A 121,896-nucleotide genomic window follows, 5' to 3' on the forward strand; every position below is an offset into this window, starting at 1 on the left:
GATGAAAGTCTTTCCCCCATTTGCTTTGACCACTTGCTGTACTGTATGACTGCAAACAATAGTCTTTTACAAGAAAGCCCTCCTCCTCTCCTATGACAGGCTTTTTATGGTGTGACAGTTGCACTATACCTCCGCAATTACTTTTCAATTAGCACGATGAACATTTCCAACACTGCGGTGCAATTATTTTATAGCCCAGTGTCTTAGCCCATTAATGGTGCTACCAACAGCACGGGAAGTGATAAACCATCTGGCCGGGCTCCCAAAGAGATAGAGCACACTTAATGGAGTGAAAAAGTAAAAGCAATTAATGTCACATTAATATAATGATAATAATGCCTTCCCCTGCAGCTCTGGCAGACAGAGCAGGGGACTAGGATGAGGCTTTCATGAGCGCTGCTAAGCTGTGGAGAGGAGCTCTGCTGGGACTCTGCACAGCCCCAAACAGGGAGAACAACTTCAGTGCTGAATGGAAATCATTTTCCATCAAGGGAGGAAACATCTGAATGGAGACCGAATTGGGTAGTGCTGCAAAAAGGGAATCTGTCTGACATTTAATTCTTGTATTATGGGCTTTAAAACGAGTCCTTGCCTTTTTTTCTCACCACAAATGTACCACAGATTTAGTCTGTGAATATTTTCCTGTGAGCTTGATCCTTTAAACCTTGCTTGCCAGCAAATTGTATATATATATATATATATATATATATATATATATATATATCCCAGTTTCACCCTTTCTCAGCTGATTGCACAAGTGGATCCATGTCATATGTTGTAGCTTATTCATTCATTCACTCAATCATATACATGTATATATATATATATATATATATATATATATATATATATATATATATATATATATATATATATATATATATATATATATATATATATATATATATATATATATATATATATATATATATATACATATAGCTGGGGTGGGGTGCAACTGCATAAATAAATTAGTATGTCTGCCTCTGCACATGCAAAGAAGTTGTATGCTAAATTTTGTATTTTTTGGAGCTTGAATGTATGCCTCTGTGTGTGTGTGTGTGTGTGTGTGTGCATGTGATTGCCTGTGTGTGCTTGTGGCAGCGCCTGTCTCACCAGTAGCTCCGCTGTCCTATCTCCTGACCCCTCTGTGTTCCTGCTGCCCTGCTCTGTTTGTGTTAATTCCTCTACATCTCCAGGGTGGCTTACATTAGAATATCTTAACCACTGGGCTGCATTAGCATAGTGTGATGGATGCCGCTGAATCTCCATGCCAGATAATGTCCACATTTTGCATTTTAAACTAAGCTACGCTATGGACGTGCTATCCATTTTCACAGGGGGAAATTAGGTCCTGGTGGGAGAGCGCCTGGCACTCTGTCATCCCAAGCAAAGCTCCCTGCCTGGGTTTTATGACACCTCTGGGGCACCATACAGAGACAGGTTGAGGGTCATTGTCTGGCACTGGTCAGCTGTGATGTCACATAAGCAGTTTGTAAACTTGGGTGTCAGCTTACTCCTCTTGTTTAGTTTTTTTTTTTTTTTAAAGAAAGCTTGCCAAAGTTGGCGATGGAGTGCTTGTGCAGCTTGCAATATTCATGTGTTTCTGTATGTCCACCTGTCCGCCAGTCTCCCCGCAATGCATGCTGTATTTCTTCTCGTGGAGTTGCTTTCAAGTGAAGCGTGATAAATCATGCATAATTTCCATTTTAATCCTAACAGCCCAGCAGACGACTTGTGTGCATATGTCTCTGTGCAGTCAGACTGCTTTGGCTGTGAGGGAGTGTTGATTTCCGTTACAAGGCTGTCTCGGCCCCCGGCAGTTGATCAATAGGAATAAATCAGCAGGCTCCTTTATGAGACATGAGATAGTTGTACATTTATAAGCCTCTTTATGAGATAAGATCTCAACACTCAAGCTTGCATCATATACACACACACACACACACACACACACACACGGACACTCTGACACATGCAGAACTGGATCGTGGATGCTTATTAGTCGACAGAATAACAGCACGTCTGTATACTTTGCCAGAGGTGGGATATTCCCCAATAAATATCCACAAGCAGATTATTATTTTTTATCCTTATCGACAGTGATAACAATCATTGGGTGTGATTTTTACAAAGCCTCAACTTTAAAATCTGATGGTGCTGTAAAATTCATGACTGGGAGATGATGTTGCAATAGTAACTTGGTTGAAGGTTTGCTGCCGTGGAGGCAGCACTCGTACCCGTGGAATGACTTGTTCATTGATAAGTCATATCCTTACTTTTTCTTCACAGGAGCATGAAAGGCATTGCTGTTCAGCCTAATAATTCTTTAATGTTCTGCTAATTATGTTTGACTAATTATGAATCTTTTATGTGGTGTTATAAGCTGGAGGTTTAACCTCCTATTACAATATAAGTCTTGCTCTGCTTCATTGATCATGATTGGTTACCGAGGCCTCCAGTTTCTGTTTATTTTCTAATTAAATATTAGCTTTAACCATATTGAGAGGAGGAAGAGGAGGGTAATTAAACTATTTCACCCCCTGTCCGCTCCAGAATGTGATCAACTGAGGCTCCAGCTTTAATTAGCTGCTTGGACATGAGAGTGGGGTTTTTTTGTTGTTGTTTTTTTTTTTTTTTTTTTCCAGGTTAGGAAAACCAGGCAGGATGCTTTCAACATCAAGCACATTGACTGAGCTCAAATTACATCCGCCTTTAAGTAATGGATTGATTGGAGAGGTGTTGGCTGCCTTTACGAGCTAAGTGTTTCTGAATAGAGCTGCAGCACATACCTCCTCTTTTGTTCTCTCACATGCCCCATAAAGACAGCTCTACTGGAATGGAGTGTGGTGTATGTGGAAAACAGGGGAGATAATTCAACAACACACGTGCAGATGAAAAGGAGAGGGCTGGCGCTGTGGAAAAGACAGGATGTCTCAACACAGGGAAAGAGAGGAGCACGCGGGGAAAGGTGTATGCGCTGGTGTGTGCGTGCAAGGGAGGGGGTTGGAGGTGGAACGCAAAGTGCCACCGCGCTCTTGTTCTCTTTCTCCACAGATGATGGATAGCAACAGTAGGGAGAACAAAACCAAGCATTCTTCATGCTGTCACCACAATGAAACAGGGACATAACAGGATTTGGTCACAATGCGAGCAGAGCACTTCAGAGATGCCTGGCCATCATGCCACTTCTACTGGAAGTCAAAGACTCCATCCATCATGCATAACGTCCTTTTAGCATTTGACTGGGGCTGGCTCTGCTGTCTTTCATGGGACTTCCCATTCTAACTCATGAGGGTGTGTGATGAATTTATTTCACTGCGCTTTGTTTTTCTGTCATTGTCATTAAATTTAAGAGGGGGCTGTGAGAGTGGGCGAGGACCATTTGATGCAATGTATACATGCACAAAAGCATACTTGGTGGCTAAAGAAAGTACAGACACAAGTTTGGGAACCCCTGACTAAAATGTTCAAGTTAGACTTCAATGTTATTTTTGTTCGTTCTATGTTTTACATGGAAAAAGTGAGGGAACCCCTTGCAAAAAATTATAAAGGCAGCCAACGAAATCTTAGCTTTCTGGTCTCAGCATTTTCATTTTCTAAAATGATGCCTCATTCATGTAAGAGCAGATGATGCAGACTTTGAAGCTTTTTTAATAAAAGCATTGTCTTTGACTCTTCAGAGCTTCTCCATGAATCAGGAGCGATGGGCTCCTTTAAGCAACTGCCAAGAAGCAAGATGCTCACAAGACAGGTGAGGGACACGAGATGATAAAAAAGTGCTTTCATGTCACCGTTTCCTCGTTTTGTAATGTGATTTGGAAACAGCAGTTAAAACAAATAGTGTAAGTCAAGTTGATGTCTAAAGAACCAAGAAAAAGTTCCTGGAGAATTACTAATAGGATTGCTAGAGAGAGAGTTTCACTGCAACAAATCCAACAGGCTGGAGAGCTGTTATGTTGTGCAGCCACATATGCAAATATATGAGCATCATGAGAGAGTCATGCAGAAGGAATATTTCCTGAACTCACAAAATTAAACCTCAGAAATGTGTAAATTAACATCTAAAGAAGCGTGACACATTTTTGGAAATTTAGGGCTGATGGAGTTAAAATATACCTTTTTCAACCATAATTTGCAAAGGTGCGTGTAGAGATCAGGATTCAGGTTTTTTAATTCAAGATCTGAACTTTACACACGGTGTGAAAAAAAGGTGAATATAAAAAGAGGGTGATCCAAACCATATCTCAGAATCGGTAACGCAAACCGCTTAAGAATGCTAGGAAATCCTTCAAAAAATACATCAATAAAGTGCAAGAAAAGTGTCAATAGAATCATAGTGGTCCTCCTTTTGGAAGTCTTGTATGTACTCACATCTTGATAGCACCTGCAATACTGATCATAGTGACTTTTGCGTACCACTGAAAATCCAGATGTCAGCAGATGTTGAGGTTGACTCTGTCTATTCAGTTAAAACTGCAAGCTGCATATCTAAAATGTAAAAGAACAACAACACACCATCTAACCTCATTATTAAAAAGGAAACTGATCAAATGACCAAGTAGGAATGCAACTCCCAACAGGACTTTAATTTGTGCGTGTTTTTTTTTTGTTTTCTTGTGTGGCTGTTTGGTTTTTGTATTGTGAAGTAATGTTTGCAAAATGTGAAAAATCAATAAAAAACAAAGGAAACTGAAATGCCTCTGTTTGGCTGTGTTGGTTTACAAACCTGTAATTAAATGTCTTTAAAATGTGGGAATCTTAGGTGTAGTTTATTTTACTAATTCCAGGTCTCAGATCTTCTATCTTTATGTCCATAAGTGACAGTAACAGTAACACCACCCTCAGCCTCACCGCTCCATTCTCCATCCCAGGTCCGGAGCAGAAAGCCTGTAGTGGTGGGCTTTGCTCCGACCTGCTCCTGTCTGCGACATGAAGGCCCCCGAGTCACACGACACAAAACCAGGGCTGTGGGGCGGATGAGAAACCTCTGCAGCCGGGCTTTTGACTGGCTGGTGCGGGCTGATAAACTGATTGTTCAATGTTCCTGTATGTGATGATGTGAATGTTGTGGCGAGAGGAGCGGCGGTGAGCTGGGTGGTGACTAGCAAATGAGGGATTGGAGGAGGGGAGCACCGAAGGGGGGGAGTTGCATTCTCAAAATTAAAAGTTGTAGCCTATTAGTCTGTGTTTGGTAGCTGAGCACGCGCCCATGCCTAGCACGGCTGCTAATAGGAAAAGATGTGTGGAAGTGTATGATTTATGGTTGCACGCAGGCAGGGGTGGAATAATTTGGTGCAGAACGGGTACTTACTGAACGGCAACAACTCGGCTACTTATCCGTACTTTCTGGTGATAAATTAGCTCTTGTTTAAAGTAGCTGGAGACCCATTTTTCATTTTGATTACTACACTTGATATCTCTTTCTTTCTTTCCCTCTCTTTGTCAGCAGTGGTTCTTAGCATTTTTGTGTATGGTTTTGGTGTACGGCGGCTGTGTGTGTATGCAGCCGCTGGTCCTTAACCCCTTGGCGACTAAACGCTGCAGCTCACTCGCATGTTAAAACACGCTAGCATTATTAATTGTGAAGAGCCAGTATGGCCAGAGTGACATGGCTTCTCCCATTGACCGTGAGCTGTTGTGCTGCCAGCTGGATGCACGGCTGCTGTCAATCAGCGCTCGACCCCTGCTGGGACCTTCCCCTGCTCAGACAAGGTTCCCATTGATCCCTCCGCTGCCCCTCTGACAGGAAGCAGCTACAGTAGGGGAAATAAGCAGGTAAGATATTAAGTTATAAGTCAACATCAAATCAATAAACAGAGCAAGGAGGAGAATGGGCAGGGCCAAATCCCCCAAGTGGGAGTCCCACTAGCAAGGGGGTAATCGGATTGAGGTCTGTGGATCACCCCAAAGACCCACAGGGAGAGCCGGGACTATTTCCCCCATTCCCTGACTGGGGCCATCTTACCATGCCCATTGCCAAGTCCTGCAGCAATAGCTGGCACGTGCTCTTATTGCCCTCTGTTTGGCACTGCCGCCCATGTCAGTGCCCAGGCAGAGCTGGACACTCTACAAACGGCATAAATAAAACATATGAGAGCTGTAATGAGAAAACAGCTGCAGCGCCAGCGGAGTCAGAGTTCAGTGTCCGTTGATATACACGGACAGACAGCTTGAAAGGAACGCGAACACAATTACAACAGAAAGCTGCAGATCCAACAGCTCCACCTGTGGTTGTGACCGAGTGCTGCACCGTCCGCGACATCGATCACATGTCCCGCATGTGTCTCAAGTCCATTGTCCTGAGCAGCTTTTGCTTGAATTGTTGAGTCTGTTGCCCCGGGGTTGGAGAGCTTGGCAGGTGTCAGCACTTATCTTGGCTTGTCTTCTGTGGACAGGACAACTGAGGAGGTGGAGCTGAGCCCCCTGTCAGCCCCCTCCCTGTTAGGCCTGGAGGGGCAGGGGCACGGGGCAGCAGGGCAGCTGAGAGACAAGGCCTTTCTCTCTGCAGGGCTGCATCTCCAGGGCCCCGCTCCTCCAAACCCCCTCTTCACTCCCCTCCACGCGTGCTCTTCTGACTGACAGCTATCTTCCAGCTGCGGGACATGCGCTCCAGCAACACACTGCTGATAAAATGTTAATGTAATTAACAGATAATGGCTGTTGTTTTTAGCTGTCAATAGTTGGACTGGGAAGGGATAAAGGATTGAAGCTGCACAAAGTCACATTCAGATATCTGCCAACCATTATAGAATTCAATTATTTCGGCAACGCCACCCCCCACCTGTTTTCAGCTGCTCACCTCCACACCCTCATCACAGTGCCCCCTCTCCTGCCTTTATTGCACGGACACACAAATCAGATGGCTTTTATGTGATATCAACAGCGTTTTTCTCAGTTTCAGTCAGAGGGCTACGTGACTGAAAGGATGTCTAGCACCCTGGTCTGCTACTCCAAACTTTTTCATATTCAAGCACATCTTCCTGCTTGCAGTTTTTAGATAATAAATCATATGACCAAGGGCAGGCCCCCGCAGGGTTCCTCTCACCTAAGACAGCCCGTCAGACACAAACCAAACCAGCCAGCCTGCCACAAGACAAATGTTTTTATATTTGCAACGGAAAAACCTGGCGCCTATCGGGACATGGTCAGTGCTGCTTTGGACATCTCTTGCTTGACTATTCTGGTATTTTAATAAGTATCTAGCTCAAACAAGATTAGGTGCTTCCAGTTTACGAAATGTCAGTGAAGGCACCGCTATCACTCATAATAAATGGGCTTATGCAAACTGTGGTGTTTTTTTTCCATGCATAAGAGCTTGTTTGGCGTGCAACATAGTGATGCCGTATGCTGATATGCAATTATTCTAAAGAGTATCAAAGTTCAGGTGAAAGTCTACCATCTTGCTGTGGGGGATGCTCTAAGGCAGCTACAGATTACCCAAAAAATGAATAAAGACGGGGAGAAAACTTGTGACGATAAGGGGGAGTCTGAGAGTATGATAAAATACATTCTATAATGGATGGTTCTCCTCGTATTCATATTTTGTTTGTGGTTTAGTTCCATAACTGATGGGAGTGATAATTCAGAAGTCTTTCCCATCGCTGAGTATACTCGTAACAATATCCGTCTGGAACTTTGATCAGTCCATCTCAAGTGTTTGTGCTCCTGCTCCCTAATTAACCCAGTTTGTATGTGCTAATGGCACCTAATTATCATCTGTGTAACAAGATTGCTCTTATTGCCATAATGAGAAAAACTCCTTCAAATGTTGCACCGCTTACAAGCGGCTTTCTGGTGTTATTAGCAGAGTGTTTATGCAATCACATCTAATTGAAGTGTTAATTAAATCAGGACTACAATTTTGCTGAACAAAGATGCCAAGTGGTGGGAGTTTAAAGCTAAAAGCCTAAACGCCCCCTTCCTCAGCAGTCAGGACAGTGAGAACCCCCCACCCCGACGACTTGCAAACACCCCTCATAGCAATGCACATATATCATTTTACCAGTTCCCTTGCAGATTTCAGAGGAAGGGGAACCAATCAGAGAGGGCTGACACGTTGACTGGCTAGTGAAATCAGGTCTCTCCCTCCCTGCAAACAATTCAACTATAATTGCCATGCACTAGAGGGTGAAAGGGCTGTTGGCTCTTGACCTTGTCCACTCATCAATATCCATGCAAGTGTGGACGAGGGCAATCTCAAGGGATGGACTTACACAGGAAGAACCAAGTATCACAAGCAATGTACAGATGCAGATGGCTCAGTGGAAAGCATTCAGAAATGTGTGATAGAGGTTTGTATTTTTCTTGTCAAAATTATAAAAATGTAAGGTAATACTTTCATGTAGAGGTAAAAGGGCTTGTTAAACAGAAAGTCACATTTTCTAAAACAAATCTACCAATTAAACATAATGTAGAGACTTACATACAATTTTCAGTGTCAGTAAAAGACATATCTTGACAGCCAACGACTGTCTGTTTACTCTGGTTCAACATCATGGAAATGCTTTACCTGCCGTACTCTGTGCAAACAAAAAGATGGTGGTATTTGCTTACTTATCTATATTTTTTTGCCTCAATATGGATAAACTCAACATTTATTGAACAGAAGCAGAAATGTGTTGATTCATATCCCCTGCACTTTCTCCACTTGTCAAACTCAAGCATCAAGAATTAGTCTAGTGTTTTTGTGGAGCTAAATAGCATTTATTGGACATGCAGAAGTAGTTTGCAGGTCTGAAAGTAGATTTAATATTTACAAGTATAGTGCATTCCTCTTCCCGCCTTTATATAAATAAAACAAAGCCCAACATTGCACCTAATACAATCTGAACAACGAGAAAGCATTCAGTAGCTTTGACAAAAAATTTTGAAATAGCAAAAAAAAGGAAATTATAATTTTAAAGGCCTTTTATCCTATTATGGATACATTTTTTGCCTGAGTTGTCACGAGTCAATACACTACCAAACAAAAACAAAAACTAAAATTACACTAAGTACTTGAGCAAACAGCAAAATGAGTCACCCAAAAGCTAACATTGCAATTAATTCTCAGTTTTTATATCCGACAAATTTCACGTTCTGCTGTGGGTTAACACGTTTTTGCAGCACTACAATAAAATAATGATAACAAAAGTAACGATAAGTAATGATCTTTTTCAAAGAGTTGTTTTACTGAGGTTCCTCAGTCCTCAGTTTGTTTTGGGGCACCCACTTCATTTAAAAAAAATGAATTCATGCATTTTTTTTCATTGCTTTAGTTATTAGATATGATGGTTTCAGGCAGCAGCAGAGTACATGTAGAGTATATTTAGTATTTTCTTCCCCTCCAAGTTCTATGCTTAATAAATGTATTTGCATGTAAAACTGAGAGACTGAGCGCCAGCTATCCTGAGGGAAACTTTGGAGGGAACCACCTACTACATGGGTCGATTAGTCTTTCGCCACCCGTAGAGACAGATAACTATTAATATGCACAATTCTAGGTTATTTTACTAATTTCATTCGCGTTAAATTATTATAACAGAAATAAACTACAGCATGTTCAAAACTGCGAGCATGGTGCAGGGAGACTGTGCTACTCCCTTCACCACCATGCCATTTTCGCTGCAAACCATCTAAAATGTTTTTTTATATCAGGAATGTTAAGTGATTGGTATTTTATCTAAACTTCTGTTTTGTCTCGTTCCCCTATTAGCCTCAAACTGTAACATTTCTGTCATTTAAATATTGGTTTTCTTTGCCTTTTCACACTGTTTTGATTTTCATTTCAAGTTTGGCTTGTGGCAGTAAATAAATACTAGACTGTGATGTTTTAATATGTTTCCTATAATGTGCTTCATGCTTAGATTGAATGGAGTATTTTGAAAGTGGTGCCTAGTAAGCACACTCTTTCATTGCCCCTCCTCTCACCTTCCTCTGCCTCAGCAGGATGATCCATTTCTCTCCTCTGTCTTTACATTCCTTTCCTCCTCCTCCTCCTCTCAATCTCATTTCATACCCAAGTCATTATGTCTCTCCCCCTTCTCCCATCCTGCTCCTGAACAGGACCCATTGGCCCTGATTAATCTGCTGCGTTTGACTTAATGAGAGGTCATTCACATATCTGATCACAACGGCTCCAGGAATCAATGATAGATGGCCACTTGGCAGAAATACTGAGGTGCTGGGGAAAGAAAAAAAAACACAACTGAATCTGCTCAGACTTTATTAGATATTCCCCTTCTGCACTGTGCATCTGAGTGTGTTGTTTTACAATGTGTAAAATATCTCTTTGCAACCTTTAAAAGTGTCTGGGATCACTTCTTTCCACTACTGTGGTGTTATAAACGCCGCATGTAAGACAAGCACCTCAAGTGTGCTATTTAGATTCTCTGTGCAACACTCAGGAGTTGCATGAGACGAGTGTTGTGGCTTAAAAATGCATTCGTGTGTGTTAAGAACGGATACACAATAGGTCATTCAATAATACAGCTCTATGATACACACATCTACAAAGAGAAGAGACACGTATAACAGGTATTGGCACACACACAGAAAAACCTTCAGTTAGGAGATTATGAATTGATTTCTTCCGCCCTGTCTTCCTCGGTGAATGCAGTAATGTGTCCACTTGACCTTTCTTGGTGGGCTTCTTTCTGGTGAATTACTCCTAAGTGTTTGGCCCTGGCCTTTTCAGCACCATGGTTGTCCTCCATCTGGAGGAGGGTGGCCTGCCTGGCAGACATCAGCAGCCTGTCAGCACATCACGCTCACCCGTACGAATGCAAACGTGCTCTCTATCACCCACAAGCACTGGTGTTTGTGCAAACAGCTGCAACGTGACATATAGATTGGGAATTACCCCATACATTAAAGGCTTTAAGAGTGAATTCAGCAGAATTTTAGTCAGACTTACAGTGCAGGCTGATGGAAATCTAGCTGTTACATCATGACACATAATTTATTGACCTACACCATGTATGCAGGCTACTAAAATGTACTGTAAATATAGTTCGACACAGCATACTTAATATATTATGCAGAGTGAGACATGTGTATAGAGGATTTGCTGCCATTGAATTTCCTGGTCTTTTTCCAAGTGCCATCTCAGGTACACTACAGTGTATTGGCAATGTGAGTGGTCAGTGACACAGAGGTCCCGGGCACCTGAACTAGCATCTGTTGTGGATGGGAACTGCACAGCGGCCGCCCTGTCCTCGCTGTTGGCCTGACACCATCCAGCACCATCCACTGTCTGTCATACTCAGCGCCATGCAAAGTTAATTGTGAACTAGAGTGGCGCGTTGGGGCCCTTTCGCTAAGCAGCCCCTAATGACAGCCGGAGAGACAGCTACACATGTTCGCTGGCCCTCCCTCTGGAGGAGGCTACAGATAGTGCTTCGGCACAGACACTGACCTGTCACAGTGCTGTCAGCAACCAGCCTGTCAGCCGCGCAGCCCAGCACGCAGCTTAGCTATCCCAGGTGCTCGGCTGACAATCTCCACACCCTGTTCTGTCGGCTGCTCTGCCAAGCCTGCTGCTGCTAAGATTCATTAAGGCTTTATTCAAAGCGGCGTTTGGCCACTTCATCATGAACACAACTCAGAATGTGTGGGACACAAGGAAACAGCACTTTCCTTGCTTTGAATCGCTGTTCATGTTCTTATAACGGTCGTTGTTGTTTCAGGCTCCCCTTGTTAAGACGACTCTTGAGGTGTACATTTTGTGTTTATGAAGGAGTCTCCTGATAGTGTAACGGAGCCCAGCACAGACGTATGGAGCACATGTGCTAATATCTCCTCATAGGAGCCCAAATGAGCCATTACAGGAGCTAATCTGACAGGCACACTGCATTCAGTTCCCCATCTGCCAGCCGCAGTGCTGAGAGCCACAGTTTGTTCCTCCTGACTGCAGAACTGGATGAGCCAGATGGAAAACACTCGACTTTAGAAGCAGCCTACTGACCATGGAGGCAGAGAGATGCAGAAAGGGAGACAACCACACATGAATCACCTGGGTAGGGCACGGTGTTTAGAGGAATCAACATCCAATTACACGCTTTTGTTTATTACCTTTTGGGAAATTCTTATTCAGAAGGATGACACAGTGTCTACAGCGGGGAATCTTGGCCCCTCCGCCTTTTATCCATGCAGTTTCTCAGCGTTACCTCGCCCTTAACCCATAGGGATCGGGAGGAGAAAATATGGAGGGAACAAAGGAGCAATGCAGGCGGCTGTCTACCTCATGGGGAAGAAGACATATAACATTAATGGTATCCGTTAACATCTCCTTAACCCCAATCCCCCTTGCTTTTGGAGGACCTCCCTCCCCTTCTTTTCCCCCCCACCAACCAACCGCAACCCACTCACAACCCCACCGTGGTCCCCTCAACCTCCACACCCCCTCACAGGCACTTTTCCCTGGGGGCCTGTTTGTTTCCCTGCCAGGGGCACAGGCGGTGGAACACTGATGAGGTGCTCAGGCCACCGTGAAATGCGCCATAACCTGCCAGCGCAGGGGCCTGGTGAGATTGCCGTATTTACTTTTTAATCTGGCCGCCTTAATACATGCGATAAAAACTTTGTCACATTAGATGGTGACAGATGGGCCCGGAGATGTTATTACTGGTCGGGGGAGGCATCGGGGGGGGAGAGGCAGAGTCGGCAGGACTGGGTAAAAGCTGGGGAGCACAGGGCGGCAGAAGGGAGTAAGAGGGAGAGAGGCAATGCCCCCAATCACGATAATTTTTCATCACCCCAATTACATTGTTGAGTGCGTCTCGGCGGTGGCATGTGCACACCCGGTCCTGCTGCTGGGAAAAGAGCGAAGCACAGAGACATAAATAAAGATAAAACGAGGTGCCCTAGGTCCTCTATCCCGCTGAGTATTTCTCTGCCATCTCTCCAAACTGATGGAGGCCCTGTTTAAATGAAGGCTAAATCTTATTTAGATAAGAGAACTGAACTGCTGCCCGGGATGAGAGCATCATTGTTTGTTACTGATGGCTGGAGAGGTGGGGAGAGAGAGGGGGAGCAAGGGGAAAGTGGCTGGTCTTTGCATGTTCTTATGCTCTAAGAGAGATTGAATGTTGTTTTTGTGTTTGCAGGAGTGCGGGCGTGCAGACCACATGAAGAGGATATCTGTCACCGAGCTGAAAGACAGGTATGGGTTTTTGTTTTCCAAGTGTGCATTTGTGAAGTCAGTCCCTTGGTAATAAAATTGCCTTGTAGTACATCTATCCTAATGTCATTTCCTTTCTGAACACTCGCTGCGTGTGTATTGCATGGAATATAGCATCAGAATAGGCTGTAGCTGTTGTTTATATTTTCTTTTTATGGCTGAACACCAACATATCTTTTGGTGTGTTTGTTGCACAAACCTTTTGTTTGCTCCACTGAGCACGCAGCACTCAGCTGCCTCAAGCTGCACAAGTTTAGCAACTGTTTTCCTTTTTATAATTGTTGTGGAAATTAAATAAGAGTGTTTGTGACATGACTGTTGCAGGTAATGAGAGTCTGGGAGCAGCTGGGAGGCTACGGGCCTGCGTGCGCATCATTAGGATCTCAGAGGCTCCCAGGCTCCACGCTAGCGTAAGCCGCTAATGAAAAGAATGTAGTCACAGATCTCATTTTTCAGGCAATTCTTGTGTAAACTGGAGATTTTCCAGTGTATGCACAGTGGAACAGGGGCCCCACATAAATCACACAGGCTGGCTGCCTCCACTGAGAAAAAAGAGGGGGCTTCGAGCACATGCTAACCACGCAGACATATGCTGCAGGAAACTGGAAATCTGCAATGGCACAGTTAGAGGGGGAGCCACTCACGGTACCTACACCTGCCTACCCTTCCACCCCCTGCCCCCCTCTCTCCGCATCTCTTTTAGCTCTCTATCCATTTACACAGTGCTGTCCAGCATCCCAACCCCCCCACCACCACCACCAACACACACACACACACCCCCTCTCTAACATTCCCTCCTACCCGCAGGCAAACCAACCAGCAACGCTTGCATGCAAGCCATTGAAATGGGTCATTTTTTAATTAAATACAATATTAATTACTGCGAGCATCATTACCGATATGTGAGATTTGACTAATTAGTGTAATAGTTTTGGAGTCACGCTCATTAAATATGAAAATTACAGCAGTTGAAAGGATTGGTTCCGTGATCAATCTTGTATGGACAGAGAGGAAATGATTTAGAGAATAGCTTTTATTGTACAATTAACTCCATTACAACCTGGCAGACAAGAATAAAGAGAGTGGGGAATTTGGTCAGTATTAGAGTTTCACACAAGTGCTGCCTTTCGGATGGCTCTCTTTCGAGCACAGTCTTCTGCCTATAAAGAGACGAGACACTTGCCAAAGCATACAATATCCTCCAGAGAAGCCCTTAACCTCATCATCCACTCAATTAGGACAGCTGATAAATTGAAGACTTGTTGATCTCCTTTTCTGACACTCGTGGAGTTCATTTGACTGATGTTGGGCAGCTCTGCACAGAAAATTCACAGTAAAATGCCATTTTTAGCTGACAGTGCTGAATTGTTCTGTGAAACTATGATTGGTTTTGAGGTTCATCTGAGCTAAAAAAGCTGTAGCTATAGCAGAGATGTGGCACGAAAAAGAAGACATCACCAGCACGAAACGTCCAGGAAACTGGATGCGGCGTCCAGTCCCATCCAGTTTTGTTAAAGAAAAAAGGAATATAAACTGTAGCCAGGCAAACACACACTGCTGTATGAAATAAACAGTCCCCGTGCTAGAAATGCATTATGGATGGTCTCCAAGGTGGCCTGTGGGAATGAACTCCAGTGTTATTTGCGAGCATCGGGGTCTCTCTCTCCACTGTTCTGGTAAACACATTACATAGGACCACAGCCAGTGCATAATAGCTGAACAGAGCTCCTCTATGTCCTCGCCATGTGTACTGCTAAACACCGAGCAACAGAAATTGGCCCTTTTGCTGGAGTGGGTTTTGTGTGTTTAGCATATCAAAGCTGTGAAAATAACCATGTTTGCATTGCCTCTTCTCTTTCCAGGTGGTCTATCATATCTGGGCTCTCAGACCGGATGGCACGAGTTGTGTGTGTTGATCAATATGGCATCTGGGTAAGGGGAACACCCCTGGCTGGCACTGCAGGAGTGCTAGTTTCAATAGAAGTGATGGCAGCTGTGGCTGAACAAACAAGTCACAGACCTGAATCAAATGATACTTGTTTTTAGACTCCCACTAATGTGATCATTTTAACAAAGAAATGCCATCAGGTACAGTGCTATGCAATGATGTCCTCTTAATTGTTCTTTGATAAAATATAATTAGAGGATTCCAACATATTCAAATGATTTATGTAATTCAGTCATCCTTTTTCATTAATCACTTAAGTTGTGTTGAAATATTTGCCTCCCGAAGGTGTTTTTTTACATACATATATATAATTTCATTGTTTTTTGGCTCAAGTTCAAATGGATAGTCTCATAGTGAAAGTGCCAATTGCTTTCGACCTTGTCCCTTGAATGTTTTTGTAAGCCTTGTATGTACCAAAAACATTTCCTCCTCTTTGAATATATGCAATAATCCTATCTCCAGCCATATGAATACTGGCCTCCATATTATTGTAATGCTAACCTCCAGACTGCACGCCTGATAGCCAATACTTTATCACAGCTTTGCCTTTTTTATGGGTCTGGTGTCTCTTTAAAATGATTGCCCCTGTTTTGATCTGATTAATTTTGCGTGAGCACAAACAATTACTTTTCATCTTTATCTGCTCAAGGAATCACCGTTTTTATGGGCATCATTTATTACAAGCGGACAGCTACTTGTTTATTAGAATTTCAAGCAGCCTATCGCAGCCCAGATCTCCCGCGGTGTATATTTACATTTCAACTTCAGCTAAACAGGTATGACAAACACACATAGCAAAAAGGGCCGACCATGGCCACACTTCATTTTCATATTGCCACCTCACAGGCCAGACGGGCTGGACTTAATGCAAAACTCCCTGACATGGAAGCAGAAGGCACTGAGCAGGAGGGAGGGGGAAGAAGAGAGAAAGTGGGTGAGAAAGGGAAGCAACAGGGAGGGAGATGGAGGAGAGGAAGGTGGGAGTAGGTTGGGTATGTATTTGAGCTTTCAGGTGAGTGTCCGTCATTCGGGAAAAGAGGATGGGTTCATGGCCTCTGAAATCCATCCATGGCAAGGGGTCTTCACAGTGAATATAAATATATGTGCGTAAGCCACGGCCAGGGCCACTCTTGACAAGCCAACAGCTGTTAATTATGAATTGGCCTGCAGAGAGGAAGACAGGCCAGTGAATATGCAGAGCCGAAGGAGCATGGAGAGCTCATGCAACACAAGTGTCAGACCTCCACTGCACCTGGAGTGGCAGGGGTTGACCTGGGTGTCAATCACTGGCAACAGGATGGGGATTGCTTGGAATAGACCCAAAAAACTGCTGTTTGACTCACAAAGAATTAACTTTTTCATTTTCATGGCAGCACAAAAAAAAAGTTTCCTGAAGCTGGATTACTGTAAAACTGTAAATAACGTAAAATAGATACAATTTAATGACTGTATAGTAGTTTTTTTTCTCATGGCTAGTTAATGCAGTAAAGTGGTGCTGACTTTTTTTTTGTTTGATAAGTGGATGAATCTCAAGATGAATAACTAAAAGCTGATGTGACAAAAATATTTATTTATTCAGTTATGGAAATAACACAGGCTTTTTAGGAAGACTAAACTCTCTTGGTTTAAAATTTACAAATTAATTAATGAGTTTTGAATTGTAGCCAGCAATTATCTGGAGACTTTTATCATTGGTTGGTATTTCACTTTAAAGAGGGACCAGTAGGAAGTCACTTCTGTTTGGGCGGGTGCTCCACCCAGAAGAGAAACTGTGTTTCACTGTTTGCTCTACTTTCTACAGCAAAGCGCCTTTTGTTTACACATCTGTTTTGATCATCAGTATAATGCTGTCAGAGCCAGAATCTGGTGTCTGGAATGAAAAATAAATCAATATAGCATGCAATGAAAAATATTGTTTAGGATTATTCCTGCTGTGGCTTTGAAAGATTAACACCAAAGACATGCACAACTTAATGCTAGCAGCTCTCTACTGGATGTAAAGGCAGGGGTCTTAGCTAAATGTCATTTCAAATTAATAGCATTAATAAAGCCCATTTGATTAGTCAAATTGTTTATATTTTAATAAGTACAGTATAATTTTGGTACTGCACAAATCATAAAGGAGTGGTCACAGAGGTCGCCATGTGTGGATAACTATCTGTACTACATGTCACAGCAACCCATCTGATAACTGCAGCAACCTATTTAAATGAAAAAAGGAAAAGGCAGATGGTAATCTTAGCTAAAAATGGTCTTAAAATGCTCACCTAAATAAAAACAGCCACAAATGGAAAGAGCTTTAGCTCTTTGTTGTGGATTCACTTTAAAAAAAAATCTCCCTGGATCATAAGAGCCAAAGAATCTAGTACCGCAGCTGATAATGTTCAGATTCACACCAGTTCAGCTTTAAAATGTTTGTGTTTCTTGACCATGCAGAATGCTACAAATGAAATAAAAATAAAAATAACATCAGGTAAGGAAAAGGAAGAAAAGGAAAATCAGGTGAAAAACAATTGAAGAAACTGCCACTAAGTAAGATTATTTAAAGCCACCCCGCCCCCAACTCCTGACACAAACACACAAAAAAGATGGATAAAGAATGCTAAATAAAAAAAAAAAAAACGTATCCCAAATACCTTTGTATGCAATCAATATGGGTATCCCCTAAGTGTACACACAAAACTATTCACGGCAGGACCAGGGTTAACAAGGCCTGTGCCTTTAATGGCAGGAATATCTCAAGGAATTTTAATTAATTTTCCACTCTTAGCAGCTGAATCTGCGTTAATTTCCCCCTCAAGGACTTTTATAAATTTCATCATTAATAAAATCAGACATTCAATTAGTTCCAAAATCCAGATTGCCAACTGTTTCATAACAGTCCTGGTCAGATTTTACCTTTTTTTCTTTTTTTTTCCTTTTTTTTTTATTAGGTTAGATGAAGAAAAAAAAGTTAAAACTAATTTCATTAATCTAATTGTCATAACTTCAAACCATCTCTTAATTAGTTCAAATTAATATGATTAATCACAATAATGACAGAAACTCATTCAATTACAGGTTTTCAATGGCAAGTGGATGTGTTGGAGGTGATAGGGGCATAAAGGATGAGGGCGGGAAGCAGAGCCGGCTGTGAGAGACTGGATTGGCCATCATTATTCTGATGACTGACAGGTTATCAATCATGCACTTTTAATAAAGGCTGGAACTTCAGTGGAAGGCCTGGCTCAGTTGTCTTCTTTCTTGTTTTATTTCTTCAAAATCCTTTTTAACTCTCCTTATTCCTCCATGAAATATGATCGCGCTTTGAATGACTTGAGCTGCACATTTTAATGAAGAGAGTGGTGTGCATAAAAACAAAAATGGACTCATCCATATGTAAATAAAAAGATGGCAGTGCATATGTTCATCTCCACTACCCCCATTATTGCAGAAAATTGCATACATTTATGTGCGGGAATGATATCACTTTATTTTCATTTGTCTGAGCATGCACTGAGGCTGCCGTGTATGAGTATGAGATAAGTATGCCCCCTTTTTGCATTTCCTTTTTTCTCCATTTATCTGCAGACATATGGATCTGAGTTGCCTGCTGCTTTGCTTTCAATCAGGGCCACAGATCTAACAAATCAGGGGAGCAGAAGCATGTCACCATTTGTCACATGCCACTGGGGCACAAGCTGAGCAGCAGGTACACCCTCGGGTGTGTTAGGCCAGGAGGGAGTGCTGCAGCTGCCAGTCTCAGACAGGTTCCCACTTGTCCGATGCTGTCCCCCTGGGACCAGCCACCCAAATGTCCCCAACTCAGTTGTCTGGGAGGATTTGACCTGTGATCCACCCATCTGGAGAGATGGCTGCATTCAAACGCCTGCTTACCTTACATCACCCTGAGGAATGAGTTGGATGCCCATCTGGGGATACAGATCCCTCTGGAGACTCCAGACCTTGTAGCGCTAAAGATTCCCCGTCACACTGTACCTATGTCTGATGCTCATTCACAGCGTTTCTTCAAACATCCTGCCTTGATCCCTTCGCTCTGGCACTGAACTGGGGAATTCACCCGACACCCCAGGTAAAGCCATCCAAAGCCTTCTGGAGTGTTTGGTGAAGCAAAGCATTGATACATATGTTATGTCTTTGTGACAGTGCTTATCAAGCAGCTCAAGGGCTCCCATCCTTTACTGAATGGTTCTATCTCACACCGCACTGATTCCATGTCTGATGCATATCTTGCCTGACAACATAGTTGAAAGCCTGGAGCATGACAGACATGTAAAAATATATATTGCATAGGCTGCCCGCTTTCAGGCTCCTGTACTAAAGCACTGCCGGTGTTTGTGGACCTCTTGATCAAAGGCTATTGGACATGTTGCAGGATCCACTCGGTGAGCGGTGCCATACTTTCTGAATGCTGTGACCACATGGGAAAACATATGGAGCTATTTCCTCTTTTCTCTCCAGGACTTTTTTAGACATGTCAGTTGGGCCTTGATCATGCATTTTTCTGCATGAGAGGAGAACTGGAGTGTCTATGCCGAGCAGGCTTTTGCAGCCACAGAGGCAATCAATAGTGCCCGACATCAACTGTGTACACGACACACGTACAAACATATACACTTATGGACAAACACAATAAGAAACACACACAAAAAACAGTTTACCGTGATCCCTTTCAGGGAGCTGGTGCTCTTTCTGTCTATTATTCCGGCCACCATGCTTTGACCAGTTCCTCATTGTCGTCAAGCTTTAATTAGAAGAGAGTGGAAGTACATGGAAAGAGGGGGACCATACCTCAGTAGTCTGGGACAAAAAGGGCATTTTTCAAGGTCTAAACCCATCCTTCTCTCATATGCACGGCAATCTGAGTCCCCAGCCACCCTTGAGAGAGAAACACGGCTTTCCATGTGCATAAAGTTGAAATAAACTGCAGTCTGTATTTTCATTGGGGAAAGTGAACCCAATTTAGACACTGCTCCATTGGAAATGAGTGCTGTAGCGTACCCTAGCTGGTAATCTTGCCCAGATTCCCCCCTTTGTGTCCTGCATTATTGTTGAAATAAATAACCTTTCACTGCAATCAGCGCAGGGATCTTCACTTAAATTATCGCCCCACAGATAGCTCACTCATGATCTGCTTCTATATCCATTAACTATCGGCGAAAGTGATTTATGGTTGAAGGGTAAGAAAAAGGGGATGAAGAAGAGCATGGAGGTCAGTTTAGTTAGACAATAGTGCCCTCTACTGTTCACTGAGGGGATCAACCATGACACAGACAGGGATGTGGAAACTGGTTTTGTTAACATGCTCAGCAGTGATAACCTGGAGGAGTTTCAGGAAAGGTTTAAGGGAATATACAATGTTTTAGTTACAGAGATCTTTCATTAAGCTGTTGAACTTAAAGAAGAGATGTGAAATGCTGCAGCTCAAGAAAACCTGAAAGTAAACACAGATGACATTGCAGTAGCTATCAAACACCACATCATGTTTTTTTTTAAAACCCAAAGCTTTAAACTGGAGGGAGAGACATTTTTTTTTCAAGCCAGGGCTCCATCACCTCACCCCCTCTCTTCATCCCTCCATCCCCTCCTCCTCTGCAGTCCCTCCTTCCCCACACTCCTGTGATGTGTCGTTACACGCTCTGCTGGCTCCTCTTCCATGACAGACTGTTACTTCGTGGAGCGGAAACGCATTTGATTGTTAACATCTGGGCCATTACAATTGCAAACTAGGGCTCTGTACATCAATCAGGAAGTGATTTCAAAACAAAGAGACCGTCCTCCAATCAATCTATTGGGAAGCAGGGGCATTACATGCTCCTGTAATCCCGGCTAATTAGCGGGATAATGGGAATGAGATTTATGAATCTGCTGAGGAGAGTGGAGGTGCGATGGCACACTCAAATTAGAAGGGATGCACCCCAGCCAGAGCTGCAGCAAGGAGTATGTGGTTTGTTATTGACTTCCTGCTGCCTGGCCACTTTTGGCTTGGTGTCACAGTAAAAGGAGCATTACGCAGTGATGGACAGGGACTGTGTATTACTGTGGTGCAGCCCATGAAATCTCTGTTGCAACCAGAGAACCAGAGCTCAGAGCAACATCTCCACCTCCTAAATGAGCATTAAACATCTGGCGCGGCTCAAACTGGAGGAATGTACTGCTCACGCTTTCACATTAACCACGTTATACCTTAGGTTTGTCTGCCTGACAGAGTAGTCTCTAAATCTTTTAAACAGTGAAAGAACTTCAAAGTTAATTTTTTCTGTCGTGGCATGGCAAACAACTCCTGCATGTCTGTCACTCTCAATGAGAAAGCACCACCTCTGCAAATCACACTTCCAGACATCAATCAGAGTTGATGTGAGGATTAGAGCGCTCTTGTAATGTGAATGGGATGCTGCATCTTGTCGTTTAGTTTTTTGCAGCAAACAGTTTGAATTATAGCATTTTGGAGGTCTTCTGAGATTTATAAGTTGAGGCTTCATCCCTTCCCGATCTCCTTCTGTTATAGACTAGTGATGTAAAGTTAGTTTTTTGGTATAAAAAAAGAAAAGAAAAGAATATAACAGAAGATGACGTTCAAATGGCAAGACGTATTAGTGAACGAGAGGGATTGTTTTGTGTGTGTGTGTGTGTGTGTGTGTGTGTGTGTGTGTGTGTGTGTGTGTGTGTGTGTGTGTGTGTGTGTGTGTGTGTGTGTGTGTGTGTGTGTGTGTGTGTGTGTGTGTGTGTGTGTGTGTGTGAGCAGTGCATCCCTGGAGGTGGTGGTCTCGGTGGCCCCCCGAAGCCTCTTCCTCCCCAGCGGGCCCAGGCCTGACCTTGCCCGCTGGCGGGGGGACATCTCCCATTAAAGCAGCGCATTGTGATAAGGCCATTTCTTTTCCTTCAGCATCCCTTTAATGTCATCCCTGAAATATGAAGTCATTAAGCGATATTAAAACAGTGCTGACAAACTAATTAACAGAAGACATTATACGGGATGGGCTCGATTAATCCGCTTTAATTGCTCTTTTAAATAGGGGCTCCAATTAAAATTAATAAAGATTTACTGGTGATCGCACCAAACTACACTAAGAAGTGGTTGTCTGAAGGGCAGCCTAAAGTCAGCGGCCTCTATTCTCAAGTTACACTCCCTTTTGCTCCGAGCGCCCTCCCAGTGTGAAGCTGCCAAAAAGCCGTATCTATGAGCAGGAGCTTAATCAGAGGGACCGTCCCAGCGCCCCGGGTCCCACAGCTTGTATTGTCTCTCACTCAGGGGCGTTTGATTCTGCTTTTATCTTTGCTGAACCCTGTTAAGAAGACACCAGCTCATTTTCTTTTTATCTAGTAATAGTAGGCCACACACTGACTGCTACATCTGGTGTGCCTCTCAAGCACTCATGTAACTGTACAGGAACCACAGGGCTGAAATAATAATAATAATGATTAAAAAACAGATATTTGAAAAGATTTTATACATTACATCTGCTTTCCTTGTGTTTCTGCGGTTACTATCTGCAACCCTGCGTGGGGGGGCTTTGTCTTCACAGCAGAATCTAATTTTACATTTTCAGTGATCTGAAAAATACAATTTAAAAAGCAAATTTTCTTTTAAATGAGTTGTAGAAAAAGCTCAATATTCCAAAACTATTAAATATTTTTTAATATCAGAGTGGAATGAGCTGAGGGGAGCAGAGCCGTGCGTGTGTGTTACAGGAAAGATTCACTAGATGATGCTGTTACTCTTCTGTAAACAAAGTCGTCAATCTCCAAGACCACAGACCCGGTTTTTTATTGTAACTCCTCAATCAGCATTACACTGGCAGAAAACTAACAAATTGCATCAGCCTTTTCTACATTACCGTGAATTTAAAAAAGGTCAAACACACACCAAAAAGCAGCTGCTCAACCTGCGCTTTTGTTTTAATTTGATCATGTCCTGTTGCCTTTTACTTTTCATTTAATCTTCATTACAAAGAATGTTCTGCTTTATCTTAGACTCTCTAATTCAGAACATAATTTCATATTGTGCCGTTTAAGTTGGAGCCCAGTCGGCCAGAGGCGGTTAAACAACTGAAGGTATTTTATTTGTTTTCTTTCATTATATCAGAGGTTACCAAGTCTTGTGCAGAAAATGTCACACAACAAATTAATTCGAGCAAAGCACTTCGGTTTCATCAGAGGCTTTTTAATTGAGTTGAGAATGCAAGTCAATTTACTGAAGAAGGCTGATCTAATTGAAAAAAAATAAAATGTCTATTAAAAGATTACCGACGTTTATTGTCTTCAGTCTTTGTCATCAGCCAGTCAAAGCAATGTTTTAATTTCCTTAATGTTATCATTTCTGATGTAATTGGTGCTTGGGTGCCTAACAGCTTTTTCAATTAAATGTTTGGTTTTGGGTGCTGAGATTGTAAGCAGGCACAAAGACTGAAACTACGTCAATAAAGGACTTTAATGCTGTCTGTACAATGAGTCTAGCAAAAATCTAATTTTACAAATTTTAAAGATGCAAGAAACATTAGCATTTTCAACTGATGGATTGTTCATTCAAAATTAATTTCATTTATATTTCTATGTATGTTAAGGCTAAATAATCTACTGGTGCCTGTCAGTGGTTTTCATGACATCTCCAAACCCTTTTGCCATTGGCTTTCTCTAAGTGGCAGCCTGGAAGGAAGAGCTGGCGGCTTTGTGGAATTCTGCTTTGGTGGCACAACTGTGATATGAGGTCACCTCGGGCATTAGTCATTAGGAGGGAATGCATTGTGGACGTTTTTAAGACATGGCAGTTGCCCGCATCCGCAGCCATCGCACAATGAATGCAGGCCTTAGAAAGTTGACTTGAATTGGCTTCGCTGAACAATGTGAACAGCATAGTTTGGGGGACGTTTAACAGCTGGCTGCTGGACGTGGATTAGAGGCACCTTAGGGGCTCGGCACCGGGAAGCGGTGTTTTCACTGGAGAGTTAAACATTTGCAGCTAAAAATAAAGCGTTTACCATGTGTCCCACGCATCTTATAAACATTATAATATGTTCATGTGGCTGTTATTGCAAAAACAAAACAAAAAACAAACACATAACTCATTCTTTAGTATTATAATTTAGTGCATCTTTAATTTCAATAATCAACCAGTACAATCTTTGTGAGCGAAATATCTGAAAATGATTGTTCTTTACAAGACAAGGAGCGCACTTTCACACGGGATAACAAAAGCTATGACAATTGCCTTCATTTAAGCTAAAGGTACACAACAGAACTATAAAACCATATCCAACATAAAATGGCAGAGCATATACACTGATACAACACTCACATCTCTGAAATAAAAAGGAATTAAACAAACTATTACTGATGACTTGACTGACAAAAAAAAACACAACTACGCTATGATGATTTTACACAACTACAGTCTTGATTATATCTAAATACAGTGAAGTAAACACTGAAAAATATCCACAAGAGATTGAATTTTTTTGTAAAAGCACAACACAATAATCTCAGATAATCAATATACATCTTCTGAAATGGTTTGCTGTTTTTATATATATATATATATATATATATATATATATATATATATATATATATAGTTTAATGTATATTTTACTTCACTAAAATGCACTACAAGAAAAAGAATGAAAATGAAATAATACTGCCAAACAACACAGCTCAAAAAGCACCCATTCCTCCTTCATCCGAACTGCTCCTACCTATAAGTAGGAGGAAGTCTTGAACTCCTCCGGGACGTCGCTGTCCAGCTTGCAGATCACTTTGTAAATTGCCTTTTTCCAAGAAGGGTCTGAATCTTTAGCATCAGAGATGGCTTTGTAGAACTCATGCAGGGTGATTTCAGCAACCTCCAGGAACCTGTCAGGAACCTGGGGAACACCAAGAGGGCGGTAACGTTTAAGTGGACGGTATAAAACAATATTCTGGTGCTTAAAATGTTTTTATGTTTAAAGTTGAGTTAGCTTTATTTTTAGTTTATCAGGACATGAGAAATGCAGCTCTGTGGCACATCTTTCAAACCCTCAAATTAATGTTTGAGTTTTTTTCTCAATACACACAATTAAAAAAAAGGGATGATGAACTTTCAATTTGAGGCCTCTTTCATTAGCTTTCATTAACCTTGTTTTCTCAAACCTAAACAACCTACAAATGAGCTATTTTCCAATTTTCCTACTGAGTTCCCCACAACAAATTATGAAGATGGATCCCATAAAAACATTTAAAAAAAACATAATGTTCAAATGGCAATGTTCAGAAATGGGATCTGAAGTGTGGGGGTAAGTTAACCTAATTGAGGGTTTAGTGTGATTCCTGTAAGGGTAAGACTCATGTAGTGGCCTATAACTACATCAGACTCCATAAAAACACATCGATAAATGAGCTTTGGATGCGAGGAGAGGTGGGAAAAAACATCTCTCAGCACTTGTTTCCCATCCACTTGGCAGTCGACACCAACAGTTGTTGGCATAAGTTATTTTTCTTTCCCCTCATCTCCTGACACAAAAGCATCCCTGGGAAAGGAATGTCTTGGTCCCAAGGTAAAGAAAACCGTCTCATCCCTTTCCCACCAAATAGCCTTCTCCCTCCGAATCCACAGCGTCTTTCTCAGCATTCCGCATCAGTAGCAATCTCTGTCTCGCTCAGGCGTACTGGTCCCCTAATCCTAAGTTGTTTTAGTGGGATTTTGCGGCTTCCTCTTCCCACAGTTTGATAAAGCATCACTCTGGAGTTTAGATAATGGCTGCAAGGGCTGGCCTGCCACAGGTGCAGAGTGACACACAGGTCAGCACACAAACATGCGTGATGGAGGCCTGACGTACATCTGTCGGCCTGTTTCTAAGATAACAAACGCGCTGCCGTGATGCTTTATAGGACTTGTTTGACATTTTGGGCATATTCACTTTCTGGAAGAGACTTAATGACATATCTGTTAAATATACGTTAAATATATGAGCATGAACAACAGCTGGTTGTTGTGGTCAGCAGAGCACAGAGCCAAGACTGGAAATGGAGGGGAGACAGCCAGTCAGTCCGGTTAAGCAAAATGACCCCACCTATAGCTTTAAAAATTACAACTCAAGACAGAATATTCTGCTTCTTTCATCTTCCACCAAAAAAAGTTTACATGGAAGCAGCACATCCATGAGCCAAGAAATACTCCAGCACATAGCTTCAACAATAACCTGGCACTGCTGATAAAAAGAAAAAGCTTTCTTCTCTTCCATGTTTTTATCACAAGACCTTTTTTTTATCAAAATGTTAAACTTTTTAAATCTATATCTGCACTTTCACAAAGGATTTCCACGAAAATATATCAACACAGGTGCATTTTCTGATGCTGCTGGATAAAGAGTGGAAGTAAAAATGATGTTGTCTCATATTAAGCAACCCTCATAAATCCATCTGACAGTGTGTATAAAGTAAAAACAAAACAAAATAAAAAAAAACTTATATAAAAGGTGTTATTCACAAATACATCTGCTGGCTTTGTTAAAAAAAAAAAAAAAACTGAGCAAAGTGCAACACAATGGCGTGATGACTAGTAGGTGACACTCACGTGAAAATCATTGGCTTTGTTGTAGTGCATGTTGAGTGCCCGGAAAAGCTCTGAGTCTCTGGTAACTGTGATGTCTTTTACTTCGCTGACGCCGTCAAGGATTGCCTGGCGTGCAAACTTCTCCATCTGGATGTAGTAGAACTCCCGGAAGTTGCTGAACCACTTGATCAGCTGAGAGGTGATGCAGCGATTGAACTGGAAAAAGAAGCAAAAAGAGTTTTGAGTTTCACAAATTTAAGACCATGAGTGCAACAAAAAGATTTAAGGAGATATTGCCCTGCTTGCATTAAGGATGAATAATAGCTGAGGTGATTCAGGCTCATCTGATAAAATCTGAATGCTTTTTGATGAAGTCCGACGGCTGTGTGATGTTTTGGCTTTCGCTGCCCTAAGCATAACTGACTGCAAATCTGGATTTAGTACCTGAAGGGCAAAATGCCACCTAACGGTCAGTCACTCTATGCAACATTAATTGCTCTGATCTTTTCCCACCAATGTCCGGGATGAAAAAACATCTGTCAGGGCTCTGTGTTTCTAAACTCAGTCTTGACATTAGTCTTGTTATTCTATCTCGTCATCCAGAAAGACAGAAAAAAAATGCCTAAGGGCTGGGCAAGCATCAAAGACACTTCTTCTCTCTGTTGTGGTGGGTGAGAAAGCAGCAGCATAAGGACAGAAGGAAGCTTCCCTCTCATTGACTCGGGCTGATAGGATGGAATCAGACACTGGGATTATGTGGTCTTTTGTTCAATGCCACTTCCCACCACAGGATTGTAAGCAAGGAGGAGACGTTCGCAGGACTGGAGCAACAGCATCCTCCCTCCCCCCCTGACCCGGGCAGGGGGTGCTGTCGGTGCAGATTGAGAGAGACGGGGCCTGCTCAAGCTCAGAGATCCAAAAGACAAGATCGGAGCGAGATGGAAGAGAAAGCTGAGAGGTTATTGCAGGAAATCGGACAGCGGGTGGGAGATGAGTCAGGTAAAAAAGAAAGAGGAAGAGAAAAATGGCTTGAATGAAAAGGGCCTACGACAGGAGGACACGCTGAAGGAGACAAAACGAGCTTAAAAAAAGCATGACAAGGCCAAAACACACAGGATGTTGTGTTTAGGACCAGCTTACCACCGCCTGGTTGCAACTGCACAAGTCTCTAATACCAACTCTCTGTTGACACTCAATAGCAATGCCTTGCCTACAGAGTCCTTTGTCACTCCATTTGCTGACTGGAGAGGCTTTTTTAAAGAGAGAATGCCCCTGTATCTCCCTCTGCCCCCAGGACATACTAGCAGCTCAGCTGCTTTGTTATTTAAACCCTCTGCGTTTTTGTTTCTCTCCTCCGACACACTGCTGATTCTTTCTGTCCCAAACACACAGTGACAGGTAGACACCCGGGGTAAAAAAAACGAGACAAAGCATTCTCTATGTTGTTGACACATAAAAAGTGATTTCTTTCCACGTGTTATAAAAAAAAAAAGAAAATTACCTTGACATCAGGGAAGAAGGTCTTCAGCACGTTGGAGCTGGGGTAGCGGGTGTAGAAGAACATGAGCTTGGCTTTCTTCAGATGACTTGGAGTGAGACCCTCCTGGATGTGCACAGTTACGTTAAGGAAAACTAGCAATTTCGTCCCACGCACAGCACACAGCTCTGCGCAAAGCGATAGTCGACATGAGTATTGTGTTGCGTCAATCTTCGGCTAAATTGAATTTCACTAAAGAACAGCTCGGCATTAACTAGGGAGTCAATAATGATCCTAACATGTGCTTATTGGCAAAACAGAATTACGAATTAGATTAGGGATTTTTAATTAGAAAGCAAAGCACTTCATGCCTGGGAGTTAAGACAGCTTGTTGTGAAATATTTTGAAAGGAGATACCGATTTTCAGATATAAGTGAGTTGATTTAAAGACAGCATATGGTGTTTTTTTTTTCCAATACTGGGTTATAGACTTATAAAAAAATTGGAGGTTATGTCCTTTATTCAGAATCAATTTAATTACACAACAAATAAACCTATTTACTATTTGTTGAACATGCTGTTTATTGTACAACATCATATATTTCCTTTACTTCAAAAACAAATAAGTAATTCTTTCACAGGTTTCCTCCCCTGTGGCAATGAAGGTGCTCAGGACCGTTTTCTCTGTAGTCCACATCGCCTTAGGTCATAATATCTTCTTATCGGGTTGCCACACCGCACATTTATTAGGGAATCCTACCTTTGAAAAAAGGAAGTTTGGATGAAAGATTTATGTGGCATTGTTCAAAGAGAAGCAGAGCTCTTTGCACTGTAAAGATAAAGCCAATCCTGAGAGACATACTCATCTTGCAACAAGAAGCTAAACAAAACTCATCACCTCTGGGATTAAAGCATAATGAGCAATATTTAGGAATTCACATTTCAGATCACTCTTTAAAGGATGATGGAATTCCCATTGAAATTATTCTAATAATCAACAATGAAGAATTAGATATACGCAATCGTGCGTGTTTCTCTTTATTAAATAACCTGAATTGTTTTGAGCTCCTCTGAGACTCTATTTAAATGATATACCTTCTGTCAAAAGGTATCCAACAACAGATGCCCAAGACAAGAGCTCAAGTGTTATGGTTGGGAGGCACTTGTGGTTTCTACTAGCACTCAGATGTGACCTTTTAGATGCACCCCTATCACTCTGATGGTGGAGAAATAGATCCTGCACCTTTTCAAGTCTGAAAAAATGATGCTTCCTGAAACAGAAACCAACGCTTTCTCTGCCTTTGAAAAATTGGCTTTTGTTCCTGGCAATTCTTATCAAAGCCTTGTATTCCTTTTTATTTGTCTTTTTCTAGACTTAAAGTCATTACTCTGCTCAGATTAAAGAAGATGCTATAATTTTCTATGGGGTTAGCGAGATCAAAGGAAAAATTCTCCTTGAAGTTTGCTACTGGAACTGACGTGAACCTGGACCAGCCATTGTTCGAACGGATGAGCTGAAATGTGGGGAGCTGGTTTCAAATAAGAGGTAAATATGGTGTATACAAAACATTATCAAAGATACTCTGCTAAACACAATATCACAATGTGACACAAACATTTCCAGACAACTGTGTAGATACAGGACGGTCTCAGAAAATTAGAATATTGTGATGAAGTCCTTTATTTTCTGTAATGCAAAAATGTCATACATTCTGGATTCATTACAAATCAACTGAAATATTGCAAGCCTTTTATTATTTTAACATTGCTGATCATGGCTTACAGTAAAAAAAACTCAAATATGCTATCTCAAAAAATTAAAATATTCTGGGAATCTTAATCTTAAACTGTAAGCCATAATCAGCAATATTAAAATAATAAAAGGCTTGCAATATTTCAGTTGATTTGTAATGAATCCAGAATGTATGACATTTTTGTTTTTTTAATTGCATTACAGAAAATATCACAATATTCTAATTTTCTGAGACAGTCCTGTATATGAAATAGAGTAAAAATCTTGTATAACTATTGAATAAAATGTTGTCCCATGTTATGCCACAATACATTTAGCATATGCGTATTTAAAGATAACAAAATCAAAACATGGTATGTTCCACTATATACAAGTTTTTATCTGATTATTAGTGGATTAAAATGAAATTTTCTGAATTCTGCATCAAATAAAGACTAAATTAAAAGCTGGACTGGACTGTTGGATTGTAGCACTTGAGAAAAAGGATATATTGAGGGACATGTAGGGGTTTCGCTCAGCCATGCCCTGCAGCTCGCCACACTCGATCTTCACATGAGGGAGGCACAGATTATCGACTGCCACCGTCCCCAGAGAGGAGGGATGAGGGTGATGGCCGAGGTGGCTGGATGTCACTTTGGACCTCATGGTGATTGTGTCCCATGGCATGTCCACCGAGTCGGGGGAGGTCCTGTCCATCGATGGCGGCATGCAAGGCAGAGCCCCAAAATTGGAATGAGGCCCGTACTTGAGGAGGTGCTCCAGGATGTGGCTCTCGTGCAGAGGGGTGCTGTAATTGAACTGAAAGGGTGTCTGATGTAAGGGGTAAGGCCTCTTCACTGTCGGGGTCACTGAGCTCACGGGGGTCACGGCTGGCTTCCTGACTACCAGTGACAGCGCCTCTGTCTGGTCCTGGGGGCTTTGAGCCTCGGAGCTTTCGTAGTACTGCAACGACCGGGATTTTGCTGCAGCTTCCTCAGCCTGGGGCTGGTTGAGGGTGGAGCTGGCCTGCTGGCTCTTCCTGTCTGCACCCACACTGATCTGCATCTCTGGTGATGAGCACAAACGCTGGTGAGCAGAGACGTCCAGTCCTGTGGAAGATGCCTTATTGAACACCCTGTCCACGCAGTCATTGACAACTCTGGAGAGCTCCTGCTTCAGGGTTTCCTGTAGGCTCTGACTTTCTCTTTGGTGACCCAAGTAATCACTAACTTTCATTTGGTCCTTGCATCCTACAGCCCCCCTGCTATTCTTCCTCACATAATCATCTTCAGTGCTTGTGTAGCATGTCTCGTTGCTTTCTCCCAGGGTGTCATGATCAGAATCAACTTCTGCCGCATCTCTATTCTCACATTCAGGATCTTCCTGGTTGTAAACCTGCAGGAACTTTTCCTGGAGCTGACGCAGGAGCCTTTGCATGCTATGTAGCTGCTCCTTCAACTTGTGACATTCCTCTTCCTTGCTGTTGTAGTTATCACTGTTGCTGTTTGGTTTCCTGCTCGTCTGTCCCGCTGTAGCACCGTGCTCCTGATGCTGAGGCAACCGCTGCTTACGTTTGTTCTCCCTGTAGGATTCTCTGACTTCCCTGGTGTCTCTGGCATCCGTCTCGCACTTCTCACTGTCTCCGAGCTGCCTGCTGTTGGGGGAGCCGGCCATAACCCTTATGATGTTCTCCACTCTGGCCCTCTTGGCCTGGAGATGATCAGTCACGGGATGCTCTCCCTCTGGGCTGGCTCCCGTAGACGCGTGACCCTGGGGTGACGCAGCCTCCACGGTGCTGTCTTTGGAGGAGACGCTGCTCTGGTCCTCCTGGCCCGAGTCAGTGGCAGTGGAGCCAGGGAGATAGAAGTGGCTTTCCTCCAGCACCCTTTTGTTGTGGATTGTCTTGCGAAGGAGCTGAGAGATGATCGAGCCGCTGGAGTACGAGGCCAGCGGCTCGTCGTACATGCTTCTGCGGAAGCAGGGCAGCATGACATCAGGTTTGTCGTCGTCGAGGCAGCCTTCGCTTGAGTTATGCATGTTCTGATCGGGAAGACTGAGGTTCATGCTCGCTGTGGATCTTCACACTACAGATACATTGAAGAATTAGAGTGATGTGACACAAAACAATCTGAAAAGATATAATCTAAAAGCAAAGCTCATAAAATAGATAATGTAATGTTGTAACAACATAATAATACATTACAATAATACATGTAATAATGTAATGTAGTTTAATTCCTTATTTTACATGGGACTAAATTATGGCTATTTTACAACAGCATTAAGTGGAAATTCCCTGTGCGATATGCACATAAATAAACACGCTTTGCCTTGTCCTTCAGTGACGATAACAGTATTGTCCCTTTATATTTCCAGCAAGTATAGAATATAATAAAATATAAAATTAGTGAGTAAAACTGATAATTATGACCTGGAATGCTCTCCTTTTGTCTTTAAAACTATGTTGTATTTGGGATTTTATCTATATTTTTACGTATACATTGTGTTATTTTTACTTCGATAGAAAACCAAGGAGCCTTAAATTATTTCCAAGATCTTCAGTTCAGTTGAAAGAATTATAAATTAATAAATACCAACCTTAAATAAGGGAGTTTTTGTATCCTTTCATCTTTGAGCTGTAATAATAGTTAACGAACAGGATAAAAAGAAATGTGATGTAACAGTGAAAGGTAAATTTAAGCTCATGAGAGCCATGGACAACACAAAAGAAATGTTTCTGTGTATCCATTATTTACAAAGAAACTATCATGAAAACCTGACATCTTGAGGTTTTTCTGTTAAGGAATAATCCAGATAATAGTCAGAAGTAAAAAATAAAAAATGTTGAATTCTGTGTTCACTGGTTTCCTTGCCTTTAACTTTGCTTTTTATAATATTGTTTTAGCTAAAACGTAAATTATGAAATTAGTTAAGAGTAAAAATGGATGTAAAAGTTAAATTGCTGGATTTGAGCTAAATTATCCCTTTTTTTGCTGCTTTGTTACTTTTCACATGAATGCATCTTTCCATCAGTAAAAGAAATAAACTTGACTAATCAAGCCTTTAACAAATAAATACAACATACGTATTTGGGTTTCCTTAATTATTTACAGATTAATAATTAGTTTTAATATTTCTGACTGCAGTAAAAACATTTAAGGAATAAATTATAAAGAGAACCATCCTTACAACACATATACAGCCATTGATATGTAAATAAATATATCGGACGCCACGCTGGACACTGTTTTTGCTACAATTTTCTTTTTTTCCTCCTTAAATGAAAAATGAGAGAAAATTTTGATTTCTAAAACCTTGAAGAAATATAAAAAGGGACAAATATAGCAGGCAACCAGTCACCACTCCGTTAAAAAAAACTCTGTAAACGTGAATTACATCAAGTTGACAACTGTTACAAGCCGCAAAGAGAGAAAAAAAAAGAAAAAGTGCATTCATAGGTTTGAGAAGAAAAACGCCGTGAAACTAAGTGGCGACAGTAAGTTGTGCTGCTGTCCCCGGGATTGCATGGTGATGGTGATGGGACTTACCTGTTGCTGGGACGTCGCTCCGCCGGCGGCCTGAGCTCACTGCGAGTTGCTGCTGAAGTGCAGGAGGCTGAGGGGAAGGCTGGGGCGTGGCCACGGCCATAGAGAGCTGATCAGGGGCTCATCACCCCAACGCAGCCCTCTCAAAAGTGACAGCCTACTTTTGTTTGTGTGTGTGGCTAAAGGGTTTCGACAAGGATGGTTTTGAAACCCACTCAAAACCAAACCAAAAAAAAAAAAAAAAAAACTGTCTGATGCATTCACATCCTCATTTTCAGAACATGTGTCTCATCTGCTAAAGAAACTGAGGGCATTGCTGGGGTTTTATTATAGAAACAGAACCTGTTTTAACATTGTTGCCAAGAAAAACTGGTACAGGCAACTTTTTTAAGCACTCTGGACTACGGGGACATTATTTATATGCATGCTGCTTCCTCGACACTTCATTGCACAGTATATCACAGTGCTTTACGTTTTGTTACTAACTCAGCGTTTAGGACACATCACTGTGTTCTCTATTCTCTGGTCTCCTGGCCCTCACTGACCCTGAGGAGACAACACCATTGGATTATTTTTATTTAAAAAGACATCCTGAATAAACTCCCCTCATATCTGTCCAACTTGTTGTCTCCAACTCACAGTGTGTACAGCTCACCACATTCAGAACTCTCTTCAGCTTTCTGGACTCATCTCCTTGGGTGAATTCAAGGTTCTTCTTAAACAGAAACTAACAGAGATGTGCACCTGCTATTTTTAATGTAAGGTATTGTAATGATGTTTGCACTGTGTTGTTGTTGTTGTTGTTAAATTGATTTTATTGTTGTTGCACCATTTAAGCCTCTTGGCCAGGTCTCCCTCGCAAAAGAGATTAAATCTCAAGGGATTTTCCTGGTAAAATAAAGGTTAATAAACATCTTTGGCGCTTTATATGTATCTGATATATCGATTGCATTAATGGTAGAGTATTTGAAAAAAGAACATGGTGGAAAACGGTTAAGAACCGGATCAGTAACCTAATGTATTGTATGACAAGAAAATGCAATCTTCTCTGAATAGTTTGATATACTAACAAGTCAAATATTGAATGTATATAATTTATTAATCCATTCTTTAGAGAAAATCAGGTTGTTTATAGGCGGTAGAGTGGTCATCCTCTGATTGGGTCACATGATGCTGATCTGTGTAAGACAGTAGAAACAAACAGCAAATAAAGTGTATATAATGAGTGAAACACATTATAAAGCCCTCTCTGAGAAACAATCCAGCACCAGGATGAAAATTAGATCGTAAAGAGTGATAACTTTCGTTTGCGACATATAGTCATATAGTTTTGAAAGGGAACAAAGCAGAATATGTGTTTGAAGCAAAATGCAATTTTTTGCAATTAAATTTTACACTAACTACCCAATGCCAAAATAAGTATCTATTTTAAGTCTCAGGCAAGACCTAAAAATGGCATTCCACTTAAGTGATCATTTCAACACTTGGGTTAATTGACCTCAGTCATGATAGATATCTACTTTAAGACTCTGATAAGACTCAAAAACCTCAATCCACTTACAGTAACTGAGAGTGTGGATGGAGTTTTTATAGATACATGTACAGACAAATCAAGGTAAAAATAAATAAATAAAAATACTGTTTTATAAAGGCATCCAGTTGCCTCCGTCATTTAATGGTCAACTTACCGGTGTCAATAGAAGCTAAAAAGATTCAAATTCATGTCCTTCATGCACCTGACAAGTTCCTGTCTGTACAAATCCAGTTCGACTCATTTGCATCTTGCATCTTGTATAGCATCTTGTACAGCATCATAGTTGATAGTTAATAAGATGGCAGGAAATGCCTATATAGAGAATAATTTTTTATTACACTTTATGTACCCTTACACTTAACATTACCTTGGTTTACCTGTAGGGACCCTATCCACACCATTACTTAAGTGGAAAGAGATTTTTAGTTTGGTCAGAGGCTTGAAATAGTCATTTAAAACATAAAACAAGGTTAAAAAGCACAAAATCACTCTCGAAGGTTTTCCATTTTTTTTACTTTAAATAAATTGCATCTCACTTAGCCAAGTTAGCATTTACAGATGATTGTATGAAAATAGGCCTTTCTGTCCAAATGGTGAACTGTGTGTAATCAACAACATACAATATGTGGTACCTTTCTGTTTTATTTGTGCAATTTTCGGTAGCAGCTACTTTGAGTGGAGGCATTAGAGAGGTCATAATAATATGACTAATCTTAAACAGTGTCCATATTCTTATAATGATCTGCTGGGAAAACCTGCATACTGGGATTTACATGAAAGCTATTTTTGGCATGGTGATTCCAAAACGCAAAAGTTTCTATCTGAAAATTGTTCCAGGAATGATCAAACATGCATAATGTGCAAGACAGTAATACCTAGTCAATATTTTCAATGTATTGTATAGTGATATAGTTCAAAAACAATTTATCATGTTTCGGGTATTCTTGACAAATAGCATTCTAGTAAACAAAATGTATCGTTTTCTTTAAAAAAGTTAATTTTTCAGGTAGGTTTTGTTTTTTTGGTTTTTCGGTCATCAATGGGTAGTGGGTATGGTTAAATCTTGTCTCAGGGTTCCTAATCCAATTCCCAACAGGGGTCTTCATGTAAGGCATGTGTATGTTCTCCCCAAGTGGGTTTTCTAGCACAGTACATACAATTACCCAAGTAGGATTAAGCAGGTATCATTGGGTAAACATGGGTAAACATTTTTGCAGGACAATTACTCTGCATGGTAACATCATTCCCCTACAATAGTTGCCTCTGCATTTGACAGAATGTCAAATGTAAGCTTCTCAATATCTTTTTTTAGACAGCGCCTAAGGAACACAACAGAGTCTGGTGCGTTCATTTCGTCTCCAACCTAACTGACGTACCAGTCTGATAGGCACCGGTGGCATCTGTGGAAATCAATTCCAATCCACAGAAACCCCAAAACCCACAGGGCGAAAACATTGTGGTAACAAATACTCCAGGAGAGCCTCAGATGATCTTTATCCACACCCTGACTGGGCAGAGCTGTTCTGGGGGCACAAGGAGGAACTGCTCAATCATGCGTCAAAATATGATGGTTGATGAAACCATCTCTATAAAAGTGATCTTAACTAAAGAATGCTGGCATTGACATCTACATGTGTACAGTGCTGTTTGTTAAATGTGTGTGGCCATATGTCAAAGATGTGATGAAAATACTGTCAATGAGGCTTAATCCTTGAAAATGAAAATGGATTAAGTAAATACATGAATCGTATGCTTAATACTCGCCAATAATCTACTTTCACCGAAAGTGGGGCCCTGGCCCGGCTCGGAGGGCCGGCCCCCGTCTACTGGATGGCCGGTGGGGGAACGTGGGTGTCTTACCAGGGCCGGCTCTGCTGGTCCTGCTTCCTGGCTTCGGCCTCTGCTCCCCCTCCTTCCCCCCCTACACGATTCATACGCACATAGGCGAAGGGGCGGGGGGTCCGGGTCGTGGGGGGCATTGTCCCGCGTGGCCCGGCACTCCCCGCCTCACGGTTTTAACAGCAATGTAGACACTGCACATTCAACACTTAATAAATACATTTGACAAGGACACGTAGTTCGGGAGGGGGGGGGGGTCGGTGTCAAATCGATATTTGGCCCTCCCCCTCCCTGTTTTTATGGCATTAATCACATGCACTCAACACCAGGGGCGGGAGGGGGTCCCACATCACCCGCGTTCCCTCGCCGGCCTGGGATAGGTGGGTCGTGATGCCCGGGCCTGGCGGGGCTCGCCGTGCAGCCTGGGGTGCCTTCTGGCGGTGCTGGACCCCCCCGGGGAGGGGGAAACGGTGCGTGACTGTGTGTCTGTGTCGGTGAGAATGCGGTGTGGAAGGGTCCTGCCATGGAGGATTTGAGCCTCCATTGGCAGGACAACAAAACTATATAATTTATCAATATTATATTATACAAAGATGGTTATTATTATTATTATTATTATTATTATTATTATTATTATTATTATTGTGTATAGTATATCATATTATTATATGTGAGGGCCTCCTGGCCACGTGTCCGGCCCGGACCGGGTGGCCGGTGATTGCCTGGGTCGCGGTCCGCCACCGCGGGATCTCTAGCTGCTCCTTCCCACGCCGTGGGGGCCCCGCCCCGGGCCCCCTCGGCCGCCGCCAGGGGGGGGGGGCCTCGCAGGCGGTGGGTTGCCTCCCTCCTACTTCTCCCCTCTGTGGGGTTGCTGGCGGCCTGGGTTCCGGGTTCTTCCTTGTCGGCCTCTGGTCTCGCGGGTGGCGGGGTTGCTCCCCCCCCTCCCCCACTATAGATACACTTCAGGTGGAGCTTTGTTTGGTTTATTACACACACACACACACACACACACACACACACACACACACACACACACACACACACACACACACACACACACACACACACACACACACATACATACACATAGCTACATAGACATATACACACTCACACACACATAGCCTGAGAGGCATGTACACACGCGTGCACACATACACACACACACACATACATACACATAGCTACATAGACACACACACACACACACACACACACACACACACACATATAGCCACTCAGTCACATACATATACACACACATACACAGCCACACAAACATATACATACACACACACATATAGCCACAAAGACATGTACACACACACACGCACGCACACACATATACACACACACACACACACACGCATGATCATATACATACACGCATACACACACATAGACATACACACTGGCTATATATATATATATATATATATATATATATATATATATATATATATATATATATATATATATATTAATAAGGGCCATTTGTCTATTTACTGTACAGTGAGCGAAATAACCGGAGTCAAATATCCCTGTCTGGCATGTTCAAACTTGACCAATAAATGGCCAAGTTTGAACATGAGACTGTCAGAGCCCTGGAGAGCTTCGTCACCTGTGATGCGTCACTGAGGCATCGCAGGTCCTTCCTCCCCGCTGCCATCAGACTCCACAACCAGGCCTTCTCACGGTAGCAACGGACAATAACAACATGTGCAATATCTGTCTACCTCATACACATCCTACCTGCTTTTTTTGCAATGTTTTTCTTTCTTTCCCGTACTGCACTACTTTTTACTTTTCATTCCAATGTATATACTGTTTATATTTTGTAATTATATATTGCTTACTTTTTTTACCCTTTCCCTGCATGTGTGTTGAGTGTACTGCTGCTGCACAGCGAATTTCCCCATTGAGGGAGAAATAAAGGACAATATATGGTGCGTCCGAAATGTAATACTAAACAGTATATACTAAAAAGTATACTTAAGTTCGGCACACTTTTGAGTAAATATCAGTAGTATGCATTAATTCGGACGTTCTACTCAGAGTGCACACGTCACTTCCTGCCGTTGGGAGGAAGTGACGTGTCACAGCAGCGGTAGAAGCGCACCGCTCCGCTCTTTCCTGTCTATCCTGGCCCAAACAAGATGACATTATATAATATTATTATATACGATTATTATAACATTAATATTAAATAATAATATTATTATACTTAATATTATACTTATGAAATATACGTATCACTTAGCAACCAAACACCGCTGCATTGCATTGTAGGAAGTTTCTGCTTAGCTAGTGTCCATCAATCCACACCAGAGGTGGAAAAAGTACAAAAATATTGTACTTAAGTAAAAGTACAAATTTTCTGCTTGAAAAGTACTTAAGTAAAAGTAAAAAGTACCCATTAAGAACATTACTTAAGTAAAAGCAGAGGTGGACAGAGTACTCGACTCCAGTACTTGAGTAAGAGTACAAATACTACTGGTCAAAATTTACTCCGTTACAAGTAAAAGTAGCTCAGTCAAAATATTACTCGAGTAAGAGTAGAAACGTACTTGCTTTTAAAGGTACTTAAGTATCCAAAAGTAAATGCTTTTAAATTTACTTTAAGTAAAAGTAAGAGTAAGAGTAAGAGTAAATTTCTTATTTTCCACATCAGTAAATTACTATATTTTTTCTAAATTTATTTAAGGATCTTTTAACTCTTGTTTCTGAGAATTCGATGTTGAGTTGTTGAAAGCAGAGAGGTAGTTCTGCTTCGGCAGACACAATAAAAATTTGAAAATAAATGTCTGTGGTTTGTCTGTGCCCTCGTTTTTTACTCGGTCGAACTCAAACATTGAGTTAAGATACGGCCAAGGATTTTGTGAAAGTCCCTGCTCCGAGTCCGGCTCATTATCAGACTCAGACGACTCAGCGGATTGTCTTTCTTCTCCTGACGCAGGCGTAGCCATTGTTGCGGCTCTGTCTTGACAAACGCAGGCTACTTTGGCGGTATCGTTTTGAGGAGGCTTGACGTATTTCCGCTTTACGTACATCCCAGTGGAGAGCGTGCACTGTGATAGGTCTCCTCCTTTGACAAAAACAGCTTGTGTCCAATAGGATTTTAGGGAAGAAGAAAAAAGAGCAGACGTGAAAGTAACGAGTACTTTTCAGCCTTCCTAGAAATTTACTCGAGTAAAAGTAAAAATATTTGTCTTGGAAATGTATTCAAGTAAGAGTAATAAGTACCAAAGAAATCTAATACTCAAGTAAAGTACAAATCCTCTGGATATGTACTTAAGTACAGTACTCAAGTAAATTTACTCCGTTACTGTCCACCACTGAGTAAAAGTATAAAAGTACCTCAACTTAAATATAATAAAGTACCAAAAGTACATGGTGCAAAATGTACTTAAGTACAAAAGTAAAAAGTACAAAGTACAAAGTACAAAGTACAAAATTCAAAGTACAAAATTATTTTCAAAAGGATTGCAAAGAAATGAAGAATCCAAGAATTTGCTTACAACTCTAAATAATGGTGATATTATTCTGACCCCTTTAGCGTTTGTTTCCATTACCCCTTTTTAATTTCTCCCTTTGCTCATCACTGCTGCTGTACCCCATTGGCCCCGCTGACAGGTTCACCCCCAGCCTGCAGTGACAACATTAAGCAACCCCAGCTGAAGGAGGATGAGACTTTTGAACTTTTAAATGCCAAAACCACCTTAGAAGCGGTGGAATCAAAGAATGCTGCGCATGGACACGCGTCGGCTGCCGCTCAAGGCTGATTTATGGTTCCGCGTTACACCAACGCAGGGCCCGTACCCTACGGCGAGGCTCTGCGTCGATTTAACGCGGAACCATAATTCAGGCTTCAGTCCTCATCGGTACTCGATGCGACGGCGGTTCCTCCGGCCTTCCGACCCACCTCTGCGGCGCAACTCTCCCGGGAGCTGCGGCTCCTTCTCGGTATATTCACGCGCCCCCCTTCCTTCCCGTCCGCCTTGGTTCCGCGTTAAATCGACGCACACCTTACGCCGTAGGCGTCGGCGTAGGTTGTGCGTCGCCGCGTACCCTAAGCCGTAGCTCTTCACCGGTGTAACGCGGAACCATAAATCAGCCCCCGCTGTGCTGTTCTTTAATTTGTAGCGAGTAACGACGTGTCCAATTTTAAATATAGCGGATTAAAAGTACGATTTTTTCCTTGAAAATGTAACGAAGTAAAAGTAAAAGTACAGAAAAATGAAAGTATCAATAAAAGTACAAATTCTCAAAAATCTTACTTAAGTACAATAACGAAGTACTTCGTTATTCAGTAATTCGTTACTTTACACCACTGATCCACACTAATACATTTCTCCGGAATGAGTATGGATAGCGCATACTATTGAGTACGTAGGCCTACTAATGTTTCGGGCGCACTAAAAAATCTCACAGGCTGCGTCCGAAATTGCATACTTCCACCCTAATGAGTATGCAAAATGAGTGTGCGAGATTTTTTAGTGCGTTTGGTTGCTAAGTGATAGGCTACGTAAATGTCATAAGTATAATATGAAGTATAATAATATTATTATATAATATTAATATTATAATATTCGTATATTTTATAATGTAATCTTGTTTCGGCCAGGATAAACGGGAAATAGCGGAGCGTGCGCTTCTACTGCTGCTGCGATACGTCACTTACTCCCAACGGCAGGAAGTGACGTGTGCGCTCTGAATAGTAGGCTACGTCCGAATTAATACACACTACTTATATTTACTCAAAAGTGTGCCGAACTTAAGTATACTTTTTAGTATACACTGTTTAGTATGGCATTTCGGACGCACCGACATACTGTTTTTGCATACTCATTAGGGTGGAAGTATGCAATTTCGGACGCAGCCAATCTAATCTAATCTAAACCTGGTTGATTCTGATTCTGCTTCTGAATCTGATTCTGATTCTGATTATAATCATAATCATAAAAGACAGCTCCCACCCCGGCTCTGACCAGTTTGACCTGCTGCCTTCAGGAAGACGCTACAGAGTCATCAGGTCAAAAACTAACCGACTTAAAAACAGCTTTTTCCCCAAAGCCATAACCGCCCTGAATAAAATGTGAATGTCTTTGTTACTGTTTTTTACCGTCCAATACTTCTCCCGGACTATCTGTGCAATATTCCACTACATGTGTAACTATATACTATCATCTGTAAATAGAATCTCAGGTCTTCACTATTCAAATGCACCTTAACCTTTTTTATATTTTTTTATATTATTTATATTTCTTATTGTTTGCACTATTGTTTCTTATTTGTCTTGCACTGGAGAGGTGATGCTGCTTTCAATCTCACTGTACCCAGGTACATTGACAATAAAGTATTCTATTTTATTCTATTCTAATTCTGATTCTGATTCTGATTCTGGTTCAGATTCAGATTCAGATTCAGATTCAGATTCAGATTCAGAATCTGATTCTGATTCTGATTCTGGTTCTGGTTTTGATTCTGATTCCTGCATGTGGTTTTCCCTCCATCCGGAGCGCTTGCTGGTCTGTTTGACGTCACTTCCTGTACGCCTGCGCCTGCGCAGCTTGTGTCTGACGTCACCGGAGTCTCTCTTCCGCCGTCAGGCTGCTGTCACACAGCGACAATGTTATCCCATTCCCGGTGTCTCACCAGGAACTTTAGCCGTTCTCTCTCAGCCATCCGCCAGGTAAGCACCTAACAACCGAGCCTTTGGTCCCGGTTCCCGCCCCGGGCTGCCGGTGCGGCCGCGGCGGGTGTTGGAGCTAGCGTTAGCCGCCGCAGGCCGCGGTCAGTCCGAGCCAAGGACGGCGGGACCTCCACGGCTGCTCGTTAGGACCGCAGCTGCGGCCCCGGCTGCGGTCCTAACATCCTAACGTCACTGCTAGAGACGGCTCACCTGAGCAGGGAGTCACTGCTCCACTTTAACCTCAGGTCAACGCACTAATAAGATGATATTTGTGCAGCTCCAAGAGCGTTCACGCCCAGCTAGCGGGCTAGCTGAGGTCAAACACTGGAGAATCAGGAAAAACTCTCTCAGGCAGGAAATGGAAATGGGAAGTCATTTCTTTAACTGTAGTGTCATTGATTTCTGCAGCGCAAAGTCATGTCGGTATTAGCTTGATTTTTGATTTGGTAATACATTAGTAAAGCTGGACGGTGAGATAATTGGAGCTTTATTAGCCCCTTTTTAAATGAGTTGAAGGCTCAAAAGTTATTTGTCAAGTTCTCCTTGTGAATTCGTGTATCCACCGTGTTGACGGATGCATGTGTTAAATGTGTCAGAGGTCATTGTTCCGCCTCTAGATCAGGGGTCACCAATCCTGGTCCTCGAGGGCCGGTATCCCTGCAGGTTTTAGATGTTTCCCTGCTTCATTGCACCATGATACAAGTGACTGTGTCATTAACAGAACTATCCAGTCTTTGATGACAAGCTGATGACGATGATTAATTAGAATCAGGTGTGTTAAAGCAGGGAAACATCTTAAACATGCAGGACACCGGCCCTGGAGGACCAGGATTGGTGGCCCCTGCTCTAAAGTGACCTATGACCGGGAACAGGGACGTCCCTGCACTGGCATGTTGACTGTCAGGCTGTCTGACTAGTTATTGAACTTGAGGTTAAAGTTCATGTAGATCAAATGTTATGTCCTGTCAGTACTCGAGTTTAAAAAAAAAAATCAGGGGGGATGGTGGATTTTTTCATATGGGGACAGATAATTTGTGCTGATTACAAATAATATAATATATTACAAATAATAGCAGTGACCAAAACACCTGCAGAAATACTGCAGGAATGACATAGCAGCAGTTAAATGCAGCCTTCTGTAAGATTTAAATATCCACTGGGCTTACATCAAATACATCAAAACACAACAATAAAAAACAGTTTTCTGAACTTATCAATATGACTCTGTCCTTCACAGGATAAGTAAAATGGATCACTGCAAAAACTCAAAATAAGTAAAATATTTGTCCTATTTCTAGTTAAAATGTCTCATTTTAGTACAACAAATCTTATTACACTTAAAACAAGACTCATCACTGGAAAAAACAACAATTTTCACCTGTTTCAAGTAGATTTTCACTTAAAATAAGTAGAAAAATCTGCTAGTGGAACAAAGATGTTTTTGCTTGTAATGAGAAGACAAATCTTGTCCCACTGGAAGATTTTCCTACTTATTTCAAGTGAAAATTTACTTGAAACAGGTGAAAATTGTCAAATAAGTTATTTTTCTGGTGTTATTTTTCTGGTGATGACTCTAAATGTTGAAATAGCAGTAAAACCACATTCATTGATGAAATGACATGAGTGATGGAAAGGGGGGATGGCAGTTTAACAGGGGGGATGATTTTGACAGGTTTTATTTCAGGGGGGATGCCATCCCCCCTCAACTCGAGTACTGTGTCCTGTAAACTACACCACCACACAATTATGTATGTATATATATCATACTGAATCATGTAAAGGATGCAGAAGTGCTATAATACTTGCCTGTGTGTTTCCACAGGGGAATAATGTGTTAGCTGGTCGGGCCACGGCAGGTATGTGTACTGTTAAAGCATATGGTCACCCTATTGGTTCAGAAGATGTTCTCATGGTTGTCCTTCCTTTTAACAGCTCTGTCAACTAGCCCCTCTGTCATTTTTAACAATGTGTAAGTATGTGCACTCACTGAAATAAACAACTATATTTAACATGTTTAAATCCAATTTTATACTTCTTATTTTCCTTTTATCCTCAGAAAATACAATCCCCGATCCAATGTCTTCCAAATCCAGTATTTCAGGACATCTGTAGCCTACAGTATGTGTTAGGTTATCCGATTCTCATATTTTTACACTTGTTAAACTTATCAGAGTATAAATGGCAAGGATAGATGTGTAGAGTGAAGAAAAACTGTTTTTTTTTTTTTTTTTTTTTTTCAGGAAATGAAGTTGTTACAGTCAAGACCCCTGCATTTGCTGAGTCTGTCACAGAGGGGGATGTGAGGTGGGAAAAAGGTAACTCATAATTGACAAAACACGCAATAGGTACTTTCCATTACGAGATGAAACAGATGCTTAAACTGTTTTGTAATTACAGCTGTTGGAGACACTGTCTCTGAAGATGAGGTGGTGTGTGAAATTGAGACTGATAAGGTAAACCTACTGATTTTACTCATGTTTGCAGTTACATTTCTTAGTTTTTCACCAGACAAATCACAAAGATATGCACCATTTCTGTTGTCTACTTAACTTTTCTTTCTCTGCGTTTTCAGACATCAGTACAAGTTCCCTCTCCTTCTGCTGGAGTGATTGAGGAGCTTTTGGTCCCAGATGGGGGGAAGGTTGAAGGAGGAACACCACTTTTCAAGCTTAGAAAAGGAGGTCTCATGGACTAGATTTTTACTAAAAACAAAGGCTTAAAATGTCACCTTTAAGCCTGTGGTGTTCTAACTTTTTTCTGTCTATCTCTTTAGCGGGTGCTCCCAAAGCTGCAGGAGCACCGAAAGCCGAGGCCCCGGTTGCTGCAGCCCCTCCACCACCTTCTGCTGCCCCACCTCCCCCTCCTCCATCAGCTGTGGGACCCATTCCGACCACCATGCCCCCTGTGCCAACCGTGCCAGCACATGCTATGGCCACCAAACCAGGTTAGTTGACACCAGACAGTCTGTGTAATTTGAGAACTGGTTTGTTTGATGTCTGTGTTCTTGACCTTTAACCAGTACTCGAGTTGTAAAAAAAAATCAGGGGGGATGGTGGATTTTATCATATAGGGACAAATAATTTGTGCTGATTACAAATAATATAATATATTACAAATAATAGCACTGACCAAAACACCTGCAGAAATACTGCAGGAATGACATAGCAGCAGTTTTCTGAACTTATCAATATGCGTTTACAGGATAAGTCAAATTTAGTTTCTAGTTGAAATGTCTCATTTTAGTAAAAAAAATCTTATTACACTTAAAACAAGACTCATCACTGGAAAAAACAATTTTTATGCTTGTAATGAGAAGATAAATATTGTCCCACTGGCAGATTTTTCAAGTATTTCAAGTGAAAATTTACTTGAAACAGGTGAAAATTGTCAAATAAGTTATTTTTCTGGTGTTATTTTTCTGGTGATGACTCTAAATGTTTAAATAGCAGTAATACCACATTCATTGATGAAATTACATAAGGGATGGAAAGGGGGGATGGCAGTTTTACAGGGGGGATGATTTTGACCGTTTTTATTTCAGGGGGGATGCCATCCCCCCTCATCCCCCCTCAACTCGAGTACTGCCTTTAACGATACTATTTGTCACTGGTTGGCATTTTATAAAGGTATACGTAGAAGTACTGACTGATTCTCTCCTCTTCGTTGTCATAGTTTCAGCCATCAAACCCACTGCTGCCCCATCGGCACCAGCACACGGGGAGGGTGGGGCTAAAGCGGCAAGGACGGAGAGCAGGGTAAGCGTACAAGTCAAAAGATATTTACCTCTATGTAATGACTTAAAAATCTCTTTAATGCTCTTCTATGTTTACTAAGGCTGAAAACTTAGATTTATTTTTTGTTTTTACTTATTTATTTTGTAGGTTAAGATGAACCGCATGAGGTTGAGAATTGCTCAGAGACTGAAAGAAGCCCAAAACACCTGCGCTATGCTGACGACATTTAACGAGGTCGACATGAGGTAGGAAATACTCAATTAGCTGACCTACAAAATGAAGCCCTCACTGCTATTTTAGATTATATATGTATATGTGCAACCTGCTTCCCTACATTAACACATACAAGTAGTATATCGACTGAAGATGAAAGACACTCAAGCACTGTTCAAGTCTTTACTCATGTGCAATCACACTAAAGTCTATATGTTCTGTATGTAAATAAAGCTGAAAAAAGTGCAAGTAATGTATATATCACTGTTAAAAGCCAAAACAACACTTCCACAAATGGTTATAGATTGGAATCTGTCCAATAGGAAAAGCTTTTTGAAACCCGATATCCTGTTAAACACTGGAATGTAAATATTTGGTTGTAATTACATCTAAAACGAAGATAAGAATTGTTAAAACAAGTTTTATTAATTTACATGGAAATATTATTGTCTGCACTTGCCCTCCATCCTGAAGAGGACACTTTGAGAATTTCTTTTCCCCGCAAATGTGTGGTGTCAGCTTTCTGCTATTCAGGGTTTTCTATGTATCCTAATTGGATTGGCATTGATGGTCTGGAGGAAGACTTCCCAGGCAAGGGCTCATCTGGAGCTGAAGGAACTAGTCAGAACAGGAGGCTGGAGCATCTGCAGGGGCCCACAGAGACCTGCGCTCTGAGTGGAAGAGCTGCCTCAACCGATATGGGCTTTTATGACAGCCCAATAAGATTTACAGGCCCTAGAAAGTGAAGATTTTTATCGCTTCTTCTCTCCTTTCTCGGAGAGTCTGTGTCTTGGGAGGGGCTAATTATGTTAGCGGAGAAACCCTAGAGCTTCAACAGGGTTAGAGACAGGAAAACAAACAATTAAAAAGAGAGATACAAGAGAAAAATGAGCAATAGGGAAACAATTAGCAGGCCAGTTTCAATAGCTTTATTCAGCACCATGTGCAGCAGAAATATTTTATAGCCATCAAAAAATATGATTTTTCCCATCGATGAATGACTTTGTTTTGAGTGATTGTATTTTTTTTATTTTTTTTCAACATTAAAAGGTTTAATAAAAGCCTTGACGATAAGTTCAGCTAATTTAAACCAGATACAACACGTTGTGTTTTGTCTTTTTAGCACAGATCAATGCACATAATCATGAGACACACACATTATGATAAACTTCAGGGCAAACTTGATGATTTTTCATGAAAATAGGAGGTGGAGAAATAGGTTTTAGTTGGCATCTTTAAATTTTTCCAGAAAACCCCAAGAAAATGTGTGTTGTAATCAAAAGATTAAATTCTATTTCATGATTCTAAAATATTGATGTTATTGACCTTTTGTGTATTTTAGGACCATTGATATTTTCTCTTTGCGTAATGTACACTAACCTCTCGATTCAATCTTACTTTGTTGCCTTAGTGCTAGCTAAGTAATTTAGTAATACAGTTTCTCTGTTTTCCCACAGCAACATCTCAGAGATGAGGAAGGCGTACAAAGATGCCTACCTGAAAAAGCATAACGTCAAGTTGGGCTTCATGTCTGCGTTTGTGAAGGCTGCTGCTTACGCTTTAACAGACCAACCTGCTGTCAATGCCGGTACAAAGTTAACCTTAAGAGACTGAAACCTGAAATTTGTGGTGAAGTTTGTATCTGTGAGCTGCGTCTTTGCATGTCTGGTATGATTTTTCAGATGGGTATATCAGGCAAAGACGACACTTTTAAGTTTCAGTATCTTGCACTGCTCAACCTCAAAACCAGCACTGACTTATTTACTTCCTTTAGAGTACCCTGACCTATTTAGATAGACCACAGTAAAATGGAGGTGGTCCATGTTCAGGCTTTCTAAAGATCTATAATGGTCTGCGGGTTTTACTTGCTGGGTCTCTTCACTTATATGTGATGGGAAGTGGTTTACAAGAAAATAACCTTTTTTTTTTTTGGGGTGGCACATTTTCCTATGATTTAAAATTTAATGTACCAAATAATTATTTATATTACATTGATGTGTTTTCAGTAATCGATGACACAACCAAAGAGATTGTGTACAGGGAATACGTTGACATCAGTGTGGCTGTGGCCACGCCGAAGGTGAGATAAATGGGTTCTATTATACTGAATACAAGTCCTTGATTGTCCTTTTTTTTCCTGAAAAAATAAAAAAGACTTTTATTCAAAAGGTAAAGGCCGGAAAATTCAGTCATGTGTTTTGTTTTTTCAGGGTTTGGTGGTTCCAGTCATTCGAAATGTAGAGGGAATGAACTTCACTGATATTGAGAAGGCAATCAATTTGTTGGGAGAGAAGGTAACTCAGTACTTCATAAAAAGATTTACATTTTACCTATTAAGTTTGTTCTTTTGTTTCACACACGATGTGATACGCTATCTTGAGATTTCCTCATTATGTGACTGGATTGTAATCTTGTGTCTATAGGCTCGTAAGAATGAGCTGGCTGTTGAAGACATGGATGGAGGAACCTTCACCATCAGCAACGGTGGGGTGTTTGGGTCCATGTTCGGCACGCCAATAATCAACCCACCGCAGTCTGCCATTCTAGGCATGCATGGCATCTTTGACAGACCTGTTGCCATTGGCGGAAAGGTTTGTGTCCTCCTAATTGTGACAGTCATATGAATTACAGACAGAGGTGTCAAAAGTATTCACATTCATTACTCAGGTAGAAGTATAGATACTAGAGTTTAAAAATACTCCTGTAGAAGTTGAAGTATCAACTCAAGTTTTTTACTCAAGTAAAAGTATAAAAGTACTGGTTTCAAAACTACTTAAAGTATAAAAGTAAAAGTAATGTAAGGGGGAAAAATGCCATTAAGGACAAAAGCCATTGAAAATGAATGCATCTTAGTATAATACAAATATATTAAAGAACCATATATGTGTACTATTGAGCATTAACATGTGTTTCAGAGAGCAGGAGATATGATGACTAGTTGCCTATAAGTATTGTAATGGTGCAAAAAGTCAAACTTCAGAGGCATGTTATCATTTATCCTAACCTTTATTGGAATGTACATCCAAGTTTAGTTGCAGGAATCTGAGGGAACGGATGTAAGAACAAAACTGGACAAGAACATATGTGCCACAACCACAACCAAATTCACTCTATCCAGATGGAGCAATTTAACTGGATAGTTTTTTTTTTTAAAGGCCGAAATGAAATAGAGTAACGAGGCTGTTTTTAAAATGTAAGGAGTAAAAAGTACAGATAATTGCGCGAAAATGTAAGGAGTAAAAGTAAAAAGTTGTCTGAAAAATAATTACTCCAGTGAAGTATAGATAACCAAAATTTCTACTTAAGTAAGGTAACGAAGTATTTGTACTTCGTTACTTGACACCTCTGATTACAGAAAGATTGTTTGATGTACTGTACTTGGTTTGAAAAAAAAAAAAAAAAAAAGTCTATATGGCACTTGGGTTAAGTGCTCATATTCTTTCTTGGTCTCCAGTTATGTATGATCCTCAAGGAATTTGGTCTGAGTGATTATTGTTTCGTCCAGGTGGAGATCCGTCCCATGATGTACGTCGCTCTGACGTATGATCATCGTCTGATTGATGGAAGAGAGGCTGTCACTTTCCTGCGTAAGATCAAGGCAGTGGTGGAGGACCCCAGGGTGCTGCTCCTCGACATGTGAACAGTTGTCAGCTCCAGGCCCAACCAAAGGAAAAACACCCGATGTAAACAGTGGCTGCAATCACCTGATGACAATTACTGTATCTACAGTTAATGTGTTATGTTGCTTAACTAGAAAACAGAAATGACCAGTTGGGCTGTGCAATGGACATTTGTAACACTAGCAGTGATGACCGGTCTGGAAGTGTTGGGATCTGGGGATTCTGGTGCTGGTTCATAGATCAAAGAAAAAAAAGAAAAATGAAAAAATATTCTACGACTTTGTTCGCCATGTGTCATTTTCTACATGCAATTGGAAAAAAAAAAAATCCACTTATTGTGAGATGACAGGTAAATACAAATAAAACTGCATATTGTAATTTTATTGTTTTGGTTGAGAGATGAACAATGAGCACATGTTAAACTAGAAAAAAAGAAAAACACTTAAAATCTCCAAAGTGACAACAATCCTCCAAGGTTTTATGCCATCTAGTTAACGAAATAAGGGGACAATTCTCTTTTTGCTGTGTAAAAAGGCTATTTAAGAAAACAAAATGTTTTAAACAATAAAAACCTCATTACCCAGCTGTAGCTCCCGGGTTGATGCTTTGTGCCGTTTTGTACGTTGATTGGACAGGTTTTGCATGCATTATTATAACAGTTACATCAAGTGAAGCCTTTAAAATGGCTTATATTTTCATAAATTCACTCAGTTCTGAGGTACCTGGCAGATATAATGTGCCACATTTACATTTGAATGGCAAAGCTTATATCTTGTCTCTCCAGAGAAAACATGGTCCTGAGACAAATAATGAAGTAACTCATGCTGGAATGCTAGGAATCTGGAGCTCACCAACCTCCATCTGTATGCTACTGAGGATGATAACATTTAGACAAATGAATTGCTGAAAGTGTTTGTACAGTGAGCAAATGTTAGTAGGGACTAATGAGAGGAACATCCCTGAGAGGTCTCAAAGCTCCAGTTTCCAGTTTTGATGTCTCTCACAGGTCAGCAAAGAGAAAACCAATGCAACATCTCTGCTTTGACAGGATTGAGCCTTTTGACCCATGTTGTCTCCAGCGGTCGAATGAGAGGGCTGAAAATGTGTCATAAATGTAAAGCCCCTCAACAGCCTTCTGGAAAAAGATACAGTTCACAATAACGACCAAAAGTTACAAGGATGCAGGATATCATCTTTCATTGATATGCAAAAAAAAAACAAAAAATGTAGCATTTTATTGCCTGTCAGAGAGGCATTGATCCACTCCCTTTCAACTAATAACAAATATACCTCTTGATAACTGATAGTTGTGATATACAAGGGGAAAGTGTTGATATTTGTTTTCAAACTGAATATAAAAAAATGCCAAAAATATAGAAAAATAAACATTTGTGTTACCAACCCTTCATATAAGTTAAAAACAACTTCTTCATCTTAACTGAACAGGATAATTGATAACATCAGTTCGATCACTATTGTCTATTATCAATTTTTTTTTCTAACATTATTAATAGCAAATAGTTTTAGGTGATTTAAAAGGTATAAATAATCAAAAGTGCATTAGACGAGTTTCATCTCAAGTCTCTTCAGTTAAAAGTAATAAGTGTATTTGTTACATCACCATTTTTTATTCAGCTTTTGTTAAGTTATTTCCTTTGGGAAGCATAAAACGCAGTTGAAATCAGTGCTACATCCATTCTGGCAACATTAGGAAGCTGGAATCCAGGAGAACGTGTGGCACAAAGGGAGCAGACGCAGGTCGACTGCTCGGGGTCAGCAGGTCAGAGCCTTCCAGGAGACGCCGCTGAAGAAGGGATGACACTTGATGTCGCTTACTCCTCCACCTCCGGAACCCAAGCGATAGCCGGCATCAAACTGGAGCAGCTGTGGGGCAGAATGAGTCAGAGTTCAAACGCTGCCAGATTTACCATCAGTTTGATTTCACCGACCAAGATTTTTTTTAGAGCATCGAGACTAAAATCCAACCTCGGTGAGCAGAGACGCCGCCGCAGCACTCAGGTGGTCAGGGATGAGCAGCTGGGTGTGGGAGTGAATTCCTGCCGGATGAAGCTGCCACAAGGGCTGACAAAACATAAAAAAAGGTTTATATGCTCAACATAATTTGTAGGAGTGACGCAAAATGAAGAATCATCTGGGTCCGTGCCTTACCATTCCTGTTAGAAGTTCAAAGAGCAAAGCTCCAAGACTCCACCAATCACAAGCTTCTGTAACTCTGGAAACTCCACCGATTTCTGTCAACATACAAGGAGTTCAGTTGTTTTAACAAGTAATGATTCTTAAAAATGTGTTTGTTTTTATGTCACGATGAGATGCTTGGCCTCCCCAGGATGAATTAGGTGAATTAGCTGCATTTTGCCACTAGGTGGCAGGTTATACTAAGAAGTAGCTGCTGAAAGGGGTGAAATATTTTTACCTGGAGCACAGTACATCTCTTCCGTGGCTTTGGAGCTAATCTCGGACTGAACCTCACTCCACTGGCTGAAAAATGTTAAGCACACCTTTCCTGTGAACACATTTTGCCAAGTTAATCTCAAAGCTCTGCTTTTTCCCCCCCCAAAAAAATGTTTTTTAGCCATAAAATTGATTGACTCACCGTTGCTGGTGAGTAAAATGTTTTTAGGGTTAAGATCCCGACACAGAATGCCTTGCTGATGTAGACTTTCGAGGGCCAAGAGGATCTGTGCCCCCCACACGCGCACATCTGCTTCTGGAAGCCCCCAGCAGGTCTGCATGGCCTTATCTTCAGGCCCGGAGGACTTGACCGGCACCCGAGGGAGGTGGCACCAGCCGTCCACCTCAATGATCTGATCTCTCTGCTCCTCTGGTGTCTGTGGGTTCAAGAAAGGATCCTCCTCCTCTCCCCTGGTGTGGGTCAAGGCTCCAAGAGGATCAGAAGAGAGCATCCCCACACATGATCCCTTTATTGCAACTACTTTCTTATCTTCAGGAACCAGCAACTCACAGGGCACCTGCACGCCCTCCTCTACTCCTCTGGAACATGTTTCACTTTTATATTTGACCCCTGAGAGGCCCAAGGAAACCCCTGAAGATATCCTCTGTTTATCTACAGATAGGGAGTCAGAGAAATTTTCTGAATTTCTTCTTGAGTCCATACTGTCAGAAAATACTGCTCTGTCTGTGCTTCTGATGACAATGATTCCATTTCTGTCGTCTGGACTGAGGCTGGTTCCATTTCGCTTTGAATCTGCAACAACCTCTGACGAGTTACCACCTAAAAAAGATCCATGGACAGAGCTGTTTGTATCCCATGATGCTCTGCCACGAATCTGTGTTTGGCAATGGAGTGGAAGATGTAAAATGGCAGGAGAGGAACTCAAACCCTTATTTTCACTGTTTGGTGTTCCCTCTTTTATAAATGAGGTCTTATTTGTTCGAGGTGTTGTTTGTCCAAGTGTTCTTGATAAATTACTGTCACTTACTGCATAGGGGTTTATTTTCTCACAGTCATTTGCCGGGTCTGCGGCTTTCCAAGCTGCTTCAAAGTCCGAGCTGCATTCTATCAGTCCCATCCCGGCTTTTTTTCTATGGATTTCCGACATGACATCAAGAGCTTGACTGACTCGAGCGCAAGCGAGAGGAAGAGCGGCCTTTTCCTGAGTTTCACTGGAGTGCAAACACAAACTAGGAGCTGGTGGATGGATACGGGTGCCGGCCTGTGTCTTCGTCGAGCCGGAGAGCAAAGAGAGCCGATCGAGCTTGGTATAAAATGACGCTGCAGAGCGAGTGTTCTGCAGACAGCCTGTCTCCTCAATGTACGAGTGAGTCCCGCAGCTCTCCAGGCGCTGCTGAGTCTCATCCCATTTTGGGAAGTCTGTATCTGGGCTTTCATCGCTCAATTTCTCCGGAATCACTGCTGCTTCTCTGCAACTGTGCTGGTAGTCTGTGCTGATTGTGGGGGAGGTGTGGCTGATCTTCATCTTAAGGCTGTGTTGGCCGGAGGTCAAGCATTCTGGGTGTTCCTTGGCCTTCTCATTTCTCAGCTTATGCAACTTGGAGAAGAGCCTCCCACCTAAAAATTACAGAAAAAAGTACAATGTAAACATACAGCAAATTGTCTTAAATTTAAAAAAAAAAATTAAAAAAAGCTTTATTGACTCAGACCTGAACTTCAACAGCCATCTAAAGTTTATCACTAAATCTGCCTATTACCACCTAAAAAACATTGCTAGAATTAAGGGGATTCTGTTTAAACAAGACATGGAAAAACGTATTCATGCATTCATTTTCAGTAGGTTGGATTATTGCAATGGCATCTTTACAGGCCTTAACAAGAAATCTATCAGGCAGCTGCAGCTGATCCAGAACTCTGCCGCCAGAGTCCTTACAAACACCAGGAAACTGGACCATATTACACCAGTCATGAAGGATAGAGTTTAAAATCTTCCTGCTGGTCTACAAAGACCTGAATGGTCTTGGACCAAAATACATGCTTCAAATCAAATCAAATCAAACTTTATTTATATAGCACTTTTCATACAAATAATGAAACACAAAGTGCTTAACAAAAAAAAAAACAGAGCAGTAAGATTCAATAAAAATAAGGGTGAGCATAAGAAATTTAAAAGAGTTAAATGAGTCAGTTAAAAGCCTGATTAAAGAGATGGGTCTTGAGCCTCTTTTTAAAAACATCAACAGTCTCTGCGGCCCTGAGATTCTCCGGGAGGCTGTTCCACAATCGGGGACCATAAAAACTGAATGCCGCCTCCCCGTGTGTCCTGGTTCTAACTTTTGGTATCGTTAAAAGGCCAGCACCGGAGGACCTCAGGGTCCGCGAGGGTCGATAGGGTAAAAGTAGTGCAGACAAATAAGAAGGCCCAAGACCATTAAGACACTTAAAAACTAGTAAAAGAACCTTAAAATCGATCCTGAAACGCACGGGGAGCCAATGCAGCGATTTTAAAACAGGTGTAATGTGCTCCTGCCCTCTGGTCCTCGTCAGCACGCGTGCGGCTGAATTCTGTAATAATTGTAGGTTGTACATGTTCTTTTTAGGAAGACCAGAGAGCAGGGCGTTACAATAATCTAAACGACATGAGATAAAAGCATGCATTAGCACCTCCGTGCTGGCCTGAGAGAGAAACGGGCGGACTCTGGCTATGTTCTTAAGATGGTAAAAACCGATCTTTGTTATGATCTCCTCACCGGTGGAACAAACTTCCTGTAGACCTGAGGTCTGCTCCAACTGTCAGCTCCTTTAAATCAGGCCTAAAAACATTACTGTTTACTCAAGTGTACTCCTAAATTAAACTTACCTGCTGTATTCTACTGCCCTTATTTTTAACAGCTTGTGCTTTTTATTATTTTACCTCTTTTCTTATCATCTTATTCTTAATTTTTTCAATCTTATTTGTTATTTACTGTCTAATTATGTCTTGTCGCTTTTAATGTCAATGTAAATCACTTTGAATTACCTTGTGTTGAATTGTGCTATATAAATAAACTTGCCTTGCCTAAAAGAGCAGCCTTTATTACTCACCTTTGACATGTTCAAGATGCAGATACACGGCATCCTCGCTCACGTAATATCGCAGCAGCTTAACCATATATGGTACCCCTTGAGGAATGATGGTTGGCTGGTCCCTGCTCTCCCAGCTCGATTTGACCAGACTCTGCAAGAAGACATACCGTACACTTGCTGTAATAACTGATTCCAAAAGGGTTGTGTGCTTTTTAAAAAAAAAATTTAAATTCTTTTTTGGTAGAAGCTGCTTGGATCGTGCCTTTCAAAATGTCCGTCTATGCGTTGCTGAAATCTGAGGTGCACTTGCACCGGCTAAAAGGATGAGAGCTCTCTGACGGATCAATGCAAGGAGATACTCAGGGAGACAGGATGCAGAGATTTCACTGACTGGCTCACCACAGAGAGCAATCCTAAAACCTCTGTCAGTGTTCAGATGTTTGCAAAGGGATATATAGGTTGGTTTTATAGTAAATCTGTATAGTATAGTATAGTATAGTATAGTATAGTATAGTATATTTACCTGCTTTACTCTACTGCCCTTACTTTTCAACAACTTGTGCTTTTTATTATTTTACCTCTTTTCTTATCATTTTATTTCATTTTATTTATTTACTGTTTAATTGTGTCTTGTTTCTTTTAATGTTGATGTAAAGCACTTTGAATTACCTTGTGTTGAACTGTGCTAAACAAATAAACTTGCCTTGCCTATATTTATGCATCGTGTCAGGTCCATCAGCTTTTAAATCCAGCATGCCGTCTTACCTTAACAACAAATGTCTCCTTGTTGACCATGCTTTGAACAATCAGGACCTTTGGAATGAAAAAATACATCCTCAGGTTACCAAAATAAATCATTGAAGTATATTTCACTATAAACAAATGTCATGGTTTGAATAGCACAGCTCCTTTACTAACCTAATTCATTCGCTACAACCAACACCAGGGTTGCTTCTAGATTTTTTAGAGGTTTATGCAAGATTCTGATCATCTATTTTCTCAAACTACAATGTGATAGTATGATAGGGGAAGTCAATACACGGGGATGCATTATTCTGTCATCCCTTAAGAAGAATAGGCTCGATCTGTGCATCTGAAGTTCAAATTCATATTGCACTAGCAAATAAAATGTAGAAATGTCGCTGCGGCTTGCATGATGGTGTATTAAATGGTGTATTAAAATGCTGGGATTAAAAAAAGTCTCAGAATGTCCGACTTTATAACCTTGCAATTTGGGGAAAGAAATCTAAGAAATTGTGACTTAATAAACCTGAACGTTTGTAAGAGAAAATTAAGAAACACTGACTTTATAAACTTGCAAATTTGCCTGCTCAAATTCTGACTTTACAATCTTTATAAACTCTTAACTATATTCTCCTCTAACACTTGGGGGTCCCCTAGTGGCTGCAGTGAGTTGATGTATCTGCAAGGTCTACATATATATAAAACACCTCTGGTTATAACACTTTTTTTTATATATTTCAACAAATGCAAATGTATTAAAGTTAAAAACAAACAACAAAAAAGTATCTTACCTTATCATTGACTCCCACAACTTTACACATCTCCAGATCCTCTACGGGTGAACTCAGGTGTCTGATTGGATGAAATCTCAGACTACTGTATCCCTGGTGATAAAGACCCACAGAGGATATTATCAGCGTATCAGTGAAGGAAAGTTTCCTAAGTTTTCATGCAATATGTGAAATCCTTCAGCACAAGTAAAAATGTGAGGTCAAAGTGTTGAACATTAAAAAGCTGAAAGTGACATAATCAAAACATTTGCTGGTTTGAATGATGTCAATCATTTACAAACCTAATTTATTCTCTACAACCAAGACCAGGGCTGTTTCCCTATTTTCTAAAACTACAATACAATAGGATGACAAGGGAGGTAAACCCCAACTTTTAAATTTGTCAAATTAACAAAAAAAAAAAGAAACTGCATCAAAATGATTTCTTCAAACTTTATTTATATTGTTTAATACCTGCCAAATTATTGCACGGTGTCATAAGTTCACAACTTTAAAGTAAGTGTGTGTCCATCTAAGTGTGGCAGAATAAAATAAAACGCTGTATTAATCAGTGACATGTACTTTAGTAGAACTATTGAATACCAAAAAAATGGTAATCCCCAAATAAAACAGGAGTTCCCCAATTTAGCAAAGAAGGGGAGCACAAGAGTTGGACCTAAATGTTTAATCCTCTGTCATAAGAAACACAGTAGGTTCTATTTTTAAGACAATCTTATTTTAGAACAAAGAATGATTATCTTACCCCTAAATGAGAGCTTCCCTTTCCTAGGTTATCGTGTAAATGTGTTATAAAGATTTCTTCAGCTCTCTTCAGATACTGTGTTGTCTTCCTCTTCACAGCCTCCCTCCGTTCCTTGTTTGGGTCCACTGTAAAACAGTCAAACTCCTTACGACACCAATAAAAACACACATTTTATAAAGCTATGTGAAGGTAATAAATCCAACAGATAAGCTGGACCAACTGAACCTTTTGAAAACAGTCGCACACTGCCGGCTACTGAAGAAAATCAGTGATCAACTTTATGACTTCCTGTTTTCTATTGATGTTCCCATCCTATGTTTTTCCCCATTTGCTGAATCATACAGACTTGAAGACCGTGTTATTTGCTTACGCTGAACTCCGTTCAACAGAAGGTCCACTCCATTTTTGTAGTAACTGAAAGCTGCCTCGTAGTCTTCATTGACCTCGCTGTCCAGAGCCATGCGGATCTGTTTGGCCGCCTCCACCAGGTAATCTCTCTTTGCCATCGCTGTCTTTGTGTGGATGTGTCAAGGTCCAAATGGGCCTAAGCACAGCACAGATAGTCAAATAAGCTGGACTTTATTCAGACACAGCAGAATCAAACAGAAAGTGAATCTTAAAAGCAACTGTAAGTTGATCACACTGCTGCCGATCTAATTTTAAAGTTTGCCCTGGGACTCACCTTTGCTCCTGTGCCTTATCAACAGCAGGATGCATCTCTGTCTGTTGTTCCTGCGTTAGGTTTGTGTCTGCCCCCAGTGACTACAAGGCTCAGATCTTTGCAGCAGAGCATGATCATCCGACAGAGTGGAAACAAAGAGTTGACCCTAAGAGCAAAACAGGAAGTGAGTACAAGCTTCTGCTTACTATTTTAGATGAGTGTTAAGGAAGGCAGCTGCAAAGGTTCAAGATGACACAGGGATGATTCATAGTGCTGAGGCACATTGTGTCCCAAGATAATGATATTAAACTTCATTCATGGACATATGAAAATCCGACTGAAGAGGGTGTTGACTCCTAGTTCTAATATACCAACAATATATGTTCTGCAAAAATATTAGTCAATGTAGTCCAGATTGTATCCACAGAGATTGCCACCCATCATGCCACGAATCTTTATTACATTAGATACACAGATGTTTAAACTGCTTAGAAACCAAACCCCATAGGGAAATCTCATGTCCCGTTCTCCCCCCCAAATCTCAGCTACAATTTCAAACACAAGCCGCATGATACACAACCCCATCCTGGCCATGGATGCAACATCATCTGAGCCGTGAGAGGAAACACACAAAGACATATCCAGTCTCCTTCAACATCTCCTCAACATGCGCCTCCATAGTCAGTGAGATAGCAGTTGCTCTGAGAAATAAATGCGCTGAAATGACAGGAAACGGCCTTACACGCAGAGATACAAAAACAGTGTACCTGATGTGCGGCGAGCGTGGCCTGGACCATCCACCCCAGCATCCCCTCAGCATCAGCAGCAGCAGCGACAGCAACCGGGGCCTGTGTGCTCACCCCACGAGCCTGCTGATTGGCTCCCAGCGATGTCACTCAAGCAACACCCACCTCCCCAAACCCCCACCTTGCGGAGGATTTAAAGGGACAGTACCTTTTTTTTGTGCACTGAAAGCTATTTCAGCTCTGATTCCTATTGAAGTTAAATCAAAATAAATGTTCTAGTGATCATTCTGTAGAAATCCCTGTTAAAATACACCCCCACTTCGTAAAATAGTTGCTAGGTTTGCATAATACTCTTTTCTGCTAGATGTTAGGGATCACCCTACCCAGAGTTTCTCATCTGCCTAGTCTTAGTGCTCAGTACCGGATGGAGCCAGGCTCCGATTACACACACACACACACACACACACACACACACACACACACACACACACACACACACACACACACACACACACACACACACACACACACACACACACACACACACACACACACGTATAGGGGGAGGGGGACAAGAAGGATGGAGGGGTAAAATCTTCCCCAAGGTTCTGAGATCTGATCCTGCAACCTAATCCAAAATGTAAAAGTGGAAGGTATTGAAATGAGTCTTAACTGTTTTTTTTTTGTTTTGTTTTGTTTTTATCCCATGTTCATTATGATAAAGTTGTCAACAAAGTGACCCCTAAGGGAAAAGTGGGTGTGTTTTTGTTTGGTTTTGTTCTCTTTCTGCAGTGTTTCTTTAACAGATGCGCCTCTTTGCCGTGTGTGAAAAGCTTATTTGAACTGATAAATGTGTGTCCTGCCAGCTAGTCTAGATTATCTGCTATGTTTGTGGTATTGTTATCCAATACATAGCCTATAATACCCTCTGAAATTATGGCATCACAACAGAGCACATATGTGATATATGTGTGTAACTTTTTTCATTAACGTGACCAATTCCTTTCTCTCGTGCACTGATTTAGTTCACACTGATAATGGAAAGATACAGGTATCATTATATACTACATGCACTTTTCACACTTCATACTTGAGCTTTTGTGTCTTTGGTATTTTGTTTTGATGATAAAAAACCCAGACATTGACTTCTACAGGTCAGATTTGAAATACTGTGATCCAGTGCAAAATGTACAATCATGTGTGCATTTGCTTTGTTTATGATGTTCCCCAGGAACATACATTACTGCTGAGGTCTTGATGATTTTGCACACATTAAGGGCGCGGATACCATCTGACTGTGTTTTTACAGAATGAGTTGGAGCATCTAATGATTATTCTTAAATTAAAAATGTATTTATTTACCCATTTATGGAGGATTTTCACAAAATGCATTCAAATCATGAACGCAAGAGCTAGTAATCAGAAGTAATCAGAAGCAAAATTAAATGCTTCAGTTTGATTTTATTCAAGAGAAGACAGAGGATAGTATAGGAAAGGTATTATGTTTTTTCTATCTTTTTTGACGAAAGTGAATAGAGATCCATCGTATCAATCACAACACGTTTAACCTCCCAGATCCTTCTTTGTCACATAATAGCCGTTGTTGTATATGTAGAGCTTCTGATCGGTGGGTTTGTAGTAGTCCAGGTTGTTGTATATGGAACTAGAACAGTCTCATAATTCGCAAATGCACACACCGATTCACAAATGCACACACCGTTTCACAAATGCACAGGACAAGTTTCACAAATGCACAGAACAATTCACACGTGCGTAGGACAAGATATACTAATGTATTTTTGATGCACACTCAAATATAACCTGATTTACAAATGTTTTTTTGTCTGTGAGCTGCGCTGGATTTGCGTGTGACTTTTGAGACTCCCCTGATGTGACTCGATCCACAAATACGTTTTTTTTAACAGAGAAGGATGCAACCAATCAGATATCTTCCTTTGTTTCAGCCAATCATAAGAGCGCACCCCACATGGGGGACGATTTATTCATAAACTAATCAGATTAAAGGAGCGGATACACCTGCTGTTGAGCCTGCGTTCGCGTCGTTCCTTAGAAAAGTGATTAAATATTTCGAGTTGGTGGAGTAAAGATAAATAAACAAGACAGCAACAAGGGATGGAGAGGAGATCACTGCTCTGCTTTTCTTGTGATCCCGGTAAAGAAAACAGCGCGATCAGAGATGGTTTGTCGGGCTGTTCAACTTTTCAGTTTACAGTTTTATTAAGAGGAGAGAAAAATGAGGAATTGAGGGCTTTTCAAATATTGCTCCATCATGATGACTACAGTACATTTTAAATCCAAACTGCCCAAAGTTGTTCAGAGTAGCATTACAACTATATCACTGACTCAATTAGAGGATGTTTTTCAGGTGGAATTTCCCCAAACCTGCCTCTGGACTGAGTAATTGATGCATTTTATGTGAATTTCATCTATCCGTCCCAGTCGCATTTTAAGGAAATGTCTTTATTCAATAACTATGCATGACAATGAAACTGAAAAATAAATCTGCATCAGAATACATATTATTTTGAGTCTTTATTAACTTGTTTCTTTGTCTTTCTTTTCTTCACTTTCTTGGGTTTGACTGAACCCTCTGGCTCCTTGGCAGTGAGAGCAGGCCTGGACCTGGTCAGGCTGTTAGCAGTAGGGCTGAGTTTGTTGTGGCCCATCTGTGGATCAGAGCGAATACCCGGAGCAGAGATGGACTTGCCAGCTGCAGATCGATGGGAGTCGGTCAACAGGTTGGGTTGGGAGTAGGACCACATTGCTGGGGAGCTGGTGGGTCGGTACGGTGAGGTGCCCCCTATCATAGGCAGGTGTACGTGCTCGCTGCTCAGATTGGTGACAGAGTACCGGCTGCTGTTTGACAACATAATATGGTGCCAAGAGCTGAGAGGGGTGGCAGAAAATGGTTGAGGGCCACTGGATTCTTCCTTGGCACCTCCGGGGGATATGACCATGGAGGCCCGAGGTGTGACTGCCTCCACCGCGCTGTGGAAGGTTTTCAGGATGCGATCACTCTTCTGCTTCTCTTTCTTCTGACGGGACTCAACCTTCCTTATGTGGCGACGGTGATCTCTCATCATTTGTTTTCGTGTATCTGCCAGTCCCCTGAACAAAGACATCAGAAAACACCATGAGCCTGAACACTTGCTCTTTGTAATGTAATGTAATAAATATGCCTAAATGCTGTTTTGGAGTAATATTACTCCCTTGACTCTTGTGAATGAATCGTATTTTAACAATATATTGTTTGAAATCATTCAGGGTAAAGTCCATTTCTCAGAGCACGACTGAAAGACACTTTAAATATACTTATTGTTAATTGTTATTGTTATTTGCGGACGATACCAACTTTGTCATGTCGCATTCTAATTTTGAATGTTTAATCACAAATGGCAATACCATGTTGGAATACGCCTCAAGATGGTTTCTGACGAACAAGCTTTCCTTGAATATAAATAAATCAAATTATATTCTTTTTAGAAACAAAAACAATTTTTTTCCTGAGCAGGATTTAAAGCTCCAAATTAATAATATTGAAATCCAACAAGTTTCATGTGTAAAATTTCTTGGTGTACTAACTAGTGGATGAAAGATTGTCCTGGGGAAAACATATTGAGTATGTATGCAAAAAAATTATGAAATCCTATGGTATTATTAGAAGAGTTTCTTTCTTAGTTAATCAGTCCTGTCTCATGACATTATATTATAGTCTAATTTATCCATACTTGACGTATTGCAACATTGTTTGGGGCGCTTCTTATTCTTCGTACCTTAACCAATTATTTCTAATTCAGAAAAGATTCTTGAGAATGATTTCATTTTCTACTCATCAAGCACCTTCTGCACCCTTATTTAGCAAATTTAAATTATTATCAATTTTTTCTATTAACAAGTTTCAAACATGCCTGTTTATGTTTAAGTTCATTCATTTCAAACAAGACATTCCAGTCACTTTTCATAATTTTTTTCTGTTATCATCAGATATTCATTCTTATTCAGTTAGAGGTGGGAAGAACTTTCATTTACCTCTTTGTCGTACCTGCAGTCACCAATCCTTTATCAAATTCCATGGCCCTCAACTCTGGAACTGTTTAGATAGATCTCTTAAGTTAGCGTCATCCTTAAAAATGTTTAGGACCAGCTTGGTGGGGTATCTTTTATTTAGACAAAATTAACAGGCTATTCGTACTGAAATGAAATTGCCATTTCATGGATATTTTTGTTTGGGTGTTTATTTTATTTTTCTTTGTTTCTTTTACCTTTTCTTTTTCCTTTCTTTTTCTATTGATTGATTTGTTTTGGAAATTTTGTATTGAGGGGGAGAATTTTTTATAAGCCCTTCGGGCTTCTTTTCACTGCACAAATTATTTGTCCTTGTATGATAAACATTACTGTTATCATTGTGCAAATAAATAAATAAAATATAAATAAATAAATTATTATCAAAAAGAATAGTCAACATGCTCTATCAATATATGACAATGTTCACCTGTAGTCCACCATCCCTGTCCTGTCACGATCAAGTCTGTGAATCAGCTCCTCAATTTGGTATCGATCCAAAGGAATGCTTGATTGCTAACACACACACAAAAAGTCATTCTTTTGCCATAATTCTAAGTGGTTATTTTGTGTAAAAAATGATTGTTCAGTAGCAATTTAATAACCCAGCACAGGCATGAATATCAATGTATTTAAAAACCTGAACTGCCCTCCTGAAGTCTGTGACAGGGACTCGCATGGTGCCATCTTTATCAATATTCCGAAAGAAATCCCAAAGGCGCAGCTTGTGGTTGTCAAGATAATCCTTCAGAAATATTGGGAGAAGAGGTTTTGACAATGTAATTTTTTTTGAACGTTTATGAAATTGATAAACAGTATACATGAATGTGTCATTGAATAATGTAATAAAATGATGTAGAGTGTTTGAGATTTTGTTTCGAATGCCTTAGTTCCATGACAGAACCAAACAGACCTGGACTACTTTCATTGGATCAACTCGTTTTGGCGGCTTCTTGGCAATAAAGCCTCCTACTCCTCGATAGTGTACTTCCAGACCAGGATGATTTTGACACGTCAGCTCCAACAGATTCACAAAGTTCTCATTCACCAGTACATTCTGTGCAAATGAAAACAGAAAATAGATTATATACAAAGAATAAACAACATAGAATGAGCGTCATGACTTGTGGAAACTGTGATCAAATGTCACTCACACAAATATTGATCTCCTCCAAGGCAGTTTTAGGTGAGTTCTTCACCATATTGACCAGGGCCAGTGCACTCTCTACTGTTAAAGCATTATAAGCTAGCTACAGAAGTTTAAAAAAACAAAACAAACAACAACAAAAAAGAGAAAAGGATCATCTTACAATAAATATGAAACCATATTGATGATGAATGTACTTAATACAATCTTGCCCAGAAACCTGCAGGACTTGGAGCGAGTCATTGCACTCCAGACCCAAGCACAGCATGCTGACGCCCTCGTTGGTGAGGCGGTTGTTGTTGAGGTTGAGATGCACCAGAGTGTTGTTGAACTTTAGGGCTTCTCCCATGGCCAGGGCTCCTTCATTACCAAAGCCGTTCCATGACAAGTCGAGGTGTTTTAATATCATATTCACCTAAACGTGGACACCGTGAGGGATCATGTAGACTTCTGAAGCATTAATTACTCTAAATTGAAGTTGAATTTAAAACGGCACAGATAATATACAAAGCAAAGAATAGTTCACTCCCCTGCAACTTACAAAAACTGTTTAAGGATAGAGATGGGCAATATGAGTTTAAGGGGGAACATGATCTCAAACAACCAACAGTTAAAACAACACTTAAAAGTATGTGTATTTCAGTCACAGGGGTTAAGTTGTGGAATAGCTTGCCAGATAATCTTAAACAAAGTAAAAACATCATACAGTATACAAATAGTTTAAAACAGACCATGATTAGTAAATACCAACCAGATTGAAGGATAAGATGCAAGAGAGAGAATTATGGAATGATGCAGGTAATAATTACTGATCTTTTTGTCCTTGTTTTTATCGGGACTATTTATTATTTATTTTTCCTTTTTCTTTTCTTACTGGTTCTTTGTTGTTACATATATATATTTTTTTGTGTGTTTTGTGTTTGCTTCTTTTTTGGGTGGAAATGCTAGAAAGCATTTGTTATAGAAAGTGTAAATAATAATAATGTGAAGGTTAAAGGGTAGGCATTTATAAGCTCAGAGCTTCAGCCTATTCCTTTTCGATCCAAATGATTACACGACATGTTATGAATGAGTGTACCATATTGAGCACATGATCGAAATAAATAAATAAATAATAAATGTGATATATAGCTCTACCTTTAGTCCAGCACAAAGAGCAACAGCCCCTTTCATTCTGAGATGATTCCAACTGAGGTCCAGCACCTCTAAGCCTTCATTGTTTGCTGCAGAAATTGAGCCGTTAAATCAAGGAAGGGAAAAAAGAAATTTTCGCTGTTAAGTAAAGAAAATAGAAAAACCTGATAATGTTTAGATTTAGCATTATTGTCCATACCTAGCAGCTGTCCCATATGTTCCCCTCCTCTTTCACAAAACTTATTATGGCTCAGGTCCAGGTCTTTTATCCTTGAATTGCTCTTAATACATACATGAATAATGCCTTCTTATTGTTGTTTTTGTTATTATTACTATTAGTAGTAGTAATAGTAATATAAATAAAAGCAGAAAATAAAAGCAGAGTGATGACGATTATAAGCAAATGGGCAAACATTGAGAAGTACAATAACATCCTGAAAACAACAGTTCACTGTAACTTACTGACAAGGCCTCTGCAAAATGTTGAGCATCTTCATCCATGAATTCATTTCCTGCATGTAAGTATATATAAATATATAAAATATTAATATGTTTAAAAATATTTGAAATATTTCAAATATTTTGTGTGTTCTAATTAAGCATCACATCACATACTAGCTAGTGATTATTTATTGCTGCTAAAGCTAGAAATGATCAGAATTGTTTTTGTCTTTCATTTTTTCTTATTCACGAAACCCCAAAAAGAAACTGTGATTCAGTTCAATTCACTTCAGTTGAATTGTAAAGGACTGAATGCAATTAATTCAGTTTAATTTCATAATATTCTATGAATCCAACCAAGGGAGCGGATGTTAATCGGAGGCTCCATTCGTCTCATTGCAGCAGGTTGCAAAAAACAATCCTGTTAGCTGGGAAATCACCTGAAAGTTTAATAGAGTTCAGTGAAATGTTGTTCAGCAACATTTTAGCCACATATTCAGCTCCAGCAGACATAAGATAGTTGTTTGATAAATCCTGAAAAGAAAGAACACAACAAAACAAAACACTGAACTGATCAGTCCTGTACACACTATGACCTATTGAGTACGTATTCTTTCAGTCAGTTTGGTAGTATTTGGCCCCCTTGAACTTTGTGACCTTTCGCCACATTTCAGGCTTCAAACATAAAGATATAAAACTGTAATTTTTTGTGAAGAATCAACAACAAGTGGGACACAATCATGAAGTGGAACGAAATGTATTGGATATTTCAAACTTTTTTAACAAATAAAAAACTGAAAAAGTGGCCGTGCAAAATTATTCACCCCCTTTACTTTCAGTGCAGCAAACTCTGTCCAGAAGTTCAGTGAGGATTTCTGAATGATCCAGTGTTGACCTAAATGACTAATGATGATAAATGGAATCCACCTGTGTGTAATCACTTCTCCGTCTAAATGCACCTGCACCGTGATCGTCTCAGAGGTCTGTTTAAAGTGCAGAGAGCATCATGAAGAACAAGGAACACACCAGGCAGGTCCCAGATACTGTTGTGGAGAAGTTTAAAGCTGGATTTGGATACAAAAAGATTTCCCAAGCTTTAAACATCCCAAGGAGCACTGCGCAAGCGATAATATTGAAATGGAAGGAGTATCAGAGCACTGCAAATCTACCAAGACCTGGCCGTCCCTCTACACTTTCAGCTCATACAAGGAGAAGACTGATCAGAGATGCAGCCAAGAGGCCCATGATCACTCTGGATGAACTGCAGAGGTCAGAGGTCAAGGGTCACATACAGCTGAGGTGGGAGACTCTGTCCATACAACAACAATCAGTCGTATACTGCACAATTCTGGCCTTTATGGAAGAGTGGCAAGAAGACAGCCATTTCTTAAAGGTATCCATATAAAGTGTCATTTAAAGTTTGCCACAAGCCACCTGGGAGACACACCAAACATGTGGAAGAAGGTGCTCTGGTCAGATCAGACCAAAATCAAACTTTTTGGCAACAATGCAAGACGTTATGTTTGGCGTAAAAGCAACACAGCTCATCACCCTCAACGCACCATCCCCACTGTCAAACATGATGGTGGCAGCATCATGGTTTGGGCCTGCTTTTCTTCAGCAGGGACAGGGAAGATGGTTAAAATTGATGGGAAGATGGATGGAGCCAAATACAGGACCATTCTGGAAGAAAACCTGATGGAGTCTGCAAAAGACCTGAGACTGGGACGGAGATTTCTCTTCCAACAAGACAATGATCCAAAACATAGGGCAAAATCTACAATGGAATGGTTCACAAAAAAACACATCCAGGTGTTAGAATGGCCAAGTCAAAGTCCAGACCTGAATCCAATCGAGAATTTGTGGAAAGAACTGAAAACTGCTGTTCACAAACGCTCTCCATCCAACCTCACTGAGCTCGAGCTGTTTTGCAAGGAGGAATGGGCAAAAATTACATACTCCATACCGACTTACAGCTGTAATCGCAACAAAAGGTGGCGCTACAAAGTATTAACTTAAGGGGGCTGAATAATTTTGCACGCCCAATTTTTCAGTTTTTTATTTGTTAAAGTTTGAAATATCCAATAAATTTCGTTCCACTTCATGATTGTGTCTCACTTGTTGTTGATTCTTCACAAAAAAATTACAGTTTTATATCTTTATGTTTGAAGCCTGAAATGTGGCAAAAGGTCACAAAGTTCCAGGGGACCAAATACTTTCGCAAGGCACTGTATATACCAAGTGCTGGATCGTCAAATTAACCCTCAACATCTCCATCAGGTATTTGGCTCCTTCAGCTTGAACGTCATTGTCTGCCAGTTCCAGTGTGTTGATGCTCATATCACTCTAAAAAGTAAAAAAAACTTCATCAGACATCTGTATAAAGAGAATCTTACTGACAGTTTTAAAATTCAAACTCACCACTAAAGCAAAGGCGAGAGCCTTGCACCCTAAAGGCCCAAGTCCTCGGTGTGTGAGTGTCACAGTTGGATCACCACAAGTTCTGATAAAATAAGAAACTGGAACCACACCCACCCGTTTGCAGGCCTGCATGTATACCTCAGCTACAGACATTTTATCTTTGTTCGTCTTGTTCTCTATAAGAAGCCCAAAAAAAGTCAGGATGAGAATCTTTATGTGAAGAGCATACATTTTGCAAAATAAGCCATTGTGTAGCATTTTTAGAATTTTACTGCAGTCTTTTACTGCCTCGCTTTACAGCAGTAAGAGCAGGAAAGATTTTGTTTACCCAAGAAAATTAAGAAGTACGTATGCTTACCATCTGACTCCAAGTCAAACTCATCATCTGAGTCTTGAGAATTAATTGGAGATGGACTGTCATCATCTTCCAGGCACAGTGTTTCAAAGGAGACTATTGACATTTCTCCCTCCTGTCAAAGGTTATGCCCTTTTAATCACAAAAGAAATACATTTTTGTCAAAATTATCCTCTGTTGTTCTGCCACTTACAGTGGCCTGTGAGGGCTGGCAGGATGAAATGAAATAGTCCTGTGCCGGCAGCAGGTAAATCAACCCCTCAGGTAAAGTGTCAAGTAAACTGGAATTAATAATTCATGCCTCGGTGTGGTTACCATACTTTGGTTTTATCAGCTCTATGAAAAAAAGGCAAAGAAAGGTGTAGCACAACATACTGTGTGTGTGTGTGTGTGTGTGTGTGTGTGTGTGTGTGTATATATATATATATATATATATATATATATATATATACATACATTATATACAAAAAGTATATAAAAGATTTATCTTCTCATTACAAGCAAAAAAATCTTGTTCCACTGGCAGATTGTTCTACTTATTTTAAGTGATAATCTACTTGAAACAGGTGAAAATTGTTGTTTTTCCAGTGATGAGTCTTGTTTTAAGTGTGATGAGATTTTTTTACTAAAATGAAACATTTTAACTAGAAATAAGACAAATATTCTTGTTAAGATTTTGAGTTTTTGCAGTGATCCATTTTACTTATCCTGTGAAGGACAGAGGCATATTGATAAATTCAGAAAACTGTTTTTTATTGTTGTGTTTTGATGTACTTGATGTAAGCCCAGTGGATATTTAAAGCTTACAGAAGGCTGCATTTAACTGCTGCTATGTCATTCCTGCAGTATTTCTGCAGGTGTTTTGGTCAGTGCTATTATTTGTAATATATTATATTATTTGTAATCAGCACAAATTATTTGTCCCCATATGATAAAATCCACCATCCCCCCTGATTTTTTTTTACAACTGGAGTACTGTATGTATATATATATATATATATATATATATATATATATATATATATATATATATATATATATATATATATATAGATATAGATATATAATAAAATTAAAATAAAATTACAAGTGACGTTACACTTTGGCCCAGCCCCTCGTGTGTCAGCTTCAAAGTGCGCATGCGTTGATTTTATTTCAGAAGCATGATTGTGAGCTTATTGTTTTATGTGATTTACCCTTTATCACGTTACCTGAACAGACGTCTCTCGGGTAAATCTAAGATTATGTTTGTAAAAGCTTCTTATTGTCATGTCTGGCTGAGAAATTCCATATCAAGTTTGTACCAGGCGCTACGAGCGAACTATTGCTAACATCAGGCTAAGTTGGTGGTGTCGATGATTCGCAGATAATTAGTTTTGTTTTTCCTCTAGAGTTCAAATCATGTGTTAACGCTCGTGTTGTCCTTTGTGAAGACGGAGGGTGTTTTATATACTGACATTGTTACTAGCTAAATTATATTTAGTTGCACCTGTTGTTTTCATGTTTGACGCCCCCTTGTGACACGTGTGTGTGTGTGTGTGTGTGTGTGTGTGTGTGTGTGTGTGTGTGTGTGTGTGTGTGTGATTTTGCAAAAGTTTCACTCTTTAAATTGCTCCTTGTTTCCCCATTTTGGTCAAATTGATCTACTAAGTTAAGGCTTTATCACAGTGGCCATGCATGACTAAATTCTTCCATTAATTTTTACTTCCAGAGTCCTCAGAGAAGAGTCTCCCTCCTGCAGTTAATGGCTCCGCCGTATGGGATGGTGGTGGTTTTCCAGTCGTATCCATCCAGTCTCAGACGACCATGCTGGACCAGCGGAGAGATACAAAGATGGATACGAAAGAAAGGGTGAATGAACCAGGCCCAAAGACGGAAAACGATACAAGTTCTGACACAGACAAGGAACCACTGATGGATGTCCTGCATGAAGACACAAAAGTTGAAATGGCTTCAAAAATGAACAAGGCTCAGTTAACATCGCCAGGAGAAGTCGAAGCTCCCGAACAGGAGAATGGTGAAATGTTGAGCCCCACAGAGGTTATGGTGAAGAAGCAAGACGTGGAAGATGGAAGTACTTCTCCATCTGACCACATCAGTCCAGAACAAGCACTGGTGACAGAGCTGAAGCATCTGGAAATGGAGGACAGCCTGCAAGACACAACCTGTACAGTTTTGGAACAAATACAGAAGCCAACATTGGGAGATCCAGTAACTTCACTTGATGATAACGTGCCAGAAACTGCCCGTCCAGCTCAGAGCCAAATACTGATGCACACATTAGAAGAAGCTGTGACTCCAGCTGTGGACACTAACACTTTTCCCTCGGGGGAACAACTCCAAACCTCAAACAAGGAAGGGTCACAAATGCCTACAGAAACTACATCTACTGTGACTGAATGCTGGGATGAATACATGATTCCCACTGGAAATCCCTTCTCTGACGTAGTGGGAAATTCTGAGCTTGTATTTTCTCCCCTTCTCTCTGGCGCTCAAACCCCAATTAAACTTTGTCCGCAGCAGCATGAAGAGACTACCTGGCACTTTCCTGCAGGGCCAGGTCTAGCAGAGGAAGAGTCTTGCCAGCTTTGGAGTGGTCCTGTTGCAAGCTATTACCCTCCGATGGAGCAGACCTTTGACAGTAATCATTTTTCAGTTTTTTCCCGAATTGAATACTTTTGCTACAATAAGATTTATTTACCCCTAATTTGACAACAGGGATATATTTATTTATTTATTTAATAGGGACAATGCAGGTTTACATGTGATCACATTCACTCATTACAAACAAGCCAATGTGACTGATGTTCTGCATACAGAGATTATAGCTATTGCTAGTTTCCATCTCCTGTCCCTAGTTAGGCTTTTAGTAAAAGAAAACAAAAGAAAGGAGAAAAAGAATACAAAAATACATTCAATTTTCAACATGCAAAGCTATATCCTATTTACAATTCTCAGCTTGCAAGAGAGCACCCTATTAGCGGTTACAGGTGATTAAAAATGCGTACATTTCTGATTTTGCTTCAACCAGTCTTTGACATTTTTAGTAAAAACCTTAAAATCTTGAGTTGTTTTTATCTCAGTTGGCAGTGTGTTCCACATTTGAGAGCCCTTTATAGAGAACGCTGACTGCCCAAAGGAGGTCTTACGGCGTTTGATTAATATCTGACCTTGTGTATTTGTATGCTTGTCTTTCACAAAGTAATATGGAGACTGTGGGAGGACACGGATGAAAGCACTGACACATCTGAGCCTGCTCTGATACCCTTCGAAGCAAAGGCCTCAATGGACTTCAGTGTTATGTCCTACAACATCCTTGCTCAGGACCTGCTGGAGCTCAACCAGCAGCTGTACGTGCACTGCCCCCTGGAGGTGCTGGACTGGGACTACCGATGTGCTCTGCTTCTTGCCGAAATGGAAAAATGGGCACCAGATGTGAGTCAAGGGCACCTTTTTGTCTTTTTTTCAATTAATTTTGTGTAGATATTTTTATGACAGTCATTTTTGTGTGAAGATACTGTGTCTCCAAGAGGTTCATGAGAACCACTACTATGAACAGCTGCATCCTGCCTTGTCTCAGATGGGTAGGTCACATGACATAAAACAGCAGAATAGCAATGATGGGTGATATTGTGATGAATTCATCATGTATATTCTACTCATGTTTTTGTCCAGGCTACACGTGTGTCTACAAGCGACGTACAGGGACTAAGATGGATGGCTGCGCGACATGCTATCGTAGCAGTCGTTTCTCAGAAGTCACTGTAACTAAGCTGGAGTTCTTCAGGCCTGAAACTGAGCTGTTAGATCGTCACAACGTGGGTATCGTCCTGCTGCTTCGGCCACTGGTAGGGCAGGGAGCAGCGGCCAAGGAGCACGGACCACCTCTTTGTGTGGCCAACACACACCTGCTCTTCAACCCTAGGAGGGGAGATGTAAAGCTGGCTCAGTTGGGAATAATGTTGGCAGAAATTGATGCAACAGTAAAGTCCTGTAAAGCCAAAGGCGAACACTGTAACGTTGTATTTTGCGGAGACTTTAACTCTCTTCCAAACATGCCTCTGTACCAGTTGATCACCACTGGTGAGCTTTACTTCCAGGGTCTGCCAGCATGGATGGTAAGAAAACACACGGGAGAGTAAATGCTTCATATTAATTAGGGCTGTTCGATTAATCGATTTTAAATCGTAATCGCGATTATGTAATTAGAACGATGTTAAAACTTGAAAATCGTAAAATCGATTTTTCTTTTTTTTTTTTTTACCTTGTCTTCACACATATTAATGATTGGTACCATATTAATGATTGATGGAAATACCTCTCAATACCTGCGACAAGTGCTCCATCGGAGAGGCTCTTTAGTGTAGGAGGGGGCGTTGGAACATGCCACCGGGCAGACCGGCTCGTGTTCCTTGCAAAAAACTTGCAAATGTGAATAGCAAATGTAATGAGTGACATTACACACCTCTACCTCCTTCATGGGTTGATTATTATTTAGCATGCAAAGACCCAGTTTAGTTTAATTAGAAAATGTCTTGTTTTATTTAATTGGAAATATAACTTACTGTATGTTTGCAAGTGCTGATTTGCTGTTTTTTTTTTCAGAGATAAAACTTTATATTTTATTAACTTTTTTCAACTTATTTTACAGAGTTTTGCACTTTATTCATTCATTTTTGGTTTAATAAGAGCAAAGTTTGCACTTAAAGCCCAATGGGGCAAATGTTCAATAAAAAAACTGCATATTTAAAATCATTTCTTTGCCTTTTGTCAATTCACAAAGTAATCATAATCGAAAATCGGATTTTGAGAGAAAAAAATCGAGATTTGATTTTTGGGCAAAATCGAACAGCCCTACCTTTTACTGGTCTCATTATTTTGATGCTCTCAGCAGTTTCCTCAGTAACAGTATATATGCCCAACAGATCTCAGGCCAGGAGGACTTGTCATACAAACCCAGCTGTCACAAACTGTTTGCTCCGTTGTGGCCCGGCTCTCTGGGCATCACTGACAACTGCCAGTACGCCAGTGTCAACGATATCTTTGACAGCCAGAGTCAGAAATCAGGTCAGCATTTGAAACCATCTAACTTACTCCTGTAATATTGGTCCAAATAGTGATTTGAGTCATTAGTGCAGGCTCTGTCCTCAGTTTATTTCATCTATTGTGTCTTGTGTAGAGAAATGTCGGTACAGCCATGACTTCATGAAGCGGCTACGCTGTTGTCCAGCTGCACTTGTACGTCCTGAAGGCTTGGAGCTCATTCATGGCGTGACTGATAAAACACCAGGTAATACAGACACAATACATGAAGCACATCCACACTAGGAATGGGTGATATTTTACCGTTCACGATATACCGTCAAAAAAATCCCCCACGATAAGAATTTGTCATCTCGCGGTAAAAACGATAAATTCCCGTTGATGACGGGAAGGAAGGAAGGAAGGAAGGAAGGAAGGAAGGAAGGAAGGAAGGAAGGAAGGAAGGAAGGAAGGAAGGAAGGAAGGAAGGAAGGAAGGAAGGAAGGAAGGAAGGAAGGAAGGAAGGAAGGAAGGAAGGAAGGAAGGAAGGAAGGAAGGAAGGAAGGAAGGAAGGAAGGAAGGAAGGAAGGAAGGAAGGAAGGAAGGAAGGAAGGAAGGAAGGAAGGAAGGAAGGAAGGAAGGAAGGAAGGAAGGAAGGAAGGAAGGAAGGAAGGAAGGAAGGAAGGAAGGAAGGAAGGAAGGAAGGAAGGAAGGAAGGAAGGAAGGAAGGAAGGAAGGAAGGAAGGAAGGAAGGAAGGAAGGAAGGAAGGAAGGAAGGAAGGAAGGAAGGAAGGAAGGAAGGAAGGAAGGAAGGAAGGAAGGAAGGAAGGAAGGAAGGAAGGAAGGAAGGAAGGAAGGAAGGAAGGAAGGAAGGAAGGAAGGAAGGAAGGAAGGAAGGAAGGAAGGAAGGAAGGAAGGAAGGAAGGAAGGAAGGAAGGAAGGAAGGAAGGAAGGAAGGAAGGAAGGAAGGAAGGAAGGAAGGAAGGAAGGAAGGAAGGAAGGAAGGAAGGAAGGAAGGAAGGAAGGAAGGAAGGAAGGAAGGAAGGAAGGAAGGAAGGAAGGAAGGAAGGAAGGAAGGAAGGAAGGAAGGAAGGAAGGAAGGAAGGAAGGAAGGAAGGAAGGAAGGAAGGAAGGAAGGAAGGAAGGAAGGAAGGAAGGAAGGAAGGAAGGAAGGAAGGAAGGAAGGAAGGAAGGAAGGAAGGAAGGAAGGAAGGAAGGAAGGAAAAATTCCCGTTAATGACGTTTTTGTGTAACAACCATGGCGGATCTGAGAGCGAGATAGATTTATAGTTACAAAGATGGAGTTGAATTGGTATTTTTTTTATCGTTATCGGGATAAATGCCAGAAATTATCGTGATACATTTTTTAGTCCATACCGCCCATCCCTAATCCACACTAACATTAATTTTTACCTTTTACAACACCGGATCTATTTGATCTTCTGTGTTGTTTTTTCTCATTGTGCATAGATGCTTTAAAGGAAAATCAGCATTATGATCAAAGGTGAGTAGACATGCAGGTATTAGTTATTTACAAAAATACATTCAAAGCTGAAGCTACTATAATTGATGGACTTGGTTTATTTCTAAACATTCTGCCGTCTGGCATTTGTCACATCACACACAATATTTACAACACAAGAACGTTTCTGAAGTTGCAATTAGGTTGGTTCTAAAATCGTATGGTTTTGCAGGTTCAGGCACAGCATCAGACATCGGTTAGACCTGGAGTCGGTCCAGAAACACGCGTTCCAGGACTCTGTCAGTCAAGACATTACAACCTTGCACTCTGAAGGAGGAGCTGCTGTCGACTACATCTTCTACTCCCCAAAACGCATCCTCACACCCAAACAGAAATGTATGATTGGAGGAGTTGTAACAGAGAAATATGTTAACTGAAACATATTTTTTTTTTTTAACTTTGTCTTTTTTCTTTCTGTAGCTCGTGAGAACTCTGCAAGTGAAGGTCTGAAGCTTGTTGGTTCTCTCTCTCTCCTATCCGAGGATGTTCTGTGGTCAATGGGTGGTCTTCCCAATCATGTGTTCCCCTCTGACCATCTCAGTGTGGTGGCCCGATTCCAACTGGACCTGAATACTTCATGAATCAGACGATGCTGAACATGTTGCCCCGCATGCTGGACGTGTGTATTACACTTACTTTTTCAAAGTCACATAAAAAAGGAGAAATTACACAGTTTTGTGTTTGGTAAGACAATAAGACTATTGAGTTTAGTAATTATTAGTATTTTTCTTCATTTTAAGTTTTCATACAAGGCACAAGGGAGGTTGTTTATAAACAAGTTACTACATATGCAGATGGATTTGGAACACACAATGTGTTTTACACACTTACAGAACATCGATAGATTGCAAACAAGCCTAACACCACATCTGTGATATGTCTGATTGTATATTTACAGTGAGTGATCAATTTTTTTTCAGCTTCAGAGAGCGGTTATATTTTGTTTTGTTTGAATTAGTAAAACTATACTTATTTTTAAATGCTCACACATTTCTGGACATGTACTCCCTAAGTTGGGAGCAGTGTCAGCACCAGTTTCTGTACACAGTGACGGCTACAGGAGAACGAAAACAAAAAACAACACGTGTAACAACTTGGGAAATGTGAACGAATCATATGTCACGTAGAAAGTTGCTGGTGACCTGTTCCACACTTTATCCCGTGGATAGGCCAACATGTATACAAATTAGGTAACTCACTGTTTCCATAAAACAAGCATGTGGTAAATTTTCACAAGTTAGCAAAAATTCTTCTTCAAACTCGAATCTGGTATCCTTTAAGATCAGCTGATGGTTTTTGATCCAAAACTTTCTTGTCTCCAGAGGGACTGCAACAAAAGAATATATATATTAGACAAAACTATGAGTGTTCATATATAAAAAAAATGGAGGTGATTTATTCCAAGAGTACTATTTTAACAAAATATTATGAGACTTCTGCTTTTCTAAAATGTGTTACAGAAGGTTCACATCAGTTGTTATAATTCAGTATTCAGATCATCGGTCATACCGTCTCTCAACTTGGCTGATTCTTCGGAGGGGGCTGTTCGGCCCTCTGATGGGTGAACCCATGCTGTTTTTCCTGTCTTTGGTTGGAGAAGGAGGTGCTGGCTTTCCTATCTAAAAAAAACAGCCAAAAAGAACAACTTTATCAGATTTTCAATCACTTTAAAACATCACACTGGCAAGTTTACAGTGCTCGTTCCCTCCTCATCCTGTGCCAGCAGCTTAAATCTATGCACGTCCTTAAAATGATGGTGCAGAGCACTCAGTGTAGAAAGTGATGGATTGAGCCATCTGCATGCGGATTACTGCAGAACAGAGTTAAGTCATTGCATTCGTTTTATTACACCCAATGCTCTGCAGAAAGGCTTCTCTCATTATCCCTGCATAGAAGCTGATGATAAAAGCAACATTTCAGAGAAGCTGCAGGTTAACACGGCATCACTGCACGAAGAAACAGCATGTCAGAAAACACTGTGTGTGCAGCATGTATAATTGTAACATGGAGAAAAATAAATCTTAAAGAATTTTGATTTACAATCAGACCAGAAACAATGATGGCTCTTTTAACAAGAAGTAGTAAGAAATTAAGTGACAGAGCTACTTCAAAAGTGCAGCAGTCAGGCTTCAGTGTTTGTACCTTAAGCCTCATGTCTCGAGTGTGCCTCTCCAGCTCCTTGCGTAGTTCTTCTCTGCTCAGCTTGTCCACATCTAGTATTGAGTGTTTCCATTCTATCTGCTCCACGCTGTGTGGGTCGTGGGAGACGTACTGGCCGATCTTCACCTTGCGCAGGGTGTGCCAGTAGCCCCTGTAGGCTCTTTCATAGTCCAGAACTAAGTCCATCAGTGTCCGGAACTCCAGCGGTTTGAACATGAGGTCCTCCCGGCGACTTATGCCCAACGCACCGAAGCGTCCCCCGCTGTGAACGCCCAGAACAATGTGGTAGAAGTGGTTCCCTGAGAACTGAGACTTAAAGCTGAGGGGGAAGCGCTCCACACCGGGCATGTTGTTGGTGAGGTAACTATATTAAGAGAGTTAAGGATGTGGATATCCAGGGCCAGATACACACAGAAACATGCATATGGCTTTTCCTACACACTAACTGGGATTTATAATGGAGTTATGTGCAACATGAATATGTGCGCCTTACATATTCTTCTGAACATGGACTTTACTGGAAATGTGATAAGATTAAATGGAGAATGTAACTAGAAATTATTTTTTTTAAACTGATTTTGGTTCTTATTTTTGACTTTTACTTTTTCTTTACTGTGGATTCAATAAGAGTGATTGCAGCCATGTTCAATGGCCGTATGCATAGACGTATGCATAGCTACTCTGGCATTGTTTTGTTCCTTGTTTCTTGCCACAAAACAGTTGGTTCATATGACGGTTCAAGGTTCTGAAAAGTCTCCCCACACAAGCCTCTGTGACCCGGTAAACAAGCCACGCATTCATCTGTTGAAGTTAAAGCATGGTTGCTGCTTCTCCAACCATACTGATACGTTCCTGATGTGAGCTGATTGCATTTTGGCCTCTTGTTTGTAATACAAATATCTATTTCATTTATCTATTTTTCTTTGAAACCTTTGCAATGTGCATTGCAAAATGTAAAAAGTCGAGAACTTCTGTAACTGATTTCCACTCAGCAGTTTTTTTTCTCTTCATGACTCCAGACAAGAGACAACAAATGCATTTAATTTTCCCTCTCCTTCACTGATTAATGTCTCAAATTATTTTTTTCTTATGCTCTTACTTTCATGGTCAGATCTAAAAGTGGGAGTGGAATTCAGCGCCATCCACATGCATGCAATCCCACGATAATAGAGGTTTATAACAGAACCATCTGTACATTCACTGCTGTAAATCTGTGGATAAAGAATGGATGTGAACACTTCTGCTCTTGCATGTACAATCTTGTCCACTAAACTATTACGTTTTCTACATCTGTGTCTTAGCGGTCTTTAAATTGTAAATACAGATTAAATACAGTGGCAACCAACTCCTGCCAATGTTTTCTTTTCTCTATTGATGTATCAGTTAGTTTTTTTTCCTTGTACAATAGGCAAATTAAATGGTGCAAACTCCAGAAAGGGCTTCATACTGTGCCGAAAATACATTTGTTTTGCTACATCAGAAAATATCTTGAAGCAAATTCTGAGCGATAACATAGTTTGTCTGCTTTCTAGAAAAAGAAGAAAAACAAAGCATAATTCCTCCTTCCATTAGCTAACCACATCTAGTTGCTGCATATTATACTGATGCAAATTCTGCAGACGCATGAAAATCAAAAACAATTTGAAGTCAAGTGTTGTGCAACATGCTCTGTGGGTCTAAAGATACATCCCCAGGATGACCGCCTCCAAGCATTTGATTGGCAGAGCCTCGCGCGTCATCTCCTTTGCAATGTCCACTAACCTGTGCAAAAACAAATGGAAAAAGAGAGATTTTTTTGTAATTCCGTGTTACAATAGACCGTCACAGCAAGGAATGCAATACCGAGCACATGAACGGGCTGTTATTGATTCCATGCAGCCAAACAAAAGCATTTTCCATGAGCTCGGTAAATTAGATCTAAATCTAATAAAGTGAGGATAGGAAACGTGTTCCAGGCCTCTCCTGACTGATATTAGTTCCTACTCACAAACCCCTGGAGTAAAACCAGAGACACAGCTAATAAACATGCATTTGTCATCACTGGCTAAACCTTAAGAAATCAACAAAGGCCATCCCCGTTATCCAGGGATCAATTTAAAGAAAGGACTGCTTACGCTGTAAGAGGGCGGTTTTTCTTTATCTCAAAAAACTGTGTTCCTGTGTGATTGTACCTGTAAGATACAGTTAAGGTCATAACCATAACAGAGCAACGTGACGGCGTCTCGACAGCATTGCTGCACACACTGAGAACAGACAAGCCCTTAAAGTGTTTTGTGATATTCATAGATTGATGATTAAATATGGATGACTTGCTTGTCTAACTGGAAATCAAGCTTTTGCCTCATTTTAAATGTGAGTCTGCACACTGACCTACATTTCATTTTGGTCTGTAAAAAAATGGGTCATAGAGGTTCTACAGGAAATCAAATACTCTTTCAATTGTTTTTTCAACATCTGTGTCTAAAAGAAAGCTTTCTAAATTCTTTAAGCCCCTGAATCAAAAACATATCCTGATTACAACACATCCAAAATGAAACCACATAAATCAATACACCGGTCTCTCATCACAAAGAGTCAAACAAGCGGGCTGTATCAACTTGGTCAAAAGATACTGCAATTCCCTGATGTACTTCTGTATGGCTTCCAGGCGCTGTGGGATAGTGGTTGTAGGTTGGTATGTAGGCACACTTGGTACTGGAATCTGAGGGGGAAACAAACAACTGCATTACCACAATACAATCTCAGTTTTCACTAGAGATGATGAATGTAGCCTTGTATGATCTCTTTGCTCTTCTCTGTCAGGCATAACAGATGGCGAGAGTATCTGGATTACTATTAATCTGCTCTCAAACGACCATTTATCTGCAGCTAAAATCTGTAAATGTCCATGTGTAAACATGTAAGATTGATAGAGAAAGCCAAGGTACTGTACTGTAGTCCAGTGGTTCCCAAACTTTCTGTGCCCAAGGCACACCAAAGGACAAATAAAAATTTCAAGGCACACCTATTGTGCAAAATAGCCTTATAACACGTGTTATCACTAATATCATCTGTTTATCTGTTAAGTTTATTATTTACTAATGCCAAATAAGATATGACAAAGACAACTATTCTACTCATGAAATATTTATTAACAAAACACTTCACAAAAATATTTAAACTTTATCAAATTGGGCTTCATCAAACACACCCATTTCAGGAGGATTTTTTAAAATAGTTTTTAGATAAAGAGTTTGCCTCTGTATTATGGAATGAGTGCATTCAAAGTAGTATATAGTAAATTAAAATAATTATTTTTGTCTAGTTGTATACTGCATATACTGGTGTGTATACTGGCAGTGGTGGACAGTAACGGAGTAAATTTACTTGAGTACTGTACTTAAGTACATATCCAGAGGATTTGTACTTTACTTGAGTATTAGATTTATTTGGTACTTATTACTCTTACTTGAATACATTTCCAAGACAAATATTTTTACTTTTACTCGAGTAAATTTCTAGGAAGGCTGAAAAGTACTCGTTACTTTCAGGTCTGCTCTTTTTTCTTCTTCCCTAAAATCCTATTGGACACAAGCTGTTTTTGTCAGAGGAGGAGACCTATCACAGTGCACGCTCTCCACTGGGATGTACGTAAAGCGGAAATACGTCAAGCCTCCTCAAAACGATACCACCAAAGTAGCCTGCGTTTGTCAAGACAGAGCCGCAACAAGAAACTCTGCAACTCTGCATCATCTGCTGTCCTCTTATGATCCAATTCATTTGATTTGTTTTTGGTGTTTCTGCAGGTTTTATATAACATTGTGGTTCTAAAAGCAGCACATCAGTGCAGCTGGTTTCAAAGAGTTAATTGTCAGAAACAAGAGTTAAAAGATTCTTAAATTAATTTAGAAAAAATATAGTAATTTACTGATGTGGAAAATAAGAAATTTACTCTTACTTTTACTTAAAGTAAATTTAAAAGCATTTACTTTTGGATACTTAAGTACCTTTTAAAAGCAAGTACTTTTCTACTCTTACTCGAGTAATATTTTGACTGAGCTACTTTTACTTGTAACGGAGTAAATTTTGACCAGTAGTATTTGTACTCTTACTCAAGTACTGGGGTCGAGTACTCTGTCCACCTCTGGGCATAACAGATGGCGAGAGTATCTGGATTACCATTAATCTGCTCTCAAAGGACCATTTATCTGCAGCTAAAATCTGTAAATGGTACTGTCCATGTGTAAACATGTAAGATTGATAGAGAAAGCCAAGGTACTGAACTGTAGTCTATAATAAGTATGTTAGTTGTTTTCTTCTCCACTTTTCCTACTTTACCTTGGGGAGGTCACTGGCGCTCCTGATCTCTTTTGCCAAAGCTTCACCAGTGGGATGGATTCGAGCCACATGGCGCCACATTCTCTCCCAAGTCTCCTCGTCCACAGGAAGGCCTCCTCTGTTCACATAGAAAGGAACCCCTCCATCCCTCAACTCTTCTTCACCTTCATCTTCCAGCTCCTCATCCCTCTCCTCCACCGAGTCCACCGTGGCTCTCAGCATCGCCCCTTTACAAAGCAGCCGACTGAATCCTGGCACAATAATGTCCTGACTGATGCCTTCAATCCTTTCTCTGGTTAATCAGATTGCAGGCTTAAATAAGTCCCTGCAGCAGATGGCCAACTCATGACATCCGGCAGAACATGGTATCAGAGTCTCTCAAAAGGAAAAGACTAAGCCCCAAAAAACAATGGAGCTGTGATTTAAAGGGATGTTATTAAAAATCCAGTTTGGTCCTTGAAACGTGAATATGATGTGATTGTACAAAAATAAATGAGTATATTACTTGAATAAATAATTAGTTTGCAGCAAGTATTTTCAAGGCTAGTTTTAAAAAGAATCAAGTACACTACAGGGCCAGGCAATAATGCATTACTGTATGTGTGTGTATTAATAAGTCAGAAAAGATGATTTAATCTTTAATGTAAAGCATGTCTTACTAATAACATGATCATGTTTATTTGGAAGCAGACACAGACGCGTCTGTCTGGTAACGTTTATCGCACTCAGCTGGAAGATTTAACTCAAAAGGCAACAAAGTATTAAAAAAAAACCTAAATCCCTGCTCCGTTAGAGGTCAATAACGGTAGTTACCCATCAAATCTCTGCTCTGCTGTGATACCATGTCTCCGATCGTCCTTATATGTCTATTTCAGGCCCGTGGCAGCGAGTCATTTCTTGTAAGCCGGCCGCTTCATTGTTCATACAGATGCTCGTCTTCCGTCCAGCGAGCCGCTCAGACACTCCCCGACCTCCGGCGGCTGCGCATGCGCGCTGCTTCAGGGATGATCTCAGCGACGACCGGTGCTGCGTTCAAGTACCTCTTGTAAGATGTTAATCTGCGATCCGATACATTTTTTTATACTAATATTGTCAGAGGTGTCAAAAGTATTCACATTCATTACTCAGGTAGAAGTATAGATACTAGATTTTAAAAATACTCCTCTAGAAGTTGAAGTATCAACTCAAGTTTTTTACTCAAACAAAAAGTATAAAAGTACTGGTTTCAAAACTACTTAAAGTATAAAAGTAATGTAAGGGGGGGAAAAGCCATTGAAAATGAATGCATCTTAATATAATGCAAATATATTAAAGAACCATATATGTGTACTATTGAGCATTGACATGTGTTTCAGAGAGCAGAAGATATGATGACTACCGGTAGTTGCCTATACGTATTGTAATGGTGCAAAAAGTCAAACTTCAGAGGCATGTTATCATTTATCCTAACCTTTATTGGAATGTACATCCAAGTTTAGTTGCAGGAATCTGACGGTAACGGATGTAAGAACAAAACTGGACAAGAACAACTGTGCCACAACCACAACCAAATTCACTCTATCCGGATGGCGCAATTTAACTGGATAGTTTTTTTTTAAAGGCCGAAATGAAATTTGTTTTTAAAATGTAAGGAGTAAAAAGTACAGATAATTGCGTGAAAATGTAAGGAGTAAAAGTAAAAAGTCGTCTGAAAAATAATTACTCCAGTGAAGTATAGATAACCAAAATTTCTACTTAAGTAAGGTAAAGAAGTATTTGTACTTCGTTACTTGACACCTCTGAATATTGTGGCTAAACAAAAAAACTTTAATTTCCACATTAAATAAAGAATACGTTAATTTTGCTACTTTTTTCCACAATAAATCAGCATCAAAATTAACAGTGCTCCCAAAACTTCTTTATATAGTTCTTGAAGAAACTTGAAGATAACTGTTCAATAATTCGTTTATTTATCCAAACAGCAAACTGCAAAAACATTTTTAATGACAGAAAAAAAATTATCCAACCCATTCCCAAACTCTGCAAATTAAACTTCAAAACTTGATATTTTAAATATGAACAAAAGGGAGGAAAAAAAAGTCAACTGGAATCTTGAGTGTATTTACAGGTCCACTTCTACTGCAGCGATATTAAAACCTTGGAGCACCATAGTCGTCAGGCATCCGTTCAATGTTAAACCTGTATTTAGACAGAAAACCTTCATGAACTCATCAATTTTCATATACACACATGGCTGTACACACAAGTCTGTGGGATATTTGAGATTACACTTGTAAAATTGCTACCTGTGGTTTGAGATGTACATTATGGGCACTCCCGGGATCTTCCTCACTCTTCTCTTCAGATCTCTATCCACAGTAGCCAGGATGTAACACTTGTGCTGCAAAAAGAGTTTTCATGTAATTGACCTCTCTTTAACAACTTTATAACAGTAAAATGCTAAGCAATAAAAGTCTTGGAATTATATCACCGTACAAAAACAATTCACTGGGGTATTTCCTCTCATAAAATAAATAAATAAAGTCTGATCTACAGGCCCCACAGTAGGAAACGAATGTTATGAAAGTCATTAAACTATCATTACATAGATTTAAATCTTTGGACTGTTCATGTGTTTAATATTTTTTTTACTTTAGATACGCTATTTTTTGATTTTGGAAATGATTAGTGGAAAGTTATCAAGCTGGAATATACTTCTGCCAAGCTTCTGGAGACTAGTAATCCTGTCAATATTTCATGATATTCATAGGCATGCGTTTCCATTAGCAAATGTTTCCAGAGACTGTTGACTCACACAGTTCAATACTGTCACATTCTGACCTCTGTTCCTCACTGTCAAGACCATGCGTCAACGGTGGAAACCAGGCTCAAAATGTGTTCCCAATATTTATCAGGCTTCTTTCATGTTCTGTATAAAATCATCATTTTATTGCTTCTTTAATAGTTTTGTACCAAACAATGAGCAATCCATGTCATCCTGTACACCCCCCTAAAGGCTGAAGTTACACAGCGTCCTTCAGCGTCTATGTGCAGATGTCCAATGATAACCTCTGTGCCAAGGCGGAGATCTTCACAAGTCTGTTTTTCAGTTGGATTGTGCAAGAACTACAATCTCCATCACATCATTTTAGAGGAATGGCTAAATGTCAAAGGTGTATTCATTGTTGGTAATAATTCTTCTTTGGGGTCTGTATTTTCAATTCAGTCTTCCAGAAGTATTTGTTTTTGATTGCCCCCAACAGGAAACACTCTACTTGTCAGCTTTGAAATAATACAGAAATGAACATATGATTGAGAATAGGAATTGAGAATTGATACTAAACTGGAGCGTGTACTGGACTGGTATGAAATAAAGTGGGGTTAAGCTTCAACGCTAACAGTATCTTTATTGGTATTTATGTAACGTTATGGCAACAGAACTGCGAGCATCAGTCCATCACATTTATCTTACGGTTGAGTTTAAAATCTGGTCTCCAGTTACGGTCAATGTTTTTCAAGTTGGGCTTACTCCATCAAATGTAATGTAAAACAGACTGTTGCGTATCAGAAACTAAACCCACAAAATACTAACATATATAGCACTGTACAACCCTGAAAACTGCTTTAACAAAGTGGCTACTGCTGTTATAAAAGGTGCAGCTTCCTCCTGGCTCCAGTACTGTTGAGCTTTGCAAACATAAATATCCAAATCCCTCCACACATCATCGCATTAAGTTTAAACTCATTATTATAAAGTTATGTCTGCAGTTACTGACTTGTTGCACGGGGTTGGCAGCTGTTTTTAACTCTTAATTTATGTTTCGACAGTAACTGTAGCATTTGCAGAAGCTGAACGCCAAACATTACTCATTCCAAGATGTGGGAAAAACAGCAGAACCCCACAGAGCTGTCATTAAGTTTATTCTGAAAGACTGTCAACCCTTCCCTCCAGCAGAGTTGATTCATATGCTCTTTAGCTAGCAGATAATAATTGCCAAAGAAAAAAAATATCTAAGATATACATGTTAGCCCACATCTGAAAGAAACCAGACAGCTGTCTTGATAAAAGGATAAACAATCTTTTGTAAAGAAAACAACATTTTCCAGTCCCTTTGCAGTATTGATCACTTAGTTTTTGTCATCAGTGGATGAAAATTATCTTAAATATGTTTTATTTATATATATATATTTATATATATATATATATATATATATATATATATATATATATATATATATATATATATATATATATATATATATATATCTCATACTGCAACATTGTTAAAGGTATCTTATAAGAACAAATAAGTAGCATCCATATCAATGCCAGTACTGATAAAAGTCTGAACAATTCCATCCTACAGATTAGATCTTTGAATATGATGGTGACACAATGATTTCAGACACAACCACAATCTCTAGTCAGATCTGTAACTTGGCAAATTTTGTTCACCATCATGCATCTAGTCTCTGTTGGAACTTTAGTAGTACAAATCTCTTCACCATTAGGCTTGGGCGGTATTACGGTAATACCGTATACTGTCGGTGTCTAAAAATAGCAGTGGTATAATTTTCAATACCGTCATGAAAAAATGCAATGGACTTATTTAAGAGATAACAATTAAATATCAAATAAAAGTAATTTCATGCCTAAAAAATGTATTCTATGTCCAGTAGCACTTATGTGTGGTTGAATTTTCAGTTTTACTTAAATAGTTGAATATGTTTGAGCCTACATTTTGAGACTTTCCATAAAGTTTATGAACTTGATGTCATCACCTGACAGCGCGGAGGGGAGAGAGACGCACTGGGAGAGAGAGGGGGAGAAAGATGGCAGGTCGCGCACCGAGTGACTTGGTGTCAAAAAAGAAAACGACCTCGAACTAACAAAGTCAATAAAAACTGCAATACTAAAAAAGCTGGAGGCCAAATATGAATCTGATTCAGTGCGCAAATGAATGCGAAAGTGCACTTTCCTCGACCCTCGTTACCGCGGAGGATATGACACTGAGGATAACGCACTGGCTGAAATCAAGGCTGAATTACAGGCTGGGATAGTGAGCTTAGAGGGGCGAGCACCAGCAGCAGTGGCCGTCAGAATCCAAGAGACAGAGGATCAACCCGAACCCCCACGAAAAAAGATGTCTCTGGGAACCCTGCTGCAAAAACAACCCGCTGTAGCGGCAGGTCTACTTTTAAACGGTCTAGGAGTAAAGCCTGATTTACAGTTACGCGTTACACCAGCGCAGAGCCTACGCCGTAGGCTACGCTGTCGGTTTAACACGGAACCATAAATCAGGCTTTACCGTAATGTGAAGTGCGCCTGCCAAATCCTGTCAGCAAATCATGTGCGCTGTTGTATTTGCACTTTTTTTATAAGCTGCATTTGTTGTTAATAAAAGTTGTTAATATTAAGCATGTCATGTTGTTATTGTTCAGTAATAGTGTTTGGCATTCAGTTTCTGAACGGTGAAGGCTCAAGCCAACAGTTTGGTAATACCACTTGAGGCTTACATCATCATTTTTAATTAATCACGGTAATACCGTATACCAGGGTAAAATGTGGAGGAAGTTTGACGGTATCAAAATTTGGATACGGCCCAAGCCTATTCACCATAGCATATTTTGATTAATTATTTATTCATTTAGTTCTTTAAACTACTTTTAAGGTTACCCAAACCTAGTTTAGGAACTGTTATTCCAACATAGTGAGCTTTAGTTAACTGCTGTGTAAATATCCAAAATTTTACTCCAAATACAGTGCTTACCATTAAATGAACCCTCACGTTTCATTTCATTTTTCGATGCATGACCACCACTGTGTTTATGTATCTTACCTGTGTTACCCTTTGGACTAAACAGTCATCAGCATATGTTCCTTTGTGTGCGCATGGCAGGCGCTCAAAGCGTGGATCTTTGGCTATCCTGCAAGTAATAGTAAAACAAACATTATTACACAAAACAAAAAAATGAAAAAGGTACAAGTTCCCAGTATTAATTCATGGCTTGCTGTTTGTACCTTAGTGCAACTCGATACTTCATTCCAAGTTTCTCAATCTCAGCCATGACACAGTCGGTGATATATGGAATACCTTGATAAAAGGGTTGAGTTACTATCAAAGAAGCACGTACTGATTGAGGATAAACTCCAGAATCTTACTACAAACGTACATTTGGCGTACAGGCAATCCATCATGGACTGAACAATGTCCAGTTTGGCCTTGATGGAGAAGTTGATGAAATTGGTGTCGACTAGAACGTGGTATGGCGGGCCAAGCTGAGTGTTGTACTGGAAGAACAGGCATGATGGATACTTTGGGCTGCACAGGGAGTTCAAAGAAGACAAATCATGAACTCATCAACCTCAACAGTTAAGCATCTGTTTTGTGGCTAACTTACACTTCTCGTTCCTTAAGCTCTGAGGGATCCTTCTTCTTTCTTTCTTTTGCTTTAGCACGGTCTTTTTCTTTTCTACAAACAAACAAGGAGTTCAGTTTTGAAAATACCTTTAATAAAGTGTGGTTATATGTTGAATTAATTAGTACATTAAGCTGAACAACACAAATAAAAAAAAAAAGACAAACCAGAAATTCTAGGGATGCACAATACCTGTTGGACAGATCAATTATTGATCAATGTGGGAGGAAAATTATGTTGTTTCTATTATTCCGATAATTAATCAAACCCAATAAATAGCTCAGATGAACTCATTTTCATTTATTTAATTGCTTACTGGCAGGACCTGAGCATATGCCTGACTGGAAAAGAGATTAAAAGCAAAACATCAGAGCTAACACATCGGTGTGGTAATTTTTCTCTCTGCCAGTGTATGAAGACACTGCTGTTGTTTGCCAAGCATGTTTAGCAAGGAGATTAGAAAAGGACATAGGGGGCATAGATCAATGCCCTCATTATACTTTCAAAAACATGACTTAAAACTATAAAAAAAACACCTAACTTGTTTCTGATGCACTAAAAGTTGATTAGATATATTTCCTTGTTATTCATAAAATCCTTGAATGTTTTTGTCTATTTGCTTATAAATCATAGTTCTGTTAAACCCTTTTCTTGAGGAATGCACTTTTTGTCTGATGTGATTTGACAAATCAGTCCATTTGATCTGCAGAATTCATTTGTAATGTTTGTGTCTTTCGCTGTTGTTTTTTTGATCCCCCCCAAATATGAACTAATTGACCACAGACCTCCAGTTTAAAGTTTGAAGATATACTGCAAACAAATTCATAGTGTGCAATCAAAGTAGATTGTTGTTTCAAATACTTCACTCTGTTCGATAAGAATCATTCAAAATGTATCCAAAAAGCTGTTTATTGTTTATGAAGTACTGTGCTGCCATCATTTGAAGAGCCAGCACAGCACTATTGTTTGCTCTCGTAATTTCTCTAGAGCTTCTATTTTTTTTTCTTTTATTGTGTCTTTTAATCTTTTTATTCTCCTGGATGCACAAAATGCAATATACATGAAGATTATAGGAAATATATGGTTTGGAACTTGCAGAAGCAGTGATTTGTTGGTTTTGGCCTAAATTTGGAATATTATGCATCACTAAGAAATCCCTATAAAGGAAAAACATTAACTGTTGACACTTACATTCTGTTGTCCTTTAGATTTATCATTCTCTTCATCGCAGCAAACTTCCTTGTTTTCTGTTTCCCCTTTATTGAGAAAGATAAAAACAAAATAAAACATAGAAATCAGTTACAAAACCAAAAGTCCATAATCATGTCGTGCCTCATAGTCTAACTTTGTTGAAAAGTCAAACTCCATCAAACAGGTAAAAGATCTTTCCAGATAGTCGTTTACAGTGTTTACACACACATTTACATCAAAATCATAATCATAACTCGGGCTACAAAGGCGGTCAAAGACTATCGGGGAGAGTAATGACACAACCGAAACTTTGCGCTGCAATCACCACTTTGACCCTGAGAAATCAGAATTAAATATTACAGTAGATCCAAGAAACTGGACAATATTACACCGGTCATGAAATCGCTACAGTGAGTCCACGGATAGACTTTCAAATCTTACTGCTGGTCTACAAAGCACTGAATGGCCAAAATACATGCTTGATCTGTTAGTTCCCTATGAAGCTCCCAGACCCCTGAGCCTCATCTGGATCTGGTTTGTTGTGGTTCCCAAGAACCAGAACCAAGCAAGGTGAGGCAGCGTTCAGTTATTCTGCTCCTCACCGGTGGAACAAACTTCCTGTAGACCTGAGGTCTGCTCCAACTGTCAGCTCCTTTAAATCAGGGCTAAAAACATTACTGTTTACTGAAGCGTACTCCTAAATTAAATACTTACCTGCTGTACTCTACTGCCCTTACTTTTCAACAACTTGTGCCTTTTGTGACCTGACCTTATGCGTTACATTAACGCACATCCTAGGTCACTTTTGCACAGACTCATATCCGCTGTTGTGCCAAAAAGTGATTGCCTGCCAGAATCTGATTTCTTCTGATTTCTGGCCGCGGGAGTGCGCACAGCAGCCTGTTGAGCGATAGCGCTAAAACGTCAGATTTTCAGATTATGAAGCTCAAGAATGAGATCAAGTCATATTTAGGCAGAAACAACTTTTCATTAACTGTATTTGGCCTTCAATCAATTTTTGGCAGGGGAAAATGCCTATTTTGTGTTGTAATGGTCCTTTAAAAGAGTTAAAAGCAATCCTGTGAGCTCTAGTGTTTATATTATGAAGCTCAAGAATGAGATCAAATCATATTTAGGTAGAAACAACCTTTCATTAATTGTATTTGGCCTTCAATCAATTTTTTGCAGGTAAAAAGACACATTCTCAGGGGAGAAATCAGATTCTGGCAGGCAATAACTTTTTGGCACGACACCGGCACTTTAAAACCTCATGTTGTACATTTTCTCTCATGTTGTACATTTTCTCTTTTCAATATATATTTGCTCTTTGTATTGCACCAATCACCACAACAAGTTCCTTGTGTGTGTTTAACAAACTTCTGATTCTGATTCTTTTATTATTTTACCTCTTTTCTAATCATTTTATTTGTTATTTACTGTTTAATTGTGTCTTGCCGCTTTTAATGTTGATGTAAAGCACTTTGGATTACCATGTGTTGAATTGTGCTATACAAATAAACTTGCCTTGCCTTGATAAATGTTCATTATTATCTGGCGACGTCATGTGACACATTGCAAGCTTGTTTTTTTTCATATATATATATATATATCTTTTTAATTGGTATTTTTGGGCAATAACAAAATGTTAAAAACACAGATATCAAAATCAACCCTATCAAGTATGCAATTTTTTAAACCCCAACCCACCCACAATTGCATGGCTGTACAAAATAATATATAGATGTGCATTGTGCAGAGAGGAAAAAGAGAAAGAAGAAGAAAAAAAAACCCTACAGTACAATAATACAAAAAATAAATAAATAAATATTTGGTAGTAATAGATAATAAAGTAGCAAGGACATTAGAGGCACAGAACACAGAACACAAGGGGAACATAAAGAGATAGAGGGGGAAGAGGGGAAAGAGAGAGAGAGGGGGGGTGGGGGTTGTCCTAATAGTCCAGTCAATCTAACTCAAAAAAGGGCCCAACCCAGGAGAAATTGCAATAGTAATGTTTCATAGTTGTTATTGGTCCAAATACCCTCCTGCATCATATATTAAAAGTATACCTTCACAGATTTAGTGGAACATGCTTTTTTTTCAATGTCAAAAGCAACATTTCAACATGTTAAAGTGACCTGGTCTGGGTAAAATTCTGTTAATATAGAAGGGTCTTTGTACACCTATTTGACATGTGTAGTGTATTTTCCTAAGTTTTTGGGGTCTATCTCTCCAATAATACTAATACTAATATAATGATTTTCAGACCCTGCTCTAATATCATATACCTCATATACCCTTTTGGATATTACTAGCCCAACACCTAATTTTTTTTTTTTTTACAAAATTTACACTCAAAGTTTGTGCTAGACTGCTCCAATGGTTGTATCTGCATCTAAAATAGGTGTATCTGCATCTAAGATTGTTCCTGAGAGATATGTTTAGTCTTTACCATGACCCCCCACTGACCCCCATCAGTGGCACAAGACCCGCGGGCAGGGTGCGTGTGTGTGAATCTGGCAGAGACTGTCGTTGGGGGCTGACCTCCTGTAAGTCAGACATTTCTTTACTTCTACCACTCAGTACTATAAAACATATTTATAATCATCACCAGTTTTCATTTTTCCAGCTTAGCTTACTCTTTATGTTAGCTAGCTGTTCATATTCAGAAGTACAGATGTACGAAAGAAGTGCTGCAGTAGCACGGAAACCTGAGGTCCATGGATTCACACCAGGACACTTCATGCAATATGTTGCAGACATGTTGACCATAATATCAGAACAATTGATGGCCATGGAACATTCCATGGCATGGGAATTATTGCATGCATCACCCCCAAAATTGAACGAGCTTCAGTCATTCCACGTATCAAGGTGACAGCAAAAGACCTAGCAGATGTTGGACGCATTAACATTGTTCAATATGTACAGAAGTCTGGGGGTCTTAAAGACCTTACCTACAGTGAAATTGAAGAGCACTCTGAAGACAATAGAGAGACAGCTGCTGATACACACTGGAAGCTGTCCTTGCTGCTTGGCAAATGCTCGAGGCCTGGATGGTCTGGAATGATGAAAATGCTCAACACCGGAGATCATCCTGGTCAGTCATCAGTCATCTTCCTACCCATGATTGACATGGATCCAGGAGATCTGACTTGCATTCATTCCGCTCTCCAGTTCATTCATGATCACGCAACTCGTTACCAGGTCACTCCAATTCTAACTTTTGATCAACCACTGTGGTGGAAAGCGATGACAATTATTGAAAGTGAAGCACCTGGCAGACCACTGAAATCTATTGTTCTCCGACTTGGTAGATTCCATGTGCTCATGAGTTTCCTTGGCACAATTGGTCATTTGATGTCAGGCTCTGGATTGGAAGAAATCCTTGAATGCACCAAATACTGTGCCCAAAATGCTTGAAGGAAAATCAATTGCCAGGGCCATAAGAGGTCATTTCCTGGTTGATGGGGCACTGAACACCCTTCTGGCAGTCAAAACCTTTCAAGTAAACCTGCCCGCCCTGGCAAGCTACGCTGTTGGCTTGAAGGATGTGTCAGAGTTGACTGAAGATGGTACTATTGCGGATGAAAGTGAAAAAACACAAAATGTGACAACTCCAGATGAACCAGTTTCTGATCAGTCTGATGTAGGATCCACAGGCCATTCTAAAGATTTAAGTATGAGCTCTGCGGGTATCCACCTGCCCTCTTTGAGACAAAAACAGTGCTTCTCCCAGCGAACAAACCCCAAAATCGCAAAAGCAATATGGAACGCTGTGCCGCATGATGATGTACCAGAAAGAGACATCCTGTATGTCTTATGTCATGCTGAGTGCCAGGCTGTGTCTAATTGTTTGTTTATTGTTTTGGAATTGTGTTAACCATTTTATTTGCATGTTTTTGTTTTGTTAGTTACTGTTTGAAATGTAACCTTTTCTGTGTTTTGAGTTGACATGCAATTACCTTTTGTTTGAGTTGATTAGACACAGCTGAACACAATCAACTGAATCCTGACAGACAGCTGCAGTGGCCAATAAACCACTGCAGGCTGGCCCCCCTAGACCAATGGTGAACGAGGGGAGGGTTTCCTTCCCCTTATATATTCAAGGCAGACATTCAAGCTGGGAGATTGAACGGACGGACAGAGGCCCATGAGGGACGAGAGTTGATGAACAAGAGTGGATGGACTGACGTACAGAGGCCCATGGGGGCCCAGGTGGTTGGGGAGCCCCGGCGGACTCGGACCGGAGATCCCTGTTGGCGTGGGCCAACAGGGAGGGGGCACTGAGAGGGCACTGGAGGACAGTGAGCCCAGAAAGACTGAGACTGTTCATCTTTAACCTTTTTTAACCTTTTATGGATTGGCCATTTTAGAAACAGTTCTATTTTTAGTGACTCCCCCACCCCTGATTTTATAACTGTCTTGGAGCAATAAATGTCTGTTGCTGCACTCCTGTTTTTTTGTTGTGGGTTACTAAGCGCTGCTCACCCTCGAAAGTATTTAATTGGGGACTTGAACCACCCCTGTGACACTTAGATGGAGGGGCCCTCCTCCACCGAATACCCTGGGAGATAGGAAAGACATACGGGGCAATAGTAGATACTTACATCGTTTACATTCAAAAACATTATGGACAATCAGTGGTGATCGTGTTTGATGAGTACAGCAGCCAGCCTTCTACGAAAGATGGTGCTCACAGAAGGAGGAATCCAAAGACTGGCTGGAAGGTTTCATTCACATCAACTATGTCACTGAGTTTGAAAAAGGAGGAATTTCTGTCAAACAATGACAACAAACAATGTTTCATAAACCTGTTGGGGGAAGGACTAAAACTTGCAGGGTTTGATGTTCACAATGCTCATAGAGATGCAGATGTGCTTATAGTTCAAACAACAGGGACAGCAGCATTGAAACAAAGAACTGTCCTTGTGGGAGATGACACTGACCTCCTCATTCTTCTGCTACACTTCTATCAGCAAGGAGAGCTGTACTTCATGTCTGAACCCAGGAAGTTGCCTTCGCCAAGACGCAGGTTTTTGAACATTGGGCATGCGAGAGATGTGTTTGGTGAGGATGTTAGCAACATCTTATTTGCACATGTCATGCTTGGCTGTGATACAACATCCAGAGTGTTTGGAGTTGGGAAAGGGGTATCTTTGCGTCTGAGTCAAGAAAACGACTCATTCAGAGTACAGGCCAGCATTTTTCAAAAACAATTTGCTACCAAAGACGAAATTGCTGATGCAGGGGAAAGGGCAATGATGCTAATATACAAAGGTGGAGAGACAGATTCTCTTAATGACCTCAGGCTGAAACGTTTCTACGCTAAGGTGACTGACAGCAAAACAGCTGTCCACCCTCGCAACTTGCCACCAACATCTTCTTCTGCCAGGTTTCACAGCTTCAGAGTGTACCATCAAGTCCAGGAATGGATGGGAAACTCACTACCACCGGAGGAATGGGGCTGGAAGATCCAAGATTCATTCCTCATTCCTGTCCATTCAGACCAGAACCCTGCTCCTCAATCGTTGTTGGAGCTTGTGTGCTGTAATTACAAGTCAGGTTGTGGCACTATGCATTGCAAATGCCGTCGTCAAGGACTTGATTGCTCCCTAGCCTGTTCAGAGTGCAGAGGTGTGTGCACGAATATGTCAGCACAACATTTGGATGAGGACATAGAGTAAATATTACATGTAGGCCTACAGTCAAGCTTGGTCTCATTTGGTTTCAGTCTGTGCTGATATGTATCGTAGTTTTTATGGAAAAATATTTTACTGAGACAAATTTGGATGGTGCAGAAGATTCAATGATAATAAACCGTTTATGACCTAATTTGATTGACTTTATTTGGATTCAAAAAAGGTAATTTTAGCTTAAGGGTAGCCACAAAGGGCACATATACATTCAGAACAGGTCATTTTTGATGGTTGTATGTGAAAAAACACCATAGAAAACCAATGTGTAGACATAAATTATTTGAAAATAGCATATTCAGAAGTAGAGATGTATCATTTTTTTGTATTACGCTATGGCATGAAGGGCCCAAATTTCAACCCCTGAATTTACCTTGATCCACTAAGTATATAATGGTATACTTTTAATATAATATTTGGATGTCCCTAAGGATCACATAAAACCTTGAATGATTACTATTGCAATTTTCCCTGGGTCGAACCACAGATTGACTGGACTATAAACCCAATTCAGATTATTGCTCATCCCAATTCAATAGTTGTAGCCTATCATAATAAAGTAAAAAGGGGAGTCACAAGCTTGTTTTAAAGCTGATTTATGGTTCCGCGTTACACCAACGCAGACCCTACGCCGTACCCTACGCCGTACCCTACGCCGTACCCTACGCCGTAGGCTCTGCGTCGACTTAACGCAGAATCATAATTCAGGTTTGCTGAGCAAACTTAGCTGAAACGCAAACCTCCCGAACAACTAACACACAACATATCCCGCACAAACACACACAAACGTCGATCGGTATTGTTACTGATCTCCAGTCTGACACGACTCACCATGTTTTAAACTGCTGCTGCCTGGACGAGCTGCTTCCTCCCATGTGCGCCGAAGCCTCCGCGTCATCAACACTCGACCCGCGCATGCGCGTTTCTCCCGGTTGCAAGAAGGTAGATGGTTCACTTACTAGCATGAAATTATCACACTTTCACATTTGAACGTCGTTTTCATGTGTGCTTTTGGCAATGAAGCGGGTTTTTTTGTGAATGCATTTGGAATTGCGTTCCGAGGACCGTAATAAAGTGGAGCTTAGGAAGCGGCAGCGCCGCTGACATTGTGGGTAACGTAGCTCTGCGTTAGCTGTTTGTGTTGATAGTTCAGCTTCACCTCCAGAGAGAAAAGCGATGCTGATCTAATCTATTCACACTCAACTGTACGGTCGGAGGCGTAATTTAAGTTACTCGTTGCTATTTGTTGCTGACACAGGTTTGAATCCTTTTTAGACGTTTTATATCCTGAGCTAGGGAGCAGCTCAGCATCCTCAGTTTAACGCAGGTGTACGAGTTTGTTATTGTCGGGTAGGATTTAGAGTACGGTGAATTTGGGATTAACCTGGTTTATTGGACTTTTATAACCACAGGCTGCTGGGACATTTATTTCCTAGCTATTTCTTTCCAAACATATTGTTTTTCCTATGGGTTTCATGTAAGGCTATTTGAGATACATCCTGGCACTAAATTATTCATGTTTTCCTGATGGAGTTGAAAACAGAGAACTTCAATTCACTTTATTTGTTAGACAGGGACTGTACATACAGGACTGTCTCAGAAAATTAGAATATTGTGATAAAGTCCTTTTTTTTTCCTGTAATGCAAAAATGTCATCCATTCTGGATTCATTACAAATCAACTGAAATATTGCAAGCCTTTTATTATTTTAATATTGCTGATCATGGCTTACAGTTTAAGAAAACTCAAATATCCTATCTCAAAAAAATAGAATATTCTGGGAATCTTAAACTGTAAGCCATAATCAGCAATATTAAAATAATAAAAGGCTTGCAATATTTCAGTTGATTTGTAATGAATCCAGAATGTATGACATTTTTGTTTTTTTTAATTGCATTACAGAAAATAAAGAACTTTATCACAATATTCTAATTTTCTGAGACAGTCCTGTATTAATGGACACAAGTGTAAATATGTATGGTTGTAGCCAGAGACTTATTTCCACCATTCGTCCCCGTGGCAAATTAATGCCAGACACAGAATCGGACATTAGCAGACAAAGTAGACAAGATTTGACATTCATACCAACAAAAACACAACATTAAAAGATACGACAGAACTAGATAAAAATCATTAAACAATAAAACAAGTTGCAATTGATAAACCAGTAGGTGACCGTAAAGTTAAAGTGCTAAGTGCTTAAGTGCAAGAGTTTGTAAAGTGCTGATGCAGATTACACATCGCTTCACTTGGGCTTTAATATTTATTTTCTCAACCAGCGTTTTTCACAAGAGACCATTTTGTTGACAAATTCACTTATTTTTGAGGTGTTTTGATCAAGCTTTTGTGTTCTTTCATTGTAGGAGATTGGATTACATCAATGGTAGCTGGCAGTTCTACCGTGAACACGGAGGGGTTTAAGTGAAGGCTGAAAGATGGTCTGATGGACCGCCGCTTTTTTCTGACCTTCCTTTCCTGCTCAGTGTTGTGGATCTTCTTCTGGGAAGTACGCTGGAAGAAAAGAAAAGAGAGTCAGATTCAGGAATGGCTCCAAGGACATGGCCTCTCTCAATATAGGCACTCATTTGAAGGTAAATGATTTAGAGTCTCTTTTTTGTTTTCCTGAGCAATGTACAGTTGAAATTGACTTAATCGGCCTGTCCATAGTGAAGCAAGCAATGCTTTGCTGGAAATCTTAAAAGATGTTTAAAGGGTAGTCTTCCACTGGGTTTTACCTTCATTTAATTTAAAAAGCGATTGTACTCCCCATTGCTTTGACCATGACTGTTTTTTTTTAGCTTTTAAACACTCTTAAAGAAGTGCAAGTGACATCCAAAGACAATCAGCAATGTCTTTAGTGCTCATTAAGGTGGAGTTAAATCAGTATTAAGTCTTGTTCTGGGACATTACTGATGTTCTTTCGCTGGCCGGTAGTGCATGAGTATTTATGCCTGCTGTTCATGTGTCATCCAGATGTACATACACTGGAAGAACTGAGTCTGAGTGTATTGAGCCGTCTGGAAGAGGTGGTGAAGGAACAGCAGCGCTGGAGGGAAATTGCAGAGGCGCACATCCAGCTGCTCCGAGACTTTGCCTTCCAGGAGTGGCTTTGCTCCCAAAATCTGGAGCATTATTACCATACGTAAGCACTGAAAAAGGTCTTAACTTGATCATTTATATAAAATATTTGTGAACAGCCTGTAGGTTTAGGTATGGTATATGTTGGTTGTATAGAAGTACAGAAGGAATTCAGTTTGGTTTCATGATTGTATAAATACGTCTTTAGTTATGGGACAGTTTAAAATAACAACACAGTTATTAGGGATGTAACGATATATAAAAAAAGAATGATTAATTCTATGCAATAAGTAACATGATTGTGGGGAAAAAAGCAAACATGATTACAGTATGTTGATGCTGAGGAAGAGAAAAAATATGGGAATATGAACATGAATGAATAGAAGAAGGTATTGTAATGGTTAAGTCATATATGTCTGAAGGAAATATGAGTTATTGATATTTTGTGAAAATTATTGATAATAAAACAGATGCGCAAGGAAGAGAGAGTGAAAAGCACTAAAACTGACTCTGTCCCGTGTTTTTCCCTGTTTATTCAGGTTTACCCGGCAGAACAGTTTTAAAAAAAATTTAATCTGTTACAAAGCCACATCCTGGGTGTGTAACATAAGCACTGAAAAAGGTCTTAACTTGATAATTTATATAAAATATTTGTGAACAGCCTGTTGGTTTAGGTATGGTATATGTTGGTTGTATGGTTTACAGTGTAGTATTTTATATTTTTTTTTAATTGGTTACATGGCTATAGTCAGGTTTTATAAGCGATAACACAAGCTGTGTTTTTAAATCTCCAGTTGAGCGCAGCCTCTCCATTCATGGTTAGGTGAGTTTGCTGACACTGAGCTGTGTGGGCTGCAGTGTTTCAGAGGGTCACTGCAGTGAAGGGTATTCTGTAGAGACATTGAGCAATGCAGATGTTTGTGTAAATTTGCACACAACTGAACCAACAACTGCTTGCTTAAAGAAAGCAGTTATGCCTGCTACTGTGGGGAAAACTGTAACATTTTGAAAGTACTGACATTTTTAAGAAACAAATACTATGATGTTTTAAAGCAGTATTATTCAGCTTCTCTAAAGGTGTTCACTGTGACATTGCTGAAGGTCATGTTTCCTTTTCTCTTTTGATTCATTGCAGTTTTGTGTAAATACATAATTTTGGCTTGACTTTTCGTGTGAACCCTTGTGATTTTCCTATATTACTGCATACTCCATATTTCCTCCAAGTTATTTTTACAAATATAAATTGGAATAGAATATTTACATAGTTAAATCAGTGGCACAAAGATATTGTATGGTTGTTTGTTTATTGAAGAAAATGATTCAATATTACATATCAGTAAGTAATAGTAGTTTATGTTCATAGGTATTTGTTGATAAAAGGCATCTTATAATTGAGGAAATTAGTGTATTCAAAAAAATGTTGTCATTGGGGTGTGTTTGTGTGCAGCAGGAAATGCAGTGTTGTGTAAATATGAATTCAGGTAAATTAATGTCTTTAAACTTACATGTGATAGAGGAAGCAACGCAAAGAGAAATTAGGTTTCTTTTTTCTGTAGTTGTTGGTGCATTTAACAATAAAATTCACAAGATGAAAGCGTTACTACAGGAGGGGCTGAGTGGCAGGCACAGTGAAAGTGTGACAGTAACACATTCACAACAGAAAGTATTTCTGTTTTCTAAAAGCTAATTGCTGCTTTAGTCTTTTTCTCTGGCTGTTCCCACCTGTGTTTGCCCAATCTGAGCACTCTTCCATGTAGAGATATTTCAGGGCACACTCGGTAACATCTCCTTGTTGAAATGACGTGGACATTTAACAGATAAGACTGAGGTTCCCTTATGCGCAATATTACATAAACATGTGTGTTTTGTGTGAGGTGCAGGCTGTTGTGTGCACTTAAAACATCAGTCTTGCTAATAGACTTTGAGTAACAGACAGATTCTGTTAGCTGCATTTATAAAGATTAAAGAATGAAAGTTTATGGGTATTCAGTTAATTATTAACTTGATGTACTTTTTTTCTTCCTACCATAGACTGAAGACCTTAGGTTGTGTGAATCTAGATGATCTCTCTCAGTTTGACAACCAACTGCAGCTCTCTCTAGCTGCCTGGGGCTACTACTACGAAGACTACGTAAAGTTGTCCACAGGAATCAAGATCCTCCAGACCTCCAGACGAAGTCGGGACCAAGATTACGAGATCCGGCTCGTGCACAGCCTTGCCGTGAGGCGTCTGAATGAGAAGTGGTCGATTGGTAAGGGTTCTGCCTTTTTTAAATCTCTTTAATTTTGGTTGCTTCCTTTAGCTTGTAATTATTAAGCCACATTATATTAAAGGAATACAAATCATTCAAGGCTTTTCATGCAGAAAGATGTTTTGTCTCCCTTATGAAAGCAATAAATGGCTCCCACATATAATGAATATTTGAACATTGATAGCAGAAATATGTTGTTTCTTGCTCTCTGGCATTCCTAACGTTCAGCCATACGTCTTGTTGCTCGGTATTCTTTCTTAGGGTGTGGCTTTTCACTTTCGTACTAAAGTTCGGTAGGTTATTTAAATCACAACATGTGTTTTTTGAGCAGGAAGTGCCTCATTTGAATTTGAGTTATTCATTTATTTTCCTGGTGGCTATTTCAGTGGGAGCTCTCCTCTTTGGCTGTACTGTGGCGCTCTGCTTCTTGATAAGGGACCTCATGTTTTACGTGATTGGTGAGTTATTGTTTTCATGGTGTCTTGTACCATATTTCTTAGCAAATATCAACTTCTTCTTTCTCTTTCTCTGTGGATAAAATGTATCCATCGGGTAGTACTCCTTGTGTTTGTAAAACACAAGTTGTAAAATGCCAAACTGAAGTTGCAATTATATTGAAACATGTTTTATAACCAGACTTTCTTTCATCTGTATTCCCTCCTTGTTGCAGGTGGAATTACTGTATCCATCATAGCGTTTGTCTTTACCATCAAGTTCCTTTGTGAGCTTGCAGCAAGGGTTGTCAGCTTCCTGCAGAATGAGGATCCAGGGCGACGCGGTGATCGCAGCATTTACGACTATGTCCGGGGCAACTACCTGGACCCACGTTCCTGCAAGGTCTCATGGGACTGGAAGGAGCCGCAAGAAGTGGGACAAACGATGAGCTTTAGAGTCCAGGTGATAATATGCTCCAGACTGTGACAGTTAAGTCACATTTTACAACAATTTTTTGAGGTAGTGTGACTAAAAATACAAGTAGGTGTACCCGTGCAGTTGGGAAATATCCTTCCTGTTTTTATCTAATCTCACATTTTAGACACACCAGCAGGAAGTGAGAAGTGGTGTGTATGAGACAGTTAAGACCTTATCATAATTATGGCTGTGGGTTGTTATCTCGTGTCTGGACAGGGAAAAACTCACTGTTGTTTCTAAAGAGCTTTTAACAATGGGTTGTTTGTTTTTTCAAAACAAAACTCGATTTACACCCTACTTTAAATCATGGTTCTCTAACTTTAAAGAGGAAGAGATTTGCTCCTTTCATATGAACGGCTTCCTTATTCGTAGTAAGAAATACAAGATATTTAATGTGCTGCAAGGAATGACATATGAATTAAAACAGGGGTCGGCAACCCGCGGCTCCAGAGCTCTCTAGCGCTGCCCTAGTCCCTAGTAGTTTTCAAAAATGTTTGACCTTTTTTTTTTTTTTTTTTTTTTTTCTTCTTTTCTTCTTTTTTTCTGTTTTTTCTTTTTTTCTTCCTTTTTTCTTCTTTTTTCTCTTTTTTTCTTCCTTTTTTTCTTCTTTTTTCTCTTTTTTTCTTCCTTTTTCCTTTCCTTTTTAATCTCGACATTTCGACTTTTTTCTCGACATTTCAACTTTTTTCTCAAGATTGTACTTCAACATTAATATCGACATTTTGACTTTTTTCTCGAAGTGCATAATGGAAAAAAAAAATCTTCCCCCAGTTCTAACTAATATAGATACATGCAACATGTGTTGCCTTCATTCTAAGGCTGATACAAGACTTTTAACTTTTTGCAGCTCCAGACATATTTGTTTTTTGTGTTTTTGGTCCAATACGGCTCTTTCAACATTTTGAATTGCCGACCCCTGAATTAGAATAACATTTTTAGACTTTTTATTTTGGTTAGAAAAATCAAACAGATTTGTTTCTCTGCTCCACCCTTTTCTCAGCTGTTCTACAAGAATGGTCAACCGTTCCCGGCCCATCGGCCTGTGGGACTGAGGGTCAACATCACCCACATTGAACTGGCCCTGGACATCCCCGTCACACAGGAAGTTCTGCAGGAACCCGAGTCCAATGTCGTCAAAGTGGCCTTCACGGTGCGCAAGGCCGGGCGCTATGAGGTTGCCGTCAAGCTCGGGGGCCTCAATGTCGCCTACAGCCCCTACTACAAGATATTCCAGCCAGGTGCGGCGAGGGCAAACGTTCTGCAGGGGTTCATTTTTACGGTTCTCGTCAGTTTTACTCTGTTCAAACAAAAGCTTGTTCTCTTATTCCCTTCAGGTACGGTTGTTCCATCCAAGACCAAAATAGCTTACCATTTCTCAACCCTGGTGTTAACAAACGGCCACCAGCACACTTTACAAATCGAACCCAGGGACGAGTACGGGAATCCTACCAGTAACTCCACTTCTCTGACCGATGAAGCCAACTACAGTGTTCGTATCCACTCGGTAATGAATACAGCACCTTTTCTTTTACTTCATATACCCGATTTTCCTCATCTAGGCCTGTGTTGAAAAAATCAATTTTCTGGTTCTAAATCGATTCTCATATTAATTCCTAAAAATCGGTTTGTATGTCTAAAGATCGATTTTTTTTTTTTTTTTTTTTTTTTTTGATTAAAAAAAAATATATATAATTTTTTTTTCCCATCATTACATTTTTGCCTGGTGAACTTTAATCCCAGTAGTTTTGAAAACTCCTGAACTAAATGAACTTTTCTTTAGAGAAAATGCTGGACATTTCAGCTTAAATTTCTAAATGTTATATTAGTTCAATGAAGTTCATATTATCTATATTTACTATAGCTTGTTTGGTTTCTTTGTTATCGGACACGGTTTGTCATGAAATACCTACCTGAAAAATGCCGGGTGCTTCATGACAAGCTGTGTGTCTGGTGACAGAATAAATCAGACAAGCTAAAATCATTTGTTTACTGCTTGAGCTGTTGCAATTTCTTTCTTTTTTTGCACTTTAAATGGATATTGAAATGCCTATTTGAGTTATTTATTTCTTAGTTATTTCACAATAATTATTGTGAAATTATTATTTCAATAGTTATTTTACAGTCATATAATCCAGGCAACACTAACCCAAATCAATATCGGATCGGATCGAATCAAATGGTGATAATCGATTCTGAATCTTAAGAATCGGAATCGAATCGATTCTTGACATTTGAATCGATACCCAGCTCTATCCTGATCATGATAATGATGAAAATGAAACCCAACATTTCTTTTAACCCTTTTGCTGATACTTGCTTAATACATAATGTTATAGATTTTAGCTGAACTGAGCTGTTATTCACATTTTTCCTGATTGAGCACATTGAGTCCATGCTCGTTGTGTGAAATGTGCTTTATAAATAAATGCCTTGATTCCTTTTTTTGTCTTCAGTTAGGTACAGTGGATGACGACTGTCTCGAGGCCTTCTATAGTAAGTCAGTCTCACTCCAGAAGCAGCAGTGCCAGGTTCTGATGAGGCTGATCCTGAAGAAAACGGGCTGTTTCAAGGCCCGCATCACCTACAAGGATCAGCTACTCAGCAACGGGGAATTTGACATAATTGTTCTCAGTGGTGAGCAGCCTTTAAATTGCAAAAGACAAATTCTTTGTCCTTGAATACTTTTCCTGTGCCATTAGCCGGTGTGTGCTTTAATTCCCCCTCTTTTCCCTTAAGGATAATAGTATATTTTCCTCTTGCAGAGAATGAAAAGGCCTGTGTGGAGAAGAACGTGTCCACTCCAGGCATAAGCATCTACTTTGAGGCGTACCTGTATAGCAGTGGGAACTACAGCAGTTCATCGTGGCAGTTACCGGCCTCTCTGTTGTCCCCTCAGAGACGGCCCTCCATGGGAGAGGAAGAGGAGGAACACGACTCTCCTGTGGAGGGACAACCTGAGAAAGTGAAGAAACCAAAAAAGGTCTATTGTTACATATCGCCAAAGGTGAGCGAGACGCATAATGGTTAGGTTTGGTTGCTATATTTATGTGGTTGCTAAATGTTTCTGAGATTATGTGTTGACAAGATGATTCTGACTTCTTCTTCTTTGTATTAAATATAATACTTTAAAATTCCATGATATAGTAGAGCAGAAAACTGTTTTATTTGCCTTTAAAGCCCAGCAGAATCTGCTTCCAAACTACATTCAGGACCTGTTCCTGATAAAAGAAACCCGCTATGACCTGAGGGGAAAACTCATGTTTGAGATGACGACAGCAAGAACTAATATTAAAAAGAGATGTACATCAATTAAGGCTAGAGAAATATGGAATAGTTGTAATAGCAACCTAAAAATGTGTAGTTCTATCTTCAAGTTTAAGGAAATGTTTAAAGAAAATACTGTAAATAAATATAAAACACTATAAATATAAAGTATACTATCTAAAATATTCTAGAATGTGAAACGTCAATTTTATATTTTGTCTTACTTATTTTTTTCTTCTTTATGTATTGTTTGTTTCCACGGAGTAAAGTTAATGTCTCATATTTATGCTGATCATAAGAAAAAAGGGTAGGCACTATAAGCTACGGCTTCTGCCTACACCTTTTCGGCAAAAGAAATGTTTTTTTTTTTACCTTTTCATCTTGTTCTGCAAAAAAGTGTGTACAAGCCGAAATAAAGATTCATAACAATAACAATATAACTTCTCATCCAACAGCAACTTTCTGTTAAGGAGTTCTACCTGAAAATTATTCCATGGCGCCTTTTTACCTTTCGAGTATGTCCAGGAACAAAGGTAAGGAGTGAGCAACGTGTCGGGGAAGGCGTCGGCTTGACTCGCTCTCACAGCTGACGGTAACCTTTCCTTCTTTCAGTTTACCTATTATGGCCCCGACCCAGTTCATAAGTATCTGACTCTTGTGGTGGACGATGGGATACAACCTCCTGTGGAGCTCAGCTGCAAAGATAGGAACATCATGGCTGCTACTTTCATTCGCTTCCTGCACAAAAACATAGGTTTGTTTCAAGTGCTTGAGGCTGCTGTTGGTTTTAGCTGCAGATGTTAAATTGCCCTTTGTGAAGAGCCCGGCAATAATTGGATGTTATTGTCCTTAGGTGGCTCAGAAACATTTCAAGATAAGGTGAACTTTTTTCAACGTGAACTCAGGCACATCAACTCCAAGAGACCTCGCACCAAGACCTGCCTCAAAATCTCTCGACACGCCATTCTAGATTCAGTGAGTGCTGTGTTAGAAAACTGTTTCATGAGATTTACATACACAAAATAACACCTTAAGATTATTGTGGCTTGTCTGATGAAGTTGATTTGCATTTCTTTGTTTTTGCTCAGTCCCTGAAAGCTACAAGGAACTTCTCTGTGTCGGACTGGAGTAAGAACTTTGAGGTCATTTTTCAAGATGAGGAAGGTAAATAAAAACATCTGAATGTAACTTGATGCTCAGGGTTGGGTAGATTTGAGTTTGAGTTAAGTCCATTGCATTGAACCCTGGACTTGCAAACAAAAAATGTCTTTAAATGCTAAATGTTTGACACCTTTTTGCAGCTCTGGATTGGGGAGGTCCTCGCAGGGAGTGGTTTGAGCTTATTTGTAAGACTCTTTTTGACACATCCAACCAGTTGTTCACCCGTTTCAGCGACAACAACCAGGGCCTTGTGAGTTATTTCTTGTTGCCACTTTGATATTCAGGGATTGGTGTCATATTTAACTATTTATAGTTAGAACATAAATGAGAGACAATCCTTCATTGTATGCAGGTGCACCCGAATGCAGACAGACCACCCCACTTGCGCCTTAAAATGTACGAGTTTGCGGGACGCATTGTGGGGAAGTGTCTGTATGAGTCTGCTCTGGGCGGATCGTACAAACAGCTGGTGCGAGCTCGCTTTACACGCTCCTTCTTGGCTCAGATCATTGGCCTGAGAATGAACTACAAGGTATGAAATATATATAGCATTCTCATAAAAGATGACTTTTTTTCAGAGGTTTGAAGGATCCTGTTTTCATTGTTTATCCTCATTTGTCAGCTGGTCTATGTCACTTAAAACTTCTCTACCAAGCAAGAACAAAGGAATAATAATTAATATATATGTATGTGGAAAGCTAGCCAATAATTGTTATTTATCTAACTCTAAAACCCCATAAAGCCCATCCATTCCTGTTTTTAACTCTCCCCCAGAGACGATGTAATGCCATGTTCATTTAAGACATAATTTTCTTGTGTTTTTGTTTAATTTCCTCGCACAGTACTTTGAGACGGATGACCAGGAGTTCTACAAAACTAAAGTGTGCTTCATCCTAAACAATGACGTGAGCGAGATGGACTTGGTGTTTGCTGAGGAGAAGTACAATAAGTCTGGACAGCTGGAAAAGGTGAGGCAACACTTGGGAAAGTAAGAACCTCCTCTTTTTTCCCCCTGATGTAATCTCCCAGCGGATGGGACCAATAAACCAAACAAAAAGAACCACATTGCTTGTCTGGCAAGAATCTTGTTTTTGTGTGCGTGTGCATGGATTAAAGTTCTCCGTACTGGGTACGGATTTCCGTCCTGGGGATTTTTTGGGGATATTTTTTTATGAGATCAGCGCAAATCCGACAAAAAATATGAACACCGGGGTGTCTGTAGCGCCGCGGTGACTTGTCGAACGGCGCCCACTGCAGTCAATCAGCTGTTGGCTGTGCACACACAGTAAAGTTCTCCTCTGGTTTTAGATGCACGTAACCTGACACCTAATAACTCAGCCTAGGCTGAGTTATGGTTCTGCGTCAAAACGACGCCGTGCCTACGGCGTGTGGTTGGCTCTTTTCTACGTTTATGTGTGATTTTTTTTTTTTTATTTTGTTTTTTTGCACAATAGTTGTCCTTATCTCTTTGACTCACTGTGACTGGAAAAAGTCGGATAAACCATTCAGAAAAAGATCGCTAAATAGCGGTCGCGGGGGGTACTGCACCAGGGTTTCCGTTGTCCGGTAATTGCCGGACTTTGTCCGGTAAAATATGCCGAAATCCGGTATTTTATAATCTCTCCGGTCAAAATGTCCGGTGAAAATACTCACTGGGGCTGTGGGACTAGGGACTTAAGTCCCCGGGAGTACCGCGGAGGGACACGCCGAGCCCCGGTGCCGGGAGGAAGCGCAGCTGCGGCGCCGACATCCACGTGTGCGTTGATTTATGGTTCCGCGTCGCACCGACGCAGAGCTTACGGCGTAGGGTTCGCGGCGAGGCGCACCCTACGCCAGACCCTACGGCGTAGGCTGCGTTGGTGTGACGCAGAACCATAATTCCGGCTTAAAAGTAAACAACATGCGCCCAAGTACCCGTGCATGACAGGCAGACACACACGGGGAGAAGAGACAATTTCTTTAATTTTAATTTTTTTTTTTTAAACTTTATCCTTATGAACGCAATTGTTATATACGGTAGTCCAACTTTCCTTATTTTAATCAGAACACTTTCTTTTTTCCTCTTCGGCGTGGAGTAGTGGGCTTGGAGCGGCAGCCATCGATTAGTTTTTTCTTTTTAGATCCGAGGCTTTGCGTAGATGGCGACTTCCGCAATTTTCAGGAGCTTTTTCTGCGCAAGCAAGCTTTATAGATGAGGCCCCAGGACTGTTACCGCAGTACCGCGCAGTAGTAGGCTACTCGGTGCCGGGAGCCGGGAGGAAGCGGAGCTGCGGCGCCGACATCCACGTGTGCGTTGATTTATGGTTCCGCGTCGCACCGACGCAGAGCCTACGGCGTAGAGTACGCGTCGCTGCGTACCTTGCAAGCTTCTGCAATATTTATTTATTTTTTGAAGTTAACTCACAGGAATGGATTATAAATTTACGTTTTCAATCGCAACGGAAAGAAAGAAAGATATGATTACAACAGGTAACAGGTATGGTCTACCTTGTAATCCAAACTTGCAACCTATCCTTCCCCCTGATGGTTGAAATGACTAAATTTAAACCACCGGGGGGGGGGGTCTGAAAACTTTCCGTCCTGGGATTTTTTTTTGCTTTAATCCCTGGCGTGTGTGCGTGTGTGCGTGTGTGCGCGTGTGCGCGTGTGCGCGTGTGCGCGTGTGTGCGTGTGTGTGTGTGTGTGTGTGTGTGGGTCTTAGACAGTTTTATATGAGTAGATGACTTGAGTTTGGCAATTATTTAACGTTTGGTGTTTCATATTGAAACTTGGTATAAGTTCTATGTCGTAATAAGCTATGTTGACAGTTTCATTACATTTTAATACTTGGATAAATATGATACTGCCTAAAACTGGTCATTAATTTGTTCTTATCTTGCCCTATGCTGGGCTTCAGGTGGTGGAGTTGATATCAGGTGGAGCTCAGATCGCCGTCAACAATGAGAACAAGATGCATTATCTGAACCTGCTGGCTCAGTACAGGCTGGCCAGCCAAGTGAGGGAGGAGGTGGAGCACTTTCTCAAAGGTAAGGGAACTAGCCCAGCTGCACTCTGACACTTTCTGCAAATTCCTCTCCGTAATGTGCATGCAATCAGTGTGACACCCTGATCGATTTCAGGTTTAAACGAACTGGTTCCAGAAAACCTGCTGGCCATATTTGATGAGAACGAGTTGGAGGTATGTGAGGTGTCTCTAATAAAACCCACTCTGTGTTTTGCACGCTCACCGTCTAATCACGTATGTTTTTCTTTTAATTGGATCAGCTGTTGATGTGTGGCACCGGCGACATTAACGTGCAGGACTTCAAAGCCCATGCGGTGATTGTTGGAGGATTATGGCATTTCAGAGAGAAAGTATGTCATTGTGAAATTATTTTATAGAATACATATACATTTCTGTCTGTTTTCTTTTTAAATAACTTTTTTCTTCTTCTTCTTTTTTTTTTTTTAATCCCCACAGGTGATGAAGTGGTTCTGGGCAGTGGTATCCAGTTTCACCCAGGAAGAGTTGGCTCGTCTGTTGCAGTTCACCACTGGCTCATCTCAGCTTCCCCCTGGAGGATTTAACACTCTCTGTCCCTCTTTCCAGATTATTGCTGCCCCCACACACAGCACTTTGCCCACTGCACACACCTGGTAAGTAGAGGTTGACGCAACCATTAAAACTCAGTTTTGCAGGAATTACAAGAAAAGGCCTTTTTCTTATTTTTATGTAGCTGTAAATGTTTAAAAACTTCTTGCAAACCTGTTATTTTTCATTTGAAAAGGTCACACCAACATTTGGGGTTAAAAACAACAACAAATCCAAGCCTGTTATTAGATGCAAAAGAGCATAAATGGTCGTTGGGTACCAGGACCTGTAAATTGACGTAGTTTTCAGTTGGAACAGAATATGTGAATCAAAATAGAAAGCTACTTTAAGCCTGAGGCAAGACTGAAAACTGTCATTCCTCTTTGGTAATAGTGTGAATAGGGTCTATACAGACGGTCCGAAGTAATTTTAACTTTGTAAGTGTACGAAAAGTGTATTAAAAGGACTGTTTGTATGGGCAGTATCTTTCCTGACGTCTTCACCTTGTTATAAGTCTGCCCAAGTTGACTGCTGGATATTGTGTAAACTGTTGTTAATAGTCGCAAAAAGGAGGAAAGTACATGACCTCTGCTTCCATAGAACAAGACCAATGCTTGGATATTTCTGAATATAAAGGCCAGAAGTGTCTATGTAGAGTAATGTGAAGGATCCTGAACAACAGCTCACTGTTGAACTGCGTCACAGAAAGATTTGCGTCTGTTGACGCAGGAGTTTGTGCAACAGTCTGTAATCAGTTTGTAGGGGGCTTGTGGCAAGGATTCAACACTGTTGCTTAAATTTAATGACATTTGAGTCTTGCCAGAAGCCTAAAATATCATTTTTATTTTGACGTAGGTCAATTACCCCCAAGTCTTAAAAAGAATAGCAGTTTTGCTGCAATTTTTCATGCCGTTTTGATTCACTTTGTCTCGGTCCCAAACAAAAGTTTGACCATGTAATAATAGCCCTCGGGTTGTTTTAACTGTTATTATTTATTTTCATTCATTTTCTTTCATTTTCTCCATAAACCAATCCAACAGAAGAAAGTTTTGTGTATTTTCAGTTGTATGAGCTGCTGTAGTGAGGTTTTTAACGATTACAGTAGGACAGTGTTTACAGGACGTGGTTTATTTTGACTTGACCACCCAGAGCAACAGTGGGGCTCATTGGTGTGTTTTTAATGGTATTTGGAGTGCAGTGAAGCTATGTGGACTTGGAAGTAGTTAAAATAATAACTCTTTAATTGAATTTCTCTTAAGTCGTAAGAGAAAACTGAGAATCAGTAAGTTTTTGCATTAAAGCCACAAATGTTTGGATCGTACAGAACTGCATAGAAATGACTGAGACATCAGGTGTGTTATTTTTCCAGTTTTAACCAGCTGTGCCTGCCTACCTACGACTCCTACGAGGAACTGCACAAGATGCTGAAGCTGGCCATCAGCGAGGGCAGTGAGGGCTTCGGGATGCTCTGACGGCTCCATCACTGCGGTTCCACTCGTACACGTGGAAGCTCGAGCTGCTCCTCTGTCCTGGTTCCCTCTTCCTGGTTTCAACATGTACCAGCCAAGCATCTATAGGTTCTCTGGATGAGAAAGCTATTTAGGAAGTCCCAGAAGACTGGCTGAAAAAGGGGATTTAGTCATATGAACTCTAATGCTACTGTATGTATATAAAGCATCTCCTCCATTTAGGGGAAACAAAATAAAAAGAGTAACAAGAGAAACTGTTGAAAAGGTATAATTGGGGTTAGTATTATTTCTAAATGCAAAGTTTGCTAAGCTTTATATGTTTGAGAGACAAACGATGCCGGAACAAAGGCCTTGAGTTATACTGTATAACTGCTTCTTTTGCATTTTCCAAACAGAAGAACTCAGTTTGTGAAATGCAAGCGCAAAAGCAGCCTCAGTGCGACGTGGGTGACGAGCATCCACGGCACTTTGGCCTTAATCGATCAGGGATTGATGTGTGTTTGTAAATATTTATCACTGATTTCATTACTTGTACATACTAGCGGGTTTACATGCGTGTTAATTTTCTTACTTTCAGAGTTGATGTGGACGGCGAAGGGATTCCTTTATTTCTGCAGGTCCACGTAATGGAGACTTTTTTCTTGTCTTAGGTGAAGAGGGTTTTAAAAGAAACCGAGTCATTTCTGTTTTTAACTTATTGAGTCCTATAAAAATATGTTTGTGTTGGCCCTTATTGATGTTTTTTTTTTCTTTTTGTATATTGTATAACCTGCCTTATTCATGCCCTTTGCCTCTGATTGTATCCAGTGAGGTGCTTAAGTGACAGAAACATAGTCAACGATAACAAGAAGTTGTATATTATGACCGTTTTGCTTGCACCTTCAGCGGTCACTGTGAGTGGCAGCGTTCATTGGATCTTGGAAAAACCCATTTATAACCAACATTTTGTTGCATCTGTGTTTTCATGTATAGATTACCTCAGAAACTCCCTCACCACCTGTGCATCCCGTGATGCAGCGGAGTATATTTCCACCCCCTTTATGAAGAAACATGCACATAGTTTAGTCATAGTTGCCTCCTCTCAGTCTTAACTTTACGACCTTTAGCCATATATTCTCTTGTCTTTATTTAATCGAAAGGAAATAATTCTATTTTTTGGGAATGTTCTGTATGTTTTTTTTTTTTGTAATATTATATAAATATTTATTTTTAATGCTGTTAATGTCTTACACACACCAATATTTTATTTTTCTCATGGTTTTGTTGAAATTCCTTTGCTGTCATGAGTTTACATGATGATTAACTGTGTTGTGGTAATTTTGAAAAAAGGAAAAGTGATGCTTAAACTTGAGGTAAAACAGGACACGTTAATGGACAAGACTGAGTTTTCCAAGTAGTATTTTGAGTTCATGGTATTTGTATTCCCCACATAAGCAGTTTCACTTCTGACATTATTTTTAATGTCTTCTGTAAGTTTGATCCAACCAGTTACACATTTAATTTGCTTATTGGTAAAAACATCTCATTTAGACAGAAGGGTCTTGAACTGGCCTCTTCAGTGTTAATATAATCTTAAGGATTTGGGTCATGCGTTGATGACCTGATGTACTGAGATCACTGACTTCCTTAGAAGTTATTGGAACAATATTTCATAAGAGTGCATTTTGAGCCCTGTTGCCAATGGCTGAGATCATATTTAACATTCACAAAAGTAGTTGAAGCAATACTTTTATGGCATGACCAATCCAAACAAACATTCACTGGTCTTATTTATGTGTTGAGTGGGTTTCTGGCTGGAATTGCCCAGGTAAGACTTTTAGTAATGTAAATATTGTGAAATATTTTCCTCTGACTTTTGAAGCTGGGGGTTCCCTATCTTTCTTTTTCAAATGGCAAGCGTCTGCTGATGAATGTTTAAAGACTCTCTGGACTGCAGGTCCTTTGTTTATTGGAATAAAAGATTAATGGAATCAATCATGACTTTGGTTTGCATCTTAAATGTGTGAAGCAGTGTGATTCATGTGGGGGGTGTAGCTTGTTTTTTTTTTCTTTACAGTTGAGACAAATTTCATTTAGATTTAGGAGTCTGTTTAAGCAACTATTAACGTCACCTACTGAGTTCATGTTTCAGACACAAGGGGGCGCTGCTTGTACGCGTGACGTGACCTCACTATTAGTAAAGAATTCGTGCATATTTCCATAGCGTCCCTTAGGGCAACATAGCAGTGGTAAACTAGAGGTTTTCCTGTCTTCCACTGACCAACCACATTTTAATTCTTCAAGATTGTACTGTAGTGAATCCTAATTTAAAAAAAAAAAAAATTTCCACACACATCTCGAACACGGAAAGGAAAAGATCCTTCAACACGGATGGGTTCATGTTAGCCCCATGCTTATTGAGATCACTCTTCTGTGGGCTCTATTGTGTGTAGAAGTGCACAACGCAGGCTTTTGTCGCTTTCAGCATATGGAAATGTTGCATCCATGATGGAGGGATCAGCACAGTCAATGTTTTCTTCTTCTGTTAAGTTCTAATATTGTTCTGGAGCTGAAATGTATTGTTAATTGCTGTGTTGTGGCCATGCAGGCCCCATGGCCCTCCCTCTACACTACACCCACATGTTCCTGGCGCGTCTCCTCCTGCTGTGGTCTGAACACTATCAGGAGCAGAAAGGCATCTTGAAGCACTTGGAGGCAGAAGTCCGACTATTTGGTCTTGGCATGCACCTGTGGATTTGCATAATGGTCTCTTTCAAATTTCCCCTGAGGAATGTTCGCTAAAAAGGGACCAGAAATCAGAGCATTGTCCTCTGGTACTCCCAGTATGAACCTGGGGGAGATAACTCCACAACAATACTGCATTTTTTTGTGCGTTCATCTGATAATAGGAAATTCCCCAAGAAAATATGTTTCTCTGACAAATGTACTTGCGTTATTCCATAAACAGCTCCAGACCTGATTATAAACTTGGATTATGGGGTTCAGGGCTGCCAAATCCTTGGAGGAGTTAATTTATGGATGGTGTGCAGGACCTTATGTCCTACTTCTGAGTCAGACACTCTTCCTCTGAGGAGATGTCCATCAATTCCCCTGATCAAAGGTAATTGTCTGCAGACAGTGATCTTTCTTAGGGCAGACAACACAAACGGGGCATTCCTTCTGCATCTTAAGAACATGAACAGTCCGGCCTTCCTGCTAAACAGCCATGGGGTTGTCTGCTTCCCATTTCAACATGCAGGTTCTCATTACCTGATTGGACACTGCTGATTAACTGCCAACTGGATTGGTTGAAGATATTTATCATCTTGCACTGATTGGATCAATTTAGAGGCCTGTCTTAATCAGAGCTGAGCTGAGGATATTTACTCCAGGAGATGGCCTGGATTGTAGTTCACCCCTTGCTGTACGGTCAGGTGACTTTGCATCTCTTACAAAAAGGTTTCTTTGCTCTGGATTAAGCGACAGGGATCAGGGTCTACATGTGCAGGCTTGCAAAGTACATCTACAGGACTTTGCAGTACAATAGCCAACCACTAAAATGACTGTTTGTTCAGTCGAGGTCTTAGCTGGCTCCTGTTATGATTGGTGACAGCGTGGTTCAGCAACCGATGGAAATCATAGAAGAAACAGCTGTAAAAACTGTGCATCATAGCGATGACAATGGTCTGGCCACAAAGCACAGAAATGGACGCTACGCATGGAAGCCTTCAGCTGATTAAACCTTCTTTTTTTTAACCTCCCATGTATGACATTTTACACATTTTGTGACAGATTTAGTGTTGTTCCTATTGATTCTCTGTACTTTAAGTGCTGAGACCTTGCTCTCAACACCCCGGCTGGAACGAGGTCCACGTAGAATAACATGCACCAGGGGACCAAGCATGAATGGAAAGTCCTTATTTCGATGCATACCTTTATCTCAGGCACATGATTTGTTTTAAAAATGACACAAATTTCTGTGCTTCCCGCTGGGGTCAGAGATAAGCAGGATCTCTCAGCTACGAGCAGTATTAAAAAGCTGCCAGCGTGGAGATTAAGTGTCCCCCAGCTGATGGTTGTCCATGTTATATATATGATGTTGGAGAGAGGCTATTGATTCATGGGGCTGGTGGTCCTGCTGGGATGTGCAGCTGTATTATATTCACGATGTTGGGAGACATTTCAGTACATACATTTCCTCAGTAGAAGAGAGGCCGCTGATGTAGAGTGTGTCACTGTTTGACAAATACTGCTCCACCCTAATTGTCAGCGCGGAGTCACTACAGAACATATGGACTGGCTGTGAAGAGGGATTCATCCCGATGCTGTAGGAGCAGCTAAAGTAATTGCAGGAGGAATGTTTTTAAGCATGCTTGCATGAATCTGGTCAACTCTGTCAGCCTACAATTTTCACCCAGACTGAGATATTTCAACAGCTACTGGACAGATTGCCAAGAATTTTGTACAAAGCTCCATCGTCCCACAAAGATGATTATTTTTGACTTTGGTTATCAGTTGACATTTCCTCTCATTAGAAGTTTCTTTCCTTCTTTTAAGTGAAATTCCTCGGTTGTCGTGATACGTATTACAGATGTTCCCGATGCCCGGAGGCTGACTCCCGACTACTTCGCTGGTTTGTCCTTTTCCAACACCAGCATGGTTTTTTACTTACACATTAAAAAAATCTCTTCATCCACATCTACAGTTACATGTACACTAAATGGACTGGCACCAGAGCTTGTACGTTCATGTTTCCCACAGGATCAAGATGATGACTGACTATTCCCTCAACACCAACATGAGAACTGCGCCCGGGATTTTGAGTCTAAACAACTGTTGGATTGATGGATTGACATCATATTTGGAACTTACATTTGTTAACTTTTTATCTAATGTGCTAAAATAGTGGCGCCTCAGTGGCCGGTCCAGCAAAGTATAAATGGTTTGTGCAATAAAAAGTAATATATAAGAGGAAAGCATGTTTATTTTACAAAAAAAAAACAAATTGGGCGTGTAGTATTTACAAACTGGCACTGAAATTCTTCAACATGGCTTCGGGGGTTTATGATCATTATGAAAATAGTATTCGTTTCAGAGTAGGTGCAGACTTTTTAATCGAAATTGGTCCACTGACTGTAGTGAAACATATATACTTCAACATGTATTTTGATTGAACTCATTCATATTCTTTATTTCATCCACGCATGAAAATTGGACAACTTTACTCTTGATGGAGAGTGTATACCAATAATAATTTCAAATGGTCCTTTTTACTGCACATGCATGTAAAATATTTTATGCAGCTCTCAAACCACATGTCAGGGCTGTGGACATCAAATTCTTTCTGTGGGATGGAAAACTGTGACTCTTTGGGTCACGGGGTCAAGATGAACATCACTCATTACTCCTGATTCCTGCACTTATCTGTGTAGAAATAAAGAATATGCCAACGTTCAGCTGGCAAAGGCGGCTGGAGCTTTGCTGGCATTGACCTCGTTTCCAACCACAGCTGCTGCAGGCCAAGAGCTCCTGGCCACTGGGTTACTCCCGAGCACTGTAGCCAGACCTTGTGTGCGAGCAAAACCTGCTCGACACAGGGCTCATGTTTGATTATTTATCTCCCGAGGCTGAGCAAGGATGCTTTATTTGTGGCACCGTTTAAGCATTCAATAATATGTACCTACAGTATTTAGTATGCAAAGTCATTTCCTTTGAAAAATAGTTGGCAATACGCATCACTTCTCACAATGGAACTGGAGATGCACCGAGAGTCATAAAATGCAAGAATGGATTCAAATGCACTAGAAAGCTTCAACCTTATAAGGTTCTTTCCTTTTCCTCATAAAACTGTTGGACTTGGAGAACACCCAGAGTACCCGCCACCGCACCTACTGTAAGACTATGGATTGTAAATGATCTACCGTGCTGGTTTGTGGTTTTTGGCCAAATTACTTCACAATAAAAGTTCAACAGAATTTAGTTCTTTGAGGTGAGACTCACTGTCAAGGTTTTTTCTTGTCAAATTGGAATTCATTCATTCGCACTTTCATCACTGTTATAAGATGATGTTATGAGATAATTGGAAGGATTTTACCGACCACAGCCTTGCAAACACAATAATGGAAGCCACATCTGGCGAGCACATGTGCAACCTTTTTGTGTGTGCTATCACTAATAAATGGCTCACGGTTTGTTTACGGACCGCGGACACGTTTCACCTTCACCTCTGTGCCGTGAACTGCAATCCGTGGAGCGGAAAATTGTTTGACAGGATGTTAAGAATGATAAGCAAAGAAAACCATTCTAATGAATTGGAAACAAAAGTCCAATCTATGTATTAATCAATTTAGGAATCTTCTGTCAGATCATATTAGTAATGAGATAATGTCTGCCTCCAATAAACATCATTCGGCCGAACTGCATTCTCTCTGGTCCCCGATTATAGGCTTCATTATCTAGTGGGGGCGGGGGGGTGGGGAGGGCCCGGGTGGGGGCCGTCGCCTGGGCGTCTCCGGGCCATTCCGGGTGGGCTGGGCTGTGGGCGTGGGGGTCCCGCTCGGAGGGATGGGCGGTATGGACTAAAAAATGTATCACGATAATTTCTGGCATTTATCCTGATAACGATAAAAATGACGATAAAAAAAATACTTTTTCTTTCTTTCTTTCTTTCTTTCTTTCTTTCTTTCTTTCTTTCTTTCTTTCTTTCTTTCTTTCTTTCTTTCTTTCTTTCTTTCTTTCTTTCCTTCTTTCAGGCTCATTTCTTTCCTTCTTTCTTTCTTTCTTTCCTTCTTTCAGGCTCATTTCTTTCCTTCTTTCTTTCTTTCAGGCTCATTTCTTTCTTTCTTTCTTTCTTTCTTTCTTTCTTTCTTTCTTTCTTTCTTTCTTTCTTTCTTTCTTTCTTTCAGGCTCATTTCTTTCCTTCCTTCCTTCCTTCCTTCCTTCAGGCTCATTTCTTTCTTTCTTTCTTTCTTTCTTTCTTTCTTTCTTTCTTTCTTTCTTTCTTTCTTTCTTTCAGGCCCATTTCTTTCTTTCTTTCTGGCTCATTTCCTCAATTTATCGTTTTTACCGCGAGATGACAAATTCTTACCGTGGGGAATTTTTTTGACGGTTTATCGTGAACGGTAAAATATCACCCATTCCTACCCGCTCGGAGGGCCCGGCTCTGCCTGGGTGGGGGCATTGCTGCCTTGGTCCGTCGTCGCTGGGCGGGGGCAGCGTGCCCCTGCGTCTGCGGGGACTCTGGGGGTTTTGGAGTGTCCGCCACGGGGGCGCTGGGGAAGGGGGGGTGGGGTCCGGAGGGGGATGGGGGTTGGGGGGGTCATTCCCAGGTGTCTATGTTATTTGTCGTCAGTGTGAATGGAAGGATGTTGTGCCATTTCCCCCTCCTCCTGGGGGCTCCGGGTAGGGTTGCCACCCGTCCCGTAAAATACGGAATTGTCCTTTATTTGAGAAAAAAATGTTGCGTCCCGTATTGAACTAATACGGGACACGATTTTCTACCGTATTTTCATTAACTTTTACACCATATTCTAGTTGAATTATTGAAATAAATGAACCTTTACACCATATTCTAGTTGAATTATTGAAATAAGTTAACTTTTACACCATATTCTAGTTGAATTATTGAAATAAATTAACTTTTATACCATATTCTAGTTGAATTATTGAAATAAATGAACTTTTACACCATATTCTAGTTGAATTATTGAAATAAATTAACTTTTACACCATATTCTAGTTGAATTATTGAAATAAGTTAACTTTTACACCATATTCTTCACCTGTAGGCTATATTACATCTGGGCTGATGTGGACATACAGAGATAGGAGACTATTTCAGTTGCTAGTATGGTTTTCTGTCTGTACAGTCATGTACGTTCAATGCTATTAAAGCACTTTAAACTTTAAATCAAAGCATTTTGTTTTTTCATATAAAATAAACACATTTTTATTCAGTTTAGAAGTTTTGGGGCTTTTTTTTTGGCTCCTGCGCTGCTGAAATCAGGGCGTCCCTTATTTCTATTTCTGAAAGGTGGCAACCCTAGCTCCGGGGGCACCGGGGGCGCTCATGGAGGTGCGGTGGGGCCAACCGTGGGCACCTACCAGGGCCAGTACCACTGGCCCTGCCTCCTGGCTTCGGCCTCTGCTCCCCCTCCTCCCCCCCCTACACGACTCACACACACATAGGTCTGAGGGGGCGTGGGGGACACTGTCCCGCGTGCCCCGGTACTCCCCGCCCCACAATTTTAATAACATCTTAGACACCGCACACTCAACATTTAATAGAGGTACACTTAACAAGGATACTTAGCATCCTGGAGGGGGAGGTCATTGTCAATATGATACGCACAAATTTTGGGCCTCCATCGGCAGGACAAAAAAATTGTTAATTATTATAACAAGGACGGTTATTATTATTCTTCCTTTTCGGCCTATGGTCTCGCGGGGTTGCCCCCCCACCCCTCCTCCAGTATAGTTACAGTGGTAACCTAGCTGTGATTGGGTCCCAGGGACCGGGGATAGTTGCTGCTCGTGTCTCTGCCTGTTCCTGTGTCTGTTTGTTTTTTCTCTTGCAGATTTCCAGTGCTCGTTGTGCTTCCATGTGTTTTTTCGCGTCTTGGATTAGCAGCGGATGTCACCCCTCACCCCCCCTCACCCCCAACCCCCCCCAAAAAAGGATATGTATATATGTATATATATATATATATATATTTTTTTTTTTATTAATAAAATAAATATATGTGACATATTTAAAAATATATCATATATATTTTATATAAAAAATGGACATACCGTATTTTCTGGACTATAAGCCGCACCTGTATATAAGCTGCACCCGCTCTATTTTTTAAAAAATAATAAAAAAAAGATATACAAGCCGCACCTGTATATAAGCCGCATCCGCTCTATTTAAAAAAAAAAGATATGCAAGCCGCAGATATTTATGTTGTTAGATTAGATATTTACTACATGTACAGAAGGATTTTGAACTGTAAATGATGTACATGTTTGTACCTAAATAGATCCTTTCCTAACAGTGTCTTTTAACACGGCAGCAACTTTGCTGATTAAAACGGGACAGAACCAAGAGAAAAAAACGCTATTTATTTATCTATTTATCTGTTTGAAATCTGCTTCTACCTACTTCTATCTGCTAAAGAAGAAGTAGCGTATTTTTCTTTGCATTTATTTTGTCTTAGTTTTGATTGTAATACCGGTTAGAGCGCCCCGAGCGGTGGAAGAAAAATCCACAGAATAGCTGCACCTTTGTATAAGCCGCATGTTTCAAAACCTATGAAAAAAGTAGCGGCTTATAGTCCAGAAAATACGGTATATATGCTTTAGGTTCTTACCAGCATGGTATTAACCATTAATATATGTGCAGACAAGGTAAAAAAAAAAAGAATGATGAGCATTTTTCATTTACCCATGTTCGGCTCGGCTCAGGCTGTTACGACTCCACAGAAACGTACTGTGACATCTAATCACAGGGAACCACCAGAACCTCGTGCATTAGAGGTTTGGATGAAATAAAAGAGAGATACAGCACACCTGCTGGAAACTGCTGATTGAGGGGAAGCGTGTTCCTGTCTGCTGGGGCGATAGCTGCCAAGTGGTTCTGAACGGAGACGCTCAGCACAGTAGGGACCACCCTGGAAAGAGAGAGAGGAACAGGGTGAGGCTCTGTTTGGGCTGACAGAAAGATTGACTGCATCCTATCAGCTGCTGCTTCCCGAACGTGCCCAGCTATTACTTTAGAAAATGGCTGGCTGCCGCCTAATCCCTTTGAAAAAACAAAAAAAAATGCATATTTTCAGCCTGATTTCATTACAGCTAATTTTCTCATAAAAGGCAGATTTACATTCCTCTTCTTCACAGTCCATGCTGCTTGTAAAGGTTAGTACAGCATGTGTTTAATCAGGGTGTCTAAGCAACACAATGACACTTTTTAAACAGTTATAAAGTGATAATCATGTGTGAGACCGCCTAAAGAGGATGGGATGTAAGTCGGTCCGGCTTCTCTCTGTTCTCTGTGATAGTGTGATGGGTTCAGAGCAGGAGCCTCTTCCTGTTTAAGGGTGTCAGCACCCAATGATGTTTGATAGTATCATCCAGGGCATCCGGGGTGGACATGAAAGACTAAAATCATGTGAGGATACGAGAGAGGTCACAGACAGGACAGCAAGTACAGTATTTGCTTTGCTCCGGGTGTGGGCTTTGCAAGGAGTCGCATGTGTGTTTGTCTTTTAATCAAGACCAATTAAAACAAAGCTTGGTTGAGCAACCCCATTAAGGGCTCGTCACACTGCTTTACCAAGAAAATCTGAACAAATGAATTCAAATTTCCAATTTAAGCCACCTATAAATAATCTGAGAACTTATTTCAAAGATTTATTTACATGATTATTTAAGAGTTGTCCATGTTTCATACTACGAGTGAGAGGAGTTGTTGTAGCAATCGATAGGATCATATATGCCTTTATGGTTTCAAACAAGCAGAACAAAACTCCAAAGATATTTAAAAGAGAAAGGTATTTCAAGAAACAGAGAAGGGGGGGAAAAAAATGCAGTCATGAGGTCAGTCAAAGAACAGATTCCTGCCTCCGTCTGAACGACAGAGTCATAGGGATGCTGATACGCCTGCGATTTTGTTGTTTCTTTTGGAGAAAGCTGAAGACAAGGGATAGAGACTCACCAGTGACGCTGTCCAGACATTGAAATCCTTTAAACACAGACAAAAATTTATATTCATCATCTCCTGCCATTGATCTGTCATCATAATCATTCCGATTGTCATTCTTTGTTTCTTTCCCAGCACCACTCTTGCAAATTGATCAACGTTGTTCACAGACCTGACAGAATCCTCCAACTATGCTAAGTTGTCTATTCCAAGCTTCCGTCATTGTTCCACGGCCTCACGGCGAGCCAAAAGCTCTACAAGGACACACAAATTGTGTCATGTGTTCAACATTGTCCATGGTATGCAGTTTAGACGGTTTCCATCCATTGAATTAATATCATCTCATTGCTAACATTACATAATGCAACAGAAACAAGGTTTTTGCACCAAAATAAACATTACATCGACCTAAGAGATTTTGCATGGAAATAAAT

General features: G+C 40.4%; 8 protein-coding genes across 11 annotated transcripts; 3 read left to right on the forward strand and 5 right to left on the reverse strand.

Moving 5' to 3' along the window:
* Positions 1 to 24,201: 24,201 nt before the first annotated feature.
* On the reverse strand, positions 24,202 to 33,493 carry prox2 (prospero homeobox 2). The gene is made up of 5 exons (XM_061743466.1): positions 33,395 to 33,493; positions 30,355 to 31,930; positions 28,139 to 28,244; positions 26,659 to 26,853; positions 24,202 to 24,970 (listed from the first exon to the last, which is right to left on the reverse strand). Exons 2-5 carry the CDS (start codon positions 31,908 to 31,910, stop codon positions 24,803 to 24,805), a joined length of 2,025 nt encoding a protein of 674 aa, XP_061599450.1. The 5' UTR covers positions 31,911 to 31,930; positions 33,395 to 33,493; the 3' UTR covers positions 24,202 to 24,802.
* Positions 33,494 to 42,322: 8,829 nt separating this feature from the next.
* dlst (dihydrolipoamide S-succinyltransferase) lies at positions 42,323 to 50,612 on the forward strand. Its single transcript, XM_061744360.1, has 15 exons — positions 42,323 to 42,456; positions 44,279 to 44,312; positions 44,389 to 44,425; positions 44,513 to 44,574; positions 44,697 to 44,771; positions 44,854 to 44,909; positions 45,029 to 45,137; positions 45,230 to 45,400; positions 46,129 to 46,211; positions 46,338 to 46,435; positions 47,861 to 47,991; positions 48,410 to 48,483; positions 48,614 to 48,697; positions 48,827 to 48,994; positions 49,909 to 50,612. The coding sequence occupies exons 1-15, from the start codon at positions 42,394 to 42,396 to the stop codon at positions 50,041 to 50,043; spliced, it is 1,380 nt and encodes a 459-aa protein (XP_061600344.1). The 5' UTR covers positions 42,323 to 42,393; the 3' UTR covers positions 50,044 to 50,612.
* On the reverse strand, positions 50,396 to 59,269 carry rps6kl1 (ribosomal protein S6 kinase-like 1). The gene is made up of 12 exons (XM_061744359.1): positions 59,229 to 59,269; positions 58,483 to 58,627; positions 58,171 to 58,344; positions 57,801 to 57,925; positions 57,059 to 57,151; positions 56,289 to 56,336; positions 55,542 to 55,674; positions 52,638 to 54,074; positions 52,458 to 52,547; positions 52,193 to 52,275; positions 52,010 to 52,105; positions 50,396 to 51,907 (listed from the first exon to the last, which is right to left on the reverse strand). The coding sequence occupies exons 3-12, from the start codon at positions 58,304 to 58,306 to the stop codon at positions 51,797 to 51,799; spliced, it is 2,352 nt and encodes a 783-aa protein (XP_061600343.1). The 5' UTR covers positions 58,307 to 58,344; positions 58,483 to 58,627; positions 59,229 to 59,269; the 3' UTR covers positions 50,396 to 51,796.
* Positions 59,270 to 61,747: 2,478 nt separating this feature from the next.
* Positions 61,748 to 68,894, reverse strand: LOC133462156 (leucine-rich repeat-containing protein 74A). The gene is made up of 13 exons (XM_061743297.1): positions 68,792 to 68,894; positions 68,434 to 68,609; positions 68,251 to 68,358; positions 66,453 to 66,546; positions 66,034 to 66,083; positions 65,771 to 65,852; positions 65,575 to 65,660; positions 64,658 to 64,852; positions 64,445 to 64,540; positions 64,204 to 64,347; positions 63,931 to 64,035; positions 63,721 to 63,806; positions 61,748 to 62,336 (listed from the first exon to the last, which is right to left on the reverse strand). Exons 1-13 carry the CDS (start codon positions 68,892 to 68,894, stop codon positions 61,748 to 61,750), a joined length of 1,914 nt encoding a protein of 637 aa, XP_061599281.1.
* A 1,020-nt stretch (positions 68,895 to 69,914) lies between these two features.
* angel1 (angel homolog 1 (Drosophila)) lies at positions 69,915 to 80,610 on the forward strand. The gene is made up of 10 exons (XM_061744325.1): positions 69,915 to 70,018; positions 70,500 to 71,429; positions 71,991 to 72,223; positions 72,303 to 72,372; positions 72,464 to 72,906; positions 73,714 to 73,855; positions 73,968 to 74,078; positions 75,281 to 75,314; positions 75,505 to 75,668; positions 75,753 to 80,610. The coding sequence occupies exons 1-10, from the start codon at positions 69,952 to 69,954 to the stop codon at positions 75,911 to 75,913; spliced, it is 2,355 nt and encodes a 784-aa protein (XP_061600309.1). The 5' UTR covers positions 69,915 to 69,951; the 3' UTR covers positions 75,914 to 80,610.
* Positions 75,087 to 82,773, reverse strand: vash1 (vasohibin 1). The gene is made up of 7 exons (XM_061744326.1): positions 81,810 to 82,773; positions 80,105 to 80,193; positions 79,607 to 79,663; positions 79,179 to 79,253; positions 77,475 to 77,856; positions 76,842 to 76,951; positions 75,087 to 76,659 (listed from the first exon to the last, which is right to left on the reverse strand). Exons 1-7 carry the CDS (start codon positions 82,029 to 82,031, stop codon positions 76,587 to 76,589), a joined length of 1,008 nt encoding a protein of 335 aa, XP_061600310.1. The 5' UTR covers positions 82,032 to 82,773; the 3' UTR covers positions 75,087 to 76,586.
* Positions 82,774 to 83,741: 968 nt separating this feature from the next.
* fcf1 (FCF1 rRNA-processing protein) lies at positions 83,742 to 95,992 on the reverse strand. The gene is made up of 8 exons (XM_061742861.1): positions 95,927 to 95,992; positions 89,400 to 89,464; positions 88,191 to 88,262; positions 87,963 to 88,111; positions 87,811 to 87,883; positions 87,629 to 87,716; positions 84,095 to 84,189; positions 83,742 to 83,987 (listed from the first exon to the last, which is right to left on the reverse strand). The coding sequence occupies exons 1-8, from the start codon at positions 95,927 to 95,929 to the stop codon at positions 83,939 to 83,941; spliced, it is 594 nt and encodes a 197-aa protein (XP_061598845.1). The 5' UTR covers positions 95,930 to 95,992; the 3' UTR covers positions 83,742 to 83,938.
* Positions 95,993 to 96,014: 22 nt separating this feature from the next.
* Positions 96,015 to 112,770, forward strand: arel1 (apoptosis resistant E3 ubiquitin protein ligase 1). Of its 4 annotated transcripts, none has more exons than XM_061742857.1 (22): positions 96,015 to 96,037; positions 97,459 to 97,686; positions 98,069 to 98,237; positions 100,205 to 100,425; positions 100,812 to 100,883; positions 101,096 to 101,322; positions 102,338 to 102,575; positions 102,672 to 102,841; positions 103,791 to 103,971; positions 104,100 to 104,341; positions 105,057 to 105,134; positions 105,214 to 105,355; positions 105,455 to 105,576; positions 105,690 to 105,765; positions 105,903 to 106,012; positions 106,115 to 106,294; positions 106,605 to 106,730; positions 108,659 to 108,788; positions 108,882 to 108,940; positions 109,027 to 109,116; positions 109,223 to 109,398; positions 110,703 to 112,770. In XM_061742857.1, the coding sequence occupies exons 2-22, from the start codon at positions 97,539 to 97,541 to the stop codon at positions 110,803 to 110,805; spliced, it is 3,060 nt and encodes a 1,019-aa protein (XP_061598841.1). In that variant the 5' UTR covers positions 96,015 to 96,037; positions 97,459 to 97,538; the 3' UTR covers positions 110,806 to 112,770. The 4 variants fall into 4 exon arrangements, with proteins under 4 accessions (XP_061598841.1, XP_061598840.1, XP_061598842.1 ...); XM_061742856.1 differs by lacking the exon at positions 96,015 to 96,037 and adding an exon at positions 96,054 to 96,203; XM_061742858.1 differs by lacking the exons at positions 96,015 to 96,037; positions 100,812 to 100,883 and adding an exon at positions 96,054 to 96,203.
* The last annotated feature ends 9,126 nt before the right edge of the window (positions 112,771 to 121,896 follow it).

Source organism: Cololabis saira, chromosome 16 (genome assembly GCF_033807715.1).
Source record: "Cololabis saira isolate AMF1-May2022 chromosome 16, fColSai1.1, whole genome shotgun sequence".
Classification (NCBI taxonomy): Eukaryota; Metazoa; Chordata; class Actinopteri; order Beloniformes; family Belonidae; genus Cololabis; species Cololabis saira.

Coding starts and splice junctions, on each gene's coding strand:
- prox2 (XM_061743466.1), bottom strand. CDS start 31,910: ATGAACCTCAGTCTTCCCGATCAGAACATGCATAACTCAAGCGAAGGC. Junction 28,245..30,354: donor CCCTACATGTCCCTCAATAT/ATCCTTTTTCTC, acceptor AACTGTGCACAT/CCAGGAGGGTCTCACTCCAA. Junction 26,854..28,138: donor CCTTCTTCCCTGATGTCAAG/GTAATTTTCTTT, acceptor TTCTTTTTCCAG/TTCAATCGCTGCATCACCTC.
- dlst (XM_061744360.1), top strand. CDS start 42,394: ATGTTATCCCATTCCCGGTGTCTCACCAGGAACTTTAGCCGTTCTCTC. Junction 46,212..46,337: donor CGGCAAGGACGGAGAGCAGG/GTAAGCGTACAA, acceptor TTTATTTTGTAG/GTTAAGATGAACCGCATGAG. Junction 48,698..48,826: donor TCAATTTGTTGGGAGAGAAG/GTAACTCAGTAC, acceptor TTGTGTCTATAG/GCTCGTAAGAATGAGCTGGC.
- rps6kl1 (XM_061744359.1), bottom strand. CDS start 58,306: ATGGCAAAGAGAGATTACCTGGTGGAGGCGGCCAAACAGATCCGCATG. Junction 56,337..57,058: donor TTGTGGGAGTCAATGATAAG/GTAAGATACTTT, acceptor TTCATTCCAAAG/GTCCTGATTGTTCAAAGCAT. Junction 52,276..52,457: donor AGAGATGTACTGTGCTCCAG/GTAAAAATATTT, acceptor GTATGTTGACAG/AAATCGGTGGAGTTTCCAGA.
- LOC133462156 (XM_061743297.1), bottom strand. CDS start 68,894: ATGTCAATAGTCTCCTTTGAAACACTGTGCCTGGAAGATGATGACAGT. Junction 64,348..64,444: donor TGGAGGAGATCAATATTTGT/GTGAGTGACATT, acceptor TCATTTGCACAG/AATGTACTGGTGAATGAGAA. Junction 62,337..63,720: donor ACAGGGATGGTGGACTACAG/GTGAACATTGTC, acceptor GTCTTTGTTCAG/GGGACTGGCAGATACACGAA.
- angel1 (XM_061744325.1), top strand. CDS start 69,952: ATGATTGTGAGCTTATTGTTTTATGTGATTTACCCTTTATCACGTTAC. Junction 70,019..70,499: donor CCTGAACAGACGTCTCTCGG/GTAAATCTAAGA, acceptor TTTTACTTCCAG/AGTCCTCAGAGAAGAGTCTC. Junction 74,079..75,280: donor CGTGACTGATAAAACACCAG/GTAATACAGACA, acceptor CATTGTGCATAG/ATGCTTTAAAGGAAAATCAG.
- vash1 (XM_061744326.1), bottom strand. CDS start 82,031: ATGCTGAGAGCCACGGTGGACTCGGTGGAGGAGAGGGATGAGGAGCTG. Junction 76,952..77,474: donor CTCGAGACATGAGGCTTAAG/GTACAAACACTG, acceptor TGTTTTTTTTAG/ATAGGAAAGCCAGCACCTCC. Junction 76,660..76,841: donor ATCAGCCAAGTTGAGAGACG/GTATGACCGATG, acceptor CTTTTGTTGCAG/TCCCTCTGGAGACAAGAAAG.
- fcf1 (XM_061742861.1), bottom strand. Junction 88,263..89,399: donor AATCTAAAGGACAACAGAAT/GTAAGTGTCAAC, acceptor GTTTGTTTGTAG/AAAAGAAAAAGACCGTGCTA. Junction 83,988..84,094: donor ATGTACATCTCAAACCACAG/GTAGCAATTTTA, acceptor GTCTAAATACAG/GTTTAACATTGAACGGATGC.
- arel1 (XM_061742857.1), top strand. CDS start 97,539: ATGGACCGCCGCTTTTTTCTGACCTTCCTTTCCTGCTCAGTGTTGTGG. Junction 105,577..105,689: donor GACACGCCATTCTAGATTCA/GTGAGTGCTGTG, acceptor GTTTTTGCTCAG/TCCCTGAAAGCTACAAGGAA. Junction 106,013..106,114: donor GCGACAACAACCAGGGCCTT/GTGAGTTATTTC, acceptor CATTGTATGCAG/GTGCACCCGAATGCAGACAG.